Source organism: Salminus brasiliensis, chromosome 21, assembly GCF_030463535.1.
Source record: "Salminus brasiliensis chromosome 21, fSalBra1.hap2, whole genome shotgun sequence".
Lineage (NCBI taxonomy): Eukaryota > Metazoa > Chordata > Actinopteri > Characiformes > Bryconidae > Salminus > Salminus brasiliensis.
The window spans coordinates 24740821-24884999 of record NC_132898.1 but is presented as its reverse complement, the minus strand read 5'-3'; the positions used below and the strand labels follow the sequence as shown (position 1 = coordinate 24884999).

At 40.8% G+C, this 144179-nt stretch overlaps 2 protein-coding genes across 5 annotated transcripts in view; one reads left to right on the top strand and one right to left on the bottom strand.

Annotated features, from left to right (window-relative positions):
* The window catches only part of sema3fb (sema domain, immunoglobulin domain (Ig), short basic domain, secreted, (semaphorin) 3Fb), an 84266-nt gene extending 65137 nt beyond the window's left edge, over positions 1–19129 (top strand). For 2 of the 4 annotated variants that reach the window (XM_072665385.1, XM_072665383.1), the window contains 12 exons: positions 2163–2282; positions 2451–2590; positions 6262–6376; positions 7849–7918; positions 9496–9640; positions 9853–10075; positions 12592–12680; positions 13328–13369; positions 14636–14793; positions 14902–14969; positions 15614–15747; positions 15858–19129. In XM_072665385.1, coding sequence (XP_072521486.1) covers positions 2163–2282; positions 2451–2590; positions 6262–6376; positions 7849–7918; positions 9496–9640; positions 9853–10075; positions 12592–12680; positions 13328–13369; positions 14636–14793; positions 14902–14969; positions 15614–15747; positions 15858–16289 — 1736 coding nt within the window. In that variant the 3' untranslated portion in view covers positions 16290–19129. Of the gene's footprint in view, positions 1–2162; positions 2283–2450; positions 2591–6261; positions 6377–7848; positions 7919–9495; positions 9641–9852; positions 10076–12591; positions 12681–13327; positions 13370–14635; positions 14795–14890; positions 14970–15613; positions 15748–15857 lie in introns of all 4 variants that reach the window. The other 2 variants (XM_072665384.1, XM_072665382.1) reach the window with 1 other exon arrangement.
* A 6124-nt stretch (positions 19130–25253) lies between these two features.
* On the bottom strand, positions 25254–112560 carry camkvb (CaM kinase-like vesicle-associated b). Its single transcript, XM_072666313.1, has 11 exons — positions 112339–112560; positions 41430–41531; positions 40124–40255; positions 36003–36077; positions 34386–34524; positions 32509–32629; positions 32289–32364; positions 30929–31065; positions 29782–29860; positions 29569–29656; positions 25254–28167 (listed from the first exon to the last, which is right to left on the bottom strand). Exons 2-11 carry the CDS (start codon positions 41522–41524, stop codon positions 27775–27777), a joined length of 1335 nt encoding a protein of 444 aa, XP_072522414.1. The 5' UTR covers positions 41525–41531; positions 112339–112560; the 3' UTR covers positions 25254–27774.
* Between the last annotated feature and the right edge of the window lie 31619 nt (positions 112561–144179).

Here is a 144179-nt window from a genome sequence, read left to right as displayed (position 1 = left end):
GCCTTAAAGTTGATAAGTGAGACAGTTGTTAAACAAGGTGTAAATGTCATGTTAGGATCCATCCTAGCATGTTTTTTTATTTCAGATTTTTTTTACCCATGCCCCCAATTTAAATCGGCAGTTACACAGCCTGTACATATTATCCCCTTGTCGCATGCATATCACACTAGTGAGGGTGAACACCAGTGTGTGCAGCCAGCCAACACCTCTTTATGCATCGGCCAGTAGACGGCAGTGGTGGCCAGCACCGCACTGGAGTGATGTAGGGGGAGAGAGCGCCGTCTACCCACCCTGGACAGAGCAAGACCGATTGTGCTCCTCCTGGGCTCTGGCTGCCGATGGCTAGGGGCATGACCGGGATTCGATCCAGCGATCCTCTGATCATAGTGACCGCACCATATTCCGCAGGACCACTCAGGGCCCCTATGCTACAACTTTTAATGATTTAGCCAAACTTCACACCACAAAGCAGAGTAGCTTAGCAAGATTTAAAAACTAGCTGTTATCATAGTCTGATATGTAGATTTGTCTTTTGCCCTGTCTAGCACTATGCTAATGTCGCTAATACTGAAAGCTCCCTAGTGTTTTTTTGGTGTGGTCTTCTTTTTGTAAGGATAAAACCTCGGACTGATGACAGTCTCTCTACAGTCCAGACAGCCCCTCTGAATCCAAGTGTAGAGGACGGCTCGAAAACAACTAGACAAACTAGCGGATACGCTCAGTCAAGGCTAAGCAAACAAGTTATCCTGTCTGCCAAGCCAGATTTAATACTGTCTTCTGGAGGTAGAATTTTACCACCACCTAATATGTTGAGAGTTGTTTGATAGGGAGTCTTTCCGAGGCCGACAGTTTGGCAGTTAGTGATTTCCTCTTCGAATCAACAGCCGTAATCCGCAATCGGAAGAAGCGCATCCGTGCCAAGGAGATGGCATCAAAAACACACATGGCGTGCATCTGTCCACTCACTTCCTTAACAAACACTGTGAATTAACCCTGTTTCGCCCTCACTGCACAGACGCAAATGTGTGTGTGTGTGTGTGGGGAGGAGGATAGTTCATGTTTGGGATTCCTGGGAGATAGTGTTAATCATTGGAGTCTGGCAGGCAGCTTCTTGGCCATGTCTTCAACCCACCCCCTTTTTTTACTCCACTACCAACTGCAGTTCACACACACACACACACACACTTAGGCCTGTAAACCACATTATAACTCATTGATCTGAAGGTGATGGTTCAACTATTTCAGTCATAATTCCTAATTGTGATATTTCATAAATCATCAGCTCTTGATGATTTTCAGTATTGTTCCACTACTGTGTAAATAGCCTCTCCAGTCCAGGGCTGCCTAAAGTGAGCAGTTTAAGCTCACTGATTGGTGATGTCGCACTCTGAAAACTGGTGGGGGCTCTGAAAACAGGTGACTGCCATCAGCAGCCGGAGCCGAAGAGAGCACAACTGGCCTTGCTCTCTCTGGGTGGGTAGATAGCTCACTCTCTCTCTCTCTCTCTTTCTCTCTCTGTCTCTTCCCACATCACTTCAGTGCTGGCCAGGAGGGGCATCTGCTAGCTAAAACATCAGAGACGGGTACCTAGTTCTGTCCTCCAAGCGCGTTGGTTGTCTAGTGATGTTGCAGGGGAGGCCGTTTGAAAAGTGGCCCTCACATTCATAGTGTCAGGAGCATTTTATAGGATGGAGTAGAGTTGGGTAATTTTCTAAAATTGGGGAGGAATTCTGGGCTAATTTTTTAAAAACCTGGGTGAACCAGTCTACTAAATGTTCCTGAGAACAGTTGAAAACACTCCCAAGACCATTTCCTTCGACTGTGTGCTCTCCGGTATGAGGCTTTCTCCTCAAACATGTATGATTTGAGCCTTTTAAGCAAATGTTTTGTGCCCCACCCACCAGTGCATTTTTTAAATTGAGATATTTGTCACACATATAACTGTTAAAACATGTGGAACAAGTGGAAGAACCATGTGAAGGTCATGAATATGTGTCCCTGGGCGTAAGGGGAAGGGCTTTAGAGGGGGAGGGGGGCAGCCGAGGGAAGACGACCCACCTGCTTACTGCCAGCGGGTGTGGCTGGCATCATATCACAGAGATAGCTAACATGACTCAACCTATAAATCTCTCTCTCTCTCTCTCTCTCTCTCTCTCTCTCAGATGGAGAACTCTATGCGGGCGTCTACATCGACTTCATGGGAACGGACTCAGCTATTTTCCGAACGCTGGGGAAAAACACGGCCATGCGCACGGACCAGTATAACTCCAGATGGCTGAATGGTACACCAAACATCGTTCCAGTCCAGCGCTAATGACTGTAGGCTGGTGCATTTGGCCTCGTGCAGAATGTACTGTTGCATAGTTTTGCACGCAAATGAATCAACGTGGACATATAGTCATAAATTTACTGTCTGCCTGTCTCTCTCTCTCTCTTACTCTTGTCTCTAGATCCCTCGTTCGTCCATGTCCACCTCATCCCAGACAGTGCAGAGAAGAATGACGACAAGCTCTACTTTTTCTTTCGGGAGAAGTCGTTAGAAATGGGACAGAGCCCCAAATCAGAGTCCCGTATTGGGCGGATCTGTTTGGTGAGTGGGGGTAGGGCAGAAAATGGAGGCGGGGTAGCAAAAAGAAACACAGGCCCAGTCAAACAACAGACCATTTATTTGAGTTAGTTTTTGTTATGTTGCAATTTGTTGTGCTATCACAAAGCGCTGCTCATGACATCTTATAGAAATTAAAAACTGAATCATGGCCACAACTTAGTAAGGAGTGGGAACAAGATCCCAAGTTGTGGCCACAACTTAGAACAGCATGAGAAAGAGATCCTAAGTCGTGCCCATGACTTAATAAGATAAAATCTCTTTCCCTCGCCTTACTAAGTAGTGGCCACAACTTAATTATCTCCTTCCCATGCCACAATTTACTTTTATTTATGTAATCTATGAACACTGTGGTCATTAACACTTCACCAATATGGTGGGAAATTTGCTAATCTGGCAACCATGCATGGGCAGTTACTTTATAGGTTTTTGGTCCATAAAAGGCTTTTTACTACATTTTGGAGCATTGCTATGCCGATTTGATTGCATTCAGCCACAAGAGCATTAGTGAGGTCACCTCATCCCAAAAAATCACCCAGCATTAGGCTTTGTGCCAATAGGTTCATGGATCTGCTTCAGAGGGTCTTATACTAGTGGACATATAGCTTCACTGTCACTGCAGTTTTCAGACTACCTAGACTTCTAGCAGTTTCACTACCATGGCGCTAGCATTGCTGGCCCCCGCTTTAGCTTATTAGCTCATGACCTTATGCCCCCTCCCCCTTAGTTGTTGCCTGTGTGTATATATCTCACTCTGGTAGGCTTGTTTTTCATCAGGCAGCTGTTCGCTACTGCTGATTAGAATTTAGTAGTGAAATGGAAGGTTATGGAAGTGCATAAACACAGATGTGCGGTAGCCAATCACAGTGCGGCCAGCGTAATCTGGCCAGCTTAATGTGCGGTAGATATGAGCCGCTGTGTTTATGTGTGGGTGGATCGACTGAGTCTGAGGCTACCAACTCCCTAAAGCAGGTCACAGATCCAACCCTATATGTTATCACACAGTTGGATGTTCTTGCTGAAGCCTGTATATTCCTGCATGCTCCTTCCCAAGGACACCATCTTGCAATAGATTGGAGGGACATCTAATTCACACATTCTAATGTAGACTAAAAGATTGAGCTGCTGTGCTAATTCATAGCTAACGGAGCAGAGGTTTCAGAAGCTGGAGGAGGAGAACATTCTCTAGTCTGTAGCTTTGCTGTTTGCTTGGCACTGAAGTGACAAAATCCTCAGGTATTTCACCTTCCTTTGCACAATGGTTCTCTCTGTCCATCCAAAAACTGACCTAAGACCTTTTCACCTCTCAGGTTAGGCCCCCCAAACCTGTTTGGGTGCTGAAAAGTGTAGATTGGGTAGTAGAAATGTGTCACACATTTCAGCACACCAGCAGAAACACGAGAGATCAGGGCAGATCCAGTCATATTTTAAGTCCAGATTCTTTGTTTTTACCACTGTGTTCTAGTAGAGTTCCCTCTGGTGTCCTCTAGGTGCCATTATCGGACATTATTGTCATCTTGCACCAGTGAGAAGTGTTCTCTGCAGGTAACAGAACAGCTTAGAGTCTGCAGTGTGGAACTGCTTTGTAGTGGAACAGGAGAACTTAACTATATGTTTGGTTCTAGTGCTTTGACAGCATTTCTGATGCCAATAAACCAATAAATGTGGGGAGATGCGCTCAGCTTTCCTAAAAGCTTACGGATACTGACGGAAATACAACCCCTGCCATGTGGACACCACAAAGTAAAAACTCTGGCAGAAAAGAAACTAATGGTGGAACTTTTTACTCATTAAGTTTTTTTAAGCCATGTTTGTCATTGTCACAAACCTTTGACTCAGAACTGCTCTCTAGTGGATGTATTACTTAACATCAATGCCTCTGTAAAGGACGCGTAGACGTATGTGGGCAGTGACGTTTACTGGCGGTTATCATTTGAAACGGAAGTCTTAATTATCCGTATGTACAGGGAGTACAAATGGGCCGAAAAGTCGGAGGTGAGGCGAAAAACTGGAGCAGGACATCCATTTTCGAGGTTGCCACTACTTGTAAGGGTTAATGAATTGCCGCCGGAGCAGGTGGACCCGACCCAGTAGAGTTAAAACACAGCTTCCTGTCGAAACTGGAGCCGGAGCGTGGGGGTTAATTGAGCAGATCAGTGAAAACAAACAGTGGTAAAGTGGAAAACAGTACGCTGAGGCGTGATGCGATGCTAAGGGCCGAGTTTACTCACCCTGAAAGCCTAGTGTTTATCTACAGGATTACACTTTGTGTGTGTGTGTGTGTGTGTGTGTGTGTGTGTGTGTTAATGCATCTGTGTGGGCCAGCATGTTGGCATGTATGCACAACTTTTGTTTAGAAATGTAGTTTGGTCAGTGACCACCCCAGAAAAACTAACACACACACACAGCTTCACCTACCCTCTGGCCTCCATTCTGCACTGGGTCACAAACCTTTTCACTCCAAACTTTGAAAGATTGGCCATGATTAACTAGCTAAAATTGTACAAAACATGCACTAGCATCCACAGAGGAAGAGGATTCGAGTATGTGTGTGTGTTTGTGTGTGTGTGTGTGTGTGTGTGTGTATGTGTGTATTTATGATGCATGACCCTCAGGCCATCAACAGAAAATGAATGACATCCATACAGAAACCTCTCTTTCTCTCTCTCTCTCTCTCTCTCTCTCTCTCTCTCTCTCTCTCTCGCTCTCTCTCTCTCTTGCTCTCTTTCTCTCTTGGACCAGATGTGTGTGTCTGCCAGAGTGTGTCAGACAGTGTGTTTAGTGCTGCGTCTCATTCACAGCTAACTACTCTTCCCCGGTGTGTGTTTCTCTCAGAGCACGGCGGCTTTATTTGCCGTTTAATGTCGGGGCTCAAAGTGACACACACACGACTTCATCCAACCAGTGTTTAGCTTTAGCGGAGATGGATGCTGTATGCCTTAAGTCATACCACGTCTGTGTATGTATGTGTGTGTGTGAGTGTGTGTGGCCCGGCCTTTGTAAAGTGCTTTTTACATAAACTTTCATGATTCGTTTTTTTAACTTTTAAGAACAAAAACATGTTATTATTAGTACATATAGAAACAAAAACATCATATTCTATATTTTTATAGACATATTCGATGGGTCAAAATGTTTGTGGACACCTCTTCTAATGAATGCATTCAGTTACTTAAAGTTGTGCCCATTGATGGAACTGTGTTCCCTGAAATGATGGTTGGTGCTCCATCCAGTACTTTTGGGATGAGTTGGGGAGTTAAGGATGAGGTGGGATGGTGATCATCCAACATACTGACCTCACTAATGCTATTGATGTGGGAGGCAATCAAGTCCTCACAGCAATGCTCCTCCAAAAGCTCCTCTAGTAGACAGCATTCTTCCCTGCACAGTAGAACCAGTTCCTCCAACAAAAGCAGGATCAACTTTTCTTTTTAATTTCAGAATGATTTCAGAATAAGCAATGACTGAGCAGGTGTCCCAATACTTTTTGTCCACATAGAGTGTGTATTGTGTGGGATATATGTGTTATATTTTATTATTAAATACAGATACTTACGCATGTAATATTGAAGTTATTATATGTATGTGTGGATGATAACCCTTCTGACATTTCTCAAAAACTATGTGTGTGTTTGTGTATGTGTGTGTGTTTTCAGAACGATGATGGTGGTCACTGTTGTTTGGTGAACAAGTGGAGTACGTTCCTCAAAGCCCGTCTCATCTGCTCTGTCCCGGGGGCTGATGGGATTGAAACACACTTTGATGAGCTTCGTAAGTCTAAACCCTTTAAGCTCTCTCTCTCGCGCTCATCTCTTCTCTCTCTCTCTCTCTCTCTCTTTTCTTTCTCTCACAACTTTCTTCTTCATTTGTTCCCTCTCTCTTTTCTTTCTCTCTCACACACATACAGTCAATACAGTCCATGGAGTCCAAAAAGTCCAAACTTCCAGACCTTCTCAGTGTTTCTGTCATGGCTCGTGTTTTATTTGTCACACGTTGACCACAGAAGACTGTCCAGCTGCCTCGGTCACTGCAGACACACCTCATATTAAACCCACTGAAGGTTCTTTATAAATAGTCCAGTTCAGCTGTGTGATTTAATATCAGATCATCCAGCGTTTCTCCACAATTTACACTGACTTAATAACATGACCTCAGAATCAAACACGACCAATGAACACGCTCTGTCACTTTTACACACACTCACTCACTCTCTTACACTCCTTCTCTTTCTCTCTCTCTCTTTATCACTCTCTCTCTTACACATACACACTTCTATCTCATGTTCTCTCTTTTTTTTCTCTTGCTCTCTCATGCACACACTCTCTCACTACTCTCTCTTCTTTCTCTTTCTCTCTCTCTTTCAGCTCTATATCACTGCCTTCTCTTTCTCTCTCTTGCTCTCTCTTTTGCTCTCACTCTTTCTCTCTCTCTTTTCTTTTTCTCTCTCTCTTTCTTCCTCTCTATTCTATCTCTCTCTATCTCACTCTCTTCCCTCTCTCTTCTGTCTGTCTCTTCTTTCTCTCTCTCTCTCTTTCTCTCTCTCTCCCTTCTCTCTATCTCAGTTTCATTCCTCTCACTCTCTTCTCTCTTCTTCTCTCTCTCTTCTCTGTCTCTCTCACTATCTCATTTTCTCTCTCCCTCCTCTCTCTCTCTCTCATTTCTCTTCTCTCTCTTTCTCATTCCCTCTCTTTCTCTCCTCGCTCCCAGCTTTGAGTCATGAAGCAGTGGAACCGTGTTTCATCTAATACTGATAGAATGAGTTGGGGGATGAGGTGGGGTGGTGAGCATCCAACATCTCACTGACGCTCTTGAGCTGAATGCTGTCAAATCCTCACAGCAGTGCTCCTCCAAAATCTAGTAGAAAACTTTCTTCCCTGGATAGTAGAGACAGTTACTCCAACAAAAGCACGATACGCTCTTATTTAATACCCTTGATTTCAGGAGAAACCGTGAATAAGCAGGTGTCCCAGTACTTTTGTCCATGTAGCGTACATTAGCTCTGCAGCTTCAGTGCTGAACTAATAGGAGGCTGAACTGAACACTAAACATGTCGGACTGACTGACTCCTGCTTTCATGTGGGATTCCGGTGTGGACCCGGGGGTCTCTGCGGAGTAAACATAAACAGTTCAGGGTCTGTAAATATTAGCGTGGGTGGGAGTTTGTTGAGGAATGTGTGTGTGTGATTGTGTGTGTGTTATTCTAGCTATTCCACTGACATGCCTATGTCTGTGTGTGTGTTTAGGGGACGTGTACATTCAGCCCACGCAGGACACCAAGAACCCAGTCATCTACGGGGTCTTTTCCGTCTCTGGGTGAGTGCATGTGTGTGCCTGTATGTGTGTGCCTGTATGTGTGTGTCTGTATGTGTGTGTGTGTGTGTGTGTGTATAACTACTCAAAGTCTTCCGCCATCTGTAGATGACTCTTTTTATGTGTAAACGCTCCAGGCTTTGCTGACCATCATCAGAGCGTTTAATATGTCATCATCTGACAGACGTGTCTGCAGTGTGTGTGTGCTGCCCACATGACTACAAAGCCTGAAACAGGCCGTGCTCCCCCTCACTTCCTCCGCAGGGGCGGCTCTGGCTTTCCTCCCGCAGCCGTCTGATGGAAAGCCATCAGTCAGTGGTCGTATTGGCCCTTTAGAGCCCCTCTCTCAGGGAGAAACCTCATATCTCTCACCCCCGCTACAGAGAATATACACAGAAAGCAGATAGCGTTCCGGCTACACTGTAGTTGTCATTTAGAAGGTCAGAAACAGCTACACTGACAACTCATCAGCTGGGGTGAAAGTTGATGAGGTCTGCAGTTTGAACTTATTCTGCGTCTAAATTACAGTCGAGTGGGAATTCCCTCGCTGACAACCTGACTTTTACTGTTTTTATATGTGAGTGTATTCCACATACTGTAGCCGGATTAGTTGTTCCTACTACAATTAAGAGCTTACAGACAAGATTTATGATCCTAAACCAGTATGAATCTGCTGTCTATAAAGTTTTATTCAGTCTGACAGCAATAATCGTGGACTGATTTTAATCCAGTATGAATCTGCAGTATGTGTAGGTTGTGTGTAGTGGTTTCAATCCAGTGTGAATCTTAAATGTGTGTAGTTTTCACACACTGACAGTTATATCATATAAGTGTGGAGTAATTTTAATCCAGTATGAATCTTCAGTTTGTAGCTTGTACATTTTGACATGAATAACCTTGGAGATGTTTCAATCCAGTGTAAATCTGAAATGTGTGTATTTTGTACGCACTGACAATAATACATGTGGAGTAGTTTAATCCAGTATGAATCTTCAGTTTGTTGTTTGGTCATTCTGACAGCATTAACTGTGAAATGGTTTTAATCCAGTATGAATCTGTAGTGTGTGTAGGTGACAGTAATACCTGTGGGGTAGTTTTAATCCAGTATAATTCTGATCTGATGTGATGTGAAAATGTGTTTGCAAATTGTGGGGTGATTTTAGTCCTGTATGAATTCCATTTTATGTAGTTTTTATAATCTGAAAGCAGTAATTGCAGAGTGGTTTTAATCCAGTATGAATCTGTAGTGTGTGTAGTTGACAGTAACACCTGTAGAGTAGTATTAATCTGATATGAATCTGAAGTGTGTAATTTGTAATGTCTATTTGCAAATAGTGGAGGGATTTTAGTCCAGTATGAATTCCAGGTATGTTTTTATAATCTGAGAGCAATAATTGCAGAGTGGTTTTATGAGTATGAATCTGGTGTGTGTTGTTTATACATTTTATCAGGAATAACTGTAGTCTAGCATTAATCCAGTATAAATCTGCAGGTTGTAATAACTGTGGAGTGATTTGCCTGAAATTCAGCTTCTGTGAATCATTGTATAACCAGGTGCCCTCCTCCCTTATTTCCTTCAGCTCAGTGTTTAAAGGGTCAGCAGTTTGTGTGTACTCCATGGCGGACATTCGGATGGTGTTTAATGGACCATTCTCTCACAAAGAGGGACCCAACTACCAGTGGGTGGCGTACACAGGCAAAATCCCCTACCCACGACCAGGAACCGTGAGTATGACCCAATTCTCAAGGCTCACATAATGAGACAGCATTAGATAGTACTTCTTCAGGAACAGCCACTAAACCCCATGGATGTGTACATAGAATTGAGGTTGGCTACATGAGGGCCTTGTAGTTCCATTAGTGACTCCATCTAAGTATAGGCTTAAAGACCACCTAGCTGAGGCCTATCCTAACCTTCTTACTGTTCCCCTGTTCAGTGTCCTGGAGGAACCTTCACCCCAAACATGAAGTCCACTAAGGACTACCCAGACGAGGTGATCAACTTCATGCGCAACCATCCCACCATGTACAACGCTGTTTACCCCGTGCACAAGCGCCCTCTTGTGGTCAGGACAAACGTGGACTATGAGTTCACAACCATCACTGTGGACCAGGTGACGGCTGCTGACGGCAACTACGAGGTTCTCTTCCTGGGCACAGGTGAGTGTTTGCTATGTCATATGGGTTCTCTGAGTGATGCCATAGAAGAACCATTTTTGTAAAAGATTTTTAGCCAAAAAATGCACATGATGTGCGTGTGAGGCTCCTGGGTGGCACCAACGGTGTAAGCCCAAGTGTTGCTTAAGCATTGGCCCCTCAATGTGATGCTAGCCAGTAAACGTCTGGTACAGAATAGAATAGGCAGTTAGTTATAATCCCAAAGAAAGACTTTGCTCGTAATATCAGCGCCCCCTGCTGGACAAAAACACAGCCACCGTGCCTTAAAGGCCATACAGCACTCATTCAAACCTCAGTGGGTGTTTATTTGACTTCGGCTGCTCCCTTTTTAAGCTTGAGGTTCTTCCACAGCTTGAGTGATCTTTGTTAAGTGACTCTGGCCTCACCTCTCTGTGCACTCTGAGCGCTTACAGGCTGCCTGACTGCAGCGCTTCGTCTTCTCTGACCCCGAGGCTGTTTCGTTCGCTCTGCTTCTACTGTACGACTACAGTGTTTATCAGAGGCTGAAATGCCTCTCGCTCGTTTGGAAATGTACGTTAAGCCCACGTTCATCATTCATTCAGAGTAGAAAGCTTTGAAGAGTGTAAACGAAGGCCAGGGGAGTTTGAGTATGAGGATCCGTCAAACAAACCGTACAGCTGGTGGTGTTCACCTCCTTTATGTCTCTCTCCCACTGACTCTCTCTCTCTCTCTCATCAGTCCTTTAAAAGCAGGATGACCTCAGTCTGTACAACCATGTTCCAATGACGTACTGCAGGTTATTTCTCGGTGCCTAATAAGTGTAGAAGTGTAAACTCTAGCTCTTGTTGCCAGATTGGGCAGTTTTACACTAATCTGTGCTTCTTTTGGTTGGATGTGGTTGGATCTCAGATTACTGATTTGGTCCCATATTGTGCTTAAATAATTATATTTGGCGGATTGGATGCTTTTCCACAAAAATGTGCTTATTGTGGTTGGATTGAGAAGGGCCCCAAGCACTGTAGGGGCCCATATCACAGAGGACTAAATTTCTTAAATACTAATAAAAGTATTTCTATTTACAGTATAAACTCCTGCTTTGGTTGCCAGATTGGGTGGATTATCCACTAAACCGGGCTGCTTTTGGTTGATTTATCACAGACAATCACATTGGCCCTACATTTGCATTAAATAATAATTATAATAGTTTGAAAATGGTCATGAAAAACTCTTTTGATGCATAAAACCACAAAAAAAGACATAATTTAGGGTGCACAACTACAGTCCTGTAGTCCTGGTGTGCTGCAAAGTTGGATAGATGACCTACTTGCTACCTCATGAGTTAAATCAGGTGTGTTTGAGCAGGAACATCAGCAAAATCAGCAAACTGTGCAGGAATCTGGCCCTCTATGACCAGAGTTATGCATCCCAGATGTAGGATATGGGCCCTACAGAAATTTGTTTTGGTCATAAATACTGTAGCACTGCTTAGTACAGTTAGGACTGTAATGGCTGAAAACCATTAACGCAATCTGGCAGCCCCAGCCCTGTGCCCCCAAACTGCAAAGCACATTCCTAAAGCACAATCCAATCCCAGTGTGCCGTATTCCAGGGCGCGGCCGCCCCAAATACCTGAGGGAAGTACAGCAGACGCTGAAAGATGAAAAGCTATGAAAACAGGCCGGACAAAAGGGGGGATTTAGCAGGACAGGATTTTAAATGGTGGATGTGTTAAAAAGAGGTAAAAGTGAGAGGAGCCCTTTTTCCCAAAGCCCTACTGAAGAGCATATCAGCATAATCTGACCTCAGAGCAGACGGCCTTTCAGTTGTGGGTTTTACGAGGCGGTCAGGTACAGGACAAAAGAAACATGGATGAAAGGGAAGATAATATCGAGTAAAAGCCGCCTCAGAGTGGGGTTAGCTTCAGGGTCGTGCCTGCCCTGCTAAATTAGTGTTTTATATTACAGTAGAGTGAATGCAGCATGGAACTGAATAGCTTCCAGTTAACAATAAACCCACTGGCTCTCTGTTCCAGAGGAGAAACAGCAACCACAGCCAGGAAGCCAGGGCTAGTTTATTCAAAAGGGGCCTAATCTGTTTAGGGGAGCTATGCAAACGTTTAGCATGATGCTAACTATATACCCTGTTTGTGAGGTTTCTGACACTGACACAGTTCAGGCTTCAGGCTGCTGCTACTGTTTCTAGCTATGCTCATGTACTTCAGGCCATGCTTCAGTAACGGTGAGTCTTACAGCAGACAGAAACCGCATAATCAAGTCTGTTAGAGTTTACTGAACACCTCCACACAGCAGCAGGCCTAATGCAAAGCAGGATAGAAGCTCCTGTTCTTATAGCTACATTAGAGCTGTGGCTCCAGTGCTAAACAGAAGAAGCAAACTTTCGAGTGACAAGAAAATCAGTCAGCATTCCTGAAACAGACGCTTTAAATGGGATTAACACTATATATATATATATACACACACACACACACACACACACACACACACACACAGGGCAGTAACAGCAGTGTTGTTGTGCAGATAAGGGGACGGTGCAGAAGGTGATTGTTCTGCCCAGAGACGACCTGCAGACAGAGGAGCTGGTGCTGGAGGAGGTCGAGGTCTTCAAGGTGAGCTTTCTGGATTTTTTTCTTTTCCACATTTTCTCTTTTCCTTTAATTCTTTCTTTTTCTTTGTTTCCCTTCATTTCATTCCTTTTTTTGTTTTCCATTTTTCTTTCCTTCTTTTTTTCTTTATACATTTATTTCCATCTTTCTTTTGCCTTTCTTTCTTTCTTTCTTTCTTTCTATCTTTTTCGATTCCTTTCTTTTTTATTTCTTTTCTAATTTCTTTATTATTTTTTCTTACATTTGTTTGTCTTTTTTTCTTTTGTTTGTTTGTTACTTTCGTTATGTAATTTATTTTTCTTTTGTTCTTTTGTTTCTTTTTTATTATGTCATTTCTTTTTCTTTTGTTCTTTTGTTTGTTTGTTTCTTTCATTGTCATTTCTTTTTCTTTTGTTCTTTTGTTTGTTTCTTTTTTATTATGTCATTTCTTTTTCTTTTGTTCTTTTGCTTTCTTTCTGTTTTCTTTGTTTCTTTCTTTTTTATTTCTTTTTTACTTTTTTCTTTCTTTCTTTTGTTTTGTTAGTTACTTTCCTTCTTTTGTTCTTTTTCTCTCTTTTTTTTCTCTCTATGACACAAATATTTAAATTGTCAACAAATGTTTCTGTGCAGAATGATTCATCTCTCTTTCTCTCTCGTTCTCTCTCTCTCAGGTCCCAACTCCTATTACGACTATGAAGATCTCATCTAAGAGGGTAAGGATAGAAACCTGATAGCTGCTCTGTCTCACACATTGCCTCTTAAACCTTCATGTCCTTCAATAAAATATAGAGTGGAGCTCAGAGAAACACATGCACTGCAGATTTGTCTGAGCTTTAAGCTGCAGTCTGAGCCTCTTTCTGTCTGTCGGACGTGTGCTCATAATTCAGAAGGGTCAGAGCGCTGATAGGCCGACTGTACGCATCAGTAAAAGCGTGAGCAGCTCAGTTTGTTTTCTGTCAGAAAGGGTTCTGGGAGATGGAATGGGTCTGTTTTTGCCAGAGTTGAAGTTTGAGGTTGATTTGAAGCAGCTGATCTCTCAAAAACAAACAAACAAATAAATAAATAAACACTAACATCTACATTTGTGTGTATCCCACTGTGCAGCGGTCGGAGAAAGAATTTCAGTGTCATAGCATTCGCTTTGAATTTATAGCCTAAAACCTGAATTATTTATAATCATAATCTGGTGTGGATCCTGCAGCGCTAGAAGCTGACTAGGTTCTGGCAGAGGACGGTTTATTACAGCAGACAGTCCTCAGTTGCATCATGTTTCAACAGCAAAAGAGAAAAGTACAGAATCAACTTTGGCTTCGGCCTTCGTTTAGTGAATGAAAAACAACATGGACCAGAGCACGGACAAATACACCCTCCTATTACAGCAGTGCTTACAGTCATGTAAAATAATAATAAATAAAAAAAAATATATATATATATATAGTGAATTTTAAATTAAACTTTACAGAAAAGTTCACATAATATTGAATATATTATTTAATCAAAATAAAACAATTAAATATAGATAATGAAAATATTACATATTTTATAAATATTTAAAAATATAGATTTGTAAACAGATACATAGATAGACAGATAAGTAGAGAGACAGATTTGTAGACAGATACAGACAGATAGACAAATAGATGGACAAATATATGATTTGTAAACAGATAATCGTATATATATATATATATATATATATATATATATATATATATATATAATCATATAGATAATCATATATATATATATAGACAGACAGATAGATAGATAGATTCATGGACAGATAGATGGCAGCTTGAAGAGACTCAGTGTCCGGTACTCCTGTGTTTAAATACAGATCAGAAAGTGGTCAGTAACTGGTGGTTCTGCTGGGCTGTATCAGTAATACTGTATGATTACGGTTAAACTGTTCCACTGTACTGTATATCCTCAGGAACAGACGTCTGATCATTTTGTGTGTTTATTGTTGTTATTTACAGCAACAGCTGTACGTGGCGTCGGTGGTGGGCGTGACCCAGCTGGCCCTGCACAGGTGTGATGTGTACGGCGAGGCATGTGCTGACTGCTGCCTGGCCCGGGACCCCTACTGTGCCTGGGACGGCAAGTCATGCTCACGATACTCCGCCTCGCACAAAAGGTAAATACCAAAACACTCCCCAGGGATACACACTGTGTGGTCTGTGTCCTCCTGGAGGGCAGTTGAAAATAAATTTCTCTTATTTTGCGAATGTTGGCTGCCTTTTAGGCGTAGCCGGAGACAAGACGTTAAATATGGGAACCCCATACGGCAGTGCAGAGGATTCAACTCCAACGGTGAGTCTGATACTCACCCACCTGCATCCGTTCTAATGTGATATGGAGTTTCTACAGTAATAACCCTCTTATTGCTGAGAGAAATGCTTTAAAATAATGTGATTAGGTGCCTAAAATCTCCGCCCACTACTGTATATACATATAAACACTATATGGACAAAAGTATTGGGACACCTGCTCATTCATTGTATCTTCCAAAATCAAGGGTATAAAAAGTGTTGATCCTGGATTTTTGGCGTAACTGTCTACTGCCCAGAAACAGCATTCTACTACATTTTGGAGGAGCATTGCTGTGAGGATTTGATTGCATTTAGCAATAAGTGCATAAGTGAGGTCAGAATGTTGAATTATCACAATGGCCCTCCACATCCCCAAATCCCTAACTCAGAGTATTGGATGGAGCACCATCCATCATTCCTGAGAACACAGTTCCACTGCTCCACAGCTCAATGCTGAGGGGCTTATACCCCTCTAGTAGATGAATGCATTCATTAGAAGGGGTGTCCACAAACATTTGCACATGTATGAATAAATATGAATGTGTTCAAGATCAGGATGAGTTACAAGGCATTTTGTGTTTATATGGCTGTGTCGATTATGATAATGAAGTGTGTGTTTGTGTGTGTGTGTGTGTGTGTGTGTAGCTAATAAGAACACTCTGGAGACTGTGCAGTACGGGGTGGAGAGCAGCAGCACATTTCTGGAGTGCCAGGCCAGATCTCCACACGCAGCTATTAAATGGCACCTGCACAGAGACAACAGTGACCGCAGGAGAGAGGTACACACACACTCACAAACACACACACACATACCACCAAAGCTTTAAAAAAGCAACATTCCAAGATTAAAGACCCTTTAAGCACATCCACCCTCTCTCTCTCCCCCCAGGTTCGTTCGGACGGTCGAGTGCTGAAGACGGATCAGGGTCTGCTGCTCCGCTCTCTGCAGCCCTCCGACTCAGGCACGTACGTGTGCACAGCGACGGAGAAGAACTTCAAACACACGCTGGTCAAGCTGCAGCTGGTGGTTCTGTCCGGCCAGGCGGTCAACAACGTACTGGTGGAGGCGGGGCGGCCTTCCCCGTCCAATCTGCAGGCCAGCGCGTGGACACCCAGTGCCGGCCAGTACAAGGACCTGCTCACCATCCTGAGCCAGCCGGAGATGGGCCTTATCAACCAGTACTGTCAGGACTACTGGCAGCTGGGAGACCCAGTGAGCAGCAGCTTCAAACCCAAAGACCTCAAAGAGCTCAAGGAGCAGAAAAAACCACGCAACCGCCGACATCATGGCCAGGAGGAGGAGGATGAAGAGGAGACATGAGGGGGCGCGGCCCAGCCAACAAGGGATAAGACTCGATTACAAAAAGAAAACGTAAAAGAGATCGATCCGAACTTTCGCGAGAACATAAAAAAGATCAAACCCAGACGTCTCCTTTTAACACCTTAAAAAATATCATACACAGTATTTATTGTAGGTTGTAAATAGTATCATTCTGTGGATTTCTTTGTACTTAAATAGAGAACGCAAAAAAAAGAAAGGATGCTCTTGGTGTACAGAGCAAATATTATTGTTAAATCATTGGTCATTACGAGAAAAAGGAGAAAAAAAGAGAGAGAGATATCTCCAGTTTCCATCTTCCGGGCATTGACCGTTTGTTTCCACGGCTAACGTATTTCGACAACTGCCGTATTGTTGATGCACAAGAGACTGTACGATCAAACGGTTGTGGTGGAAAGAGAGAGCAAAAACGGGCAGAGCAGAGACGTTTTGCCGTCTGTGGACTCATGGACTCGCGCTAGAACGAGACTTTACCACAGCCAAGGTCCAGAAGGTTCTGGTCCATCTGTTACAAAAAAAAATTTGACTCTTCATGGACTCCTGTACAGTCTTCCTACACATCTGACATCATCCTATACGCATATATATATATATATATATATATATATATATATATATATATATATATATATATATATATGCACAAAACACCCAACATTATTGCACATTTCTGTCAGTTTGCAATATTATTCTCTTGTGAACCAATGTGAGCAAAGTCACAGTCACTATTTCACAGCTTTGGGAGGCTTAGCATTGACCCCAGCCTCACTCTGGGTTAGATAGATGGATGGAGATGAAATCTGAATCAGGTGGCCAAGATCCTGATTTGAGCACTGTAGCAGTCAAAAATGTGGACCCACTAATGCTCAAATCTCAAAGCCAGCCCAAAAAGCAATATTTATGTTCTGGAATGAAGCATCATTTTAAGTTGTTTGTTACTGCAGCTCACAATATGTGCAGTAGTCGGTTGTGTTGTATTGGTAGTGTACGGTAGTGAAAGAGCGAATGAACTGAAATCTGCTGCGTATGCTTTTCTTTTAACACTTTAAAGCTGCTACTAAATCTGAATTTCCATCACATTAAAAAAGGGGTTCTTCAAGGGTTCTTCAGAATAGAATGTGATTCTAACTATGATGCTAGACGGGCACCGGATATTTCACTGGATATTTTTTTACGGAACAGTGACGGAGGTTCTGCAGCAGCGATCACAGCTGGTGGATCTTTACAAAAACATTTTTGTAAATGAAATTGTGAAGAACCTTAGTTTATGAAAAGGTTTAAAGAACATTTTAAGGTTCATTCATTCACACATCTTTTGAAAGGTTTTTTACATCTTTAGCAAAATGGATTCTATATATCACATAACAGTAGTGGAACCCTATTTAGCTCTATATAGAACCATAGGATGGACATACCCATTTTACTTCCTTTTACTTCATTTTACTTCCTTCATTACTTACCGAAAATGGTTCTTTTTAGTACAGACAAGGTGCTATTTGGTTCATAACAGTAGTGGAACCCTATTTGGTTCTATACAGAACCAAAAGATGGACATACCCCTTTGTGTGTGTAGGTGTGTCATTTATAGGGAACTTTTGAGAAGTTTAACTGCCTGCATCACATCACAAAAAGGGTTCTCTACAATACAGAAAAGGGGGTTATTTGTCTCATAACAGTAGTGGAACCCTGTTTGGTGTTTTATAGAACCGTAATATGGACATACACCTTTATGTGAGCAGGTTTGTTAGTTATGAGGAACCTTTCAGAAAAATGTTGTTTCCTTTATCACTTACCAAAAATGGTTCTCTGCAGTACAGTAAATGGGTTCATGCTGTAGTGGAACCCTATTTGATGCTGTATTAAATCATAAAACCCTTCCAGATTCCAGAATTTCATAGCTCTGATGTCTTCACCATTCGTCTAAAATGTGGAATTTACTACAGGCATTGGTACAGACCTGAGCAGGTGTGTCCACGCGTTTGACTGCATCTGTACATTACAGGTAATTCTGTAACAATGGGATCGATAGAGGTCAGCACCACAGAAGCACAACAAAGCCCGGTTGGTGGACCCCCGCTGAGCTTAGTCTCTCATGTTCGCCACTTTAAAACAGAGTAAAAGCACAAAACGACTTGCGCCATTGCCGCAACTCAGACCGAGCATGACCCCAACAGTGAGGAAACATCTGACCTTCTTACAAAACCTCCTAATAGAGCACATCTGGAAGCAGGGGCTGTAGAGCACTGTAGCAGCTATGCTTTAAGGGATCTGCTCCTTGCATTGGGAAGCTGGCTTTTCACTGTGTGCATGACTAATGTATTTGTACTGTAATTATTAAGCTGAAAATGCTACGTTGCTGTTATTATGATTTTATGTCTTCTTCATATGTTTTTCGTGAGTCCGGCGTCAGACAGGAAATCAGAGTTCTTCCAGGAATCCGCAGGAAGACACACAGCCGAGGGAGTCTTTTTCTTTTCCTTTCTGTCAGTCCTCCTCCTACAGTACAGTATATAATATTGTTATTTTCCTGAGAAAATGTCAAAAACTGTCCCGATTTTGTGTCCCCTCACCTCTAGACAGCAAATTACAGTGAGAGGAAAAGATTGTACAATTTATTGTTCTTTTTAAAACGTGTCTTTAGAAATTGTTTGTGTTTATTTTTCTTTTTTCTTTTTCTTTTTTTTTTTTGTTATCAGACTAAAGACTTAATGCACAGGTGATGTTAATGTAATGACTCGTGTAAATCACTTCCCTCCCTTCTTCTTCTTCTTGTCGATGTTGCTGACTAATAAATTAAAGCTCTATCTTTTATAGAAACCCAACACCTACTTTATCTTTCATCAGTGACCTGAGTAAATCTGGCTCTGCTGGTAGACTGGATTAGAGAATAATATACCGAATGCTTTTAACAGAGTAGTTTGGCTAAAAATCAAATGATCCTGATTGCTTACTGACCCCAGAAAATAATGTGGAGCTGAAACTGGAACTACATTATCATTTACATAATGTCCAGGAAGATTTCATAACCGAAACATTCATACAAGGTGCTGAATCATTAATACTGTAGTTACAGAATTACAATAGTTACTAAATTATGTACAGTAGTTACTCATTCATTTACAGCAGTTACTGAATTATGTACAGTAGTTATGGAATCATTTATAGAAAGTACTGAATCATTTATAGACTGTACTGAATCATTAACAGTTGATGCTAAATCATTTACATCAGATGCTGAATCATTTACAGTAGTTACTGAAATATTTACAGAAGTTACTGAATCATTTACAGTAGTTACAGAATCATTTATAGAAAGTACTGAATCATTTACAGTTGATGCTGAATCATTTACATCAGATGCTGAATCATTTACAGTAGTTAAGATAGTCCTTTTATAAGATAAGATAAGATAGTCCTTTATTAGTCCCGCAGTGGGGAATTTACAGAATCATTTATAGAAAGTACTGAATCATTTACACTTGATGCTGAATAATTTACATCAGATGCTGAATCATTTACAGTAGTTACAGAATCATTTATATAAAGTACTGAATCATTTACACTTGATGCTGAATCATTTACAGTAGTTACTGAATCATTTATAATAGTGACTGGATCATTTCAGTAATATGTCATATATATAAAATAAAAACCCACAAATGACCCTAGAGGTCAGAGGGCTCAACATTCACTATACAAACACTCACTTGCTGATGACTTTCTGAAGCTTCAAAGTGATCATGGTTTCTTTCTGAAGTTCAAAGTATTGAGATAGAAACCTTGTATGTCCTCAAATGTTAAATGACCTCATCTTCTCAAAAAGTCGCCTTTCAAAACACCCTTGTGTCCTCCACAGACAAGCCTCTATTCTTCTGTTATCTGATTGGCTCGTCTGATCCGAGGCCTCACACTTGTTTATGGGCCATTGTGTCCAGTGCACTGCCCTGACCCTTACAGATGTACCCACATCAATGTCCAGACAGTGCCCAGAAAGCCTCAGTGCCCTCAGGAAGGAATGTCCGACTGAATGCCCACTCGGGATGGGACCAACCGCGGCTCCCAGTGTTCCAGACACTTATCTCCTCTAGCCATCGGAGTGTGTGGAGCGCTGATAGGATCTTCTCAACACGCCGTCATTATCCAATCACGGGAAGCCTTCTGTTCAGTTACAAAGTCTGTCTATTCACTGCTACAGTCTGAGGGGGGCATTGTGGGCTTGTCGTTCTATTGTTGTTGTTCTGTTGCTTTTATTTCTCCCCATTCAGGTGAAACCGCGACACCAGAAAGGCATGAAACACACAGCGTATCGGATCTACAAGTGCTTTCATGTCTTTGTGAAGTGACATCATATTTCTGGAAGAGCTGTTTGTCTGTACCAGTGTGTCAGACTGAAGATCAAAAGTAATTACACACCAGCGGTGGCACCAGAGCACATTAGGCCACTGGGTAAGTGAGGTCAGACAAGATTACAAGATAGGCTTCTGTGGGCACAGGAAAGTCAGCAGGCTGGATGTAGCATCTCAGGGACAATTAGGTCATTGATAGACACTGATGATCCAAAACATCCTGTATGTGCCACCAGAACGCCTCCATATTTAAGGCATGGACTGTACGAGACCTCAGATGGTATCCTGTGGCATCTGATGTTTCAGTGGATCCTGTAATTTGTGAGGTGGAGCTGTAATGACTGTAATGTAAAGACTGGACCCACAGATGCTCAATCAGATCTGAATCTGGAAGGCCAGGGCAACATCTGGAATGTTCCTTCGTCATGTTCCACTACAAAAAGACCACTATCTTTAGGTAATACCTTTGCCATGAAAGAGTAGACCTGCTCCATTATAATGTTTAGGTACAGCAACTGTAAAACCGACGTCCACATGTTCGAAGAAGAGCATCACCCTGAGCTGAGCACCACTCCCTCTGCTGGTTCATCTTCTTCCCACTGTGAATTTGTAGAAGAATTTGAAGGACCCTAAAGACACCTTTGTCATGGTCCTCAAACCGTTGCATAGGCCACTGCCTTCATGGCCCTGCTCCACAACAATGTTTAGATACAGTAGATGGAAAACTGACATCCACATGAACGCCTGGACCCAGGACTTTCCAGAAGAACATCTCCCTGAGCTTCACACTCCCCCTACTGGTTCATCCTCTTCCCACAGTGAATTTGGAGAAGAATGTGGAGGTCAAAGTAAGATCTTGAAGACCCCTTTGTCATGTTCTTAAAACCGCTACACAATAAGGTATCCAGTGTGGCAGCTTCTGAAAGAAGCAGCTGCCTTCAGGGAATAGCGTTATTATAAGTGAGTGGACCGTCTCCAGAAGAGGACAGGTCCCCTTTGGGTCTCAGTTTCTCTCAAGGTTTCTTCCTCTTGCTCAGGGTGCCTAGTTCTGACTCTCTCTTGCCCACTGCTGGCATTTTTGATAGTGCACAGCGGTCAGCAGTGCAGCTACACAGGAATACAGGCAGCAAGGCTGGAGAGGTCTGTATGAGTGTGTACAGCAGTGGTGCATGCCATTTAATCTGAAATACAAACAGCTAAATATAGCATCACTGGCTACTCCAGATCCTGAGCTTTTCTGCTGCCTTTGGATAACACAGGCTCAAATGAGGAGAATGATGAATGTTCTGTGGTGGAGAGATGATTTTAATAATCTACTACTTACTCAGCACCCCACCCTAGGAGAGAAAGGTAAAGTGTATTGAGTTATGTCAGCCACTAGAGGGCAAACTTCACCAATTTTACATTCACTATCAGTGTCCTGCTCTTCAGTGATTGCAGACATTCAGAGAATTCTATAATTACGTGGTTATTAATATATTTATATTATTTTTTATTTATCAAAGTAAGGATTTCAGGATGGAGATTATTTATGTACATTTTCATTCAATTTAAAAAAGAAGAGTGTATACAGTGGTCAGTTAAATAAAAGCTTTTTCTTGTATGAATACATAAATAAATATAATTCATCCAATTAATTTAAAGTATTTGCACAGTATACAGGACATCTGCAGGGTTCATACAAACACAATGGAGATGCATGTTTTTTATTTGGACACCAGCGATATATATGCCAGAATTAGCTGTAAACATAGGATAGTACTGTTTGTTGTAATAAGAGTGTAATACGAGTGTAATAAGACTTGTTTAGAGTGAGGTACAGATTTGTGCAGTGATATTAACAGATATTAGAGTTAAAAGCTGCTGTAACTAAACTTACATTTCTGTGCGTTTGATGATTAGGTTCTGGCAGCTGTGGTTTCCTGAGATTTACTTAATAAAAAGGTTTTTGTTCCAACCAAGCAGGAGCACGTCTTGATTCAGGTGGGGAAAAGGTGGGGAATTGTTTATACATCTGTATATTTTGTCAATTGTTTTCATAAAATCACAGTTTTTGGTTTTCCCTATCCTTTTGCTCAAATCATGCTTAAACATTTTAGCTGAATTATTTAAACCAGAATTATGTTGGTAATCTACACACTCTGAAAATGCATGCTGAATTCAATCTCTCCACAATCATTTGTTTTAGATTATAAAATATACATACACTACAGATTCATACTGAATTAAAATCACTTAACAACTACGAGTTTTAGATTATAGAACACAACACACACTGCGGATTCCCACTGTATTAAAATCACTCCTCTGTTAATACTGTTACTGCAGATTCATACTGTATTAAAATCACTCCTCTGTTAATACTGTTACTGCATATTCATACTGGATTAAAATCACTCCTCTGTTAATACTGTTACTGCAGATTCATACTGGATTAAAATCCCTCCTCTGTTAATACTGTTACTGCAGATTCATACTGGATTAAAATCACAGATTCACACTGTATTAAAATCACTCCTCTGTTAATACTGTTACTGCATATTCATACTGGATTAAAATCACTCCTCTGTTAATACTGTTACTGCAGATTCATACTGGAGTAAAATCACTCCTCTGTTAATACTGTTACTGCAGATTCATACTGGATTAAAATCACTCCTCTGTTAATACTGTTACTGCAGATTCATACTGGATTAAAATCACAGATTCACACTATTAAAATCACTCCTCTGTTAATACTGTTACTGCAGATTCATACGGGATTAAAATCACAGATTCAGACTGTATTAAAATCACTCCTCTGTTAATACTGTTACTGCATATTCATACTGTATTAAAATCACTCCTCTGTTAATACTGTTACTGCAGATTCACACTGGATTAAAATCACTCCACAACTATGAATGTTTTATTATAAAAAACTGCATACACTGCAGATTCAAATTGGATTAAAATGACTCCTCTGTTAATACTGTCAGACTGTTAAAACTACACACACTGCAGATTCATACATAAATGAATTCAAGTAATTTTCCTCAATAATCACTTGAATTATAGAACCTGCACAGGTGACAGTAATCTCCATGGAAAGTATTGAACCACAACACACACTACCACAATCCACACACATACAAAGGCTGGTGGTCATTTTTTTATTTATTTATTTTTATTTATTATTTATTTGTGTTTTTCTTTTGTTTATTACCATCAAACAGATGAAACTCAGAGGAATACAGAGGTTAAAGGTGAGAAAGACCAGAGCTCCATTAGAGCCCACACGTCCACGAACAACCACAGCATCAAATACACGAGAAAGTGGCAGAAGAAAAATCATCAGACGACGAACACAAAAATGCAAATGTTCTGCCCTAGAAAAAGCATTGCTTTGAGTCGGATTAACACAGTATTTTGTCGCGGTCTAAGTGTACATGTGTTCTGTACTCTGTAAAAATCTTAATTATCAGAAAGACGTACATAGAAATCATCTAAATCATTCCATTTTTTTATTCGAACCCTCCTGGTTAGAGCTTTCAAAGGAAAGAAATACAATAAGTAATATGCATGTATTATTTCATTAAAGTCTTTCATTAAAGTCTCAGGTTATAGTCATCTAATGAATATACAGAAAAGTACAGGTAAGTACACATTCATTCATAAGACAAAGGGGCACTGATCTTGGTGAAATAAATAGATTCATAAATATTTAATTAAATTATTAAAATAACAAAATAAACATCAGAAAATGCATTATTTTGTGTAAAAAAAAGCAAAAAAAATTAAACACAAATTTAAAATACATTAAAATCAGATTTCACCGCAAAACGCACACACACCCAAGCCTCTCTCAATAAACCCCATGAATATAGCTCCAAAGCAAGCTCAAAGAAGGCTGCTACAAATCTAAGCTCATTGAACACAGCAATGTTCTAGCAGCTGTTGCTAAAGCCATTACCCAACCCTCCAACATGCTTCCGAATGCTAGCCCAACTAAAACAGGGCCTTATTCCAGCTAGCTGGCTAACTGTAAACTCATTAACCCGGCTGTCACACAGCGTTTAGCGTTTAGCATCACTCTAAAGCTTACCTCAAAGCTATCCGGCTAACTATGCACGTGGCCACCTAGAAGCACCACAGCCCACGTTGTTGTAGTCATTTAACTTATTTATGTGCAGCCATTTTGCTTATTACTTCCCAAACACCTGTTGTAAACAGGGCAACTGCAATCAACCCACTTGTACCCTTCCTATACCCACGTGCAGTGTACACCCCACGACCACATTCATTTCGCCGCTAGCTTGTTAGCAAGATGCCTTACAGACACGTTACTTTAGCTGTGTAACAAATAAGTCTATAGCTAATATGGCCTAGTGGGGCGGCTAGCTACCTAGTTAAGTATCCAAATATTGCCAGGTTTATTCACTCAAAAGCTACACAAGATAACTGCTAGTTAGGGTTGCTGCTTGCTAATTCACGTTTATGAATTGTGTATCAAGCTAACGAGCAACATTAGCTGTTCTCCATCGTCGCATAGCTGCTACTTATGGCTAACATTACTTGTTAGCACATTAGCAAATAGCTAATATATATATTTTAGCTATTTTCTAATGTGCTGACAAGTAATGTTAGCCACAAGCAGCAGCTATGCGACGATGGATGGAGGCTTGCTAATACATTTTCTTTTTTAATAAATATAATTTCGGCAGTTATAATATAATCTCAGGGGGAACTGCTAACTGACAAAGCTGAGAGAAAACACTAACACTACCCACTGCAATATTGACCATTGCTAAATGAATTTGCAACATCATAAATACTGTATTTTAGTCTGTTATCGGTATGATTTCTAAAATGACCTTTGTTAGCTATTTCCCACCTAAATACTGAGGTGGACGCGACCTCCTGACCCACCCTATCCTGCTGGTTTTTACAGTAAAGGCTGTGCTATGACGGCCATGTTTCACTTTGGTTGTAAGTAATAACTCAGCTAGTTAGCTAGACGGAAAATCCCGCCGTCCTAGTGAGGTGATGTTACCTACACAATTGTTTGTTACACAGTTAAACTACACCCAATTCAAAATGCCGCGCCGCTCACAGGACAGACTGGGTTGAAGGCTAGCAACCTAGCGGCTGTGCGAAGAAGGAGCAGCACACGGGTTTTAGGTTAGCGTGTTTGCAGGGCTGAAGGCATGGTGATCCAACGTTAAGCTTTATCCAGAGTTTATCCAACATTAGCAAGATTATCACAGACAGGCCGCTTGAACAGAGAATGCCCCAGGTGGATAGCACGCCAGCTAACAGCAGAAACAGGCGTCACAGTTTTGCAGTAGACTATAGTAAACTATTGCTCAGGTTTGTGCTGAATACACCCTCAATCCTCCAACTTTACCACATCCGTCATGGGGTCGTGCTGGAGCTTTAGCTAGCGAGTTTTCCAGTTTTTTCACTTCATGCTAAAATGCATGGAGATGTGTCGATATATATATATATATATGGAAAAGATTGAATACGGTAGAACCTATAATACTGTACAATGAATCCCTACTGAAATACCTATTTGTATTATCAGTGTAATATGTGAATATGGGCCGCAATCCCCATCCATTTTTGCTCTCATATACTGTATTCATTTTGTTCATCGCGAAAATACTGCAAAAAAAGGAAGGATTTATTGATAAACTTATTTAGACAGTTCATTTGTCTGACACCACATTAGATTCAATGGACATAAAGTGTAATGGTGACTTTGAATGCATAGTAGCTAAAGTGGACCAAAACACGCACTACTACATTAACCGTACAAACACTTACAGCATATAGTGTTCAGCTGAACTGGGCCTAATGCAACCTACGCTGCAAATCAATAAACAAAGAAATAAACAAAGAAAGAAACACGAAAGCTAAACAAACAAACTCCACAGTGTGTCGCTCTCACATGGACTCGACATCTTCAGAACACAGATCATCTAAAAAAAATCTACTGCGCTTCTTTATACAACATGACAATGACGTACTCTTGGCTGACGTTGACGTTTCTAGCTACCATGCAGATCCAAGCTAAGAGTGTAGGCCTACTTTGTTTAAACTAGAGGCTAATCAGACCTTTTTCAATCCCTTTTCTAAAACGATCACAAGTGAAAATGCGAATAGCAGCCTAGAGAGCTAAAGTGTGTAGCATATTTTCAATCCGTGAGCGAAAATGAGTTCGAAATGGCTGGACCAGGAGGGGACAAATTCTCCAGATAAGGCCAATATAGTCGGACATCGTTCTGAACACACAGATTGCTAAGGGATGTATGAAATAAACAGCAGATCTCAAAAAGCATGCTGTTTTTGGCTACGTCTGTGGAGATTAGTATTTACAGAAACTTTACAATTCTTAAAGAGCCAAGCCACGTCTTCCTAGGCTAGTCGAGCGGATGTTTAATAGGATTTAGGTGAATAATTCTTTAGCCATGTTAGAGTACTGACATCTCTACCATTAAAACCCTTCCAAAAATGTAAACAGCTTTGTATTGAGCATATCATCAAAAGTGCTAGCTAATGTTTTGGCCTTATTAGCATCTACATTAGCATCTAAGTGTTTAGCTGAGATACCTGTGAAAAAATGGCTCACGAAAAACACTACATGACAAGGGTTCACATACGGTTTCAATCAATAAGCTTCATTGTGGCTCTGTAAAGAAATGTGCAGCATTATGTGGCTAGCTCACGTTTTACGAACCTGAAGGCGTTACAAGCTAATGGAGACTGTATTTTCAACAAATGACCGAAAGAAAGCCTGTTATGAAGTCACAAACCCATCAACGGGAAATGACCACACAGGTTAGCTCAGAGTGCTAACAAAACATGTTAGCTTAATATGGCTTGTTAGCGTAGCACGCAGGCCAATGACGAGTGGAAAATTGTGGGAAAATAATTAGGCTAACTCAATACTTGTTTCTTCAAGATAAGCAGACAGCTCGGGAAAAGACGGTGGCGAGGCTCTGTGTGTGACCAACGCTGGCGATGCTAATGTTAGCATGAGAGCGAAGCAGGTTCAGGGTGACCATGCTAGCAGCTAATATACAAAGCTGAAGGTTAAACGCGAGGGAGGAGGGGACGGGACGACCAACTAGGAAACTTTAACCGTTCTGTTCATCTCCGGTTTGTGTAGCTAATGGCGGGTTAGCAGAAGCTTCACCGTTGCACCGCGATGAAGAATTAGCTTCGGCTTGATCGGCGGCTAAACCGGGGTGAGCTGGTTCAGCTGGTGGGTGTGCTGTAGCTGCTGCTGCTGATGCTTGGGGTTCTGCACTAGGGGCCTCCATGGCAGCCGGGGGGGCTGAAGCAGCAGTGTTGTTATCTGGTGCTGTAGCATTAGCAGGTGCTGCGGAGGCCTCAGCTGGAGCCTGGGGATTTTCCTGGGCTCCGCCTGCAAGGTTTGGGCCTCCTGCACTGGCTACAGCCGCTGAGTCGGTGTGCTGGTGCTCTGGAGCTCTCAGCCTCTTCATGATGGTCGTGACCCGCACCGCTTTCTGAAAAAGGAGAGACGATATATCTACAGTCAGAAGTTTGTGGACATCTTGACTTCTTTTGAAAATGTAGTGATGTTATTTTTAGTTGAAGGTTTCACTGATTAGCTAATAACCTGTCTAATGGAGGCTTAATTGGCACAGGTTTCTCAAACCGCATTAACTGAGTAATCTCAGACTAATCCCAGCCAACATGCTCATGTGGGGCTCATATGGGTGGAACGTGGGCTAGATGGGTTCCAGGTGAGTTCGAGGTGGGAATGGCCTCTGAGTGGGGTTGTACATGTGTTTTTAGTGGGACCCAGCAGGGCTTCCCAAATGGGCTTCATCATTACAGCCAACCTTAATCTTACATGGGTCCCATCTAGCCCCTTATGCAGTGTACAACCCAGATGTGACACATGTTTAACTCCTCCTGGTCTCATCACTGACCTTGGTGGCAATCCATATGTGGGGCCAACATGAAACCCAAGGACAAAACTTTCTGGTTCCCAGTTAGGGCCCCACATGGACATTAGCTAGGATGTTTCCTTCAGGTCCTCCTCACAAGTTCCCACTCACTACTTCGGATCTGTGGTGTTGTTCAAGTGATCTCACTTAGTAAACTTTAAGGCAGCATTACTTCTGAAATCAAAGGTTATTTAAAAAGTTACAAAAAAGAGTTATCCTGCTTTTATTAGAGCTGTAGCTGTCTTAACTGTCCTAGATGTCTACTAGATTTTGGAGCATTGTTGTGAGGATTTGATTGCATTCAGCGACAAAAGCGTTAGTGAGGTCAGGATGTTGGATGATGATCAACACTTCATCCTCAACTCCCCATCTTATCCCAAAAGTAATGGATGGAGCACTAACCATCATTCCAGAGAACACAGTTCTTCCACTGCCCCACAGCTCAATGCTGGGGGCTTTATACCCCTCTAGTTCACACCTGGCATTAGGCATGGTGCCATTCTGGTGCTATTCTATTGGTAATACTTCTCTAAAGGGACAAGACACGCTGTGTGTGTTTGTGTGTGTGTGCATATGCAGATCTGTCTCAGCAATGGGTGCTTCATCACTTAACATTACTGGCTGGCCCAAAGGTGGTTTAAACACCTGAAAGGTTGGAGTGATGTTGAGTGCTAACATCAAAACAAGAGGATTGAATTCATGGCTCTTGGAAGTATTCCCCAGATAGGACATGTTTCAGTTCCTACAGCAAACAACAAACAGCGGAAAAAACAACAACCTGCTATATAAATAATGTCCTCGCTGTAATCTTTTTCCTCCAAAAGGAAAAGAATGTATTCCCTGAGCATCCCAGACGATGAATTAATAAACTCTGAACACGCAGTGATAAAAGGAGAGGACAAACCAGGCTGGTGTGTGACGGATGAAGAAAGTCATTTCGAATATAATTATTACCTTCCACTTCGCTTTCGCAAAGTTCTTCTCTATCTGCGCACACACATTTTCCTTGATGTTCTTATCTGAGGCGGCGTTTCCGGATATCCTATGAAAAAAGAAAAAAGAAAACTTCAGATAGGGCCCACAAAACTTTAAAGCATATTACTGACCTGCAGGGAAAAAACACACACATCAGCAGAATGTGCTGAAAAACCAATAAAACGTCAGTACCATTCATGGTTGATGGCTTCCTGCGCTGTAAGCCTCTGATCTTGGTCTACTTCCATCAGACGGGACACTAAACTTTTGGCTGTAAAAGCAAAATTAACATAAATTAACATTAACAGAACATTTTAAGGCTCTAATGGCATTAAAGCCAAAGATCTAATGTGATTTACTAGATTAGTTTCACCAGGAGGTCCTAAAATTAAAGTGATTTTAATCCAGTATGAATCAGCAGTGTTTGTAGTTTTTACAGTCTGGCAGTAATAATAAATTAATTAATTCAAAATGAATCTGCAGCGTGTGAAGTTTTTACAATCTGCTGGTAATTATTGTGAATTGATTCAATCCAGTATGAATCTGCAGTGTGTGTAGTTTTTTACAATATTGCTATAATTGCAGGAGGGATTTTACTTGGGTATGAATCAACAGTGAGTGTAATTTTATTTTTTCTTACAACCTGACAATAATTACTGGACTGATTTTAGTCCAGTATGAATCAGCAGTGTGTGTAGTTTTATACAATTTGACTGTTATAACAGTGGACTGATTTTAATCCAGTATGAATCAATAGTGAGTGTAATTTTATTTTTTCTTACAACCTGACAATAATTACTGGACTGATTTTAGTCCAGTATGAATCAGTAGTGTGTGTAGTTTTATACAATTTCACTGTTATAACTGTGGACTGATTTTAATCCAGTATGAATCAGTAGTGTGTATTGGTTTATACAATTTCACTGTTATAACTGTAGAGTGATTTTAATTCAGTATGAATCAGCAGTGTGTGTAGTTTTTTTTTTAACAATCTGACTATAATTACTAGAATGATTTTAATCCAGTATGAATCAGCTGAGCCATTTTTTTTACAATCTGGCAGCAATTATGTGAAATGATTTAATCTGGTATTAATCAGCAGTGTGTGTCGTTTTTTTTTACAGTCTGGTGGTAAATATTGTAGAACGATTTAATCCAGTATGAATCTGCAGTGGTTGTATATTTCACAGCCTGACAAAAAATAAATGAGGAATTACACGGATACTATCCCAAACTAAGTATCGCACAACCTCTAATAAAAACTAATTCAGTTTCAAAACTGAGTTTAGAAAAACTCTTGTTTGTAAGGTATGATCGACACACAGTGTAGGAGTGGTACCTGAGTCCGAGATTTCATCCCAGTATGGCGAATCAAACTCATAGTCTCCTGCCAGAATCTTGCGAAACAGGTTCTTGTCATGATTTTCATAATCATCATCATCTGCTTCATCATAGAATGGTGGGTTCCCAGAAAGCCTGTCAGCAAAACAGTGAGTGTAAAGTGAGAAAAGATAACTTTTAATTCCTGATTTAGACATTTCCATTCCCATCAGCCTGTACTACCAGTATTGACCATGTGAAAACTAGATATATCCGGGGATCAATCCTGCTCCCAAACTCCCAATGACAGGGCCAACGCTTACATGGACTGTTAAATCAAGAACAGCATCCTTAGAATCATGCTGCACTTTGCTATTTCTGTGGTCCAGTTGACTAAAGCCCTGCCACTAAGATCTGAGGACCGCTAATAAAAATCCCAGGTCATGCTGCTTGCCATCAGCAGTCGGAGTCAGAGTGAGCACAACTGACCTTGCTCTTTTGAGCACTACCACACTGCACAGTCTTTCTAAAACTAGACACCTTTAGAATTGCATTCATTACTGTAGTTGCCTCAGTAAAGTAAAGATGTGTGTGTTTGGGATGCAGCCACAGTAACTATAAATTGACATATTTAACGTACATCTTTCCTTGGCAATAAACAAATGAACACATGTACATTTTCAGAAATGCGGTTTACTACTGATATCAAGCCGATGTGATAAGCCAGGGTTATGAGGGTTAAATATTACATTTTTCCCCTGCAGTATTTAGTATGTATTTATATATGTATTTATTTTTCCCTGCCCATTTCCTGACCGAGCACTGCTTCACCCCAAAAAGGGATGTTACCTACCCACTTCAACCCACAACCTGCTGAATGTTGGTGCTGCAAATAAAATCCCACCCACTAGTTAATGTGTGGATCATGCAGGATTTGCAGACACCCCCATCTTGTGCAGAGTGCAGGTATGCAGTCATATCAGAACATTCTGACCACCCTGGTTTGGAATGAACTTTGCACGGTTCAGGGCCCGGCCATGTGACAGGGTCTGCTGTAGGTATGAATAAGCGAGCACACTAGTCAGTTGTAGCAGAGTACAAAACAGTCATCATGGGCATGATCCAATAAGGGGCGTGATAATAAGCTCCAGGTCTTGACTACCCCATTGAGTGCCTCCCAGCAGCATAACAGTGGTGCTCCACAAGTCATTGATGCTAGAGGGGAACGACGCCTCCGCTACCCAATACAGCCCATGCCACGACGTCTTGCTAGCGTCATCCGAGCCAAGGGTGGTTATTCCCACTATTAGGGAGGTCAAAATATTGCGAGATGCTTTTGGGAAACTGGGCCCAGGTAATTGTAAAAATAAGGCACTTACAGGATGTACATGATCACTCCGAGTGCCCAACAGTCCACAGGTCGGCCATATCTCTGTCTACCAACAACTTCTGGAGCTAAAAAGGAGAGAAAGAGGCTCAATGTTACCAAAAAAACATCTATATTCCAAAGAAAATTATCCAGTCAGATTTTGCTATATCACATGCACCCTAAAACCATAAATTTCCATCTAGTTTTATACTGGCTGTAAAGTCTCTTACCCAGGTACTCTGGAGTTCCACAAGGCTCTTTAATGAGTCCATTCTCAAGCTTGGCCAGATGGAAATCACTGATGACTATTTTGGAGTGCTTCAGGCGGTTGTAATACACCAGATTTTCCAGCTGGAACGAGCAACACCAAGAGCACAATGTAGAGTTGATGGCTTGATGGAATGATGGAATGTGCTTCTAAAAGAAGTAATAGCATTTCTAATCTACTTTGTACAAATCAGTCATTCCAATAATACCACTGAGAGGGGTAATCTGATTGGCTGAGAGGTGTTCTGTGAGTGCCAATACCAACATCATTTTAAACATCACTCTGGCTCATTTCCTTCTAACCTAGTAGCCACCAGCACCACAGATTAAAGAATTGGGACTTAGCCTTAGCCGTAGTCAACCCAATGTTAGTGATCTAGACTGGTATGGACCTTTTTCACAACGTAGCATGACGAATGTCTGCTTTCCATAAGGCACGTCTGTTTAGCACTTCTGGCTAGTGCCTGTCGACTGCATTTATGCATCTGATCTCCGCACCTGTTTCAGCTGTTTTGATCTGTTTTGGACACAGTGTTGTTTATATTTATTTGTATTTTTGATATTTTTGATATTGTATGTATTATTTATATTTATATAGTGTGTGTTTATTCACTTTATGACGTTATACAGTCATGCAAGCTGGCTAGGCAAGCTGGCTACAGGAAAACTGTGGAAAGTCACAGTGAACTTCAGAGGAGGGCAGTTAGCTCAACAAAGCTTGGTTCCGTACTTCGTTGCTTACCGACAACCAAATTCTCCACCGTGAGTTTTCACTGCTCCCCAGTCGATAATAAACTCAAGGCAAAGTGGACAATCAACGCTTGTGGGGAAAAATTCACCATCATCAAGCACTCCAAGATGTGCAGCAGGCATGTTTTCCCTGAAGCTCTCTTCGAAACACCAAGCGGACGACATCTATAGCTGTCCTATCAAGTTAGCCGAAGTGTGAGCACACTGTCTCAGTTACCGCACAGTAGTCGTTGTCATTGGATACCTCCATTTCACCCTCTCCATCCACATCCTCATCTGTCTTACTTGTGCAGGTAGGCTGTGTCTGCTAACTTGATAACTGCCATTTCTTTAAAACTGGTAAAGCCCCATTTCCTAGATACCGTCTGCTTGGTGTTTCGAGGGACCCTTCAGGGGGAAAACGCCTGCTACGCACTTTGGAACGCTTGGTGATGGTAAACAGTAACAGTTTTAAATGAGTGTTTTAAACTCTAAAGTGTTTAATATCTTACAGTCCAGTCTGACTGACCTACTTGACCGTTCAGCTCCCAGTTACTTTACAACACTGCAGTCTAATCACTATTGAAATTAACAGTTAAAATTAGAAGCCAAAGTTAGCTTTTATTCTGGTTGCTAAATGCTAATATCACTGTACTTATCAGTTCAAATAAATTTCAAATAAATTTAAAGTTTTGCTAAAATAATGCGACACATGAACTCTATGTCTAGGGTAGTTTTAGACGTTCGTCTGCAGCAGCTGAGGCTCATGTCTATTAACGGCACCTAGAGAACCCCAGAAGGTACACTGCTACAGCAAACCTAAGGTTTGGAAATGGATCGGAACTATAAATGTTAATTTGGAGATACTCTAAAATAATACTAAATATAAAAACACTGTACAAAATGCTACTGCTTAAACAGGTGAGGAGATCGGGTGCCTAAATGCAGTTAACAGGCGCTAGCAGCAAGTAAACAGATGTGTTGTTCGGAAAGTGGACATACATCATGTTACATTGTGCAAGAGGTCAGTTAGCTGGGCTTATCTTTGGATCTCCCCAAAAGATTGTGTAACAGTTCAGGGAGATTTCTGTAGGAGCAGTGTGTTGTGTACCTTCAGGTTGCGGTGGACGATGTTGAGGGAGTGCAGATACGCCACTGCCTCCATCACCTGCCGAATCACATTGCTGGTGTCTTTCTCCGAGTAGTAGCCCTGGTCCAGAATCCAGTCAAACACCTCTCTGCCTGTAGCGCTGCGAATATGGCAGACGGTACAAATGTCAGATGTCCACGATCCCTCAACCCATCGCTGAGGAACCGAGGGCTAGAGTCCAGCACAGTTTGAAGATTTCTTGTCTATGATACAACAACTAAACCTGGTAATTGATGGAATTACGTTTAATCAGCTGCCCTTGACAAAAAATCACAGTGTCCTTTCTTCAAACTGTGAACCTGGAGTTTCCCACCGCTGCCTTGACCCCCTTATGCAATATTTCAAAGCCTGCTGATGTTATGTAACATTATTTATGAGTAACACAAACTAAAAAAGGCAGAAACGGCACAGGAAACGTAGGAGGAGACAGAAAGATTGAATGAGTGCGAGAGAAAGAGATGTGAACTCAAGGTGAAGTAAATGTTAGGTAGTTAATTCAAACAGGGACATGAATAAAAGCTCAACCTCAATGCTAAATGAAGGCTGATCGGTTGAACTCTGCATAGTGGTGGGCTGGAAGAAAGCCAGTTTGGCACTTCTGATATAGACATACTATTTGATGCATCACTTCAAACAACAAAGCTCCCTTTGATTCACAACTGCACAACTGCTCTAATGACATCTACACCACCAGAGGGCCTGCATGAAGAAGCTGCTAGCTCATAATTGTCTATCCATGTACACTGTTGAAAGTATAAGATCCTTGGGGAGGTTCTTCAGTTTGAAACTGTGGAGGAACCTCTTAAGGTGCTTTGAGGAACATTCGAGGAACATTTTTCCTCTAAAAATCTTTCTTGAAGGTTCCTTAAAGCACCTTAAGACATTCCTCCACAGTTTCAAATGAAAGAACTTTCAATGGTTCCTTGAGGATCTTACACTTTTAATAGTGTACCATCTTGTACGTGGATAGCCAAATGCATTTCTTCTCAGATTAGCATGCTAATAGATCTTTCAGGCTAAGCTTACTTCAGTTACTTCAGAGTTATCCAGTCAGCTAAGATAAGTTACCAGCATGCGGGTAGGCACTGATGTGATGCGGTACAAAATAGCCAGAGTGATGAAAATAAGGTGCGTTAGTATTACAGCACCACATTAGCGCTCCTGTAAGTCTAAATTATGCAAACACAACTGCTGGAATAGCACCTTCAAAGACTCTGTTTGATCACCAAGGTATAACATTCAGGAGATATAGTGCACGGCAGAAAAGAAAGAGACCGAGAGAGACAGAGAGACAGAGAGAAAGAGAGAAAGAGAGAGAGAGAAAACAACATTAAAGGAATGTTCTGAGGTAGGAAAATAACGAATGCAAATCCGAACCCGAACAGACAGAAGGGAACATGAGGCAGCCAGCTGAATGAGCGAAGAGTCATATTGAGAGAGAAATTTTCAGTTCAGTGTCTCTATCTGCCGTGCCCTCGGGATACATCTGCTCAAATCCCTGAGGACCTGCTTCAGCACTGCGGGCTCAGCTGGAGAAAAGAGCAGCGCTGCGTCTCGCAGTCAAATGGCACGACTTACAGCTCGAGGAAGAGGAAGTATTCTTTTCTGGTCTCATAGACGTCCACCAGCTGGAGAATGTTGGGGTGCTTCACCCTGAAAACAAACAGAATAGGAAATGAAGCAGAGGAGTTCTCTAGGCATGTAGGCCACAGTGACGGTGTGTTGCATGGTCTGTCAAAAGTGTGAGGACGACCAGCTTTCCAAAAAGTTTCAATACAAACGAGCATGGTTTCACAGTGCTAGTCTGCAGTAACTATTAGAAGTGACCACCAATCCTTCCTCTGGATGTCTACAGAAACTGATCCTGATTTTCTGCAGAAACTTGCAGAAAGCTGGGGTCAGACATGCTACAACGCACCTGGAGTAGAGAGGGTTTAGGGCTTTGCTCAAGAGCAGCGGCAGCTTAGCTTAGACTAGGGTGACGTACAGGCTTGTGGTCCATACACTCGCACTCTGGAGCAGGTGTGGCAGATTAATATTATTATTATTATTATTATTATTATTATTGGTATTATTATATGGTAACACTTTACTTGGATGATCCATTGTAGATGTAGATGCTCACCTGACATTTAACTAAGATTCAACTGAATGTCTATGTAATGTAAATGCAACTGAACTCTAAGATGAATGTAAATGACTGTCTATTGAATGTAACCCTACACCTAACCCTAACCCTTACCCTTACCCTTTATGGTTAGGTTTAGGGTTAGAATTAAGGTTTAGGTTAAGGTTAGGGTTACAGGTAGGTTTGAAGTTGATTCATAGGTAGGGTTAAGTCTAGGGTTGGGATTAGGTGTAGGGTTACTTTCAATAGACAACCATTTACATGCAACTTAGAGTTCAGTCATATTTTATAGACATTCAGTTGAATGACATTAGTTGAATGTCAGGTGAGCACCTTACCCCTTGACAGCCAATGGCCTGCCGGTGGGCCAAAAGTGTTATTTCAAATTTCTATTACTGAGAAGTGCCTGTAGTTACTGAGTAATATACCTTAAGGTGTAATAATAAGCCTTGCTGCGTTAAGGGGTTAACACTCCAAGGCTTATTAAACACTAAGGTGTATTACTCAGTAACTACAGGCACTTCTGTGCAAACTGGTGGAGCTATACTTTGGTAATAGAAGTGTGTAATCTGACTATTTAAGGGTTTAAATCTGGCCAATAACTCCAGGAACTGTATTAACCATACCCCTGAATAGCTGAGACGGGGGGGCAAACCCAGAGAACATTTGAGCTGGAGCTCGGGGCGTATTCAGAGTCAGTACATGAAGCTGAAGACCCTGTCCCTTACTGAAACTGGATCAATGGAAAGAGAAGGGAGGAGGTGGGCAGTGGTGGATGCGAAGTAGTTGGTCACGGATGTAAAGAGGAGATGGGAGGACAATAAGGGCCTGGGCAATGAGGTGGTGTAGTTCAGGGCGTGGAGGTACATAGCTCCACTTTGCAGGCATCGTTCTTGCTTCATTGAATAATAATAATAATAGTAAATGGATGGCAGGAGGTGCGTTTAAGTTTGGGTTTAGAAATGTAGGCATAAAATATTTACTAGCCAGCATTCCAGAAGCTAAAAACTGCTACAGATCTGCATGTTCTTACAAAAACAACCACTGGCCAGATGGTACAGGAACAGTATATCAGCTGAAAAAACACTTACAACAAAATTTGCTGGCATTATCGAGACTGGTCAGAGTCATGAATCAAAAGGCCAATAGTTTGGCCTGCACTGTAAAGTAATCCTACAGAGAATTAGCCTTTAGAAGCTGCAGGAATGGCCAGTGAATACAAACACAGCGCATGCACATAGACTCATAGTTCACTGAAACAAGCAGAGAAATTGGGTGGAAAGTGCAGATTCCAGCCTTGTGTTTGTAAGCAGAAGACGATACACGCTGCAAAAAAAGAGGCAGTATCTTAGCAAGTGAAATCTTGAGGACAAAAGTATTTGGACACCTGCTTATTCATTGTTTCTTCTGAAATTAAGGGTATTAAAAAATGTATCTGACTTTTGTTGGAGTATTTGTCTATACTGTCCAGGGAAGAAGGCTGTCTACTAGATGTTGGAGCATTAGTGAGGTCAGGATGTTGGATGATCAGCAGCCCACCTCATTCCCAACTCCCCAACTCATGCCAAAATTCCATACCAACCATCATTCCAGAGAACACAGTTCCACTGCTCCACAGCTCAATACACCTCAATACACCACGTTAGCCAATAGGTCCATGTTCATCTGCACCAGAGAGCCCTATTCTGTTGGCAATACTTCTCTACAGGGACTACACAAGCAATGGGTGCAACTTACAGTTGCTGAATGCATTCATTAGGAGAAGTGTCCACAAACATTTGGGCATGTAAAGAATCTTAGCAAGTAAAAACAAATCTAAAATAATTACAGTCTAAATCTCAGTTTTTTCTCTTGTTTATACTGTTGTAGGAATATTATAAGATTATATGCCAAAAGAATAATTAGACACCTGTAGTAGATAAAGTCACTTAAGCCAAGTAATAAGTTAGAAATATGTTAATTCATCTTAAAATATTGCTTATAATAATCTCAAAATGAGAAACTGTAGATATTTAGACTGCAATTAGGACAATTCAGATGGTTTGGATATCACTATGAGTCAGTGTAATCGGTGTGATTACAGTCATGTAGTAATGATCTACACTACATGTAAATAAAGGCCTTCATTCTCTCAGGCAGCTGGTTGAAGTTGGTGCCCTGTGTGAGGAGCCTGAGGTAGCGTCTCCAGCTTGAGGGGTTTAAAGCAGCGAGACGTTTCTGCTGCTGCGTGAGAGAATAAGCCGATTTCATGCATCAGGACTGTGGCTGGTGCTGATCCGAGAGCATGCAAAGGCAAACGAGAGGTGAACTCACATAGAAGCTCTGTCCTAACATGAGCGCCTTCACCTCTAAAGCTAATTCTTATGCAGGGCTGAGCGAGCCATGTGAGCCAAGCTGCTCTTTGGCACTGAATTAGGGTTAGTCACTGATCCAAACCCAAGCAAGCAAATTTAATGTGATAAGAGAAAATGCCAGAGGGCGTTCTGGTCTAAAGCAGTGGTTCTTATATTTTGGCTTGTGTAAAAATTATTAAAAAAAGAAGTTATTTAAGCTGAAGATCTTACATGAACAAAAGTATTGGGACACCTACTCATTCATTGTTTCTTCCGAAATCAGTAGTTTTATTAAAAAATGTTTATCCCGCTTTTGTTGGAGTAACTGTCAAACTGACTTCTGACTATATTTGATTGCATCCAGCGTCAAGTGCATCATTGAGTTCCGATTGTTGGATGATAACCACCCCACCTTATCCCAAACGTATTAAATGGAGCACCATCATTCCAGAGAACACAATTCCAATACTAGCCCACACCTGGCATTAGGCATGGTGCCAATAGGTTCTTGTTCATCTTAATTCTATTGGAAATACTTCTCTGCAGGGACTTACTAAGCAGTAAATAAATGAATGGGGAGGAGCTACAGACTAAACATCTAACGCTATATTTAAGGAATTTCACTATATTTAAGGAAGCTGCAGCTCATTTGCTAATGATTTTGAGGCTCAACTCAATATGTCTTGTATACAAAGTTCTCCTATCTTATAATTAAAAAAGAAAAGTTAGAAGTTAGAAGAACTTTTGACTACATTAAGTCGAGTTATCTCCAAAAACACATTTGTAATCAGACACTGTATCATGGATTACCCCAAATAAACACGTTCTGCACTTGTATCCCACTGCCTGTGACTCTCAGCCGCCAACGAATGATTATTAACGTCAGCAGAATAAAGCTTTAAATTGATTCTACAAAAGACTGGATACACAAAAAGGCCCGCAGCGTATTAAAGAGTGGGTGAACAGTGATGAATCTGAGCCTGTCAGTTTGCAGCACAATGAGGTTAGTGCACTTCATCACAGAAGTGAGTTAAGCACTTCTGCTCTTTTCTTTTCTCTGCTCTCACCACCCTGCCTATTCAAACCGCTGCCTCGGCAAGACAGTGAGCCGAGAGTCTGCGCATAACTAGAAAGCTTTCAGAGAAAATGTCATTTGAGGTTTTTTTTGCGGAGCTGCTCCAAAACAAAGCTTTGGAAAGACAAACAAAAGACAATCCTAAAAATACACCGGAACTCACATCTTCAGAATGAAAATCTCGTTTTTTGCCGCCTTCCGCACTTTCCTGCCGTCCTTCTTTAGGAACTTCTTGCAAGTGTACATTTTCGACGTGGTCTTGTCCTTGGCCCGGAAGATCTCACAGAACTCTTCCCTTTAAGATGGAGAAAATGTTCAGGAACAAATAAGAATAAAGGACAGGAATGTGTTTCAGAATCTTCAGAAATCAGGGTTCAATTACTTGTGTATTGAGATTATGTTAAAATAAGCTGCGGAAAGGTCAAAATGCAACAATCAGGTAAACCACACTATCATTCACTACTGTTCGATACTATACTATACTATACTATACTGTATAAAAGTAAAGAATAAAATGCTATATATAATTAGAGAAAATACATTGTATAAAAGTAAAGTGTACAAAGTGTGCTATATAGTATAACAGTAGAGTTTACAAAGTATACTATACTGTATGCAAATAGAGTTTACAATGTATACTATACAGTATAAAAGTAGAGTTGTTACATCCTATTCCATACTGCATAAAAGTACATTTTACAGTACATACTAGATCATATAAAAGTAGAGTGTACAGTATATAATGTACTTTATAATATTTGAGAGTAATATACTGTCTAAAAGCAGAGTTTACATTGTATACTATACTGTATAAAAGTAAAGTTTACAAAGTATACTATATAGTATAACTGTAGAGTTTACAAAGTATACTATACAGTATAAAAGTATAGTTTGTAATGTATACTATCTGTATAAAAGTAGAGTTTACAAAGTATACTATACTGTATAAAAGTAGAGTTTACAATGTATACTATACTGTATAAAAGTAAAGTGTACAAAGTGTACTATATAGTATAACAGTAGAGTTTACAAAGTATACTATACAGTATAAAAGTAGAGTTTTTACATCCTATTCCATACTGCATAAAAGTACATTTTACAGTACATACTACATCATATAAAAGTAGAGTGTACAGTGTATAATGTACTTTATAATATTTGAGAGTAATATACTGTCTAAAAGCCGAGTTTACATTGTATACTATACTGTCTAAAAGTAGAGTTTACAGTGTATATTATAATGAATAAAAGTTCATTTTACAGTGCATAGTACACTGTATAAAAGTATATTTTACAGTGTATACTACCGTATTTACCGTTTATTATTTATTGTTTATTTGTATACAATATTTGTACTCAGTATATGTTTATATTAATCATATGTATGTGTAATCGTGTAATCGTGTAATGTCATGTGATATATATATATATATATATATAGGTATATAAGATATGAAAAGTTTGTTTACGATTTAACGAGTTGTCCCAGGTCATATCTGTCTGTGATCTCTGTCGGACTGTTATAGTCCTTCTTCTCTCCGAGTGTTAAGCAGCCAAACGGCATGGCCCTCCTACAGAAAAAGAGAGAACGGGAGAGAGAGAGAGAGAGAGAGAGAGAGAGAGAGAGAGGGGAAGTAGAAAAGAAACAGAAAGAGTATATGGAAAGATAGGGAGGTAGAAAGTGATATACAAAGAGAAAGAGATCGAAAAGAAGAAAGATTGATAGAGAAAGAGAGTGGGATTCACAGAAAGGTTGAGAGAGACAGAAAATGAAGAGAGAGAGAGAGAAAGACAGAGAAGAGAAGAGAAAAGAAGAGAGACAGAAAGACAGCACCCTCATTACATTCACATATTCAGATGTTAATCCAGAATCAGAGCACAAGTCTAATACTGCATGCAGAACCTCAGTGGGATATTACCTGAATAAATAAAGGGAATAAAAATTGCATTATACAGTAATATCCATCATTCTGAATTATTCCAACATTCAACGCCCCTCAGATCTCCTTCTCTTTTCTGGTTCCACGGGGAAATAAACGGGATGCGCGAGCAGTGTTTACTCGTCCTTTCCTACCCAAACAAACCAAATTCAGGAGCGTTGTGAATACCGTATGCACTACTGGGGCACTCAAACTCACCGGCAGATCTCATTTACACCTAAATGACTGGAGATGGAGGCAGAGACGGTGTTTGACTTGCAGCAACGCAGAGTCAGAGAAAGAGTGAGTCAGAAGGAAAGAGAGAGGGCGAGAGCTAGAGCGAGAGCGAGGGAGACCAAAATGAACTCTGAAATAAATTACGACAGCAGCTACAACAGATGAGGCTTTACCGTTGAGCCTTCAACCTGCCTCATATTATGTGGAACCCCTCCAGGCCACCAAAACAGCTCTGACCTGTTGAAGCTTGGACTTCTTAAGGTGTCCTAAGACATTCCAGCAGATCCTTTATGAAGGCCTGTAAGTTGTGAGGTGGGGCCTCCATCAGTATCAGTGTAGCCTTGGCGCTCCCATGACCCTGTCACTGGTTCACTGGTTGGTTGTTCATCACATTTGGAAGGTCCTGTCCACTGCATACCAAGAACACCCCACAAGACCTGCCTGATGTTTTTTGAGATGTTCTGAGCTGGTCGTTTAGAACATCACAGTTTGGTTCTTGTCGAAGTATCTTAGATACTTTTCCTGCTTTTAACACACATCACCTTTAAGAACTGACTGTTGACTTGCTGTCGAATATGTCGATCCCACCACTGGAACCAGATTCTCAATGTTCTTCACTTCACCCAGCATTGGTTTAATTTGTATGGCTGATGGCTGTATATAAAGAGTGTCTACAGCCTGACGAAGGCCTAAAAAAGGGGAATTTTTGTATTCTGCAAATCACAGCAGCAGATGGCTGAGGACACACAGGGGACACCAAAACACAAAATTAAAACCATTTACGTCCACTAGCTTAAGTATAAATAATCAGTTACTTCACACCACAGCTGCGTGGTTAATTTGATGGGAGGTTTGTGTGTTTTCCACAGGGATAAACACACATTCCCGCACTTTCACACAGCGTTGTGTTTTTAAGGATTTGTTTGAGAACGGCAATCATCTCTGCTGGGAGCCAAAATCAATTCCAAAGGTAAACAAGATATAGACAAAAGGACCTGAGGCAGTCTTCGCTTTGACCGATTCCAATTTCACTTCAGTCACTGTTTCAGCTTTGATGCCCGCTAACACTGGAGATGAAGCCCACTTTCAAGATACACTGGGGTGTGTGTGTGTGCATGGGTTTACATTTTACCATTAAATAAATACAAATAAATATCCACTGGCAGTGACAACCACTTGGCGTTCCTCAAGGGTTCTATAGTAAACCATTTATATAGAACCATAAGAGCTCAAAAGAACACTGGAAAGCTGAAACAGGTCTTTTTTATGAATGAAAGCCTCTCTTGTACATGTTTGTTCTTATAGAACCTTACCAAAAAGTGTTCTACATTTTACCAAAAGGGGCTGCAGTATTGTCAGGAGCCAAGACCCCCTCTTTTAGCATTCAGGGCTATACAGAACCCTTATTGTGGATCTATATATGACCACTGCCTTTACTGAAAAACTCTTGAAGAACCTAGTTTTTTAAGAATTCAGGCCAAAGAATGTCTCAAATGGTTCTTTGAGTTGTTAGGGTTTTACATAGAATCATTGCTTGTAGTACACCCTTTAAAGAGAACTTCTTTAGTAAAGATGGCAGTTTTCCATATAATCATGTACTTTTTCTGGTCAAAAAGGTTCTTTACTACATTGTAAAAAATATTTTATGAGCCAAAGGCACATTGTTTGCTAAGGTTTGTTTGACTTGTAACAACAGTGGAACCATTGCTGGTGCTAAATAGAACTATTATTTAACCAACTTACTCGCTGGAGATCCACACTGGCCTCCCTGGCTATGCATGGTCAGTGCCACCAATTCCTTATGGACTACATCAACGTAACTTCACACTGGCCTCCCTGGTTGCTATGAATGCATGCTCAGTGTTACCAGTTCCATGTGGATTTCATGCACAACTTTAACAATGCTGTGTCAACAGCATGTGCGAAAAGCTGCCTACGTCACCCACCACACCTGCACATTCAATCACACACTGCCCTTCTCCACCCAACCTTAGCCCTCCTTATCCTCAACCACCTTCTAGATCTTCCAGACACTTCTGATCGTCCAGCCAGTTCCTTCATGGCTGCCCTTAGCACACAGGCTCTGAATCCAAATTCAACCAGCAAAGACGTTGCATCGCTACAGGTCTAATATATGCCTGCCACCCACGCTCTCTCACCTCCGCCACCAGATCTGCATACCTCAACCTTTTCCTTTTGAAAGGTCCATCAACCTCATCTTCAAAAGGCACTGTTAGCTCTCTGAGTACAACACCATATCCAGCCTCAGCATTGTTACCGCAATGCAAGGTGGAGCTTGTAGTTAACTGCTAACGACTGCCAACAGCTTCCAATCTCATGCATCAGACCATTCACCAACATTCAGTTTTAGGGCCCTATCTTACACCCTGCACAAGCCACATTTTCACACGTCCGTCTGCATCATCTAAATAGCAATGATGCTTGTGAATATATCTATGCCAATGGACATGGTGGTCTGGAAATGAGGTGGTGGGGTGTTCAGGTTAATTTCTGGTGTGTTGTTATCTTGGCAACGGAAAACACAGGAGCTCCACTGACTGAGAACAACCTAGGCAGACGTCAACAGTCAGATGTACCGCACATGGCTCTTAAAGGGAATGGCGAATGGTTGCACGTTACGCTCAAAACACACCCATGGCCCTTAGTGTCTATTTCTTATGTTCACACTTGTTTAACCACTGTCCATCCGTTTATACTCTCTTTACCCGTTATGTCTCTAAGCAGCTCAATGTGTGTGTGTACGACACTGTTCCAACGCTAGTAATGTGACCCACTGGCCTTTACCTGTGCGTGTAGGTAAAGAATGGACAACCGAGTATTTTAAGAGACTATTTGCCCCTGTAGTATCAGATGAAGCTCCTGCAGTTAAAGCGATGTATACTCTTACACACATACACACAATATCCATTTGCTACTGACGGAATGGTGTGTGTATAAATGGACTGTCTGGCACACACACAGCTGCATATCCGAGCCATTACCATCATGGCCATCTCATTCAGAAGGTTCAGGGTGTGCTGGAGAAGGCCAGAGATGGAGATTGATGGATATCAGAGTGTTTTATGACGTTCCACACACCCTGTGTGTCCTCCTATATCACCTGGCAGACACATTTCCACTCATTTAGGCCCTGTTCACACAGATCTGGATGTTGCTGAGAAGGCTGCTCGTCCATCAACATGAAAAACAGTGGTTAGACTGCTTTTCAACTGGTCAGATCTTTCTTGAACAAACTGGTCTGCACAGTCATGTGGAAAAAGTAGGACACAACATGAAAACCGTTGTCATTTTGGACATACTCCTGTATATCGCTGCTGTCCAATGAAAAACATGTATCTCCATTTTTGTTCATTGACAACATGGTCAGGTCAGGGCGTTGTAGCCCAAGAGTAGACCACAAGATACGTAAAGAGGTCTCTATCATCAGGAGACATGTCCAGGTCAGGCTAACCTAGCAAGATCAGCTCAAGAGTAGACCACAAGATACGTAAAGAAGTCTCTGTCATCAGGGGACCCATCTTTCTGATGGTAGATGCATGAACTTTGTGGCGAGAGCTGTGGGGAGAGCTACCTGTAGGTCCTGTGATGACATTTCAGGATTGTTTACAGGACACCCTAAAGCACAGTTGACCGTACAGTTCAGAGTGTGTGTTCTTCTTTTAAAGACTCTTTCACTGGCTTTTAAAGCTAATGCGTTCAGACTCTCCAGACTGGCTGACAGGCTTATTGAACGTTTCAGGGATGAATCATAAAAGGGCTGGTGAAGCAGCCTTCAGCTCCGCAACTCCACAGATCTGCAGCTCTTTACTCCTTAGGGTTCATCAGACACCCGCCATTACACAAGCAGTCCATACCGTATTCACCTCCGCTACTTTTACTACAGTTTATATGAAATACTGCACTTCTGTTGTCAATGGTTTGAGTTAGATATTGTTCTCTATTCCACATTTTAAAGCTCTGCTTTCCCAGTTTTCTTTTCAACTTCTGTTTTATTATTATTATTATTATTATTATTATTATTATTAATAATGATGATGATGGCTTTAAACATATGATTTCCTTCAGTTTTTTAATGGTGTTTTTGTTTTCTAACACTGTAAAGTTCTTTACACTGTATAAAAACAGCATTACTGTACAGGTGGTGGGAGCAAGAGAGAGCGTGCGAGAGAGAGAGAGAGAGAGAGAGAATGAAGAATAAATACGCCCGAAAGAGAAAGAGAGAGGAGAGTGAAAAGGTGGGAGATGAATGGAAGATAGAAACAGCAGATAGAGTGATTGAGGGAAAAATGAGAGAAAGAGAGAGAGAGAGATGGAGAGAGAGAGAAAAGAGAGAGAGAGAGAGGGAGAGAGAGAGAGATGGAGAGAGAGAGAGAAAAGAGAGAGAAAGAGGAGAGAGAGTGAGAAAGAATAGGAAGAGGGAATTGGAGAAATGAGGAAAAACAATAATACAAGACAAAAACAAAGGACAACAAAGAAAGAGAGAGAGAGAGAGTGAGAAAGAGAGCAATGGTTGAGAGAAAGAAAAAAGAGGGAAAGAAAGAAAAGGGGGAGAGAGAAAGAGGAGAGAGAGAGTGAGAAAGAAGAGGAAAGGGGAATTAAAGACAGTGAGAGGAAGAGAGAAAGGGAGAGAGAGAAAGAAGATGAAAGAAAGAGAGAAAAACAGAAAGAGAGGCTGGAGGAGAAAATGAGAGAGAAATAGGAGAGTGCAGCAGAGAGAAAGCGAGGAAAAGCAAAGAAGAAAGGGGTTAAACAGAAACAAAAGAAAGAGTAAGAGAGAAAGAGAGGGAGGGGGAGAGAGGGAGTAAGGGTGTTGTCTTTGCTTAGCCCCCTCCTCTCGCCTGGTGGGTAACCTGATGTCTGTTCAGATGGATGAGCTGCTGTGAGTGCGGAGCATCACTTTAGGGCGGACGGGGTTAAACAGGCAGTGCTCCTGCATCAGTATGAGCTGTTTAAAAGGAGCCGGATTACTCCTCCAACTGTTTCCAGCACTGATCCAGAATCCATTTACATACGGACAACTTAAAGCTTCCTGTGGGAACCTCCGATATCCATCAAACACTAAGAAATAATAAAAACCTGTAAACTCACATCACTGCTCTTAAACCATAGACATATACCCTAGACTTATAACTGAAGCTTTACTTCATTATTTATGCATAGTTAATTACATAGTTAATCATAGTTAATTACATACATAATCATTTACTTTGATATGAAAAATGACAAAAACAGGCAAAAATATAGAGGTTGGCTTTCCTTTTGCAAAACAAGACACAGGTGGACACGTAATGTAACTCGAACCCTTCAATGTAACTCGAACCCTAAAAGACATCAGCTAAAACTACAGCCTACTTTCAGAACTGGTGAAAACTCAGGCACATTGCAAAAACTGGTTCAGTATCAGCTTTGAGAAAACTCCAGTGCCTCACTGTTCCTAAAGGCTGCCCACTGATATGAGGATTTATACAAGCTTTAAAAATGGAGTTTGGAAATCCAATCCCCAATCCTCCTGGATTCGATAACGACTCCAGAATATCATGTACTGTGAGACTCAAAGGCTGTAAGCTTATATAGACCTCTTCTTCTTTCAGGTAACGATCAAGCTGTGGGGAGAACATTGCTGTAATCTGTGTCTGGAAAACCAATGTCTAACTCTTCTCTGAAACACCCCTGAAGAAGGTGCCCAACAACCAAGCAGCTCTACAACCCAGTACTGATTGTGTCTTGGCTGTAACACTTGATGATTAAGTGGAATCAAATTTGCATTCGGTAATATGGTAAATGTCTTTTAGAGCATCTGAATTGGTTTAATCATGCCTACAAAGCTTTATAAAGCAATATAATGCCGTATAAAGTCTTGTAAATCATATAATCTGATTCAATTATGTTTTGAAACCCTTATAAAGCCCTATTAACTATCTGAGTGGATTCCATTGTTGTTATGAAGCTTTATAAAGCACACAGGCTCATTAAACTGTGCTTCTAAAACATCTGAGCTGACTTGATTATTCTTATAAAGCCTTATAAGCATCTGAACTGGCTCAATAATCTTTTGAAAGATTTTAAAGCATCTGAGCTGACTGAATTGTTTGTAATAAATGTCATTATAAAGATTTGTATAGCATGCAAGTCACTATGAAACCTATAAAGCATATGAGCTGCTTTTTGATTATTCTTATAAAGCCTTATAACGCATCTGAGCACACTCAATAAAGCATACTGGACTGACATAAAGCAGTGCTGACTCAATTTTTCTTATGAAGCCTTAAGGGTTGCTATGGTAATGGTATAGGCACTATTAAGCTGCTTTCGTACATTGGGAGCAGGGGAGATGGAGGTCCTTTTAGATTTGATGTGGTTGTTGTGTGACGCAAAAGAAACTTCGAAATCTGATTTGAGCGTCCAGAGCATCCAGACTGAGCCACATCTGTCCAGATCCGACTGCAATTGAATTTCAAACCACCTCCAAATGTGATTCGGAAATCGGATTTGGGATGGCGGTGTGAACATAGCCAAATCTTCTGGGCTGTCCCCCTCCTTATATAAAGCCTTATCGAGCATCTGAGGTGACTTGATCACTTTTATAAACGACACATATTTAATAAATTGTCCTTAGAAAGCTCCATAATTAAGGCAGATCATCACTTTTAACACTTCTGGCTGACCTGATCATCCTCAGAAAGACTTAAAAGCATGTTTGTTCACTACTGTGTTACAACAGGAAGACAAGAGCAGTAGTCAGATCAAATGTACATTCAAATGTAAGATTTAGTGGCCCTTTAAGGGTATACGATTTTTTGGCTCAGTAATGAATGTTATTACCTGTGAAAATTATCTTCTAAATAATCATATAATTCAACAAAGTCCGAACGACCCCTCCTGTGCAAATAGAGGTCTAGCCACAGATGAATATTCATTAAAACAGTTGCCGTTATTAGTAGGTAAATAGACTTGAGAGCTAGCAGAGAGAGAGAGAGAGAGAGAGAGAGAGAGAGATGAATAGAGGTAGAGTAAGTGAGGGAGGGAGGGAGAGCAAGTGAAAAGAAAGTGTGAGAAAAAAGGGAAATAGAAGAATGATTAAATGACTGGATGAGGCTGGGCTGGAACTACCCATACAACAATAATACATTGTAAACATCACATTTAAGTATTTACTAGTTTTTCTATTGACTTGCAAAGTATCAGAGCTAATGAACTAGTTGTTATAACGCCTTATAAAGCATCAGAGCTGATTAACTAGTTTTTATAACGCCTTATAAAACTTCAGAGCTGAGTAACTAGTTGTTATAAAGCCTTATAAAGCATCAGAGCTGATTAACTAGTTTTTATAACGCCTTATAAAACTTCAGAGCTGAGTAACTAGTTGTTATAAAGCCTTATAAAGCATCAGAGCTGATTACTTAGTTGTCATAAAGCCTTATAAAGCCTTGAAAGCCTTATAAAGCACCTGAAAGCCTTATAAAGCATCAGAGCTGATTCAGTTGTTTTTCTGAAACATAATAAAGCATCAGAGCTGATTAACTAATAGTTATAAAGCCTTATAAAGCATTAAAGCTGATTGAGTTGGTGCTTTGGATTGTGCTTATTAGAGGTTTGAGCTGACCTGATTACACTAAAAAGCCTTATAAAACATCCAAGCTGACATAGTTGCCTAAGAAAGTGAAAGAAAGACTCTGCGAAAAAATGGAAAATAGAAGAATAATAATATTACTGGATGAGGCTGGGCTGGAACTCCTTATACAACAATAATACATTTATATTAATTACCAAGTAACCCACTAATTGTTCTACCTCAAAATTTAATCTGAGATGACTCTTGCTAGACTCCGTTCCTTTGCTCTCCTTTTTTAAATATAGGTCTTAAGTCATAGTTTAAGTCATAAAAAGTCTTAGCCTGCAAGTTTTCTATCATTAGTTCATCATTTTACACAATTTTTTCCCCAATTCTAAATGCCAATTACCCAATTCCTAATCACTAGCAATGCCCCCTAACACTAGAAGTGTAAAGACTAGCACATGTAAAGCCAGCCACCACCTCTTTTTGAATTGTCGCTAATCCGCACATCCTTTAAACCCTGTAAGTTCTGAGGTGGGGCCCCTAAGGACTACATCAATGAGCCTTGGGTGCCCATGTCCCTGTCGCCAGTTCACCAGTTTTACTTCCTTGCAGCACTTTTGGAAGGTACTGACCACTTCATACCAGGAAAACCCCTGACCCAGTTGTCTAGCCATCACAAGCCATGTTTCCATCCAAATGTGTTGCAAAAGATCTGCACAGTTATAAAATTTGAAGTGAAAAAAACTTAGATGGCATAGTCCACCGTGATGAGGAGAGGCATTGAACCAGGAGAATGCTTTTTGCTTTTAGCAGAATCAGCTGGCTGTGTCATTTGCAGTTCAGAGACGCCGGGCAGGATAAGTAGTGGCCCGCCCAATGAGGGCTGAAATCTATGTGCCACCCCGACGTGTCCACCATACATTCGGAGGCACCAGACAGACAAGCGCACCAGACAGTTCTGGGAGAGCAGTGCAAAGCCATTTTTCAGACCAGCTTTGGATTTGAAAACTAGTGTGTGATGAGTGGACCAGCCGTAGGGCGAGTCATTTCTCCAGTCACTGACCATCCGAACCATCTGATAAGAGAATTGCTATTGCTTTATGAGAGCTAGATATGGATATGGCAAAATGTTTGGCATAAGTGTAACAGCAGATGGTCGCTGTGTATACGCTGACAAGCCAGAGGTGCTCATGGCTTGATACGTTTTATTTTCCCATTTTGCTGTTAGTGATATTCAAACCTTTCCACCTCGTCAAGCATAAAAACCTTTTTTGGTTATATTTGGGTGTTATTTTTTTTGTTTTGTATTATCCTTTTAGTTTTCTTATGGACATTTTAAAAATTTGTTGGATGGAAAAATGGAGTGTCTTAGATTCTTCCAGCACTTCCAGCACTGACTGTTCACTTGCCGCCTACCCAGACAACATGCTTATGTGGGACTCACATAAATGGAACATGGGCCAGGTGGGTTTCAGGTAGGCATGGGCTCGGAGTAGGTTTGTACATACTTTATTACTGGGACTTAGGTGGGCTTCCCATTTTGGCCCCATTGTTACAGCCCACCTTACCCATCTCACATCTGGATCCCTCCTGGTCCCATTACTGATTTGTATTCATTTATATTCATATGTAGGGCCAACATGGAACCCATGGACAAAACCTTCTGGTTTCCAGCTGGCCTAACTATACAGGCCCCACATGGCCTTGTTATCTGGGTAATACATTCAACCATTGGAACCAGATAAAGCACTTTATTAACATCACCTGCCACCTGTGGTTTTAATGTTATGGCTGCATTAAAGTATCAGCCCATTATTAGTAGCAGCAGTACGGAGTACTTCAGCTTCTTTTATTAGAATCTGTGGCTATGATTGAGACTTATAGCCCATTTAGGCACCTAAACAGGTGGGGAATTGGTCATTAATATGCATGAGCTCAGTAATATGTCAGTTTTGACTGGCTGTTGAGGTCTAGTATAAAAATAAGCGGAATTTATATAAATAAATGCGGCGGCTGCTGCTGCTGCTGCTGCTGCTGCTCTAAATGCAGTAATTCACCATCTGTGAAGTAAAACTTTTAATGTGTGTGTGTTTATGTGTGTGTGTGTAGTTGCTGGTTACAGTTGGAAACCTAGAACACTCTGTAAAGCTTTGCTGATGTCATTTGAATATCACACACAAAAAAAAGAAGCGACGTTAAAAATAACCGCCTGCCATCAGCGCCTTTCTCAGCCGTAAATAAGAAAAGCACAGTCTCTGCTCCTCAGACGGCATCAGTCCTTCAGCTGGAGGCATTAAAACCTGAATTATGGCGTTTATAGATCTGCTATCACACCACACGAGACAAGAACATGCAGCATAAGCATTAACGATAACGAGCGCGCTGGGCAAACGTGCAACAATGAAAATTTCAATTAACATCAGCGGTCCCAGACTCAAAAAGACATTAGAACAGGGACTGAAACGGGAATGAAAACCATATAACCGTAGAACAAAGACCTACAGAGGAAGCTACGCTATACAGACAGGCGGAATTCAGTTCTTGAGGTTCTAGGAGTCTGAACAGAGTCTAAGCCAGCACTGGATATGATATTAGAACTTGTACTCAGACATGTATAAAGTACTAGAGACCCCAACTTAAAAGTACAAATACTCTATGAAAAAAGTGACTTGAGTTAATGTAGATGTGAGGTCCGCGACTTCTACTGTCATGACTGGCTAAATTTACTTGCATCGAACGATCCCTGCGAGTGTTCACCCCTCTGAGTCTGACCTAGCCAGTCATGACAGAATTCTCGGCCGACAGCCTCCGAACAGCGGGGATGGAAGCCTTGAATCAGGCTGTATGCGTCCAAGGACAACAGCAGCTCACTCTACAGAGTGTGTCTGAGACTGTTGGTCACCTGGCGCAACAACAGGTAGACCAGCAGCAACAAGTCACCCAACTAGTGGGTGGCGTTCAGGGGCTCACAAAGCTCGTTCAGGCTTCGTTAGAGCCTACTAGCTCTTCCAGCCCAGTCCCCATGCCCCTTAGTTCATATCCGGTAGGCAAACCGGATACGTATAATGGCGATCCAGAGCTTTGTGAGGGGTTCTTGTTACAGTGCTCTGCCTTTTTTAAGAACAACCGACCGGCACTGACCAGGCGAAGGTCGCCTTCCTTGTATCCCGTCTCGCAGGGAAAGCTATGGATTGGGCCACAGCCACCTGGGAGGAGCTAAGAGAAGACAAGCCCTTCTCGGATTACCTTAAACACTTTCACTAGCCAGTCATGACAGTAGAAGTGTTCTTTAAGCTCCAGACTTTAGTGGAAGTACTAAAGTATTCAACAGTTTTGTACTTCAGTATTGCAAGTAGTTTATTTTAAAATGTACTACTTAAGTACTGAAAGTAAAAGTACAAGACAGAGTTCATGTACATGAGTCTTCAATTAACTCTCTAAAAAAAACTCACCCAAAAGAAAGGCTAAACAGAACTGACAGCAACCTGCCACAACCCATGAGGCGTGTTTTTTTCCGTCGTTCCGATAGCAAAGACACACTGACACGCCCTAAATCAAGCTGAGCACTGCACGGTTGACGGCTCGCCTAAAGATCGCTACAAACAGGGCCCAAAATGTCGAAATCATCACACACTCCCCTTAAACCGAGTGGAGGTGTTCAGTCATTACTAACTTTCTGAGGCTCTATGGCCATACTGGTGGTCTAGCTTGGTCAGGTTGATCATGCTTGTAGACGAGCAAAGCTATATGCTGGCCAAAAGCTAAGCTAGTCAACTAGCTTAGCTTTTGGCTGGTTCAAACAGGGCTCGAACAGTCACTGTGCTGACGCATGTTTCACCTGTGTTTCTACCACTGCAGTGAGTCCCTCTCTATAGAGTGCAATAATAATCTGATCCATTTGGCCTCAGTCTAGCACTGTTACGAGAGAGAGAGAGAGAGAGAGAGAGAGAGAGAGAGAGAGAGAGAGATAGGGAGAGAGAGAGATAGGGAGGTGTTGGGCGATATTATCATCCTCCTTATTAGCACTTCTCCAAAGCCCCTGAAACCAAAGAGCTGAACAGAACAAAAACACTCTGAAACTGTTCTGAGATCAACCTGAAGACTCACACACACACGCACACACACACACACACAGAGAGAGGGAGATAAAGGAGGCAGAGAAAGAGAGAGATGAAGGAAAGGAAAGTAAGGAGAGAGAGGGAGACAGAAAAGAAAGAAGAGAGAAACAGAAAAAGAGTGAGAGACAAAGAGAAGGAGAGAGAGAAACAGAGAGAGAGAGAGAGAGAGAGAGAGAGAGAGAGAGAGGCAAGATGAGAGAGAGATGAAGAGGCAAGGAGTGAGAGTCAAAGAGAAGGACAAACAGAGAGAAAGAGAGAGAGATGAAGAGAGACACACACAAAGAAAAAGAGCGAGAGACAATGAGAAGAAGAGAGAAAAAAGAGAACCCCCCCCAAAAAAGTGAGAGACAAAGAGAAAAGTAGAAGGAGAGAGACATTGAGAGAGTGAGTGAGAGAGAGAGAGAGAGAGAGAGAGAGAGACATTGAGATAGCGAGTGAGAGAGAGAGATGAAGAGAGAAGGAGATAAAAAAAACTAAGAAATAAGCAGAGAAGAAAGAGCGAGAGACAAAGAGAAGGAGAAAGAAAGTTAAAGAGAGGGAGACAGAAGCGAGAGAGAGAAATGATGAGAGAGAGATGAAAAGAGAGAGATAAAAGAGCAAAATGTGAAAGGAAGAGGGCGAGAGAGTTTCAGGCAAAACCTCAGAGAGGGAATATAACAGAAAGAGAGAGGGAGGGAGAGAGAGAGACCTGTTACACACGTCACACATCAGAGTGCTGGAGTCTGATTCCGATGAGAGCAAAAGATAGAGAGACAAAGGGAAACACTAAGAGAGAGAGAGGGAGTTACACTGGGCTGTATTATGCATGCAGAGAGAGGCTCTCTCTGGGCCGCTGGCTCAGATTTCCACTGATCCTGCGGCACTTTCACTCCCAAATGAACTCATAATTATAACTCCACCCCCTCACACACACACACACACACACACACACACACACACACACACACACACACATTTATATCTTGTCAGGACGTCCCAAATGTGTTCTACACTGTGTGTATCACAGCCAAATCACACTGGTCTGTTTCTAATAGTAGATGCTATACTTTCACATCAGCTGTGGCGAGAGCTACCTGTAGATCCTGTGATGACATTTTAGGACAGTTATTTCTGCTAGTTGCCGAGATCTTTTCACACTCATCTGCATCTACAGCCTCTTTTTCTGAAGGCCTCAGGGAGCTCACTTTAAAAATCAAGCCCTTTAAGAGGTTTAATGGGCCGCAACTTTGAATCCCGAGCAATGCCGTTTCGCCATCAGCAGCCAGAGTGAGCGAGCAACCGGCCGTGCCAGGTCTCCAGGTGGATAGATGTTGCTCTCTCCCCTCATCACTCTTAAGCAATGCTGGGCGGCACAGGCATCTGTTAGCTGGTGTGGCACTTTCCTCAGAGCGTCTCTGCTGCCTGGCAATGCGGCAACAGCGACTGTTCATAAAAAGGGGGTGGCTGGTGTCGCATGTAACGGAGGAGACGTGTGTTGAGTGACGGGAGCATTACTAGTACTAAAAAGGTCATTTATATACTGCGAAATGTGTCCTCCACATTTAACCCATCTGTGGTAGTGAACACACACACTACTGAACTAGGGGCAATGAGCACACACACACACCCAGAGCAGTGGGCAGCCAACTCCAGCGCCCAGGGAGCAGGGAGGGGGAAGGGTCTTTGCTCAAGGGTGCAATAGAGGCAGCTTCCCGAGCCCGGGAATCGAACCCACAACCCCCATCATCGATAGCCACCACGGCCCTAGGGGGAGCTACAAACGGGTGGGTTAACAGGCAGTACAAAATTGGGAGAAAAAGGGAACACTTCTGGGATGTCTGGGTTAGAACATCTCCGGAAAGGTTAGCAGCCTGTTATCATGCCCTTTTGGACAATTTGGCTTATTGATAACTGCAGCAAACACTGTCACATGGCATCTGTGATGTCCTGGGCCGAGTTCATTCCAAACCAGGGGTGGTCATTACATTCCGACATGACTGTGACAGTGGGTGAAAGGTGGTGGCATCTCGAGCTGCCACTGTGAAGGTGTACCAAGAATACCCATTCTTCTCCCAGCAGCACAACAGTGGTGCACCACAGGCCATTGATGCCAGAGGGGAACAATGACTCCAGCAAGTGGTACAGAGCAATCGACACGCCACAGTGGAGCCGATAACCTTTATAACAAACACCTTCCATCACCTGATACAGTCCATGCTAGTGTCATCTCAGCCAAGGGTGGTTATTGGCACTATTAGGTAGATGGTCATAATGTTCTGATATGACTGTGTGTATCTACTGTTTTCTTACTTAGTCAGTATATTATTGTCTTCAAACAGTATAAATACACACACACATGCACACAGGCTCCTCTGCGTTCTCTCTCATCGCTTGCCGGCTTTGAGCCTCCCACCAGCTGCCTGTGCTGCTCTGTGTTTGGGCTGATGGATGTGTTGCATCACTCATTTGTGAGGCAGACAGCTGGAGTCAGGCGCTGTTATCCACTCGCGCCTCAAAGGCAAATACTCATACTCACACGTGCACAGCGGCCTGAGCTGGGCGGGCGGTCTGGAGGCACTGCTGCCTCGGATAGTGTTTGCATTAAGCTGGGATTGGAAGGAGCGGCCTCGGGCCTGCAGAGCTGCTCAGGGTTCATCTCTGGGGGCCGGGCTGGTGCTGAAGAACAGCGCAGCGAGGAAGACTGTGTAGTAGCAGCGCTCGACCAGCATTAACCCTATCAAACCAGATGTCTCACTGGCCAGACTCGTGTGGTTGTTGGGTGACGGCGATCCTTTCTGAGCTCTTTTGGAATGAAACCTGAATTACTGAGCGATATGAAGTGCGGACATAAGTACTGGGACACTTGTTTATTGAACTGGTTCCTCTGAAGTCAAAAAGAGTGTATCCTGCTTTTGTTGGAGTAACTGTCTCTACAGTCCAGGGAAGTCTTTCAACAAGATTCTGACAAGAGCGTTAGTAAGGTCAGGATGTTGGATATTCACCACCCCATCTATTGTGCACTCCAGTGGTGTGTAGTGCAGTATAGTGAACAGTAAAATAAAAGGGCAGTACTGTGAAGTGATGTTGAGTATAGTAAACAGTTAACCCAACTCAGTAAGAAGTACAGTGGTGATGAGTAACAGTGAACAGTAATATTGAGGAGCAGTACTGTGTAGTACAGTTAGTAAGAAGTACAGTGGTGTAGAGTGTAGTGAACAGTTAATCCACATCAGTAAGAAGTACAGTGGTGTAGAGTAGAGTGAACAGTCAACCCACCTGATTCAGAAGTACAGTGTTGTTGAGTATAGTGAACAGTTAACCCACATCAGTAGGAAGTATGTTGGTGTTGAGAATAGTGAACAGTTAACCCACATTAGTAAGAATTACAGTGGTGTAGAGTATAGTGAACAGTTTACTCACCTCATTAAAAGGACCGTGGTGTTGAGTAATAGTGAACAGTAATATTGAAGAGCAGTATTGTGCAGTACAGTGGTGTAGAGTAGAGTGAACAGTTAACCCACCTCAGTAAGAAGTACAGTGGTGTAGAGTAGAGTGAACAGTTAACCCACCTCAGTAAGAAGTACAGTGGTGTAGAGTAGAGTGAACAGTTAACCCACCTCAGTAAGAAGTACAGTGATGTAGAGTAGAGTAAACAGTTAACCCACATCAGTAAAAAGTACAGTGGTGTTGAGTATAGTGAACAGTTAACCCACATCAGTAAGAAGTACAGTGGTGTAGAGTATAGTGACCAGTTAACCCACATCAGTAAGAAGTACAGTGGTGTAGAGTATAGTGACCAGTTAACCCACATCAGTAAGAAGTACAGTAATATTGAAGAGCAGTAATGTGCAGGACAGTGGTGTTGAGTATAGTGAACAGTTATAATGAGCAGTATTGGGCAGTAAGGGTCAGTATAGTGAACAGCAACACTAACAAGCTTTATTGTGCAGTAAAGTGCTTAATACAGTGACCAGTGATAATCGGCACTATTGAGCAGTACAGTGGTAGTGTGGATCTGAGGATAGATACAGAAAGACAGCAGCAGCTCCATCCACAGCCTCGTCCACACTGAGCTGACATGCTGTTCTGCTAGCTTGAACACCCCTCTACTGCCCTCAGCTCATTATTTAGCTTCTGCCTCTGCTTCCCTGCCAGCGTCCTGCTGAGTTACAGAGCAGTCTGAAGCCCCTGACTCATCCTAGACCAGTTCGCAGGGTTCTGGGCTTCAGGCCATTAGAACTAGCATGTTATTGGATTTGTTCTTGGTTAAGGAGCAAGTACAATCTAAGCTATAGAGAACAGATATAACAACCAGAGCCTGACTATAAGTGTAGAAATGGACTTTTATTGAAATTCTGGATTCTGATTGGTGGCAACAAACTCTCATTGATTAACCATTAATGAGGTTAATGCTCTTTGATGTCCATTAATGATGGAAAATGCAATATTAATTAAAAGTTAAAATCTATATTTTTGTCCAAAATGTCAGCATTTCTTACAATAAGTTGAGGTTCACTGGTTACCTAGTGTCATAACCGACTGGAATTGCTAAAACTAAAGAGCGAGATTCAGGACCATCAAACTGCTGGTGGTAACATCTAATGGTGACAGTTGTTTTTGGACTGTTGGTTTCAGGTGACGTCTGTGCAGTCATGGGATTCATTAGTAGCACATCACATTTGACAGTACTCTCTTTACTGTCCCAAAGGGAGGCTACAGCCTTGGCCAGATTAATGGGGTTCTAAGAATCAATACTAATGAAAGTCAACCTACAGCTCTCTATATTACTCCCAATTGCTCACTCTCAATTGCTAAGCTCTTATTTTTAGTCAGGATTGGTAGTAATAGTACTTAATGTTCCTATAAAGGGAGAATTTCATCATTAGAACAACACACTTCACATATTCAATACCAGAAAGAAAACAAAAAAGCTACAATACACATCTTCCAGTATTCTTCTCATTACAGCTCCACACTGCTGTGGGATTCAAGTATCCCCTTCATTAAAAAACATTGTTCTGAATTTACCTTTCCATTATTCAAATTCTCTTCCTGTTTAGAATCCCCAGTAAACTTCATCCTACACTGAGCTCTTCAGCTACGGTACTTGAGGACCAGTATCCAGAATAGTTTGTTGATTTTCCTGCTCACACAGTCCTGAATGGGTGAGCCTCGTATTCAGTGTAGCCGAGCATTTGTAATAAAGAGGCATTGAAAAGAAAAACAACTGTATTCAATCAACAGAGGTAAACAAACTAATTATAAATAAGCAAGCACATCAAAATAATGGAAGATTAAGAGAACCAAAAAATAACAAATTAAGACGTAATTAATAAGAGAAATAAGGAAATAAATAAAAAGAAGAATGACAGAAATAAAAAGATAAAGTTAGGAGATCAAAACATAAAACTATGAGAACATAATTTAAATCATTAGATTGAAAAAGTAAGATATCAAAATTGTAAAAAAAAAAAAGAAACATAACATTTTATTAATAATAACTATATAAATATATATATATATATATATATATATATATATATATATATATAGTTATTATTATTCTAATGAGATTAAAATAAATAAAGTGTAAAAGAATAAAAATCTTTAATAAATAATATTAGAATATCCATTCTTCACAGCAATCTCACAATGTAAAGTATATTAGATACAGTGATACATATCAAAATACATTCAGGATATTTTCACTTGCCACCTTGCCTTCTTGCCCAAGATAAGCGCAGATCGAAAAGATGATGCAGCCTCAGCGCCGTCACTGTTACTCTGTTATGGAAGACCTTCCGCTTCACTGATCTATTGATTTTATTGAATTTTCCTGAGCTGACCTCACACCTTCTCTTCAGAAAACTTCACTGCCTTCCACGGCAGACGTGGCCTTTTCCTGCACGAAATGAAGCTAATCAAATCCGGCCAACAACCTACTGACCCTGTTAGCTTTCAGTCTTTCTCCATCCCAAATGTCCTTTAACCCTGTGTCCCAATAATTAACTTCAATATACACTTGTTTAGTCCCTGTAGAGAAGTACTGCCAATAGAATAAGACTCTCTGGAGCAGATAAGCATAAATCTATTGGCACCATGCCTAATGCCAGGCGTGGACTAGAGGAGTATAAAGCCCCCCAGCATTGAGCTGTGAAGCAGTGGAACTGTGTTCTCTGGAATAATGGTTAGCTGCAATCAAATCCTCACAGCAATGTTTCTACTAGCAAAAATCTAGTAGAAAGCCTTCTTCCCTGGCCAGCAGAGACAGTTACTCCAAAAACTTGCACTTGATTTCGGAAAAAACACTGAATGAGCAGGTGTCCCAATACTTTTGCCCATATAACGTATGCTGAAAAAACAAAGCCACGTCAGTTTCCTTAAAATGTTTTACTAAACTGAGCTTCTCACGTTTTAGGGTGCTTAATGCCACTGCTCTACCTCTCTCTCTCTATCTCTCTCTCTTTCTCTCTCTCCGGTGAGTAATCCCTCAGCCTGCCAGGCTGCGCTAATCGGCCTGTTCACATTTTGTCTGGGACACGCCGCTCTCAGACTGACAGCAGAGTAAGAGTGAGAGTCGTGCTCGAACCCTCCGGCAGCTCTGCCACAATACAACACCACCTCCCTCTTCATCTTCACACAGATTAAAGGAAGCCACTAAACAGTGCTCCAATACATCGGGCATGTTCAGTGGTGGGCCAACACGTCTGAAGAGCCCAGATATCAGTTCTGCTGCCAAACAACCAAGTTCTTAAATGACAGGAGGTATTCAGAGATCTCTAATAGACTTATAGATAATGTGACTTCTGACACTGTAGGAGTCACTGTTTTCTGTAAACATGGGCTGAGGTTCAGGCTCAATTCAGATGTTTCGTTGCTGCTATTGCTTTTAGCTATGCTAACAGACCTTTGCGTATTAACAGTTTACTGTTAACAGTATTACTTGAATTCAATGTGGTGAGTGTGTGGTGATATGTAAGAATGCAGTTAGCACCATCATAACTGGTGAAGTAGAAACTGATCTGTACTGTTACTAGAATGTCCTGTAGACTGGGATTCTTTGCCACTGCTAGTAGACCTGTATAACCATATGCTTTGCTATGCTACACCTGCAAATTCAGCTACTTCCTTCACACCGTGGGCATTTTTTACACATCCAGCAAGACAATCACTGCACTGTACCACCTCTTCTCAATCTATGAACCCCGCCACACACTTCGCAGGTAGTGCAACACCATCTGCAGGAGCCTGAAGTGTTTACCACCATAAACATGCAGGGTGACTAATTTTGGTCTGGGGAGCTTACGCTTGTAGTTGGGTGTTGTTTGGTGAGGGGGGTATCGATGGAGCTTACTTTGTTTTTAGGTGGTGGGGTTGTTGCTTGATGCTACATCCCTGAAATGAGTTTTTGCAGGGTGGGAAGTCTGGCTCATAGCTCATGGACATGGTTTGAGAATTACCATTTAAAGAAAGACTGAATTTTCATATATTTGCCAAACTCTTGCTTTAAATATCCATGTATACATGAAAGTGGTGTGAAAAACTTCTTCTTATTCTGCACGCCTACAGATATCTGGTGTTGTTCGGTCTGAGGAACCGCGTCAGACTTTTCTCAGCGCTGCTGTGAGTCCGCTCTCTGAATCTGTACTGAACCAGCAGAGACAGGGCGGCCTTCCAGTACACTGATATTACACAATACAAACACTTCACACCAGGCAGCTATTTTGGCTGGAGCAGCACGGACATCGTCTGGTAAAAAAAGCCATTCTGAACATCGCAGGCTTACACTTCCTTTGCACTCCGGAGATTCAGTCTGGCACGATGTCTGTGCCAAAATCCCGATCCACCAAGCGGCCAATCAAGCCTTCGCCAAGCCTGGCAACTCCAAAACCGGACTGCTCTGTTTGTACTCATATCCCTGTAGTCTGAAACCCGCTATAACACACCTGCTCTGCCTGCATGATCTGGCAATTGAGCCAGATGTGTGGCCGGGGTGCCCCATCCATTTTATGCACCCAGACCTGATCTGTGAGTCCAAAAGTATTGGGACAACTGCTCGTTCACTGTTTCTTCTGAAGTCAAGGGTATTAAAAAGAGTTTATCTTGCTTTTGTTGGATTTCTTCCTGTAGAGAATGATTTTAGGATACTTTTGGGATGAGGTGAGGTGACCATCTTCCAACATCTTGACCTCACTAATACTCTTGTCGCTGAATGCAATCAAATCCTCACAGCAATGCCTCTCCAAAATCTAGTAGAAAGCCTTGTTCAGCCCTGGACAGTAGAGACAGTTACTCCAACAAAAGCAGGATAAAATCTTTTTAATATCCTTGATTTTAGAACGAGCAGTGAACGAGCAGGTGTCCCAATACTTTTGTCCATATAGTGTTGCTGAAAGTCTTGCTTGGTGGAGGAGTGTGTGTGTGAAAGCGTGTTGCACCCACAGCTCTGTGATTATTAGAAATCACAAAACTGAAACTGCAGGGCTGAGGGTCTCCAGTAGCAAAAGTGCTGGTGGTGTAAAGTATTTAATAATACATGGGAACTGCAGATATGAGTGCGCTCTCCCCCCCTCTCTCTCTCTCTATCTCTCTCTCTCTTTCTCATTTTCACATACACACACACACACACACACATATTCACACACTGCTATGCAGAATGAGACGCACTGCTGTGTTGTCCCGTTCTGTTCGCTCTCCATTGTGTTATTAGCCCCAAAGCTGCTGCGCTGCCGTGACTTCTCCACACCCCCCCAAGGCAGACTGAGCGAATATGTGGGAGAACGTTAGTACACTGCAAATTGTGCTTTGGTATGGAGACACACACTCATACATACTCACAGACACAAACAGACTCAAATGACTTCAGGAGGTGCTCTGAGACGCATTGGAGCCTATACATGTCATAGCAGTGTAAATGCTTTCCTCTTCAAGATGCATTTTACAACCAAACGTTTCCCAGTACAACAAAAACACCAGTAATAATTGTTGCGCACTGAGAAGATCTGCGTACCCCCCCCCCCACACACACACACACACAGCACTCGGATTTCAGTCTAACTAACCGGAGACGTGTTTGACTAATGAGTGTAAATGTCAAATCAAGAACACTCTCAAGAAAGCCAGTGTATTATTATTGTGTCCGTGTGGGGCCTGTATGAGTATTCCCACAGGGAACCAGAACGCTGTGCCTCCGGGTTCAACATTGGCTTCACATATGAATGCCCACCAGGATCAGTGATGGGACCAGGAGGGGTTAAACATAGGCCCCATCTGGGATGTACACTGCATATGCTGCCTAGATGGGAAAAAGATGGGGCCTATTGGGGAGGCCAAGCTGGGTCCTAGCAAAAACACATGTACAAACCCACTTAGAGCCCATGCCCACCTGGAACCCACCTAGCCTACGTTCCACACATGTGAGTTCCAGATGAGCATGTTGGCTAGGTCTACAATCAAGAGACGCTTTCATGAACGTTACATTTTTGGGAGAGATTAAAGCAAGATTACGATTACCTCCAGGAAGGACGTTTTCGAGATCTAAGGCAGACCACAGCATCTGTCAAACATGGCGGAGGCACTGCTATAGCATGGGTAATATAGGAATATTCCACTGGAATTGGGTCACTGGTGTATATTGATGATGTGACAGCTGATGGAGGTAGCAGGGGGAATTCTGAAGGGTACAGAGCTATACTTTGGGTCGGTTTACACCTGGCATTAACATTAAGCTTTGGATAGTATCTCGATTTACCTTGACCGGATTCTGTTTACACTTGTCATTAACAAGTGTAAGTGTGTCTAGTGTGACCCCCAGTGACATCCCATTTTATCTTCCAGAGTAAAAAGCACACCAACACATACATCATTTCCATTTCACACACTGTAAACAAGTTTTTCTCATCCAACAACTGTCCTCCTCAGAGACACTGGGAACAGTCCACAAACATCTGGACATCTAGTGAAGGACCCGAGGCCTTCAAGTTAAAAGCACATCTCTGTTTTACAGTATAAAGCAGTGAGGAGGTGTGGAGAGAGCTCAGACTTTACAGTTTAAAGAATGAAAATCTTACTGCTGACTCATTTCTTTGTTCCAGATCATTTAAAACCGTCCATTCATGCCGGATCAAAAGCACCCATAATTCCTTGCTCCCCAAGCTCCACCTTAACGACAACTCTGCACCGGAGTGGGCGGGTGGGATTGATCTGCGCGAGGCTGAGTGATGAGAGGGCTTTCTCATTGACTCCAACAGACCCATATAAATATATCTGTGCTTTATGAAAGAAGGAGTTTATAGCCATGACCCCGAGCCTCTGCAAACAGAGCCCCCCCCCAAGATCCCCCCCCAACCCCATCAGTCTCTCTTCTCAATTCTGCTGCCTCAGCGGCGCTCCGTTTTAATTGGTCGGCATAAAATCGTCAGCGCAAGAAATATCTGATGTTCTGCAGGACAATAAATAACAGCAGAGGCACAGTTCAACACCCAACCACCTGCTGCTCCTGCACCACCCAGCCCCAGAACTGCCACCACCACTACTGACCACTAACACCACCAGAGAGAGAGAGAGAGAGTAAGACATATAGGAAAGAGAGAGAGAGAGAGACAGAGAGATAGGGGGGTGGAGCTGCATTCTGGTTTGCTGCTGGTTGGTTTACTCACAGGTCCTCTGTGACATCTGTCCAGCACAGTCTCTTGCTTAAGGTTCTGAAGGTGCTAAAGGTGCTGAAGATGCTGAAGGTTCTGAATGAGGTGCTTAAGGTTGTGAAGGTGCTATAGGTTCTGAAGGTTCTGAAGATGCTGAAGGTACTGAAGGTGCTTAAGGTGGTGAAGATGCTTAAGGTTCTGAATGAGGTGCTTAAGGTTCTGAAGGTGCTATAGGTTCTGAAGGTTCTGAAGATGCTTAAGGTGGTGAAGATGCTTAAGGTACTGAAGGTGCTATAGGTTCTGAAGGTGCTTAAGGTGGTGAAGATGCTTAAGGTTCTGAAGGTGCTTAAGGTTCTGAAGGTGCTTAAGGTGGTGAAGATGCTTAAGGTTCTGAAGGTGCTGAAGGTTCTGAAGGTGCTTAAGGTGGTGAAGATGCTTATGGTTCTGAAGGTGCTGAAGGCACTGAATGAAGTTCTGAAGATGCTGAAGGTTCTGAAGGTGCTATAGGCTCTGAAGGTGCTAAAGATGCTGAAGGTTCTAAAGGAGCTTAAGGTTCTAAAGGTACTGAAGGCTCTATAGATGCTGAATGTTCTCAAGATGCTGAGTATTCTGAAGATGCTAAAGGTTCTGAAGCTTATGAAGATGCTAAAGGTTCTTAAGATTATAAAGATGCTGAAGGTTCTAAAGGTACTTAAGATCCTGAAGTTTCTGAAGGCTCTGAATAAGGTGCTTTAGGTTTTAAAGGTGCTGAATGTGCTAAAGATGCTAAAGGTTCTAAAGGTACTGAAGGCTCTAAAGATGCTGAATGTTCTGAAGGTGCTAAACAATCTGAAGAGGCTAAAGGTTCTAAAGGTACAAAAGATGCAAAAGATACTGAAGGTCCTGAAGATGCTCAAGATGCTGAAGTTGCTGATGGTTCTGAAGGTGTGGCTTTAAAGGCTATTTAATGCTGGATTTGAACAAATAGGCTTACAGATCTATCCTGCACTACGATAGGATGTCTCGATGCAAATGCTTTTGGAGATTCTACATAGTTTAGTCTACTAGTCCACTACTGGTCACGCCTAGCTGGATCTCCCCACACAATGGTGGAGAAAGATCCTCAGATGGGTTCTCCACCCCTATAGCAGATGAAGCAGCCTATGATAGTAATAATGATAGTAACAGTACTGATCATGGCTCCTCGCTTAGTTTTTTTATTCCGTGATCCTCAATCTCCAATTATTAAACATGACCGCAGTTTTCCTCAGCTTCTGAACAGAGCCTTTAAACAGCCTCCTGCAATCAGTGCAGCGCTAACGTGAACTTCACACCACTTTAAACTCTGAGAATCAGAGAAATCAAAGCACAAAGATCAGCGCTGCTGCCGTTTCTGCCGAACTGCAGGGCTGTGGAGCTCCGCTTAGGAGATGAAAGCTCTGTCCTCAAACACACACACACACATACAGAAAAACACACACACACACACACACACACACTTCACAGCACTGTCATATCTGCTGTGAAACTCCCAACACACCCAGAGACACCAGGAGCGCTCCGCTGGAGACACTCGAGCACCATTATGTCATTCCAATTGGAATGCGGAAAGCACAAGTGCCGACTGCAATATTCCACAGCCTCAGAAGCTTCTGCTGGAGCACAGCCCTCCCACCTCCTGCACGTCACACACTTACACACTCCTCCAGATCAGTCTTATACTGCATAAAGCCCCTCAGCATTGAGCTGTGGAGCAGTGGAACTATATTCACTGGAATGATGGATGGTGCTCCATCCAATACTTTAGGGATGGTTTGGGGAGTTGAGGATGGGGTGGGGTGCTGATCATCCAGCAAAACTTTTTTAATGCCCTGGATTTCAGAAGAAACGAGGAAAGGAACGAGCAGGTGTCCCAATACTTTTGTCCATATAGTGCATATAGTGCAAAGAAACATGGAGAGCAATTCATTTCACAATGAGTGCTGATAGAGTCCCTGCCTAAAGTGGAGCTTCTGAAATGAGAGTGAGAGAGAGAGAGATAAAGAGAAAAATACGAAAGAAAGAGCGAGAGAGAGAAAGAGGGAGAAAAGAGAGAGAGTGAGGGCTGGAGAAAGAGCAAGAGAGAGAAACAAAGAGAGAAATAAAAAAGGAAAGAGAGGAATAAAGAAGCACAAAGAGAGAAAAAGAAGAGAAGGCGGGAGTGGGAGACAGAGAGAGAGAGAAATATAAATAAAGAGCAAAAGAGAGAGAGGGGGGAGGAGAGAGAAAGCGTGTGAGAATAATACAAAAAATAGAGAGAATGAGAGAGAGAGAGAGAGAGAGAGAGAGAGATAGGAAGTCACCAACAGTCAAAGGCTCTGAGCTCACGCCCTCTCTGTCCTTTCTACCCTCTGTTCGACTCTCCTGAAGCCAGCAAGGGCTGGGCTTTTGTAACTGCTGTCGGTAATCAGGGAAAGAGCCCCCCTCCCGGACAATTTGGTGGGGATTCGGCACAAGACACAGGTACTCAACATACCTTTGCCTGAAATTCTGATCATAATGAACTCATGATAAAAAAGCCTCTCTTCTGCTTCTGCCAGGTTCACACGCTGAGATTTTAGCCCCCGCAAGCCCCTGTCAAATATCTAACAGGTTTAATATCTGGGCCTGTCTGCGACTGCAAGGGCCTGGTTTCACCTGACATTAACATGCTATCATTGCTAGATCGGGTCATGCCATCAGCTCATGATGATTTGGGAGAAGACTGTGAGAGAGGGGAGAGAGAGCTGGAGTTCGGATGGCTTTTGCTTTGTGGTAGGAAGCCATGTCCCCCCTCTGATGTGTGGAGCCAGGAATGATAGATGGCAGGGTTAAAGGGGAGGTGAGAGGGTGGTGGAGGATTGCGCCGATCTGTCATAGACAAGTGGACAAGATAAAGACTGCATTTATTCCATGTTCCTCCTCCCAAGATTCAGCTATTGCTGGATAGTATCTGGATCTATAGCTGGATAGTATCTGGATCTACTCTGATCCACTTTGGATTCTGTTCCCGTTGTGACCAGATGAGATCAGATTTTACTTCCCAGAGTAAAAAGCTTATGTTATGTTTTTCAACAGCGAAGTGGAACAATCGATGGTTCTCACATTCCTGTAATGGACTATTTAAACTGTAATAAAAAAAAAAAACCTTGATCTGGGGGTCTTAACACCTTGCTTCCCATGTGGACAAGTGAAATCCGGACCTGATCCGATCGCCAGAAACGCATGTTAATGCCGGGTGGACCTGGCATTCCAGACACTCATCTGGTCCGGACTGGAAGTTCAGAATCTTGCTCTCCATCTCTCCACAGTTTCTCTACTTGTCTCAGTGGACCTCAGAGTGAGAGACCTGCAGGTCAAACTGCAACCTATGTTTTCCCAACAGTAACTGCAACTTTTAAGGGTTGAACCATCTCAGCATCTTCTCTCAGCCTTTCTGTTCTGCTCTACACTCCTGTTCACTCCCAAGTTAGTATCCGGGCTAAAATATCTCTTGGCTCCGCGAGGATATCTCATCAAAGAAAATCAATAGCACAATCATTCAGTGGCTATTCCCGGAGATTATTCATGGCTAATTGCGTCCCCATTTGCAGAAGGTCTTATGCTCTAATAATATCTCAGCTTATCCAGCATAAAGAGCCAGAAAACGGCCATTAGACAAATATCATTTGCGTTAGTAAATGATCGTCAAAATAATTCGGAGTAATGAGATGAGGGTGCTGATGGATGTTGGAAAGCTCTGAAATGCAGAAGCCAGAGTGTGAGTCAGGAGTCAGCTGGGCTTGGTGTGGAGGCGTTCACCTTCTCTTTTGCTTTCACCGGAGGGGCTCGAGCTGCTTTATTTTCTGCAAGACGAAGGTGTGAGGTAACCTTGCTGTTCAAAACACCTGCATAGACAGCATATTCCCTTTGCTTATACAAGCCCAGGACATTTTCCCATGTCAGAAACTCCACAAAACACTGCCTTCCATCAGGCAGAAACATCAGTCAGAAGATGTGTTCCCACTGAGGTTCTGGAATTGTTTGAGTGACTCAAATTTTGGAATTTTAGGAAGTTTTCCTCCAAGGTTTAGCAACCTTTTGATGAAATAAATAGTTCTGGGATCATAGGTATTTTTTTCCTCTATGGATCTGGAACCTTTCGGGTGCTAAAGATTTATAGGCATTTTCTTTCTCCTCTAGAACATTTTGAGGGGCTAAAGTTTTTATGGTATAAGCATTTTCTTCCTCTAAGATTCAGAACTCCATCAAGCTTCTGAAATTTTGCTTGAGCAAAAGAGTTGTGGAAATGTAGACACTTTTCTCACTTTGGGGAACTAGAGAGTATCTGACTACAAGTTTCTGGAGTCCTTTGAGATACTAAAGAGTTCTGGAACTAAAGATAACATTTCACTGAGATTTGAAACCTTAAGAGAACTTAAGAGTTTTGGAACTATAGGCAGGTCAGCACCCTGTAAAAAAAAACCCCAAAAGAGTTCAGGAACTGTAGGCACTTTTTGTCCATTAAGGTTCTGGAACCTTTTGAGGAACTAAAGAGTGCTGTAATTCTATGATTTTTTTTTCTCCAAGATTTTGAAACCTTTAGAAAAAATGTGAGTTTTGCAACTAGAGACAGTTCCCCTTCAAGGTCCAGGAAGAGTTCTGAAACTTTGATTTCTTCAATGATCTGGAACTGAAGAGTTCTGAACCTATAAGCACTTTCCTTGCTCTAAGGTTCTAAGACCTATAGAACTATACACATTTTCTGGAACCTTTGGGGAACTAAACAGTACTTGACTACAGCCACCTTTCTTTCTTTAAGTTTCTGGAACTAAAGAGTTTGGGAACTATAGGCAGTTATCCTTCAAAGTTCATGACCCTGTAAAAGAACAAAAGAGACTAAAGAGTTCTGAACCTATAAGCACTTTTCTTGTTCTAAGGTCCTTAGACCTATACACAAACTAAAGAGTTCTGGAACTATATGCAAATAGCTTTGGGCACTTTGATTTTCTTGAATTTTATGAATTTTCTTCCTCCAAGATTTTAAAACCTTTAGAAAAATTACAAGTTTGGAACTACAGAAAGTTCCCCTTCAAGGTCCAGGAAGCTTTAGAAGAATTAAAAGGTTCTGAAACATTGGGCACTTAGATTTCTTCAACAATCTGGAACTGTTTGTGGAACTAAAGAGTTCATAACTATAGCAACTTTTCTTTCTCCTCCATGATTCTGGAACCTGCTAAGGAACAAAAGATATAAGCACTTTTCTTACTCCAAGGTTCTGAGGCCTATAGAAGAACTATAGTTCTGAAACTACAGTATGTGCAGTTTCTGGAACCTTTAAGGAACTACAGAAGTACCGGCACAGTTTCACTGAGGTTCTGCAATCGTTTGAAGAACTAACATGTTTTGAAACTTTAGATACTTTTCTTTCTTCAGGTTCTAGAACAGTTTGAGGAAGAACATTGTTTTGGTGTTTAAGACATCTTTCCCTGGAGGTTCTGAAACAGTTTGAGGAACTGAGGTGAACTAGCGGGGAACACCAAGCTTTCTTAAAAAAGGTTCTGCATTGGAAATGTACCTAGAGAGAAAAAACAAGGCTTTAATAATATAATTTCTCTTTGAACCAGAAGGTTGATGTTATTATTTGCTGTTACAGAATGGACTTGAATGGAAATGGAAAGAATCCCCATCGATTGTGTTTAATGTAACCTATTTCAATAACCTGACCGCTTCTTTTTGGAATCTTCAGTCTCTAGGTATACTCCAATCAAGTAGCTTGCAGAGGTGCACGCCTGCATAAAAACACATCAGCAGCTATCTACCTTCAATAACGCCACAACATTAATGGCCCTAACTGTGTAATAAAGGGTCTCTCCATGTTTCCTTTTGCCTTGAGGCGGTGTGTTTCATTTCATTGGCAATTATTGTGCTGCACTGCATTGCCCTAAGGTTAGCGATAAATTTCCTCCGTTGGAACTGCTGCTGTAAGTGGTCTAACAGGGGCTAAATCTGTCTTCCACAGATCCAAACCCGGAGGCTTTACAGAACTAATGAAGAGCTTAATGATTATCTGATGAGAGCAGGTACAGTCTTCTCCACAGTTTGAGAAGAAGGTCATTCACCGAGGCTTAGAAAGACCTGCATATTTTGTAGGACTAATGCAAATTTGAGCTGAATCAGGTTTGATGGAGCAGCCTTCTGGTCCTTACAGCACTAGTTCTCTAAAAATCTGAATACCTCAGGTCTAAAAAGTTATGGAGGGATGAGAGACACAGGAGCTACTTTTCCATGTATTGTTCTGAACTTACAGAATTAATGCTTTTGTCCAGTGAGAAATAGCCAAAGACCAGACTGAATCACCAGTGTGCCACAAACACAAACATCCACTTCAAATGTTCTAATGAATGCACTCAGCTACTTGAAGCTGCATCCAGTGCTGACACAGATGTGCAATTGCACACATACACATCCTGTCTAGTCCCTGTAGAGACGTACTGGCAACAGAATAGATGACTTTTGGAAAGAGTTGGGGAAGAAGTGGGTTGGTGATCATCCAACATCTTGACCTCACTAAGGCTCTTGTCACTGGATGCAATCAATTCCTCACAGCAGCGCTTCTCCAAAATGTTGTAGGCAGCCTTCTTTCCTGGACAGTAGAGGCAGTTACTTCAACAAAAGCAGGATAAACTCTTTTTTAATACCTTTGATTTCAGAAGAAGTAATGAATGCGCAGGCGTCCCAATACTTTCTGTGGTACAGTATCTTAGCTCAAACTTGTTTGTTTAGCTTGTCATCCTATAGCTGTGTTTCGTTATTAGCAGTGTATGTATTTCTGGGAAAAGTATGCCCTTTAACCTGCTTGTGTAGTTTTTACTGCTTCTTAGCTCTTGGCATCTCTGGTGTCCTGGCAGCTTCTGAATCCTGCGCCACAAGCTGAGTCACTATATTTTGACAGGCTTCTTCTGAACCGGTGTCTCTGCGCTCGCTGGGGCATTTTTACTGTGGGAGTGAGGCAGCCAGCGTTGTTTCGGAATTCAGCATGCCAAGGTGTCAAGGCACCAAGGGGAAGACAGATATTTCATCTAAAACACCAGTTTTCCAGTTAGCTCCAGTCTTTCAGTCTCATTCCGAAATGTCTTCAAAGCAGATTTATCGAGGTTGAACGTTTATCCAGTCCCCCTTCCCCCGCCCTCTACCCCATCTATAATACCATCTGCTCTTTCTTATGAAGCAATCAAGATGCTGCGAGGTCATCTCCCGTCTTCTAGGTGACTTTGCTAGACTCTAAGCACACCAAAAGAATTAAATGTTGTATATGTTACTTAGCATTGCAACAAATACCTGGTCGTGACTACCGTTCTTTCACTCTGGAGGAGCTGAGCCGTTGACTATATATGATATATCTGATCTTTACAGTCATTGGGGACAAGCTGAACTACTGACTATATATATATGATCTATATATATAATCTATACAGTCATGGGGGAGGAACTAAACAGTGACTGTATGTATGATATATTTATATATGTGATCTATACAGGCATTGAGGGAGGAGCTAAACCCCTGGGTGTCTAGATGATATAATGATCTACTCAGTCATTGGGGGAATAACCCCCTGACAGTATATATGATATATATGAACTATACAGTAATGGGGGAGGAAATGAACCACTGACTGTATATATGATATATATGACCTATACAGTCATTAGGGAGGAGCTTAACAATGACTGTTTATGTAAATATATATATATATATATATATATATATATATATATATATGTAATCCTGATATATGATCTATACAGTCATTGGGGGATTGGGGGAGGAGCTGAACAGTCACTCTTTATGACATATGATCTGTACAGTCATTGGGGAGGAGCTTGACAGTGACTGTTATATATATATATATATATATATGATCTTGATATGATCTTTACAGTCATTGCTAAATTGCTGACTGTATGTATATATATATATATATCCAACCTCCCCAAAGACCCGTCAAACTTGGTAGCATCTGTCCAGCACTGCTATGAACTTCTCCGTCCATAGAGAGTAGCAGAGAAATCAACGGATGCAATTACGAGCTACGCTCCTCCACCCCTCTGCGCTGGGGCACAGCGTAAACCCAGACTGATCTTTTCCTCGACTGAAAGAGAAATCCAAATGAAAGCTCTACAAGGCAGAGCTTTCAAGATTTTAATGCGGAAACAGTCAGGAAAAGCCTTTGATTTTCTTTTGAAGAGGAAAATCTAACAAATCATTCACTAGAGCTAAGTAATCCGTAATTAAACGAGTCTGATTCCATGCTTGTAATTGGTTTGGACAGGCTGGGTCAGACATGGATGGGACAGCAGCTAGGTTGCTGTGCTGTGGTGCACCTCCATAACCCTTTGTTTCTTTTAAGTCTTGAAATGCTACACCCAAACGAACACTATATTGGCAAGTAAAATCATAAGCCACTACATTACATACTTCTCTTCTTCGTGCTGCCTGCCATCAGCAGCTGGAGCCCTGATCGTACCGGGTGGGTAGATGGCTCTGTGTCATACAACATCACTTCAGTGTGATGCTGGCTGGCTTGCCAATGAAGAGCTGTAGATTTTCAGAACTGTTTTTCCACCACCAGCGCACCACCCAAATAATACCTGCTCTGTGGTGGTCCTGTTTTTTTTTTGTTTTGTTTTTTTAACTCTCCCACCACCATGTTTAACAGGCTGCTTTGGATCTTGGGCAGGAGGTGTGAAAAAATCTCCCTGTAGATTTCAGAAAACTCCACCTCCATGTTTCACATATGAGATGGTATGTTTTGGGGCTTGAGCAGGAAGTAAGGAAAAATCTCCCTTTGATTTCAGAACACTCCCACCACCATGTTTGGTATGCTTTGGATCTTGGGCAGGAGGTGTGAAAAAATCCCTGTAGATTTCAGAACACTCCCACCACCATGTTTAACAGATGAGGTGATGTGCTTTGGATCTTGGGTAGGAAGGGTGGACAAATCTCCCTGCAGATTTCAGAACACTCCCACCACCATGTTTAACAGGTGAGGTCATGTGCTTGGATCTTGGGTAGGAAGCAAGGAAAAATATATGAAACCCTGAAAATTAGCCCCCTGAGAAGAATGGAAGCTGTGGTAAAGGTAAAGATCTGATAGTAGTTGTAGATGTTAAGGCTTCTGCTTCATTTGCATGACTGTAAGCTGTTGAAGTTTAATAAATATGACAGTTGAGAAATGACAGACATTTAAGTCAAAATATTGGACATTGTAGATTGTGACAGTTTGACAGTTCGCTCAATAAGTATTTGGACAGTGAGACAAGGTTTAAAATTTTGTCTCTGTACAGCAACGGATCTCCAATGCATCTGCAATGAAGCAAGGGTAGAATTTCAGCTTTAATTCAAAGGGTTTAACAACAATACTGCATTAACCGTTTAGGATTACAGCCATTAAGGTCGTTATTGTATCATCAAACAGCCTCTAAAGTAGCAGCCTATTGGTGAGCGTTAGCTTTTCATCCCTTCTAATGCTCCTGATGCTAGTGTTTTCTCCACAGTGTAAACCTGACCTCATCTGTAATTTCTCGCTTTCCGGATAGCGTAGCAGAGCGCTGAGATGCTGTAATTAGATTGGACGCAGCTTCTAAACACATTAGGCTGCACTGAAGCAGCCAAAGTCATAAATTCGCAAGACTTACTGGGGCCGTTAAATATTTCCGTGGCCCGAGGAGTTCAGGTGCCGCCGCCGTGCCAACAGGAAATAATCGAGCCAAAAAAAAGTTCACAGAAGCTTCTGAAAGCAGTTCTGTTCGGCTGTTATCCTTATAACCTTCAGATGTTTATGCTTCAGGACTGCTAATTAATTAGACTTCCGACAGGCCTTCTATTTCAGAAACAGAGTTATTGATGATCTGAGCTGAACTTTGTATAACTGGATATCCGCCATGACTCAATCTGAGAAAATCATACGCTTCTAGTGGCCAAAATTATGTGGACACCCCTACGGAATAAGAGCTTTTGGAACATCCCATTTCAGAACCATGAGCATTAATGTGGACATGTTTGTTCTTTTTGTGGTTCTAACAGCCTCCAATCTTCTGGTGGGCTTTATACAAGATATTAGAGTGTGTCTCTTTGAATGCATGCCCAATTTGTGCTCTGATATTGGACAGGAAGGCCCAACTAAGTCATCCCAAAGGTGTACAGTTGTGCAGACCACTAAAGTTTCTTCACACCGCCAGTATAACTGTGTAATATATTGACGAATACTGTAGCATTAGTAGCATCCCTTTTTTGGAACTAAGGGACTGAGCACAAACTCTGAAAACCAGTCCTATTATTCCCCCTCCACCAAAATGTACTGTTAGCTCTGAGGAGTTGATGGTAGATGGTGTCCTACTGGATGATGTTCGTCCAGTAGTAATGTGCTTTACCCCATCCTAGCTAACCCTTGGTAATGATTATAGTGATCTGAGGCTTGGGTGCAGTTGCTTGACCATAGAAAACCATTTCATGGAGTGCCAGATGCTTAGTTCTTGTGCTTATGTTGCTTTTTCCAGAGGCAGTTTGGAACGCCATAGTTAGCATTGTATCAGAGGATATGCATGGATTTTTTACTTGCTACACTCTCAAAAATACAGGTGCTTCAAATCGTTCTTTGAGACATGTCACAGAAGAACCACTTAGGGTTCTATAAAGAAACAAAAGAGATGTAAAACAAGCTGTATGAGCATTGACAACCTTTAAATTAGTTATATATATCTATTACAAGCATGTTTCTATGGAACCAAAAGTGGTTCTAATATGGAGTCGCTCAAAGAACCATTTGAAGCACCATTACTTTTAAGAGAGTATGTGCTTCACAAATTTGCTTGGTCTACTGCTTTGAAAATGAACTGATTCATGCAATGCATAATAACAGCACTTACAGTTGAGTGGGGCAGCTCAAGCAGAAATCTCACAAATGGTAAAGATGTCATTCCGAAACAGCCATAGTGATCATGTGCTTGAAAAACAGCCACACTTGTTAGTGGTGGCTGAAACACCGGAACTGAATAATTAAGACTCAAGTCTGATACAGAACATAAATATAATAAAATGTAACTACATTCACATTATTATGTAATACAATCTGAACGTACAGTAAAAGTACAGCAATGCGTGAAAAGGGATGCTCCTCTGAGCCCAACGAAGACCTGGGCCGGAGTTCATCCCCTCAGATTAACCTCAGTGCTTCAGTAAAATATGTAAAGCAGCCCCTCGATATCAGCGGATATTGGAGCCGAGAGAGGGGCTGCTCATGTTCGGCAGTGTTTCGCTGCTCTGAGGGCAGGGGGGAGGCCCTACAGATGGGTTTCTGTCCCGAAGGATCGGCAGCGCCTGCTGCTCTCCGGCTCCCTCCACCTGCTCCATAACTGCTCCAGTTCAGCCCCGAGCCAAGCTGTGGAAGGTTTCTGATTCATCTAGCCATTACACACACATTCACACAAACACACACACACTCCAGTCCAGGCACTGAGGCGTGTCTCACACATGCTGTCAGAAAATATTTGTCCCGGATGCTCATTAGAGTGACCGCAGGCTTTCAGGCTTTCAGGCCTTCCAAATCCTCTCCTCTATCTCTATAGCTTGCTCTCTCAAAGGGGCGGTTCAGCAATTCTTGCTATTCAGGTCTCAATTTTGATCCCACAGAGAAAGCACACCTGATGGTTGATTTGGACTGGGTTGATTTAGTTGATTGGCTCCATGTTTTATGCGGACAACAGTCCCTGCCGGAGGTTCACACACATTCAATCACACAATCAATCCTCGCAGCGTTGGCCAGGACTCGCATTTGCGAATTTGTCCAATCACCGCAGTAAACATGTAAACCTGTGAAGAACTGGCTGTCTGACAGGTAGTGATTAGAGATATTAGACTTTCTGAAACTTTACTGAATCAATCGTTTAGGTGGAGTTGACATGATGACATACCTGAATTTTGGGAACTCCTCTTCCAGGGCTCTCTAGCCCCTTATGTAACCCCACTTCCTAGTCCAACTCCGTGCCGAACAAACATCACACCCACCTCCACCCCATCTCTTCCCTTTCTTTCATCGCTCACCACACCAACAGGGACCAACAAGCAGACCACAGGAAAGCCAACCCAGACTCCAAGCCAAAAATATATGCATTCTACCCTCCCGTTCTATCTTGGAGTGTGGTCTGCATTACAAAATAAATTATTTGTACGTCCGATGTGTTCAACGCTGCATTTTCTGGTGCCTCCTGCTGGTCAATTTGGTGTAACTAGATCATGTAATGCAAATTCATCAGCAAATATGTATATTTACATAATCCTTATTTTTTTATTGTTGTCGTAGCCAATTGTCTTCACATCATTTCAATGTAAAACAGTAAAATGTTTTACGAATCTAAACAGTCATTCATCCAGTCAGGGTTGCAGTGGGTCTGGAGCCTAAGCATAATCAACTGGCTCCATGTAGAAATACCCCCTGGGCAGGGCCATTAGAAACCAGCTTGCCAGTGTAATAAAAACTATTTGACTCTATATTGAGCTGCTAGTGGGCAATGATAGTTCGAGTGATGGTTCTTTAAAACTTTGAAAGGTTCTTCACACTCGCACACCTCTTTTACAAACATAGTTCTTTAAAGACGTTTTGAAACGACTTTATTTTTAAGAGTGTAGAATGGTCCTCCCTCTCCTCCCATGATTTAAAGCAAAGCTAACCAGTGTGGGCATCTGTTACACTGTATAAGTGTAAAAGTATAAGGTCCTTGCTACATCATGGATGTAATGCTCCTCAACTATCAAATATACACCGATCAGCCATAACACCTGAACACCACCTGTCTAATATTGAGTAGGGCCCCCTTTGTGCCACCACAACAGATCTGACCATTCGTGGCATGGACTTATGGGCACAAGATCTCTGAAAGTGTCCTGTGGTATCTGGCACCAAGACTAACGGTAGCAGGAGATCATTTTAGTCTTGTGAGTTGTGAGGTTGAGCCTCCATGGATCGCATCAATGACCATTAGCTACCCATGACTCTCTTGCCAGTTCATAGATTGACTGAGAACGCCTCACAAGACCTGCCTGATGTTTTGGAGATGTTCTGACTCAGTCAACTAGCCATCACAATCTGTCTCTCGTCAAATTGACTCAGATCCTGCTTTTAACAGATCGCCTTCAAGAACTGACTGCCCACTTACTGCCTAATATATCCGCCCCTTAGCAGATGCCACTGTAGATGAAGATAATCAATGTTCTTCCCTTCACCTGTCAGTGGTGCTAATGTTACGGCTGATGGGCGTATCTCTAAAAATATCACTAAAGCAATACTACCACAGTATGTCCATACTGAATTCCGAGTGAGCAGTAGAGAGGCTAGCTGCCTGTACCTTCACTCTGTGCCTCTAGACCTTCTACTCTTTTATGTTCCTGCAGTGAGCTCCAGCTGCTCCTCGGAGGCTGCAGATGAAGGAGGACCAGGACGCTGGGTAGATTCTTTTCAAGCCTTTTCTTCCCTTGCTCAGACCTTCGGCTCACGGAGGCAAGGGAGCGCAGTCTATATTCATTTGGAAGCACACGGGATGAAACGACCCCAGCTGATCAGCAAAACTGCTGTTTGATGAAGATCAGATGACTCATTAAAACCAGGGACTCACAATTCTTCTAAGCGGAGCTCCAATAACGTCACTCTGGTTTAAGGGCAAAGTAGACGTGACAGAAGCCGCAGTCATCGCCAGTGAAAAGGAAAAGCCTGCTGTAGGTTCATGTGATTTATTCCTGAGTCTGAGATTCCCTGGAACAAGAGGAGAGAACCTTCGAACCGGATCGCATTAGTGTTCTGTATGAAGGGGAGGTTTATTATGAGCTGGAATGGATGGACTGTCATTATTGTGTCCACATGTGTTTTGTTTAGCAGCAACAAAATGTTTTTAGTCCTGGTTTGCTTTGCGTTCATATTGACATATTTGCAATCAAACCAAAAGGGGAAAAAGCCATATGATGCAAGCAGAGTCTGAATAAGGCAGGTGCGTCTGAGAGACTTGCGGGAGCCATGCTGGAACAGGGAAAAATATACAGTATGTATATGTAAAAAAAACAAAAAACAAACAAACAAAAACACTCACTTCCCCCTCCGCCTCCCCTCACCCTGCAGCGGCCAGGGATTTTTGGCTCCATAAAAAAAGATATTACACTTGGCCCCATAATTCTAACAACTCATTTTTAGGGCCCCAGTCAATCACACGCCATTAGAACTGTCCTAACCTGCCCCACCATATGGTGCCCTGACCTCCAGCCTGTGTTCGTGCTGCATTCGGTCGACGACCCTTCCCTGCTGCCAGAACAATCGTCAAAAATATGCACATTTTTTGAACAGCTAGTTTGGGTTTGTATACAACGTTATCATCAAATTATCATCATGGCTCTATTAGGGCTGTATTTCCTTGCCACTGTTGCCTTTAGAAATACATTTGAATTGAATTGATTTGCTTAATAAACATTACTGCATTTGGTTCTCATCCCCTGCATCTGTAATGAGATGCTAAACCTACCCCTTCATTACTTTACTGTGCTAGCTTGCTAGTTAGCAAGTTAAGGCTACACGGCTAACCAAATCTTATGACCAGACAAAGCGATTATTCTTGTGCCTCATGTACGCTCTGTTCAAATTCTCACAAAGCGTTTGCATGGCTAGCTGATTAGCACCCTTAGGCTAGCCAACTGAGAATCTACCATTTGTGTATAGTAGAATTGACACGGGGTGGGGGGGATGTGTCATCAGGCGTGCTGGCAGGGATTTGGGGCCCCATTAAAAAAATATATCACACTGGGCCTCAGAGCTCTAACATTTCTTCCAAAAAAACTCAATTAATGCAGTTTTTAGGGCCCCTGTCAGTCACAGGCCCTAGAATCGTCCTGTTCCCCCCCATATGGTGCCCCTGGAAGGTATTAAGAGCAGTAGTGAAACAATGCTTATGTTTGGCACTTATACTTTAGCCATATTTGTGACAGATAATTAGCATTATAAACTCATTCATAAATAACTCAATAAATAAATACGTACTAGTAGAACAAAGGTGCCCATGTGACTAAGCTGTCTGGCTGTAGTTTGCAGTTTGCTTTGTTAGAATGTGCTCAACGCTACACTCTCACCCAGCAGCACAGCAGAAACCCAGCCTGGGTCTGGATCACCTGAAACACTCTATACACTCCGCTATAGCCCACACCACCCAACACCCACACTCCCACAAGAGTGAACCAGCTACAGACTCTCTCACTGGCAGTGATGTGTGTGTGTGTGTGAGAGAGAGAGAGAGAGAGAGAGAGAGAGCAGGATAAATATGAAGCACTATAGTTTTCTGTTCTGGTGGAGTTATGTTTAGTCAGAGTTATTATGTCAGTTTGAGAGCGCGAGAGAGGGAGAGCGAGAAAAAGAGGGGGAGAGAGAGAAAGACGGAGAGAGAGGGAATGATGGAATGAGTGAGAGTGGGGAAAAGTGAGAGTAAGAGAGAGAAAGAGAGAGAGAGAGAGTTGGAATAAGGGAGAGTGGGGAAAGTGAGAGTAAGAGAGAGAGAGAGATGGAATGATGGAATGAGGGAGAGTGGGTAAAAGTGAGAGAGAGAAGGAGAGAGAGAGAGGCAGAGAGAGAGAGAGAGAGAGAGAGAGAGAGAGCATGATAAATATGAAGCACTATTGTTTTCTGGTGGAAAAAGCTGAGTTATGATTAGTCAGAGTTATTATGTCATTTTGAGAGTGCGAAAAAGGGAGAGAGAGAGAGAGAGAGAGAGATGGTACGATGGAATGAGAAAGAGTGGGTAAAAGTGAGAGACAGACAGAGAGGGAGAGAAAGAGAGAGAGAGAGAGAAATGGAATGATGGAATGAGGCTGAGAGGGTAAAAGTGAGAGTAAGTGAGAGAGAGAGAGATAAAGAGGAGTGCTGCAGGGACAGAAATAGAGTGAGTGTGTGAGTCAGTGTGTGTCGGGGTCGGGGGGCAGAGCGGTGGGCGGTGTGGAGAGCAGTGAGGGAATAAAGGTGTGAAGCTGTTTGGGTAATGGAGGGAACGCCCCCGCTGCACAGCCTCTACACTAATTGACTGTACCAAACACCTTTTGGGTGTGTGTGTGTGTGTGTGTATCTGATGCATGATAGGAGCAGAACATCTATTTATGTCTCAGGTGCAGGTAAAACAACCTTCAGCTCAAAACAGAGAGCTGGAGCTGAGCTGGGAGAACCTGCAGAACAAAAACGCAGCAGATCAGAACCACGCAAACGATCAGCCATGACATTAGTAACACTGAGTAGGTCCACTTTGAGCTGCTACAACAGATCTGAACATTCGAGGCATGAACTCCACAAGACCTCTGAAGGTGTCCTGTGTTTTTTGGCACCAAACTATTAGCAGTTTACTGGTTGTCCTTCCACTTTTGTCCCAGTCGTCTAGCCATCATAATTTGGCCCTTGTCAAAGTGTGTCAGATTGTTACGCCTATCCATTTTCCTTGCTTTTAACACATCACCCTCCAGAACTGACTGTTCACTTGCTGCCTAATATATCCATTTACTGACAGATGCTCCTGTTGGGCGGATGACAGAAGATTTTGTGCCTGGTAAACAAAACTATGTTTACAAACAGTTGACGAAGACAAGAACACTCTCTAGGAGGTGTCAACACTGTCAAGAGGAGGAGCCGTATCTTTGTCAAAGTCAGCAATCTAGAAAAGATTTCAGAAAAAAAAATACAGGGGGTTTCGCACAAGATGTAAAGAAGACCACTGGTAAAGAAGACCACTGATTTACCATAAGATGTAAAGAAGACCACTGGTAAAGAAGACCACTAATTTACCATAAGATGTAAAGAAGACCACTAATTTACCATAAGATGTAAAGAAGACCACTGGTAAAGAAGACTACTGAGATGACCACATGAGATGTAAAGAAGACCACTGATTTACCATGAGATGTAAAAAAGACCACTTATTTACCATGAGATGTAAAGAAGACCACTGATTTACCATAAGATGTAAAGAAGACCACTGGTAAAGAAGACCACTGATTTACCATAACATGTAAAGAAGACCACTGGTAAAGAAGATTATTGATTTACTATAATATGTAAAAACACCTCGATAGTTCTGGACTGGATGAGATAAAGGTCATCATGAACAGGAAAGATAGGAAGAGAAGAGCTTTGAGAAAGAAAGAGGCCAATGCATTAACCTTATCTTTTAAGCATGGTGTAGGTAGTGTTATAGCATAAGTCAAGCATGGTGTAGGTAGTGTTATGGCATAAGGCGAGCATGGTGTAGGTAGTGTTTTGGCATAAGTCAAGCATTGTGAGGTTATTCCCACTATTCGGTAGGTGGTCATAATATTCTGATATGACTGTGTATATATAGATAAACTGGTCTTTATGTTAGAAGCGATGTGGCTCAGTGGTAAAGTGGAAAAAGCATTTTGTACACCTTTAGTGGCTAAACAGCGGCTGTGGAAACGTCACGGGGTGAACTGGCCTCTAAACTCTGTGTAAATGTGTTTTTCAGACCCAGGAGAGACAAGCTCTGTAGAGAAAGCTCTTTCCCAGGTCTCGCAGGTCTGGGACCAAATGACTCTCTAACAGGTTTTAGGTCTGGCATAGAGGCAGCAGTGAGCTAGGTGGCAGTAAGTGGCAGTAAGTGGCACAGCATGACTCCCTCCTGGCCAATTTAGCGGCGGTGTAAAGCTCCAGCCTCTCTGCTCTTCACACACTAATCGGACCATTCTGCTCGGGCCTGTGTGTGTTGTTCGTTGCCGTGGTTACAGAATCCTTCAATGGCATCTTCGCTGTACAGTTGCGGCAATACGGAGCGAGAGAGAAAGAGAAATTGAGAGAGCGAACGAGAGAGAGATAGAGAGACAGAATAAGTCACATGGTTTTGGGGGAGGAGGATGTACGCTATGTTATGTGCGGCTAATTTTAGGAGCCTCCTGCTCCAGCCATCGTCTCGAAGAATTGGGAAAGATGAGGAAAAGGGCTTTTATCTAAAATATCGGGCATTTAGAGCCGAGTACGGAGTACAAACACAAAAAAGCACATGGAGATTTCTCTCAGAGTGGGCGAACGACAGAAAACGGAGTGAATGAAGTACAGCAAGCAGCACTGCATGCTCACACACATACACTTGTGCACACACACACACACACACACACACACACAGACAGACATTTAACCTATATAAGTCAGGAGTTGTTACTGTTGTTTTCCTGCGGTATAAACCCCTGGGGGGCTCAGGCATTGATTGTGTTCCTTGTTCCATTTTCAAGGCCTTCAAACAAAGCTATTCGTGGCTAAAGCTAATGGAGAAGCAAGAGCAATACTATTCTTCTTCTCTTGTTTTTCTGCCCAAAAACACTCTTAATAAGCTGGATGAGGTGTGACTGGGTGCAGGGCAGTGCAGTTGGACCCACTGGTTCTAATGGAGCAAATGGAGTCATTGTGTGAACAATGCCAAAAGAGTGGTGTAAATGAATGCTTTCAATATACTATAATTTACACAGATTTTCATCACACATTATGCTACTATACAGTTCAGAGTAAACTGAAACTGTAAACTGCTGGGATATACAGTCAGGTTTCCCAAGTATTTGGACAAGAGCATGTCAGCGGAGGTGTAGGAATTACACAGTCCCTCCATTTTTACAGTCTCAAAAGTAAATATCTTTATAACACTCATTTATCAACTTCTGGCTCTGGATAGTAGCATTATCGAACTTCCACCTGTACCATTAAACAGAGTGCTCGCCAGTTTTTAGCCTCCCTCAAAAATCTTCACTGGTACAGCCAACAGGGGTCAGTTAATATGTATGGACGTTTCTCCAACACGGACAAAAGCCTGGTTTGTCTTGGCTGAAGTTTACAGAAGAATCTTCAAAACCAAGATTAGCCACATCATCTGCCAAACACGGTGAAGGAGATTCAGAGAAACTCAGGGGTATAAGCCCGCAAGCCATGCTGCTTTGCCATCAGCAGCCAGAGTCTGAGAGAGCACAATCACACCATCCAGCGCAGGCGATATCGATCCTGACAATATAGAAATCATATTACAGCTCCAGTAATCAACGAGGGACATATACAGGGAAATCAGGCCTGCAGAGCCTTTTCTGTAACAGGCCAGCCTAGAAGAGCACTGTAGAGCATGGCAGTCACACACACATAGCTATGGCATATGGCCTCGCAAAACAGAGGAAAGAGACGACTGCATGCTTCATTATCTCTTTCACAAATTCCTCTTTTTTGTGTTGGTGGCGATGGATACATAGATGGACGGACAGATGGATCGACAGACGGATGGATGAATGGTGGGATGGATGCATATTAAATTTGTTTATTTATTTATTTATTTTTTAGCTCTTTGACGTTTTGATGTTTTTATGGGTTTCATCTACTGAAAATTGTCAGGATTCATTCCTTTAGAAATAAACAGGCTGTTTTTGCTACTGTCTCTTTAAGGTTGATATATGTAAATTAGCTCCGCTCTGATTGGCAGAGTTGGCTCAGTTTTCTATTCTATTCTATCCCCTTTAAGAGTGAGATAGAAAGATTGAGTGAGAGTATATTGATTTTTATGATAGGAGAGTCTTGTGATAAGCCTCCATTTGTGCGTCATATCACGCACGGCCTGTCAGTCATCTTCTGCAAGACCATTCATGACAGAAAGAGCTTTAAGGCTCTGGCATTCGTCACCCGGCCTAAAAGAGTCTGGTCTTTTAGTCACAGTGGCACTGATGCCTCTGTTTAAGTTTAGAAAGAGGCCAAAACCAACCAACCAAAAAAAAAAAAGACGAGACAAAAATAGAGAGAGACAATGATAGCGGGAAGGAGAATGTGAAAGAAAGGATGACAGATAGAGAGAGAAAGAGAGAGAGAGAGAGAGAGAGAGAGAGAGAGAAATGGGGGGGGGGGGGGGTGAAAGTGAGAGAGAGAGATAGTGAGAGAATGAGAGAGAGAGAGGGAGTGAGAGAAGGGAGGGAGGCTCAAAGGGTTAGTGGTGGCGTCGGGAGACTTCAAAGCTTCGCTCCAGCTGATAGCCTCCGCAAATAGCGAATTTGAAGGGGAATTTTAAATCAAAAATTGATTAATATTTCACCTCCGTATTGAATCATGCTGCCACTGCAGACGTTTTCGAGTCTTTGCTGAATCGTTGATGCTGTGATTCGGGTAATTTTTATTCCTCAAGATTCGTGGTCCTCTCTTTGCTTCCAATGACGGGGTCCTTCTGCTTTTTACGATTACTTCATTTTCTTTTCCTTTTTGCTTTATTGATCTTTCTGGTGTAATTATGAGAAACCATGGAACAGTTGAAAGAATACTCTCCAGCCACTCCCTAACAAATGTTAGTCCAGCCACTCCTTAACAAAGAATACTCCAGTAACTCCTTAACAAAGAATACTCCAGTAACTCGCTAACAGAGAAAATTCTAGGAACTCGCTAACAAAGAATATTTCAGTAACTTACTAATAAAGAATATTTCAGTAACTAGCTAACAAAGAATTTTTCAGTACCTCGCTAACAAAGAATATTTCAGTAACTCGCTAACAAAGAATATTTAAATAACTAGCTAACAGACAAAATTCTAGGAACTCCCTAAAAAACAATATTTCAGTAACTCACTAACAAAGAATATTTCAGTAACTCACTAACAAAGAATATTTCAGTAACTCGCTAACAAAGAATATTTAAGTAGCTAGCTAACAGAGAAAATTCTAGGAACTCACTAACAACGAATATTTCAGTAACTCACTCAGAAAGAATATTTCAGCAACTCACTAACAAAGAATAGTTCAGTAACTAGCTAACAATGAATATTTCAGTAACTAGCTAACAACGAATATTTCAGTAACTCACTAACAAAGAATATTTCAGTAACTAGCTAACAGAGAAAATTCTAGGAACTCGCTAACAACGAATATTTCAGTAACTCACTAACAAAGAATATTTCAGTAACTAGCTAACAATGAATTTTTCAGCAACTCACTAACAAAGAATATTTCAGTAACTCGCTAACAAAGAATATTTCAGTAACTAGCTAACAACTAATATTTCAGTAACTAGCTAACAGAGAAAATTCTAGGAACTCACAATGAATATTTCAGTAACTCACTAACAAAGAATATTTTAGTAACTCGCTAACAAAGAATATTTCAGTAACTCGCTAACAAAGAATATTTCAGTAACTTGCTAACAACTAATATTTCAGTAACTCACTAACAAAGAATATTTCAGTAACTCCCTAACAACAAATATTTCAGTAAATAGCTAAAAGAGAAAATTCTAGGAACTCACTAACAACGAATATTTCAGTAACTCACTAACAACAAATATTTCAGTAACTAGCTAAAAGAGAAAATTCTAGGAACTCACTAACAACGAATATTTCAGTAACTCACTAACAAAGAATATTTCAGTAACTCGCTAACAAAGAATATTTCAGTAACTAGCTAACAAAGAATATTTCAGTAACTCGCTAACAACGAATATTTCAGTAACTCACTAACAAAGAATATTTCAGTAACTCGCTGACAAAGAATATTTCAGTAACTTGCTGACAAAGAATATTTCAGTAACTCGCTAACAAAGAATATTTCAGTAACTCGCTGACAAAGAATATTTCAGTAACTCGCTAACAAAGAATATTTCAGTAACTAGCTAACAAAGAATATTTCAGTACCTCGCTAACAAAAGAATATTTCAGTAACTCACTAACAAAGAATATTTCAGTAACTCACTAACAAAGAATAGTTCAGTAACTAGCTAACAATGAATATTTCAGTAACTAGCTAACAGAGAAAAGTCTAGGAACTCCCTAAAAAACAATATTTCAGTAACTCACTAACAAAGAATATTTCAGTAACTCGCTAACAAAGAATATTTCAGTAACTAGCTAACAACGAATATTTCAGTAACTCACTAACAAAGAATATTTCAGTAACTAGCTAACAGAGAAAATTCTAGGAACTCGCTAACAACAAATATTTCAGTAACTCACTAACAAAGAATATTTCAGTAACTAGCTAACAATGAATTTTTCAGCAACTCACTAACAAAGAATATTTCAGTAACTCGCTAACAAAGAATATTTCAGTAACTAGCTAACAACTAATATTTCAGTAACTAGCTAACAGAGAAAATTCTAGGAACTCACAATGAATATTTCAGTAACTCACTAACAAAGAATATTTTAGTAACTCGCTAACAAAGAATATTTCAGTAACTCGCTAACAACTAATATTTCAGTAACTCACTAACAAAGAATATTTCAGTAACTCCCTAACAACGAATATTTCAGTAACTAGCTAAAAGAGAAAATTCTAGGAACTCACTAACAACTAATATTTCAGTAACTCACTAACAACGAATATTTTAGTAACTAGCTAACAGACAAAATTCTAGGAACTCGCTAACAAAGAATATTTCAGTAACTCGCTGACAAAGAATATTTCAGTAACTCGCTAACAAAGAATATTTCAGTAACTCGCTAACAACGAATATTTCAGTAACTCACTAACAAAGAATATTACAGTAACTCGCTAACAAAGAATATTTTAGTAACTAGCTAACAGAAAATTCTAGGAACTCACTAACAAAGAATATTTCAGTAACTCACTGACAAAGAATATTTCAGTAACTCGCTAACAAAGAATATTTCAGTAACTCGCTGACAACTAATATTTCAGTAATTTGCTAACAACGAATATTTCAGTAACTCGCTAACAAAAAAGATGTCAGTAACTCGCTAACAGAGAAAATTCTACGAACTCCCTAAAAAACTATATTTCAGTAACTTGCTAACAAAGAATATTTCAGTAACTCGCTAACAAAGAATATTTCAGTAACTAGCTAACAATGAATTTTTCAGCAACTCACTAACAAAGAATATTTCAGTAACTCGCTAACAAAGAATATTTCAGTAACTAGCTAACAACGAATATTTCAGTAACTAGCTAACAGAGAAAATTCTAGGAACTCACAATGAATATTTCAGTAACTCACTAACAAAGAATATTTTAGTAACTGGCTAACAAAGAATATTTCAGTAACTCGCTAACAAAGAATATTTCAGTAACTCGCTAACAACTAATATTTCAGTAACTCACTAACAAAGAATATTTCAGTAACTCCCTAACAACAAATATTTCAGTAAATAGCTAAAAGAGAAAATTCTAGGAACTCACTAACAACGAATATTTCAGTAACTCACTAACAACAAATATTTCAGTAACTAGCTAAAAGAGAAAATTCTAGGAACTCACTAACAACGAATATTTCAGTAACTCACTAACAAAGAATATTTCAGTAACTCGCTAACAAAGAATATTTCAGTAACTAGCTAACAAAGAATATTTCAGTAACTCGCTAACAACGAATATTTCAGTAACTCACTAACAAAGAATATTTCAGTAACTCGCTGACAAAGAATATTTCAGTAACTCGCTGACAAAGAATATTTCAGTAACTCGCTAACAAAGAATATTTCAGTAACTCGCTGACAAAGAATATTTCAGTAACTCGCTAACAAAGAATATTTCAGTAACTAGCTAACAAAAAATATTTCAGTACCTCGCTAACAAAGAATATTTCAGTAACTCACTAACAAAGAATATTTCAGTAACTCACTAACAAAGAATAGTTCAGTAACTAGCTAACAATGAATATTTCAGTAACTAGCTAACAGAGAAAAGTCTAGGAACTCCCTAAAAAACAATATTTCAGTAACTCACTAACAAAGAATATTTCAGTAACTCGCTAACAAAGAATATTTCAGTAACTCGCTAACAAAGAATATTTCAGTAACTAGCTAACAATGAATATTTCAGTAACTCACTAACAAAGAATATTTCAGTAACTAGCTAACAGAGAAAATTCTAGGAACTCGCTAACAACAAATATTTCAGTAACTCACTAACAAAGAATATTTCAGTAACTAGCTAACAATGAATTTTTCAGCAACTCACTAACAAAGAATATTTCAGTAACTCACTAACAAAGAATATTTCAGTAACTAGCTAACAACTAATATTTCAGTAACTAGCTAACAGAGAAAATTCTAGGAACTCACAATGAATATTTCAGTAACTCACTAACAAAGAATATTTCAGTAACTAGCTAACAACTAATATTTCAGTAACTAGCTAACAGAGAAAATTCTAGGAACTCACAATGAATATTTCAGTAACTCACTAACAAAGAATATTTTAGTAACTCGCTAACAAAGAATATTTCAGTAACTCGCTAACAAAGAATATTTCAGTAACTCGCTAACAACTAATATTTCAGTAACTCACTAACAAAGAATATTTCAGTAACTCCCTAACAACGAATATTTCAGTAACTAGCTAAAAGAGAAAATTCTAGGAACTCACTAACAACGAATATTTCAGTAACTCACTAACAACGAATATTTTAGTAACTAGCTAACAGACAAAATTCTAGGAACTCGCTAACAAAGAATATTTCAGTAACTCGCTAACAAAGAATATTTCAGTAACTCGCTAACAACGAATATTTCAGTAACTCACTAACAAAGAATATTACAGTAACTCGCTAACAAAGAATATTTTAGTAACTAGCTAACAGAGAAAATTCTAGGAACTCACTAACAAAGAATATTTCAGTAACTCACTGACAAAGAATATTTCAGTAATTTGCTAACAAAGAATATTTCAGTAACTCGCTAACAAAAAAGATTTCAGTAACTCGCTAACAGAGAAAATTCTACGAACTCCCTAAAAAACTATATTTCTGTAACTTGCTAACAAAGAACATTTCAGTAACTCACTAACAACGAATATTTTAGTAACTAGCTAACAGAGAAAATTCTAGGAACTCGCTAACAAAGAATATTTCAGTAACTCGCTAACAAAGAATATTTCAGTAACTCGCTGACAACGAATATTTCAGTAATTTGCTAATAACGAATATTTCAGTAACTCGCTAACAAAAAAGATTTCAGTAACTCACTAACAGAGAAAATTCTACGAACTCCCTAAAAAACTATATTTCAGTAACTTGCTAACAAAGAATATTTCAGTAACTCGCTAACAAAGAATATTTCAGTAACTCACTAACAACGAATATTTTAGCAACTCGCTAACAGAGAAAATTCTACGAACTCCCTAAAAAACTATATTTCAGTAACTTGCTAACAAAGAATATTTCAGTAACTCGCCGACAAAGAATATTTCAGTAACTGGCTAACAAAGAATATTTCAGTAACTCGCTAACAACGAATATTTCAGTAACTCACTAACAAAGAATATTTCAGTAACTCGCTAACAAAAAAGATTTCAGTAACTCGCTAATAGAGAAAATTCTACGAACTCCCTAAAAAACTATATTTCAGTAACTCGCTAACAACGAATATTTCAGTAACTCACTAACAAAGAATATTTCAGTAACTCGCTAACAAAAAAGATTTCAGTAACTCGCTAACAGAGAAAATTCTACGAACTCCCTAAAAAACTATATTTCAGTAACTCGCTAACAAAGAATATTTCAGTAACTCGCTAACAAAGAATATTTTAGTGACTAGCTAACAGAGAAAATTCTAGTAACTCGCTAACAACGAATATTTCAGTAACTCGCTAACAACGAATATTTCAGTAACTCACTAACAAAGAATATTTCAGTACCTCGCTAACAAAGAATATTTCAGTAACTCGCTAACAAAGAATATTTCAGTAACTCGCTAACAGAGAATATTTTAGTAACTAGCTAACAGAGAAAATTCTAGGAACTCACTAACAAAGAATATTTCAGTAACTCACTGACAAAGAATATTTCAGTAACTCGCTAACAAAGAATATTTCAGTAACTCGCTAACAAAGAATATTTCAGTAACTAGCTAACAAAGAATATTTTAGTAACTAGCTAACAGAATATTTCAGTAACTCACTAACAAAGAATATTTCAGTAACTCACTAACAAAGAATATTTCAGTAACTAGCAAACAACGAATATTTCAGTAACTCGCTAACAAAGAATATTTCAGTAACTAGCTAACAAAGAATATTTCAGTAACTCACTAACAAAGAATATTTCAGTAACTCGCTAACAAAGAATATTTCAGTAACTCGCTGACAAAGAATATTTCAGTAACTCGCTAACAGAGAATATTTCAGTAACTCGCTAACAAAGAATATTTCAGTAACTAGCTAACAAAGAATATTTTAGTAACTAGCTAACAGAGAATATTTCAGTAACTCACTAACAAAGAATATTTCAGTAACTCACGAACAAAGAATATTTCAGTAACTAGCTAACAAAGAATATTTCAGTAACTCGCTAACAAAGAATATTTCAGTAACTCGCTAACAACTAATATTTCAGTAACTCACTAACAAAGAATATTTCAGTAACTCACTAACAGAATATTTCAGTAACTCACTAACAGAATATTTCAGTAACTAGCTAACAAAGAATATTTCAGTAACTCGCTAACAAAGAATATTTCAGTAACTCGCTAACAAAGAATATTTCAGTAACTCGCTAACAGAGAATATTTCAGTAACTCGCTGACAAAGAATATTTCAGTAACTCGCTAACAGAGAATATTTCAGTAACTCGCTAACAAAGAATATTTCAGTAACTAGCTAACAAAGAATATTTTAGTAACTAGCTAACAGAGAATATTTCAGTAACTCGCTAACAAAGAATATTTCAGTAACTCACTAACAAAGAATATTTCAGTAACTAGCAAACAACGAATATTTCAGTAACTCGCTAACAAAGAATATTTCAGTAACTAGCTAACAAAGAATATTTCAGTAACTCACTAACAAAGAATATTTCAGTAACTCGCTAACAAAGAATATTTCAGTAACTCGCTAACAAAGAATATTTCAGTAACTAGCTAACAAAGAATATTTCAGTAACTCGCTAACAAAGAATATATCAGTAACTCACTAACAAAGAATATTTCAGTAACTCGCTAACAAAGAATATTTCAGTAACTCGCTAACAACTAATATTTCAGTAACTCACTAACAAAGAATATTTCAGTAACTCGCTAACAAAGAATATTTCAGTAACTAGCTAACAAAGAATATTTCAGTAACTCGCTAACAAAGAATATTTCAGTAACTAGCTAACAAAGAATATTTCAGTAACTCGCTAACAAAGAATATTTCAGTAACTCGCTAACAACTAATATTTCAGTAACTCGCTAACAAAGAATATTTCAGTAACTCGCTGACAAAGAATATTTCAGTAACTTGCTAACAAAGAATATTTCAGTAACTCGCTAACAAAGAATATATCAGTAACTCACTAACAAAGAATATTTCAGTAACTCACTAACAAAGAATATTTCAGTAACTCGCTAACAACTAATATTTCAGTAACTCACTAACAAAGAATATTTCAGTAACTCGCTAACAAAGAATATTTCAGTAACTAGCTAACAAAGAATATTTCAGTAACTCGCTAACAAAGAATATTTCAGTAACTCGCTAACAACTCATATTTCAGTAACTCGCTAACAAAGAATATTTCAGTAACTCGCTGACAAAGAATATTTCAGTAACTTGCTAACAAAGAATATTTCAGTAACTAGCTAACAAAGAATATTTCAGTAACTCGCTAACAACTAATATTTCAGTAACTCGCTAACAAAGAATATTTCAGTAACTTGCTAACAAAGAATATTTCAGTAACTCGCTAACAAAGAATATTTCAGTAACTCGCTAACAAAGAATATTTCAGTAACTAGCTAACAAAGAATATTTCAGTAACTCGCTAACAACTAATATTTCAGTAACTCGCTAACAAAGAATATTTCAGTAACTTGCTAACAAAGAATATTTCAGTAACTCGCTAACAAAGAATATTTCAGTAACTAGCTAACAAAGAATATTTCAGTAACTAGCTAACAAAGAATATTTCAGTAACTTGCTAACAAAGAATATTTCAGTAACTCGCTAACAAAGAATATTTCAGTAACTCGCTAACAAAGAATATTTCAGTAACTCGCTAACAAAGAATATTTCAGTAACTCGCTAACAGAGAATATTTCAGTAACTCGCTAACAAAGAATATTTCAGTAACTCGCTAACAAAGAATATTTCAGTAACTCGCTAACAAAGAATATTTCAGTAACTCGCTAACAAAGAATATTTCAGTAACTCGCTAACAAAGAATATTTCAGTAACTAGCTAACAAAGAATATTTCAGTAACTCGCTAACAGAGAATATTTCAGTAACTCGCTAACAACGAATATTTCAGTAACTCACTAACAACGAATATTTCAGTAACTCACTAACAACGAATATTTCAGTAACTCACTAACAGAGAATATTTCAGTAACTCACTAACAAAGAATATTTCAGTAACTCACTAACAAAGAATATTTCAGTAACTCGCTAACAGAGAAATTATAGGAGAGATTTTGAAATTTGGCAGCATTCTGCTAACAAATACTCCAACAACCTGCAGAACTTAGTTTCACAGATAAACATCTCCACTGGTTCCCACGAGCTTTCATTCAATACTTGTATTGATTTTTTTTGTAGGAGTTTAATGTACGTTTTAAAATACCATGGTTTCAGAAGGTCAAAATCGTGGCCTGGTAAACGTGTAATCCAGCAGCCAGGAGACGGCAGAACCGATCAGTAACCACTCGGCCTGTGTGAGAGATTGGGGACAGTGCTAAAGGAGTGCGATTCTGAAGCTGGATGGAAAATTCAATACCCACCCTCCACGCCAGCCACTTGATCGAGAATTTTGCAGGGTAAGCAGGCCCGGAGCCTCCTCAGCCTTGATGGAGTGTTTTCTGAAGAGCAGAATAACTTTCTTATTACAGCAAAATGAACGTCTGGGCTTCTGTTGCCTTACCACAGCTTGTTGCTAACTGCTCACAGTGGCTCACAGCCTGACCGTGAGAAAGACTGGAACTCAGAAAAGACAGAGACGGGTCAGTCAGGACGTTCTCCAAATTTCTCTGTTTGCGTGGGCAAGCTGGCAGAACGTGGGGAAGCTGAGAGGTTACTTAAGACAGAACAGTGGCTAACCTAGCTACAGGCAAACCTTGCGCACTCCCCAGCAGATTTCATGTTCAAAGGCCTCTGCGGTTGTAAAGCAGAAAAAAATGGTTTCTAGTAGTTTCAGAGCCTCATGAGTTACGCTTAAAATGCAATCTGTTGCAACGCTGTTGCTGTGCTTTTTTCCTGTACGCTGGTTCCCTCATTACATCTCTAGCATATGATGCCACGCCATTTCACAGTCTGTTAGCGGCGCACATTTATTTTGCACAAGGTGTTTGGTGAATGTGTGTCTCTGGGTTCGCTCCACCGCCCCCCATCTGCAACTTACTGTGACAGATTCTGTAGGTTCTGATTTATGGAGCGACATATTAAAATGTCTATATGAGTTATTGTCACTCCTTATCTTGATTTTGCTAAAACGGCTGCCAACAGATGGTGCGGTTTAATTTCACTAGCGCTGTCAGAGGCTTCGGTACAAGAGTATAGAGCGATCTAGAACCTGGGGGATCTCTCTTCCTCTCTCCCAGGTGAAGAAGAGGGGAAATCCATTTTCATTAAACTTGCATGATCAGCCTTGAGAGCCTGTTAACATGACAGCATGAAAGCAAATAAGATGTAGGGTGCAGCACTTCTGTTTCTAATGGTAGTCACCCCACTTCACTACACACTGCTAATGGGGCTACGGCTGACCCTTTAAAGACTACAGACTTGCCCATTTTCCCCCTCTAAATCAGCCAAGTAGTCAATTAGCCAGGGCATGTTTGGTGTCTAAAGTTTGTTGCTGTAGTTATGCACTGGAGATACAAGGCTAAAGTAGCCAACAGACAGCTTCTATAAACCGCCTCAGGTGAAGCTCCGACTTTCAGCTTTCATTAGAGTATTGAATTAAATATCTTCACAGGAATTGCACCCATATTTCACAGGTTCAAAAGTAACCGGACAAACTAATAGAATTATAAATATAATTATGGTTCCATTGGCAGCCATATAGGCCCATGCTGTAATACTAACACCACCATGTTTGGCAGATCGAGCTGCATTTCATTTCATTTGAGTTCCAAGTAAGACGTTTCACCTGGAGCTCCTCCACAAGTCAGATTTCCTACTCAGAAGGTCGGGGGAGCATCAACAACCCCGAGTACAAAAACCAAGATGGCCGCACCGCACATCAACAGTAGTAAAAGCAGAAGTATTTGTGTCCCGTTAAATCCAACCTTGGACAGTGCTAACAATGCTAACCTGCCCATTCCCAGCTCCAACATCTGAATACGCAGAATACGGTATGCTTCAGATCTCCGACTCTTCCTTTCCTTTTCCATACTCAACCACACACAAACAGTCTGAACGTTGGTCTTCCTCAGAAAAGCTGCACGCAAATCTTCAAGCCTAACATTGCATTATGTGATGGAGTATGGGTATCCATGTGGGATTGTTACAGTGCACTACGTTTTCGGACACCCCTACAAAATGGTGGAACCCCTAAGTAGTGCGCTATATAGGGAATAGGGCCCAGTTTCAGGACACAGCTTATATAACTAGCCCTGCAGGATTGGTTCTGTAGTGAGTGGAGGAAAATGGGTCAATTTCAATTTAATTCTAGAACCAAGCTAATTCCATTCCATTGTAATAACAGCCTAGAACCACACTGATGGCACAAAAAGTTCATTGCATTGTGGGATTGTTACAGTGCACTGAAAAGTAGGCACTCCATTTTCGGACACCACTACAAAATGGTGGAACCCCAAACTAGTGCACTATATAGTGAATGGGGCCCAGTTTCGGACACAGCTAATTTAATTAGCCCTGCAGGATCAGTTCTGCAGTGAGTGGAAGTAAATGATCTGTTTTATTTCCATTCTAGAGCCAAGCTAATTCCATTAAATTTGTAATAACACACTAGAACCACACAGATGTGACAAAGAGATCCTACTACATCCTATTACATTCAATCCCTAATACGTAACATTCTAGAACCACACCAATTACATTCAATGTGTAATTCCATTCTAGAATCACGCTGATTGCATTCTATTTGTAATTGCATTCTAGAACCTCACTGATGTCACAAACGAGATCATATTACTTTACATCTGTAATTGCATTCTAGAACCTCACTGATGTCACAAATGAGATCATATTACTTCACATCTGTAATTGCATTCTAGAACCACACTGATGTCACAAACGAGATCATATTACATCACAATTGTAATTGCATTCTAGAACCACACTGATGTCACAAACGAGATCATATTACATCACAATTGTAATTGCATTCTAGAATCACACTGATGTCACAAACGAGATCATATTACATCACAATTGTAATTGCATTCTAGAACCTCACTGATGTCACAAACAAGATCATATTACATCACATTTGTAATTGCATTCTAGAACCACACTGATGTCACAAAAAGAGCATTTTATATTTTCTACAAGTTCATTGCATTGTGGGATTGTTACTCCTTTTTCAGACACCATTATAAAATGGTAGAACCCCAAACTAGTGCACTATATAGTGAATAGGGCCTAGTTTTAGATCACAGCTCATATAACTAGCCCTGCAGGATCGGTTCTGTAGTGAGTGGAGGAAAATGGGTCCCTTTAAACAGTGCTTCTAATCTCAGTCTGTTGTTCCAAGAATGAAAGATTCTGAAAAAAAAACCCAGAATGTAAACAATACAAACACAAAATCAATGGATCTCATCTTCAGATTCACACCTTCTCCTCCACAGATCAGATTTAATCCACAGCTGTAAACAGGCTGGAGAACAGCACCGTCTTTAGCCTTGGCTTTTAATCTTTAGTAAAGCTAAAGGCTGTTTCAGTCTGAGCTTATCAAAGCTAATCTTCCCTCGCTTATTCAAGGCCTTTCTGCTGCATCACTCTGAGTGAGCCGGCAGGAAAAGAGCGAGACCAGGAGCGCCAGAGAGAGGAAGAGAGAGAGAGAAAGAGCGAGAGAGAGCGAGACCAGGAGCGCCAGAGAGAGGGAGAGAGGGAGAGAAAGAGCGAGAGAGAGAGCGGGGAAGTCTATGTGACTGCATGGTCAACAGATCTTCATAATAGCGTCATTTTTCAAGACGCACATAACACATAGTCACAAAGCTGAGCATGTTTGAATCAATGAGGTGTTCAGGGCTTGCAATTGTTTCCTGAGCATGTTTTTAGAAGCATAATTGCATTCTGGAACTATGTTGATGTCACAAACAGATCTACTTACATTAGGTTTGTAATTGCATTCTAGAACCACGCTGATGTCACAAACAGATCTTATTACATTCGGTTTGTAATTACATTCTAGAACCATGCTGATGTCACAAACAGATCTACTTACATTAGGTTTGTAATTGCATTCTAGAACCACGCTGATGTCACAAAAAGATCTAATTACATCCGGTTTGTAATTGCATTCTAGAACCATGTTGATGTCACAAACAGATCTAATTACATTTGGTTTGTAATTGCATTCTAGAACCATGTTGATGTCACAAACAGATCTAATTACATTTGGTTTGTAATTGCATTCTAGAACCATGTTGATGTCACAAACAGATCTAATTACATTTGGTTTGTAATTGCATTCTAGAACCATGTTGATGTCACAAACAGATCTAATTACATTTGGTTTGTAATTGCATTCTAGAACCATGCTGATGTGAAAAACAGATCTAATTACATTTGGTTTGTAATTGCATTCTAGAACCATGTTGATGTCACAAACAGATCTAATTACATTTGGTTTGTAATTGCATTCTAGAACCATGTTGATGTCACAAACAGATCTAATTACATTTGGTTTGTAATTGCATTCTAGAACCATGTTGATGTCACAAAAAGATCTAATTACAATCGGTTTGTAATTGCATTCTAGAACCACGCTGATGTCACAAACAGATCTAATTACATTCGGTTTGTAATTGCATTCTAGAACCACGTTGATGTCACAAACAGATCTAATTACATTCAGTTTGTAATTGCATTCTAGAACCACGTTGATGGCGCAAACAGATCTTATTACATTCGGTTTGTAATTGCATTCTAGAACCATGTTGATGTCACAAACAGATCTAATTACATTCGGTTTGTAACTGCATACTAGAACCATGCAGATGTCACAAACAGATCTAATTACATTCGATTTGTAATTCCATTCTAGAACCACGCTGATGTCACAAACAGATCTAGTTACATTCGGTTTGTAATTGCATTCTAGAACCATGTTGATGTCACAAACATATCTAATTATATTCGGTTTGTAATTGCATTCTAGAACCACGCTCATATCAAAAACAGATCTAATTACATTTGGTTTGTAATTGCATTCTAGAACCACGTTGATGTCACAAACAGATCTAATTACATTCGGATTGTAATTGCATTCTAGAACCGTGCTGATGTCACAAACACATCTAATTACATTCGGTTTGTAATTGCATTCTAGAACCATGTTGATGTCACAAACATATCTAATTATATTCGGTTTGTAATGCATTCTAGAACCATGTTGATGTCACAAACATATCTAATTATATTCGGTTTGTAATGCATTCTAGAACCATGTTGATGTCACAAACAGATCTAATTACATTCGGTTTGTAATTGCATTCTAAAACCACGCTGATGTCACAAACAGATCTAGTTACATTCGGTTTGTAATTGCATTCTATAACCACGCTGATGTCACAAACAGATCTTATTACATTCGGTTTGTAATTGCATTCTAGAAAGATGCTGATGTCACAAACAGATCTAATTACATTCGGTTTGAAACTGCATTCTAGAACCACGCTGATGTCACAAACAGATCTAATTACATTCGGTTTGAAACTGCATTCTATAACCACGCTGATGTCACAAACAGATCTAATTACATTCGGTTTGTAATTGCATTCAAGAACAATACTGATGTCACAAACAGATCTTATTACATTTGGTTTGTAATTGCATTCTAGAACCACGCTGATGTCACAAACAGATCTAATTACATTCGGTTTGTAATTGCATTCTAGAACCACGCTAATGTCAAAAACAGATCTAATTATATTCGGTTTGTAATTGCATTCTAGAACCACGCTGATGTCAAAAACAGATCTAATTACATTCGGTTTGTAATTGCATTCTAGAACAGTACTGATGTCACAAACAGATCTTATTACATTCGGTTTGTAATTGCATTCTAGAATCACGCTGATGTCACAAACAGATCTTATTACATTCGGTTTGTAATTGCATTCTAGAACCACGCTGATGTCACAAACAGATCTAGTTACATTCGGTTTGTAATTGCATTCTAGAACTATGTTGATGTCACAAACAGATCTAATTACATTCGGTTTGTAATTGCATTCTAGAACCACGCTGATGTCACAAATAGATCTAATTACATTCGTTTTGTAATTGCATTCTAGAACCATGTTGATGTCACAAACAGATCTAATTAAATTCGGTTTGTAACTGCATTCTAGAACCATGCGGATGTCACAATCAGATCTTATTACATTCGGTTTGTAATTGCATTCTAGAACCACGCTGATCTCACAAACAGATCTAATTACATTCGGTTTGTAATTGCATTCTAGAACCGTGCTGATGTCACAAACAGATCGAATTACATTCGGTTTGTAATTGCATTCTAAAACCACGCTGATGTCACAAACAGATCTTATTACATTCGGTTTATAATTGCATTCTAGAAGCACGCTGATGTCAAAAACTAATCTAATTACATTCGGTTTGTAATTGCATTCTAGAACCATGTTGATGTCACAAACAGATCTAATTACATTCGGTTTGTAATTTCATTCTAGAACCATGTTGATGTCACAAACAGATCTAATTACATTTGGTTTGTAATTGCATTCTAGAACCATGTTGATGTCACAAAAAGATCTAATTACAATCGGTTTGTAATTGCATTCTAGAACCACGCTGATGTCACAAACAGATCTAGTTACATTCGGTTTGTAATTGCATTCTAGAACTATGTTGATGTCACAAACAGATCTAATTACATTCGGTTTGTAATTGCATTCTAGAACCACGCTGATGTCACAAATAGATCTAATTACATTCGTTTTGTAATTGCATTCTAGAACCATGTTGATGTCACAAACAGATCTAATTAAATTCGGTTTGTAACTGCATTCTAGAACCATGCGGATGTCACAATCAGATCTTATTACATTCGGTTTGTAATTGCATTCTAGAACCACGCTGATCTCACAAACAGATCTAATTACATTCGGTTTGTAATTGCATTCTAGAACCGTGCTGATGTCACAAACAGATCGAATTACATTCGGTTTGTAATTGCATTCTAAAACCACGCTGATGTCACAAACAGATCTTATTACATTCGGTTTGTAATTGCATTCTAGAAAGATGCTGATGTCACAAACAGATCTAATTACATTCGGTTTGAAACTGCATTCTAGAACCACGCTGATGTCACAAACAGATCTTATTACATTCGGTTTGTAATTGCATTCTAGAACCATGTTGATGTCACAAGCAGATCTAATTACATTCGGTTTGTAATTGCATTCTAGAACCACGCTGATGTCAAAAACAAATCTAATTACATTCAGTTTGTAATTGCATTCTAGAACCATGTTGATGTCACAAACAGATCTAATTATATTCGGTTTGTAATTGCATTCTAGAACCACACTGATATCAAAAACAGATCTAATTACATTCGGTTTGTAATTGCATTCTAGAACTATGTTGATGTCACAAACAGATCTAATTACATTCGGTTTGTAACTGCATTCTAGAACCACGTTGATGTCACAAACAGATCTAATTATATTCGGTTTGTAATTGCATTCTAGAACCACGTTGATGTCATAAGCAGATCTAATTACATTCAGTTTGTAATTGCATTCTAGAACTATGTTGATGTCACAAACAGATCTAGTTACATTCGGTTTGTAATTGCATTCTAGAACCACGTTAATGTCACAAACAGATCTAATTATATTCGGTTTGTAATTGCATTCTAGAACCACGTTGATGTCATAAGCAGATCTAATTACATTCAGTTTGTAATTGCATTCTAGAACTATGTTGATGTCACAAACAGATCTAATTACATTCGGTTTGTAACTGCATTCTAGAATCACGCGGATGTAACGAACAGATCTAATTATATTCAGTTTGTAATTGCATTCTAGAAAGATGCTGATGTCACAAACAGATCTAATTACATTCGGTTTGTAATTGCATTCTAGAACCATGTTGATGTCACAAACATATCTTATTATATTCGGTTTGTAATGCATTCTAGAACCATGTTGATGTCACAAACAGATCTAATTAAATTCGGTTTGTAATTGCATTCTAAAACCATGTTGATGTCACAATGAGATCTAATTATATTCGGTTTCTAATTGCATTCTAGAACCATGTTGATGTCACAAACAGATCTAATTACATTCGGTTTGTAACTGCATTCTAGAACCACGTTGATGTCACAAGCAGATCTAATTACATTCAGTTTGTAAGTGGATTCTAGAACTATGTTGATGTCACAAACAGATCTAATTACATTCGGTTTGTAATTGCATTCTAGAACCACGCTGATGTCACAAACAGATCTAATTACATTCGGTTTGTAATTGCATTCTAGAACAATACTGATGTCACAAACAGATCTTATTACATTCGCTATGTGATTGCATTCTAGAACCACACTGATGTCACAAAAAGATCTTATTACATTCGGTTTGTAATTGCATTCTAGAACCACGCTGATGTCCCAAAAGATCTTATTACATTCGGTTTGTAATTGCATTCTAGAACCACGCTAATGTCAAAAACAGATCTAATTACATTCGGTTTGTAATTGCATTCTAGTACAGTACTGATGTCACAAACAGATCTTATTACATTCGGTTTGTAATTGCATTCTAGAACCACGCTGATGTCCCAAAAGATCTTATTACATTCGGTTTGTAATTGCATTCTAGAACCACGTTGATGTCAAAAACAAATCTAATTACATTCGGTTTGTAATTGCATTCTAGAACCATGTTGATGTCACAAGCAGATCTAATTACATTCGGTTTGTAATTGCATTCTAGAACCACGCTGATGTCAAAAACAAATCTAATTACATTCAGTTTGTAATTGCATTCTAGAACCATGTTGATGTCACAAACAGATCTAATTACATTCGGTTTGTAATTGCATTCTAGAACCACACTGATATCAAAAACAGATCTAATTACATTCGGTTTGTAATTGCATTCTAGAACCACGCTGATGTCACAAACAGATCTAATTACATTCGGTTTGTAACTGCATTCTAGAACCATGTTGATGTCACAAACAGATCTAGTTACATTCGGTTTGTAATTGCATTCTAGAACCACGTTAATGTCACAAACAGATCTAATCATATTCGGTTTGTAATTGCATTCTAGAACCACGTTGATGTCATAAGCAGATCTAATTACATTCAGTTTGTAATTGCATTCTAGAACTATGTTGATCTCACAAACAGATCTAATTACATTCGGTTTGTAACTGCATTCTAGAATCACGCGGATGTAACGAACAGATCTAATTATATTCAGTTTGTAATTGCATTCTAGAAAGATGCTGATGTCACAAACAGATCTAATTACATTCGGTTTGTAATTGCATTCTAGAACCATGTTGATGTCACAAACATATCTTATTATATTCGGTTTGTAATGCATTCTAGAACCATGTTGATGTCACAAACAGATCTAATTAAATTCGGTTTGTAATTGCATTCTAAAACCATGTTGATGTCACAATGAGATCTAATTATATTCGGTTTCTAATTGCATTCTAGAACCATGTTGATGTCACAAACAGATCTAATTACATTCGGTTTGTAACTGCATTCTAGAACCACGTTGATGTCACAAGCAGATCTAATTACATTCAGTTTGTAAGTGGATTCTAGAACTATGTTGATGTCACAAACAGATCTAATTACATTCGGTTTGTAACTGCATTCTAGAATCACGCGGATGTCACAAACAGATCTAATTATATTCAGTTTGTAATTGCATTCTAGAAAGATGCTGATGTCACAAACAGATCTAATTACATTTGGTTTGTAATTGTATTCTAGAACCATGTTGATGTCACAAACATATCTTATTATATTCGGTTTGTAATGCATTCTAGAACCATGTTGATGTCACAAACAGATCTAATTAAATTCGGTTTGTAATTGCATTCTAAAACCATGTTGATGTCACAATGAGATCTAATTATATTCGGTTTCTAATTGCATTCTAGAACCATGTTGATGTCACAAACAGATCTAATTACATTCGGTTTGTAACTGCATTCTAGAACCACGTTGATGTCACAAGCAGATCTAATTACATTCAGTTTGTAAGTGGATTCTAGAACTATGTTGATGTCACAAACAGATCTAATTACATTCGGTTTGTAACTGCATTCTAGAATCACGCGGATGTCACAAACAGATCTAATTATATTCAGTTTGTAATTGCATTCTAGAACCACGCTGATGTCAAAAACATATCTAATTACATTCGGTTTGTAATTGCATTCTAGAACCATGTTGATGTCACAAACAGATCTAATTACATTGGTTTGTAACTGCATTCTAGAACCACGCTGATGTCACAAACAGATCTTATTACATTCGGTTTGTAATTGCATTCTAGAACCACGCTGATGTCACAAACAGATCTAATTACATTGGTTTGTAACTGCATTCTAGAACCACGTTGATGTCACAAATAGATCTAGTTACATTCAGTTTGTAATTGCATTCTAGAACCATGCTGATGTCACAAAGAGATCTAACTATATTCAGTTTCTAATTACATTCTAGAACTATGTTGATGTCACAAACAGATCTAATTACATCCCATTTGTAACTGCATTCCAGAACCACGTCAATTACATTAAATTTGTAATACACTAAAACCACACAGATGTGAGGTGTGATTCTAGAACCATGCTGACTGCCTTTCGTTTGTACCCCCTTTCTATAGAGACAGTGATGTTACAGAGAGACTATATTACATCACATTAGTAATTTCACTCTAGACCCTTACTGATGTCAAAAGGAGACACTTTTACATTACATTTGTAGTTCCATTCTAGAACCTCACAAAGCTCACAAAGAGACCATATTGGATTCCATTAGTAATTCCATTCTAGAACCTCACTGATTTCACAGTGTTCTGATAACATTCCAGTTGTAATTCCATTATAAAATCATGCTGATTGCATTTTATTTGTAGTTCCATACTAGAACCTCACTGAGGTCACAATAGACCATATGACATTCAATTTGTAATTCCATTCTAGAACCTCACTGAGGTCACAATAGAAACTATTCTAGAACCATGCAGATATTACAAGGAAATCTAACTACATTCCATTTCAAACAACATTCCAGAACCGCACAGAGAATTTCAGATCTGCACGATTGAAATAAACAGATTTTGGGTTCAGGGCAGGTTAACCAGGCCTGCACAACAGATCCAGGTGCTGCTTCACAGAAGATGCTTTTAGCAAATGGAACCAAAAAAAATTAAAAGGGGGGAAAAAGCTCCCTCCATCATTTGCAGTGATAACCCCATGATGCTAGCGCAAACAAGATCATTCCGCCAGACAAAAAGCTGCTGCTTCCACCACATTTGCTGATGGTGTGACATTTTCAGCTCGGCGGGTGTTTTCTCCCCCCCAGCCCATTTCCTTTTTTGTCGTACTGCCAAATCGATAGACGCCCTGAGAGAGAAGGCTAAAGAGTGGGAGACGATGATTAACCTCGGTTGTTATCTCTCAAGGAACAACCGAGGACGTAAACAGACGGGCCGGTGGTCGCGCACCTATTGACTGCCGCCCTCGAAAACAAATGACTTGCGCTGAGCTGGATGAGTAATGTTGGAGTTGAGAGCATGCAGGAACGCTGGCTTCTCACGGACGCAGGCAGAGATACAGTCATGAGCATAAACACCTTCTTTGCCAGGAGGATTCGTTTTTCCAGTGGAAAGCACATCAGGAAGACATTGCCTTCCATTAGGGCTCGAGGTGAAGCCTGAGTGCCTTGCTCTAAGGCACAACAGCTGACATACATTGGCAATTCCCATCATTATCCAACCGGGTCAACCCTCCTGACACTTTACCCACTACCACTGACATACCTACCAGGTAACCTGACTTTCCATACTGGCACAACGAACACAGTGTTCGAACGCAGCTGTGTTGAGAATTAGGGCTGTAAGAAAATTCGGACATATTGAAAAATCACAATATTTTGTGTTACAATACTGCATCGATTCTCAGCAGGACAAAACAGCCCGGCACTGGCGTCTGCAGGCTGGTGCTTTGGAGCCGGATATGTGGCGATTCCCTCTAGGCGCGTTGGTTGCCCGATGTTGTAGCTTCAGCAGCAGTTCAAATAATGAGCGGCTTGACTGCATACATGTTGTAGGGGCTGTGTGCTAGTCTGCCCTCATTGGTGAGGGGGGCATTGCGTGCGATTTGGACGTCCAAATTGGGGTAAAAATGGTGAAAAATCTGATAAAATAAAAAAAAAGACTATTATGCTGCGGTAGCGATGCTGGGCGAGGCTGGGAAAGGCTGGTGCTGTTGATTATGCAGTGGTAGCGATGCTCTGCGAGGCCGGTGTGCAAGCAATAGCAAGGATTTCGCTGTGATAGCAATGCTAATGCTGAGTTTGCTAGCGGTAGCACAATAGCATTGTTGGCAGTCACCACAGTAGCAATAGGAAATAATATAATACTAAAGACCTAAAGTACCAGTTAAGACCGTATTCATGCGCCCTCAGGTTTTTAGTGGCACAAAGTAATACTGCAACCACATATCCGGAGGGTGGTGACGGACGCGCAGGTAGGTGTTGCCTGGAGACTGACTGAAGGGTTCTTAAGTGAAAGGGTAAAAAGGGGTTGATTACAGTGAGATTAAAAGTATTAACCGTGCTGATGTTGGATTTCTTAAATCGATCTGTCAAGTAAACGACATTGGGGGGAAGTGGGTTCGTTACATGGGCTCGGCAAGCTGCCACTGTTGTGCCCTTGAGCAAGGCCCTTCACCCTTACTGCTCCCTGGGTGCTGCAGCAATGGCTGCCCACCGCTCTGGGCATGTGTGCTCACACTCACTGTGTGTGTTTGGTCACTAGTGTGTGTGTGTGTGTGTGTTCACTGCACAGATGGGTTAAAAAGCAGAAGCAAAATTCCATCTGTGTCCAACACTAATGGTAAATATGGTTGTCTTGTCTTATCAAATATGCAGCGTCGCAAAAGGACCAATTTGTCGCTGTCGCGACATGCTAACATTAATTCCCGTAAATGTAGCTAGTGAACTACATTTCCCACAATGCTGTGTCGCCAATCACTTCAACATGCAGTTTTCCAACTGGAGTTTCAACTGGAGCGGTCTTTTACTAGCATGGTTACGTTTCAGGAATGATACCAGGTTGGCCAAGTTACCACAGAGAGGGAAAAACAGGTCGGACAGTTTTACATTGGCAGTTTTACATTGTATCTCCATTTTTGCCGTCTTTCACTTTTTGACACAATGTTAATCCGGCAGTTATTTATATTGTATGAAACTGTTATGATGAATGAACCAATAGAAATGCTCCAAAATGACCTGGAATAACCTTTTTTACTACTGACAGGTTTTTCCCTTCTTCTGTAAAGTTTCCATTTGGATTTTAGTCTTTAGGCCTTCTCTGAAGACCTATATGGTCACATTAATTTTATTTGAACGGGCAGGTCAAAACTTATAAGTTGACCACAGCTGGGCCTGATTCAAAGATACTGCCATTCACCAACAGCACAGAGCAAGTGTATGTAGGTCTCATGCTAATTTTGTACTTCACAGGGGGTTCCCAGAATGTTTAGTATCGGAAGTCTGCAGCATTAGTAAAACAGCATGTTCTTAATGAGCCAGGCTCAGTTAAATCCCTCGATCAAAGGCGTTCTATGGCACATTACCCAGAATGCACCCGATTTCACTTCACCTGAGTGACTCCTACCCGGCATGCGCGGCTGCCCTCATCATTCAAACCTCAAGCAGGCGAAATAGGCGTCTGAAGCAGCATGCGGTGCTCTCTGTCTCAGGGTGTTAATTCCGAGCAGCAAAAACACACAATTCATCATCCCGGGAGAGCAAGAGTGGACGCCCTTGCTGCTCAGAGGGCAGCCCACACGATGAAGTCTGCCAGACTGATGGGGGCTGACAGTCTATCATTACCAAAGCCCACTGACTAGGAAAGCAACACTCGTCTGAAACATCTACTGAAGAAGGAACCGATAGGGCGCTGCAACGTTGCTCAGGAGAGCACCACACTGAGATTTATGGCCACAAAGAGCTTCAAGGGATTCAGTGATAAGGTATACTTATATAACTCAATATTTAAAGGAGTAGTTTGGTGAAAACTCAAGTGAGCAGGATTGATCGCTAAACAGGTGATCAGTCGATCAGTCAAGAGATGTTTGATATCTGACATTGGCTTTTAAGTTTAGAACGAGAGATGCTAGGCTAATGTTGCTAATAAACACTGGATGCTGACTGTCACCAATCTTATCTCTGTTAAGAGATATCAAAAATGGTTGTCTTTCAGCCTTCTCAAAACGCAATTCTACATCTGATATGATTTAGGACACGGTGTGGCTTACTTTAGTCTAGAAACACTAAAATATGCATTACCACAGAGCTAAAACACTGCAGCAGTCAATTGCAATTTTACTGTATGTTTAAATAAATGTTTTTACTTGTTTACTTAGCTTTTTAAATATCTTTAAGCAAAAAAGCAAACATTTGGAAATATCAGAGATCATCAAATCATCAGGATCAATTACTTCTAAAGGACATAAAATCGAGCAACTTGTAAACAAGGCCTGGTTACATTTGTGGCTACAAGTACAGGCACGTTTTTCAGTGTTTTATTTACACAAAAAAAACACAAAATTGGTGACAGTCCAAGTCCAGTGTTTGTTAGCAATGCTAACCTAGCATCTCCCGAACTAAAGAAGGACACATCAGTCACCAAACAAACCTTGGCCAAGTCATTGATCAACCATGTTTATCTGATATTTTGTCAAACTACTTCTTTAACAGACTCAGAACTGGTGTGATATCAAAAGTATTAAAGCCATATAGTGAAAAACGGACACTAGGCTCACCAGGTACTCACAGTAGCAGCACAGTGCTGGTTTCTATATGTAAAGCTGTCGTAGAAAGTCAGCGTCCGTCAGTCGTCACGCTACTAAACGCTGCTGGCATTTAGACAGATAAAGCAGATTCGAGGCCACATATTGGGATCAGATGATTTCCGCACACTGACACATGTCCAGCCGTTTTCCAGTCTGGAGCTGGCCCAGATTCCCACACATGCCAACATGCATGAAGCGATTTCCGCACATTATCATGCGCCAAGCTGGGGTCAAAACCCACGAGAGAGAAGAGCAAATTAGCTGATCTGCACATTCTGTTGTAGCTGCTGACTGTTAGAGATATGCTTATCTCCATCAAGATGGAAGGGGAATTCCAACAGGCACTGAACTCCTCAGAAGTCTGGTTCCATTCACCAGAACTGTGAACAATTCTGACTCTAGTTTCTCTAGAATGGAGCGTTTTACCTGGCACCAAGATGAAAGCAGCATGGGGCCTCCATGACTGTCAGTGAGCCTTAGGTGCTGGTTCACCAAAACACTTTTGGTAGGTGCTGACCACTGTATACTGGGACCCACATGATCTGTCTGATGTTTTGGAGACATTCTGATGTTTTGGAGACGTTCTGTCATCTAGAACGTCACAGTTTGGTTCTTGTCAAAGTGTCTTAGATTCTTATGCTTGCCCATTTAGCCTGCTTTTAACGCATCATCACCCTCAAGAACTGACTGTTCACTTACTGCCTAACATATCCACCTCGCTCCAGAGCTGCATAACACTACGTAACACTGAGTCTTATTAGTGTAAAATCCTGTAGTTTTACTCTATTCCCTTAGTCCACATGCTTCTTCATCTTTGCTACATCTTCCGTATCTCTCAGCTTGTCAACAAATGCATGTGAACAGCTATCCATGAGGGGGCACTCAAAGCCTAATTTGTATTTATTGCAGTGGAATAAAAGTGTGAGTAAACTCCCCACCTGTAGGAGGAGCAAAATTCTCCTCACAAAATTCTCACATAAAGCTTCTTTAAGTTACTTGAACACTTACTGCCTAACATATCCACCCATTGACAGATGCCACTGTAGATGAAAATGATCAATGTTTTTCACTTAACATAAGTGGTACTAATGTTATGGCTAATCAGTCTGTGTGTGAGTATGTATGGGAAATATGGGAGTTCTTATAATCTACAGTATACTACAGTATAATATAACACCTCTATATCCTCTACATCCTATATGGAATTTGCAGCTTTTGGATGTTGTACACATATGAAGTATATTACAATGACCTATATGTATATGCACACACTCCGACAATCTTTTCCCACTGGCAGCTCCTAAGGCCACCTGGGTCCCAGTGTAAGGCCCCTTCTGTCATATGGCTCTAGATAACATTACAGAAAGCTCACAGCTGACCTAAAATCTACACCCATTCTAGGAGACTGCATGCCTTCGAGGTGTTAAAGCATGGCAGAGTGAATTGTGCACGGCTGTGAAGGCGGCGGTGTTCACAGACGATGCCCGATCACTTCCCTTTCATCATGTAAAATTTAAGGCCTCTAGTTAACTGAGGTTTTGTGCAAGCCATGTTATAGTAATGTACTGTGGCTGCTCTGCCATCACACTGCTACTGTAAAATCAGCTGCTGCATATTTTATGATCATAAAAATGCAATATAATTATTTGCATTTACTGCTATCGTATCAAGCTTACAAGTAGCTTACAAGCACAAAACGTCCACTACGCTGTGAAAAATGACTACATTTGTTACATGTGAAAGATTTGAACAATTATTGGGTTCATATTTTAGTTAGTTTAACTAGACCAGCCAGTAGGTCAGTGGCTGACAGACACTTAAAGCAACACTATGTAATATTTTTACCTTTAAACAGCAGCCTCAGGATCATGTTGGTGCTCCTCTCCGGGCCAGACCACTGCTATGAAACGCTCACATTAGTCACATTAGTGTAAAATCCTGTAGTTTTACTCTTAATTCTCATATAATGCTGCTTTAAGTTCCTTGAACATATAAATGTCTTCCCTTCTGTTCTATAAACATTATCGGATGTTCCGTAAAAAAATTTTGGTTCGAACACGCAATATCAGTGATGTAAAGCACCAAGCACTATTCGAGTGCTAACAGCGCCCCCTTTTGGAAACGGGTCAGAGCTATTTTGGCACCATGAGGGAGATCTGCACAATATTAGGTATCATGGCGGCCCTAGAAAACATACACATATGTATAAACATACAGGCAAACTAACACAAACAACTAAATATTTACATAAACATGAATGGATTAACTAAAAGATAAACATACAAATAAATCAATAAACAAACAAATGAACAAATGAGTCAATAAATAAAGGAAGAAGTATGAGAAAATCAATCTTGGAGTCAAAGGGCACAAATCAGGCACAAGTTCCCCCATTAACCTCTGTAATCCCTGCATTCATGTGATCAGTAATGGACTGGATGATGATTGATGATGATGATGATGCCCCCCCGGAGCCCCGGCCTCCTGCTGAACAAGTCCAGGTGTGATCTGTTACATAAAGGCTTTGTTATACTAAAGTACTGATTCCCTAGAGAGTGTGTGTACAGTACAGTGTATTCACTTTATTTATACAGTAACGTCCTAATGTACACAGTGCTGTCTAATTACTGCATGCACAGCATAGTGGTATTACTGTATGTACAGTGGAGTGTTAATAATGTACAGTGCAGTGTCATTATTGTACAGTGTAGTGTAAGTACTGTATGTAGTGTGGTGTTATTAATGTACAGCGGATTGTTAATGTACAGTAAAGTGTTATTACTGTATGTATGGTGCAGTGTGATTACTTTATGTACAGTGTAGTTATTAATGTACAGTGCAGTGTCATTGTTGTATGTACAGTGTAGTGTTATTACTGTACAGCGTAGTGTTATTGCTGTTTGTACAGTGTGGTGTTATTAATGTACAGTGGAGTGTCAATGTACAGTGTAGCGTTATTGCTGTTTGTACAGTGAAGTTATTACTATATGTATAGTGTAGTGTTATTACTGTATGTACAGTGTAGTGGTATCAATGTATGTACAGTATAGTGTTATTAATGTACAGTGCTGTGTTATTACTGTTTGTACAGTGAAGTTATTACTATATGTACAGTCCACTGTAATTAATGTACAGTGTAGTGTTATTACTGTGTGTATGGTGTGGTGTTATTACTGTACAGTGTAGTGTTATTACTGTAAGTAAAGTGCTGTGTTATTACTGTATGTACAGTGCAGTGTAATTAATGTACAGTGTAGTGTTATTACTGTTTGTATGGTGTGGTGTTATTACTGTACAGTGTAGTGTTATTACTGTAAGTACAGTGTTGTGTTATTACTGTATGTACAGTGCAGTGTAATTAATGTACAGTGTAGTGTTATTACTGTTTGTATGGTGTGGTATTATTGCTGTACAGCATAGTGTTATTGCTGTTTGTACAGTGTGGTGTTATTAATGTACAGTGGAGTGTCAATGTACAGTGGAGTGTTATTACTGTTTGTACAGTGAAGTTATTACTATATGTATAGTGTAGTGTTATTACTGTTTGTACAGTGAAGTTATTACTATATGTATAGTGTAGTGGTATTAATGTATGTACAGTGTAGTGTTGTTAATGTACAGTGCTGTTATTACTGTTTGTACAGTGAAGTTATTACTATATGTACAGTGGAGTGTAATTAATGTACAGTGGAGTGTTATCACTGTATGTACAGTGTAGTGTTATTACTGTTTGCACAGTGTAGTGTTATTACTGCATGTATACACAGTGTAGTGTAGGAATCATTTTAATTGGTGTGGAATCTTATATAATATTATAACATTAGAATACCCCCCCCCCCCCAAAAAATAAAAAAATCATAAAAGCAGTGGTCAGTGAGAGTGTCTACCTGTAAAACTATATACCATTACATTTATATAACTTACACTCAGATACATGTTTATTTTTCCACTTCTGTCACCAAACACAGTCACTCCTGTCCGAGTTCAGTGATATCTGTAACATCAGCAGTATCTGCACGGCTCTATGGTATGGACTGATTCCCGTGCGCTGGCACGCGCGCACCGCAGCCAATGCAGCACGAGCTTCACCAAAAGCAACCTATTTCTAGTGTCCACGACATCTGTGAAGCGTTTCCTCACCACCAGCGGGGCTAGTGCCAGGCTTTAACGTCTTCGCTTTCAACAAGTCTCTCTTTTCGAGTCCTCGCTCCACCGTAATGCTGCAGCACTTCCAGTCTGGCGCCCTCGAGCCCAGTTTGGAGGCAGTTCCAGTCCAAACCAGCGAATTTGCACCATTCACCTGATCCCCCTGCTCGCGCGGAGCTGGTGCGCTATTGTGGTGGATTATATAAGTTTTGTGAAGCACGACTGCGGTCTGCAGGTCCTGGCTGCATCACTAACAAGTGCTCCAGTGGCTTCACAAGAACGGGTTCCTCTATGGTGAGGGTTCTAAAGGTGAGGGTTCTAGAGCTAAGTGAAAAGTGAGAGTACGACTTGCAGTAACATCCCGCAGTGGCACTAATGGACCCAGACGTGTTGCCGCTGCAAGTTTGCAAAGTGTGCATCGACTGAATGCATGCAGTAAAACACCTGCAGTTAAACTAACGCTCGTGCACTTTTCTTTCCCCAGCAAAGATGCTCTAAAACAGCACTGCATCTCTCTTTGATCTTCCACTCGCGCAAACTTACTTTTGCAGTCGTCTGCTGAGTGTTGAGTCTTCACTTTCCCTCCAAAGCCCCCCAGAGCTCCGGCGCAGAAGGGTGGGATCAGCGCGGTTGTGGTGCGGCTCGCGGAGTTTAGACGGGAAATCTCAGTGCAGATGCGCAGCCTAATCCCTCTGTTGCTCTCCCATCTGTAGTGAGGGAGGGGAGAGAGATGCTCCGGCTACTTTTTTAGTCATGAAACACAGTCCGCGAGGCTGCGCAGAAGCACGCGCTTCTGCTTACACAGCTCCGCCTCCCCCCTACTCAAGGATCACGCTGCGCTCTGATTGGCGCGCGCGAGTTAATTCACACCGGAGAGTGTAAGCCCATCAGTCTTCTAGGTCTCAGTTCAAATCGCAGCACAGAAGTAATGCCATTCTTGGTACTGGTACACTAGTTAATTCATACTGGATAAACCAGATCAAAATACTAGTACACTAGTTAATTCATACTGGATAAACCAGATCAAAATACTAGTACACTAGTTAATTCATACTGGATAGTATGTCCTCAGCTCTGCATACTGGTCCATGTACATACCGGTATATTATGGATAGTGTGTACTCAGTACAGTTAAACCTGTTTGGAATACTAGTGCACTAGTTAATTCATACTGGATAGTATGTCCTCAGCTCTGCATACTGGTCCATGTACATACTGGTACATCAAGGATATTGTGTACTTAATACAGTTAAACCTGATCAAAATACTGGTACACTAGTTAATTCATATTGGATAAACCTGATCAAAATACTGGTACACTAGTTAATTCATACTGGATAAACCTGATCAAAATACTAGTACACTAGTTAATTCATACTGGATAGTATGTCCTCAGCTCTGCATACTGGTCTATGTACATACTGGTATATTATGGATAGTGTGTACTCAGTACAGTTAAACCTGTTTGGAATACTAGTGCACTAGTTAAATCATACTGGTTAGTGTGCACTCAATACAATTAAACCTGATCTGAATACCGGTATCAGTTAGTACATGTAGATTAGTGTAAGGTTACCAGTCGTAAAGTACTCAAAACAGCTCTGTATACTGGCACACTAGTTAATTCATACTGGTTAGCATTAGTATCGCATGTACCAAAGCAGGTCTGCAGAAAAAGACAATTGTTAAAACTGCTCTGAATACTGGTACACTACTTAATTCATCCTGGATACTGTGTACTCAATACAGTTAAACTGGTTCGGAATACTGGTACACTAGTTAAATCATTCTGGATAAACTTGTTTGGAATACTGGAATACTCAATAGTTCATTCATCCTGGATAAACCTGATCAAAATCCTGGTATAATAGTTAATTCATTCTGGATAGTAAGTCCTCAGCTCTGCATACTGGTCCATGCACTGTTACATCATGGTACATCGTGGACAGTGTGTGCATGGATAACTGGGGCACTAGTAAATTTATCCTGGATAAACCTGATCAGAATTCTGGTATACTAGTTAATTCATACTGGATAAACCTGATCAGAATTCTGGTATACTAGTTAATTCAAACTGGATAGTTTGTCCTCAGCTCTTACACTGGTCCATGTACACACTGGTACATTATGGACAGTGTTTACTCAGTACAGTTAAACCTGTTTTGAATACTAGTGCACTAGTTAATTCATCCTGGATAAACCTGATCAAAATTCTGGTATACTAGTTAATTCATACTGGATAGTGTGCACTCAATACAATTAAACCTGATACTGGTATCAGTTAGTACATGTAGATTAGTGTAAGGTTACCAGTCTTATAGTACTCAGTACAGCAAAACAGCTCAGTATACTGGTACACTAGTTAATTCATACTGGTTAGCATTAGTATTCTGCATGTACCAAAGCAGGTCTGCAGAAAAAGACAATTGGTCATTGTGTGTTTGGTTTGTATGCTGTAGTCTGGTGCTCCAGGGTTCCCTAATCCTAATGAACCACATTAACAGAGCAGCCGCTTTAGGGTTCATGCCCTAAGTTCAGTCATGAACCCTTAGGCCCTGCCCCAATCCTAGCCCTAAGCCCTAAGGCTTCCTGAAGTGCACACTTTTGTGAACAGAAGGGATGTAAACGTTTCGTTAATGCTTCCTTTCGGAATTGGTTTATATGGCTACTGTCAAGGAATTGCAGTGGAATATGGGTCATTGCCTTCACGGGTCTTCATGACCATAGCTTTCTGGGGCACCAGTTTCTCTATCCTAATGTGTAGATGCTCTAAGAAACCACGGAGGAGAGAAGTGCCTCCACACAGCATCATGTATGGCATCATTGTGGCTGGTTGTTGCTCTGAGTGACATTTCTGGATGCTCATGGCCACGATTAGCATGCCTGGCTAAGCAGTTCCAGTTCCTGGAGGGTCTGAAGAGGATTTTGGACCTGCAATCCTCGCTCGGTGCTCTCAGCAACTGTGGAACTATCCAGAAGCTGGTAGTCCAGCGGTCTTGCTCTCTACTCTACTTATCACAGCTGCTGTTTGTGGTCATGTGACACCAGAAAGGACATGCATCATAAGCCATGTTCTTGTCTATTCTTATATCTTTAATAACTCAGTCTACTGCAACTCCACTAGTAGGTGGATCTTGATCTCGGTTTCTCTCAGTGGTTCTTTCATAGTCTTAGAGAGTTTCTCTTGCACGTTTTGGTCCCTCTGCATGGTTTCTCTAAATGCTTTTTAGGAGGTGGTTCTCATTTTGAGTCTGGGTTCCTCTTAGTGGTTCATCCCAGTGCTCTTGGAGAGGTTCTACTCTTGGGTTTTGGTTCCTCTTAATTTTTCTTTGTGCTCTTAGGGAGGTTCTACTTTTAAGTCTTGGTTCCTCTCAGTGGTTCTTCTTGCTTTTAGAAAGGTTCTCCTTTGGAATCTCAAATTCTTTGCAGTTGTTCTTCCTCATGCTCTTAGGCAGGTTCTACTCTTGAGTCTTGGTTCCTCTTAGTCATTTTTCTTTGTGCTCTTAGGGAGGTTCTGTTTTTAAGTCTTGGGTCCTCTCAGTGGTTCATCCCAATGATTTTGGAGCAGTTCTAATGCTACGTTTTGGTTCCTCTCAGCGGTTCTTCTTGCTCTTAAACAGGTTCTGCTTTTGAGTCTTGGTTCCTTTCAGTACACAAAACGCACTTTCAGAACCTCCTCTGAAGGAGGTCACATTGGTGAACTCAGATTCCAGATCAGTCAGTTTTTTTATTGTGCTCTTAGGGAGGTTCTGTTTTTAAGTCTTGGTTCCTCTCAGTGGTTCTTCTTGCTCTTAGAAAGGTTCTCTTTTGGAATCTCAAATTCTTTACGGTTGTTCTTTCTCATGCTCCTGGACAGGTTCTACTTTTGAGTCTTGGTTCTTCTCAGTGGTTGTTCCTCATGCTTTAGGGGGAATTACTCCTTTTGAGGCATGGTTTCTTTCTGTGGTTATTGCTCATGCTTTTAGAGAGGTCTTGCCATCTGAGAGGTTCTAATGTTACGTTTTGGTTCCTCCCAGCGGTTCTTCTTGCTCTTAGACAGGTTCTGCTTTTGAGTCTTTGTTCATTTCAACGATTCTTCTTGCTCTCAGAAAGGTTCTCTTTTGGAGTCTCAAATTCTGTGCTGTTGTTTTTCCTCATGCTCTTAGGCAGGTTAGGCTTTTGAGTCTTGGTTCCTCTCAGTACCCAAAACGCACTTTCAGAACCTCCTCTGAAGGAGGTCACATTGGTGAACTCAGATTCCAGATCAGTCATCATTCTGCCTGAGATGATGCATGATTTCACTGACCTCCATGGTCCCACCTGACTGGTTCTGAATCTACAAAGGCCGGTCGGTGGTGTTCTGATGCTGCGACTCTCTGTATCAGACAGGATCTGAAAAAAAAAACAACATTTATGACAATCACGCACCACACTGTCGACATTATGACAGAGATAGACGGTGACATCACAGTTATCACTGATGCACCGAAACATCACTGCGTTACACAAGCCAGCGTTACTATGGTTACAGATTATTACTGGCAAATATGCACAGCTTGGATCTCCACTGGTGAAACATTAGGATGAGAAGCAGAAAATGATTGTTTTCCAGGCCTGAACATCAGCTAACAGTGCCGTAATTGTCGTCCTGCGGAAGCTACTGTTGTAAGGTCAAGAAATAATAATAACAATAATAATAACAATAACAATGCTCTCACGTCTACTTTATGTGTGATCATGCTGCACTGCGGCTGTGCTCTCGGGAGCCCTGATGAAATATGCTCTTCATTTCTAATTTTTAAAAAAAGCACATGGTTCTACTCTATTGTCCGAGCAAGCCTCATTTTGGAAGAAGGACCATGCCCCAAACTCTCCCAACCGCCTCCTGGCCCTCAAGCCTCTTATATAACCCCACTTCTCAGTCCAACTCTGTGTAAAACAAACATCACAACCAGCTCCACCCTTTCTCCTCCCTTTCTTTCATCATTCACCACACCAACGGTGGGGTCTGGCCAAAGACCACAGGAAAGCCGACATGGACACAGGCCAAAAATATTCCACCCTTCTGTTTCATCTCAGAGGGTGGTCTGCACTAGCAAAATGGCCATTACCAATGACTTAGAGATGGCTGAATAGATGGGTATACTGAGACCCCCATCCCAACACATACATGTTTTGACATACTTAGACTTTTGTGCAAAAAACCATAAGCTGTCATGCAAAACCCTTGTATATCTATTTTTTACAGGTGTTAACTCTTTGACCCAGTAGAAATCTGACAGTTGTTCTCTACATTGTGTCAGAATTGCATGATGAATAGACCAATAGAAACGCTCCAAAATGGCTTGAAATAACATTTGGAATAACCCTCTTCTGTAAAGTTCTGTAAAGGTTTTTCTGTGACAGGGAGGGATATACCGTATAACTAACAGCCCCTCAATCTGGCCTAAAAGCTTGTGTAGAAACTTGTTTGAAGTAAGTTACAATGTGTGAACTGTTTGAAGCTAGTTGATGATGATCTGATTTATGAGAAACTGCTTTACGGCGTAGTTTATGGAAAATAACTTTTTAATAAGCAGTTTTCTTAACAACCTAACTGTTATGTTATGTTTATGCCAAACATTGAAAACATTATCTATTTATTAATTATTAACTTAATTTTGTAGAAAAATACTATATTATTTATACAGTACTTCTCTGCTTTTAAATTCACATTCAAAATTCATGTAAAATTACAATAAAGTCTGTAATAGAACATGTGATCAATTGCATAAAGGTTTATGTCCATACTAATAATTGTTTTTCTTTGTAATTGCAGTGTTTAAAAAAACAAAACATAAAAAAATGCTTAAACAAAATTTTTTAAAAAATGTAACCAACATTATAATAATACACATGGTGGTGGTAGTAGTGTTACTGGTGGCGAAGTGGCTATATTAACATTGATGTTTGGTAAATGACATTTTACATTTTGATCTTTTTAAAGCTTAAAGGATGTACAGGTTCTAAATGTTAAAATGGCAACTATATTCCATTCAACTGATTTGGGATTTTAAGTCAGTAAGATAAGGAAATTTGCAGGACCAAGCATAAACATTTCAGGCCAGTAGATTTCACCCTGATATGGCGCCAACAACATTCCCTCACCTGAACAAGCAATTTTGTATGACACAATGTGGCTGGTTAATTAAGCTTTTGCACATGCATACTAAGGCACACAGATGAGCACTATGTGGTTTCTTTAAAGCAGATGTTAATGTTTGGAAAAAAGACCACAGTTTGAAGGAAGTAGCTGAATCTGCAGGTGTGTGGAAGCATACGGTCATACGGGTCTACTAGCAGTGGCAGAAATCCCAGTCTACAGAAAATTCTCGTTACACAAGTAAGCAAAGGTCTTCTGCGTGTCATTCTGCTCCATATATTGATGATATGCAGTTCCCTGCAGAGTGTTCTTTCAGAGGTTGGTGGTGAAGAACCTCCGGTAACCTCTTAAACAGCTTTTTTTGCCTGGAAGCGAAGCGATTTTTATTCACAAGCTGTGAAGCACCCCGGCAATTAATATGCATCAGTTTAGTCTTTTGGCCACTGGGACTGGGACTGGGATTTTTTGCCACTGCTGGTAGACCTGTATGACTGTATGCTTCCACACATACTTCCTGCACACTGTGGACTTTGGCATGTCCAAATGCAATCACTCCTTTTTGCCTTTTACATCTGCTTTGCGACCTATTTTCCACACATCCAACTAGACACTCACTGCACTGAACCACCTCTTCTCAATCTCAGTCCCGTCACACACCCCGCAGGTATTTATAGCCCTTTCAATCACCTGCAGCGGCATCTGCAGAAGCCTGAAGTTACTACCACCTTAAACACACATGGTGACATTTTTTTTGTCCAGGAGCTTGATATGCCTACAGTCTCAGAATGAGGCATATCAGTTATATGGAGTAGATTTTAAGATAAATTAACTCTGCGATCAACTTCACTGTCTGATCCTGCTCTTCTGGGATCCTTTGTGAAGTTTTACTTTCCTTTATTTCAGGCTAAACTCCTCGAGACTCTGGCGTAGGAACTTTTTCCTGGAAACAGAAGTGAACATTGTCTATTACCATGTGGCGAGTGAGTGAGCTAAAGGGGAACATTATGTGCTTGTGAGATGGGGGGGGGGGTACATTTGAAGGTTCTGCAGGCATTACTCACTTCTGTAATCCTTCAGGTTCATAAAATCCCATTTCAGAAAACACACTCTACTCCCTGTATCTCCCTCAGCCTTCCTCTCTCTCTCACTCACTCTCTTTCTGTGTCTCTAATCCACGTTAATCTGATAGCACCCCTACTGCACTCGCTCTCCGCTAAACCATTTCCACCGAGTGGGCCCATTTCTCCTGCCAGAGAGAGACCACCGCAAAAATAATGTAATTTCACAAGCCGAGGCATCATTACCCTCCTTTCCCTCCTCTCCTCTTCATCTTTCAGCGCATGGCGGCGTTTAGATCTCTCCATCTGTGGGCCACTTTTGTGGTCAGCGAGCTCCAGAGAAGGAGCTGTTAACCTGCGATTGGGCTCGTTCAGACCAATGAGATCTGTGTTGCTCTTCCAAAAGATAAGAGCAGAAGTCTGATGAGCTACAGCACGGAGCGGCAGCAGCAAAAAAAAAAAAATGGTTGACCTCTCCAAACTGTGGCCAATTACTGACCTTCAGTGCAGAATCTCATTGAAACTGCTTCCCACGTCTGCTTTTTCGGCTGCTGTAAAGTTCAGTGCTAGGCCAAGAACCACCAATGCAATGAATGGAGTATAAAAGGCATGAAGACACGAGCTCCTGTACTTCAGTTAAAGTAGAAGCACCCGTTTTTTTGAGGAAAAGTCTTCGATCTCAGCTGGTCACCAACATCAATGGACACTGTTATCTGGCTAAATGTAGGTCGTGATGTCAGGTGACTAAAATTCAGTGTCAGAACAACGTCTAATTTGATGGAGAACAGTGACGACAGCTGATGTTGATATTTTGTTGGTTTTAGGTTGACATGTTAGGAAAACCAAAATCCAATGTCTTTCAAATGTCATCATACCTGTATGCAATGGCTCATAGCCAGTAATAGTAGTGCGCTGAGTGTGGAGCAACGTTTAGGGTTTTTTTAATACTAGAAGCGCCGCACTAGTCTGACCTACTTATACCCTGTGGCGTGCCTCTGGGGAAAGGGGCCACCGTGACCCAGTAAGCAGCTAGGCTCAGAGACAACACAATCACAGGGTTCAACACATATGTACGTTTCTACAGTCTACTGGCAGCTCAGCCCTCGCACTCCACGTCTTTGCTCTCTCCCGTGTGAGGCTGAGCAGTCCCTATTTATGCAGCCATTAGGCTTGTTAGGCTGAACGGCTGCAGGTGCGTGGCATCAGGGTGGTGTGGGGTGGCGCCGTGGGCGGGCCCACAAGCACCCCAATTCCCCCAACAGCACCAAACTTACAGGGAAGGAACACTAAGAAGTTTGGACTGGGGTTCAGGTGGCCTCTGCTTTGAGAAAGAAGGACATGCCTCCTCCGACGGAGCTAGGATCGAGTGATATGATTGAGCTTATAAGGAGGTAACAGGGTGGTGGTGGTGGGGTATAGGGCATGTAGGACATGGTATAGATACACATCTATAGGACATTCATGCAGGGCCCTCTAGGGACAGGGTCTGTCCCTGTGTTGCCGTGTGACCATCACAGTTTGCCCTCATTCTTTGGCTCTGTGTTTATGTTCGGGTCCAAGTCTCCGCCCTTGTGCCCGCCTTCGCCTTAGTGTGATAATAAATTAATTTTGCACAAAGTATTTTCTCAACCTTTCTTCATGTCACAGCTTGTAGTTGCAGCAAGAGAAGTCAGGAATGTGACGGGTGGTGGTGGGTGTGAAATTATTTCTCAATTTAAGGGAAGACATCCTCCACTTTTACAGCAATTATAGGGCCTCAAACTGCATTTCCTCCAGTTACTGTACACCCACCAATTATCATAATGTGTGTCCACCAATTACAGTCCATCGTCCGATGTGCTGTGCTTCACCCATTACTGCACTTCATCCAATTGGTGGAAACGTCCCCTATCTAGAGTATTGTGGAAATGGTGAATCAGCCACACAGAGGGGACTTCTGAACACTGTTCCACCACACTGTATCAGTGAAGATCCGTCTGGTTTAATATCATTATTTTCTGGGGGATTTTCTGCTGCCAGGTGTGCAAAATAATCTGTAAGTTTGTGCTCTACATGTTAACATTACAAGTCGTTTTTCTGCCAATATTTGATTTATTTATTTATTTATTTATTTATTTGATTTGTGGTTAATCCCACAGGGCTCCATTTTAGGGCCTATTATGTTAAATATACGAGGTTAAAGAGGCGCTTCGACCAAAATAAAAAAATGCATCAATCACAACATCTATTGTAAACATGACTATTAGTCATTTATGACAGTGCCACCACATTTCTAAAGTTGAATTTTCTGGTTTAAAGACTAAAGCCTCCTTCTGATGATGTACATCAAAGGTGGGAGGAGCTTTTGAAGAACTACTTCTGCTTTAGGGTGCTTATGTTTTTGTTCCCCTTCATTTTCTGATAGCTAGTCAATACAGTGGAAGTTCTTTACTGCTGTTGGGGGGATTGTGGGTTTGGATTCTGAGGATGCTGGGTATTGTAGTGAGAGAATGTTCATGTACAATACAAAAAGGATACACAATTGTGAGTTATGTCAATGCAATGAGTCTGAGGGATGCAATACTGCACTACAGACTATTATTTATGTATACTACGACAAACCATTAAACGCTAGTGGAATAGGACAGAATGTCCCACTAGGTTATTCTATATGACTGACCACAAGGGAATTGGGTCATGTTGCTACATACATATGCTTACTATTCTTCAGGGCTTCAGTGGGTCATTAAACAGTTGTATAGTCTTACAAAGATGAAATGTGGAAAATATAAATTTATAAAATGTTTTTGTTGTTGTACTGCAGAAAGGGGTTTATTTTACCATCATTAAGGATTGAGAAGTGAGGTAGGGGCCAGATTGAAAGGAGGAGTTTGGGACGTGGTCTTTCTCCCATGATTATGTTATGGCAGCCCTGTCATGATGAGAGCCTGATGAGAGCAAATAGGTAAAAAGGCCTGGTGCCTCGATGCTTCTATTACTATTAGTGGGAACATTCCTGAGCATCAGTGCTGCAGTGGCTGAGGCTCTTCTCTCTGCACTAAAACCTGGCATCATGCTATTAGTCCATGGACAATTACCCCTCACATCACTTCAATATGACACAGCTGCCACCGGACATGTCAGCGGTGGGTTTACATGCCATTTGTCGTTTGTCACTGCCACCAGTCTATGCGCATGTGTGATGAGCTGGGGGTAATTTGACGAATGTGCTGAATGCATGCAATTACTGCACACCCTACTATGCATTAGATAAACATGTAGTAAAGTGAGTGTTGGCGAAAGGTAAGATTGAGAAAAAAAGATTGAATGTAGTAGAATGTAGGGTAAAAACATGGTGAGCCTCTGCAGTGTTTTCTGCTTATTCATATACATGAAAGCTGACCCTGAAGGCTACAGGAAGTGGAGATGCCCAACCCATTCCTCCTATCCCTACTATCCCCACCCAACAAGAAAAGGGGGCACTGAGTGCTTCAGCAGCCTAATGCGCTGCCATTATGGCCCGGGGTCCAGAGCCATGCTGCTTTGCCATCAGCAACCGGAGTCTGAGAGAGCACAGTCAGCCGTGCTTTCTCTGGATGGGTAGATGGCGCTCTCTCCTCACTCTTGAAGCAATGTTAGCCGGCACAGGCATCTGTTAGCTAGTGCAAAAGACAAAATACTCAATAGTGGACTGACTGTTCCAATAAGTGTAAAGTAATAGAAACGCCAAGTTAACAGCAGTAGAGACCACCTCTAGACCGTTACTTTTGTCTTCCTGCTATAATACTCCCATTTGACCCTCCTTAAGGGCTGGTTAATACATTGACTGTTTTAAATCATGTGTGTTAGAGATAAAAAAAAAACAATACAGAAGCATCAGGGATTGAGAAATGCTGTGTTATTGTGCAGCGAGGCACTGAAAGCCAGCCACAGCAAATAAAGACTGTCACTGTACAGTATAAAGCAGCAACCACCCAGCGCTCGAACCAGTGCGATATGGCAGCAATTATTTTTCTTTTCCATTTCAAATCTTCCAGTACAAAGCCAGCTAATCCGGATTTAGAGACTGATGGAGTTCACACAATGCATTCCGAAAGCATTCCGGGAAAGACGGCTGCTGGCAAACTGAAGAGATGGACCGCCGGCACTTCCCAGCTCGAGCTCACCAAAGCTGATTAAGCTTCTGCAGATAAGCTTGTTTGTATCGAATATTTTAAAAATGATGGAGTTTGTCGCACTCCAGAACGACAAGCGCTTTCTCAAGTGGCAGATCCACTCCAGTCTCATTCTTGTGATGTTTGAGGATGACAGACATCTCACCGTGGATTAGCAACTCCCTTTTTTTAGCTCTGAATCAGCGGAAGGGCATTCTTACAGCCATGAATACAATGATGGTGTCAGCTAAGGGAACGTGTTCATCACAGAATCAGTTTTCTTATGAGAGAAACCAGGTGTTTTTACATATAACTGGTTTAAATCTAGTGAACTGGAATTTTGTGTCTTTTCCTTTTACAATATCAGAATTTTGCCATTTTCTGGTTAATCCCACAGGGCTCCATGTTAGGGCCTATTATGTTAAATATATAAGATTAAAGAGGTGCTCTGACCAAAATCAAAAATGCATCAATCACAACATCTATTGTAAACATGACTATTAGTCATTTATGACAGTGCCACCACATTTCTAAAGTTGGATTTTCTGGTTTAAAGACTAAAGCCTCCTTCTGATGATGTACATCAAAGGTGGTACATCTGCTTTAGGGTGCTTATGTTTTTTCCCCCTCTTCATTTTCTGTTAGCTAGTCAATGCAGAAGAAAGTCGGTGTCACAGCTGCAATTATTGGTCTCTTATTGGTTCTTTACTGCTGTTGAGGGATTTTGTATTTGGATTCTGAGGATGCTGGGTATTGTAGTGAGAGAATGTTCATGTACAATACAAAAAGGATACACAATTGTGAATTATGTCAATGCAATGCAATACTGCACTACAGACTATTATTTATATATATTATGACAAACCATTAAACATTAAACGCTAGTGGAATAGGACAGAATGTCCCACTAGGTTATTCTATACATGACTGACCACAAGGGAAATGGGTCATGTTGCTACATACATATGCTTACTATTCTTCATGGCTTCAGTGGGTCATTAATCAGTCGTATAGTCTTACAAAGCCCATGAAATGTGGAAAATATGAATTTATAAAATGTTATTTTTGTTGTTGTACTGCAGAAAGGGGTTTATTTTACCATCATTTCAGTACCTGGTTTAAATTAAAGTCTAGTGAGTTGGAATTTTTGTGTTTCCCCCTGTTACAATATCGGAATTCTAAATTCGAAGAATTCAAGTGATTTCTATAGACACTTTCAAAGTTTGTAGACAAACATGATTTCTCAACGTTGTGCTTTATTCCTGACAATGGAAGTGAAGCGCTCTGTCATCAACCCACACTCACAGAGGGACAAATCTGGATATTTTTGGTGTTATCCTTGATTAAAAATGACTGACTAATCTGTGTATGTCTGCTAGAGCCATTAGCCGTCTGGTAAGATTGAGATCCATGTGGATTCTGTCAAATTTCACCCCTTGCACGGCTAACTGCACACAACTATATACACAACACCCAGACATTCGTACTGTGAATGTTAACCACCGTGAATGAAAGACGTTTTACTCAATTATCCGTCATTTACTCACTTTAACTACCTTATATTTTATACATAAGCAATCCAGATATACAATAACATGGCTACCTAGCAAAGCTAACCGAAGTTCATTCACTTCATTCGCATTAGCTGAAACTGTGCACAGCTGTGGGTCTCTGTGGGACTGAGAAACACTGCCTATAGAGAAATCAACATTATCATCATCATAGGAGGAGACATATGAGCTATTTACAGCGGGTGAAATAAATATTGAACATTTCACGAATTTTCTAAGTAAATCTATTCGCTATTGACATGAAATTTTCACCAGATGTCTGTAACAACACATACAATCCACATGGCCCATTCTTTAAATGCTGAAGGTTCTGTGGGCTCCTTCTATGAACTCTGAGCTTGAGTTCCTTCCATTGATTTTTCAGTTGAGTCAGGTCAGGTGATTGGCTGGGCCATTTTAGCAGCTATATTTTCTTTCTCTGAAGCCAGTTGAAAGTTTCATTGGCTGTATGTTTGGGATCATTGTCCTGCTGAAATGTCTACCCTCATCATCTTCATCATCCTAAAGTTTTCATCATAAAACTATCCCTTATTTATACATTTATTGTGCATGTCTGATCTATTTTGGTAAATATAAGCCAGCTAGCCTGATCTGTTTTAGCACATGTTGGATTTAGCAAGTCTGATCTGTTTTGGTTAATGTAAGCCAGCTAGCCTGATCTGTTTTAGCACATTAGCATTAGCTAGTATTATCTGTTTATGTGTATGTAAGGGTGGATCTGTTTTTGTGTATGTTAAAGTTAGCCAGCCTAATGTATATGGATATATATAAGCTGATCTGATCTTTTATTGTACATTAGCTGTTCTAGCTAGTCTGATCTATTTTTATATATGTTAGCCAGCTACTCTCGTTTGGATCAATATAGATGTTTTTGGAATGATTATATTTATAATTATATTATATTTACAATATTGCAGGGGTTGTGGAGAAAGTTTAGGTACTAAAACGCTTGCTGTGCTGAAGTGGGAGTAGTAAAAATGACTACTGGGACTGTATAACTATAAATAATCCAGAACAACTTCTACATGATTGCCATTTTACACCAGTTTAGGAACAGCTAACAGTGTCTTGTCATCCTCAGCAGCCTAATCGTCCTCCTGTGTGTCCAGAGTTTGACTGTGGATGATTTAAACGGTCAGAAAAAGAAGAAGAAAATGTAACTAACCTTTCCAGCCTGTCCTTTAAGAGCATGGTCAGCAGAATGTGCCTCAGGAACATGTCCTTTACGACAATAACACATAATCGATCACTTCAGCAAGCCAAAGTGTTTACAGTAGCTCACAGGGTGTGCAACTTGAAATTAATGTGGGATTTGGTCCAAAGTAAAACTGTTCAATAAAAAATTAAATCCAAAATTTAATGCGAGAATATAAAACATAAATCATAAATATTAAGCAAATATCATTGCTGTCATAATGAGGCACTGTAGCTCTGAAATGGTGCCTTTACAGAAGATCCATAAAATGCAGAAGCTGTGCTATGATTCACACCAATCAGCCATAAAATTAACACCACTGCCAGGTGAAGTGAATAACTGATTATTTGGGTGTAGTGAACAGTCCTTGACCGTTCTTGACAGTGAGGTGTTGGAAGCAGGACTGGAAGAAAGCTTGGACAAGACTAAGAATCGGAGACACCAGACTGTGGCGGCTAGATGACTGGGAAGACTGGGACGTCAGGTCCTACCAGTAGTGCCGCAAGAAAGGTCAACCAGGGTCATGAATGCTCAAAGCTCATTGATGTTAATGGAGGCCCTCCTCACTGCTTACAGGACTTAAAGGATGTGCTCCTAATGTTTTGGTACCAGATGTCGGCCTTGTGGAGTCTAGGCCTCAATAGATTAGAGCTGGTTTGATGGTCCAAGGAGGGTATACACAATATTAAACAGGTGGTTGTAATGTTATGGCTGATTGGTGTATACTTTACAATCCATAACAGTGTACAGCTTGAGTGCTCAAATTAAGACACTAACTAACTGAGCCATCACCATTAGAGGACTCGCGTCATTAGAGGTCACGTTAACCCGGGTGATGTGTGAGGGCCAGCGGGACCGCTAATGACCGGTAATGACCGCTGATGACGTTCAACATACTGTTTACGAGAGTGGCAGCTTTATCAGCTCCTGGATAGCCGCAAGCTGCTAATTCATCGTCATTTCGCAGTTGTAGGCGCTGATTGGGAGTTGATTTATTTGTACCATTCGCCTAGCGAAGCGCGCGAGAGCAGAACGTTGGCAGAAAGCTTTTAATTACATCTGATTCATCTGTGAATGTAAGAGACCCTGGCAGCCAGAGCCACATTCAGCAAGCGCAGAGCCATTATAAAGGACGGATTTATAGCACAGAGCTCAGGCCCATTAAAAAAGTGGGGAAATGTGGGAGAAATCTGTGAGCAAGATTTTTTAATTCCCTACCGGGCAGCTGAAACCTCAGCGGAGCGCTCCAGTATGAAACAATCACTGCGAGATAATGAATCCTGTGGGAAAGACTACTTACAGCGAGTCCAACTTAAACCTAGCGTGATATAAGAATCTTCCACATTCCTGTAGACTGCTGTTCAGGCCATAGTACCACTTTTAAAATTCAAAAGCCCCCCATATAAAGGTTTATTAATGGTTATTAATAAGGTCATAAACACCTTACAGACCATAAAGAAGAAGCTTATAGCACAAATAAAAAGGGCAACAGTGATCTGGCTCGTATTCTTCTCTGCTGTTCAAGCTTAGATGTTGCTGCTTCTTTTTCTTCCTTTGTCTTCTCTGTCAGTGTCATTGGTCAGTGTTAACACTCTCCTCATGGAAATATTTATATAAATATAACTATTTCACCCCTATCAGGATCAGAATTTTAGTCATTTTAGTCTGATAGGCCTCCTGGTCAGGACTGGAGTTAGTGGACTTTTGCTTCCCTAAAGAGTCTTTAAAATAGTAAATTTTTACAACAGATTAATTCATGAATTTTGTTTTTACAGTTTTTTCTGTATTTATATAATGTTTTTTTTTTAATATATTTTTATATTATTTATTGTATATGATTTTCTTAATATAAGCTAAAATACATTTTATATTTTTTATTATTTATTTTTTATTACTGTTATTATATTCCTTTCATTTTATTTTAATAGTAAATAAAAATATAAGTAATATTATTATAATGATGATTATTATAATGATGATTATTGTTATTGTTGTCTCTAATTACCTAAGATTATTACAGTTATTTTTCATGTTAGTAGTATCTATTTCTTACAGTATTTTTTATTTGTAAATATTTTATCCTTGTTATTAAAATGTTATTGTTAACACATAATTAACACATTTTCTTTAATCTAAGTTTTATTTAATCTTTATTCTTTTATTTGTACTTTTTACATTCCTGTTATATGATGCCCTGAATTTGCGTAAATGGCTACACTTAAAAGGAGGGCAACTAATGGGCCTCCACTGTACTTCTGACTGAAAATAAACTTTGATTGATTGCTTGATTTATTGATTAATGTAAAGAAATTCTTAAGTAAAGCAAAAAAAAAAAAAACTCCATATGCAAAAAGGTACAATTCTAACCATTCATTTTCATGAATGCAAGTCAAAAGCCTACTGGCAAGTCAAATAGTACATGCTAATTAAATTCAGGTAGATCAATACACACTAATCTGCATATCTAACACACAGGCAGAGATCCACATTCATTTATATGTTACTTGTTTAAGTATGGTTGGGTATTAAGCAGTGATATTTCAATTCTGGTATCATGACGGGTGCTAACAAACCAGCAGCCTTCAAACTGCTGTTATCACCTGTTCACTGCAGTGGGGAGGGTTGAGGCACAGGGGGTGCCCTGTGTACTCTCCCGGGAAGTGCATGGCCTCAGCAATTATTCTGCGTGTACTCTAATGGAAGGATCACTGATAAGAAGGACAGGGCCTGGACTTGTCTGCGGTCAAATCCACACTGACAGGAAGCCTGAAGGGGGATGAATATTTTACACAGCCCAGTAAGCGGCGGACCACCCGCCAAGCCTCACTACAGCTGTCAGAGACGAGAGAGAGAGAAACGACAGGGCGTTCGGCACAGCCGGAGGAGGGGTTTAGGAAGGGATTCTTGGAAGCTTTCAATAAAGACTTTCAGTAGCTTCGCTTGAACTGAGCTGACAGGAACAGTTTATTACACACTGGATCCATACACACTGGATCTATACTGTATATAACAGTCTACAACAGGGGTGCGACCCAATTTGTCTCTGTTTTGGGGTCAAATTATATGTACATTTACATTTAAGTCATTTAGCAGACGCTCTTATCCAGAGCAACTTACAAAAGTGCTTTGCTATTTACTCAAGAAAAACCTCAGCTAGTTTCAAAAGGCTACAATTATAAGATACCTCTAAGTTTAGACTCTACTAAACACAAGTCAGTAAGGAGACCATAGTACTCTGCTATTTGCCCAAGTACTCTCTGAAGAGGTGGGTCTTAAGTCTGGGTTTGAAGACAGCGAGCAACTCTGCCGTTCGGACACCAAGGTCTGGACGCTTGTCTTCTGTGGATTTTGAGGGATGGCGGGTCGAGCCGAGACGTGCTTGAAGCTCGAAGGGCTCTTGGTGCAGTTCGGCTTTTGACCATTGCCATCAAGTACGGAGGGGCTGGTCTTTTCTTGGCTTTGTAGGCCAGCGTCAGGGGTTTGAATCTGATGCGGGCAGCAGCTACAGGAAGCCAGTGAAGAGAGAACGCAGCAGTGGAGTGACATGGCTGAATTTAGGAACATTGAAGATGACCCGTGCCGCTGCATTCTGGATGAGTTGCAGGGGCCTGATGGTGCGCAGAGGGAGACCAGCCAGAAGAGAGTTGCAGTAGTCAAGTCTTGAAGTGACGAGAGACTGAACAAGCACCTGGGTGGCCTCTCTAGAGAGGAAGGGTTGAATTCTCCGGATGTTGTACATTTGTATCTCTGTTCAGTTTTGAACTACAAATGTGCGTGGCCTAAACCTAACATTTATGTATAACAATGAACAAGTCCTTTAAGCAGTATTTTATTCTGTCTGTGTGAATTAACAACGATAGTGTGTGCAACAAACCTGCAAGCTACGGTCTATTTGAAATGTATGTATTTATTTATTTATTGCAGCCCACAGCAGGGATCTGCTGCTCTAAGGGCAGCAGGTGATCTACATGGACTACATGGAGCAGCGGGCTTTGCTTGGAAGTGACAGGGTGATGTTTAAAACAGAAATGTTAAACTGAAATGTATTTCTATGTATTTATTTATGTATTTTTTTGAGCCCCCAGCAGAGATCTGCTGCCCTAAAGGCAGCACATGGTCTGCATGGGAAACATGGAACCAGGGGCTCTGCTGGGAGGTGACAGGAGGAGGTTTTAAATTGTATATGTAAAAAAAAATTGAAAACAAAAGCAGATGTATGTGAGCTCTTGTGTGTATTGGGGTCAGTTTGTGCAGACATATTATGGAGCTCAGTGAGGCAGTGTTTAGGGCAAGCTACTGGAGCAAGCCGCTGATGGCTGGCTGTGTCTGAATACTTTACTGTTCTTTCCTTGATTCTGCTGATCTGAGCTGGCTAGCTAATGGATCCACATGGCTGCCAGATCAGCCATGTCGATCCATACACTAGCCAGCTTAGCCAGTGTGGATCCACATGCCTGATCTGGTAGCCATGTGGATCCATACACTAGCTAGCTTAGCCAGTGTATTTATTGAGGACATGAGATACAGATCAGCAGAATCAAGGAAAAGGAAGGGTCAGTAAAATATGGCACTTTTTGTCTCCATTTGATGAGATTAAATCTGTCTTTAGCAGTGGGCACCCCGTAAGACCTGTATTCATATCTGTATTTAAATTCGTTTCTAACATATTACACTGTACATACATGGACACATACCATGTAACTCACTGACTTCTGGAAACAGCCATTGTGCCTTTTCTACAAATTTTATTGAATACTATACATTTCAAATGGGCATAATTATTGCCCCCTAGTGGCTTAGGGGGCCCTTAGCGACTGCTTGTACCACTTACAGAAAGAAATGGCCCTGTTTCCCAGAAATCATTAAGCCTTCTCTGATTTCTGGAGGGTTCTCCACTGCTGGGGGCAGATTTTAATAAAGTTAAATGAGCTAAGACTTCAGTGATCACAAGTTTAACTCTCTGATGCTTTGTGGATGGAGTCACAATCTACATCTCTTCATAGTTTTAGAATATAAGGCATATAAAAAGATCTTTAGTAAAGATAATGATTTTATAGAACCATAATACCTATAGAACCCTCCAGATGCCTAAATAGGTCTTTAGCTGGTTAAAACCCTTTCAACCCTAAAGGCCTGTATGTGGGCAGATCCTTCAAACGACAAGTAACTTAAGTTTCATAGCAGATACTGAAAAATACTGAATAATTATTAGTAGATACTGAATAACAGCTACTTTGTCAATAATTTGTACTTATTTAAAAAGTATATACTGACTAATTAGTACTTATGGAATTATTAGTAGGTGCTGAGTAATTAGTACCTACTAAATACTTAGTATTTACTGAATGACTACTACTTGTTGAATAATTAGTAGGTAATGATTAGTTACTGAGCAATTAGTAGATACTAAATAATTCGTAGTTGCACAGTAATTATTACTTATTAAATAATTAGTAGGATCAGTAGGAAGTTATGAGTAGGTACTGTATAACTGCTACTTACTACATTAATTAATATAGTAGGTACTAAATAATAAGTAGTTAATGGGCAATAAGTGCAATTACTACTTATTGAATTAGTAGGTACTGATTAGTTACTGAGCAATTAGTAGATACTGAATAATTTGTAGTTGCAGAGTAACTACTACTTATTAAATAATTAGTAGGATCTAAGTTATTAGTAGGTACTATATAACTGCTACTTGCTGCATAATTAGTAGGTACTGAGTAATAAGTAGTTAATGGGTGATTAGTATGTACTGAACTACTATTTATTGAATAATTAGTAGGTACTGATTAGTTACTGAGCAATTAGTAGATACTAAATAATTCGTAGTTGCAGAGTAACTATTACTTATTAAATTATTAGTAGGATCAGTAGGAAGTTATGAGTAGGTACTGTATAACTGCTACTTACTACATACTTAGTAGGTACTGAATATTTTGGCATCACTGAATAGCTATTACTTATTGAATTAAATAATAATAATAATAAATAATAAATGCATAATTAGTAGGTGCTGAGTAATTAGTAGGTACTAAATAATAAGTAGTTAATGGGCAATAAGAGCAATTACTACTTATTAAATAATTAGTAGGATCTAAGTTATTAGTAGGTACTGTATAACTGCTACTTACTGCATAATTAGTAGGTACTGAGTTATTAGTAGGTACTGAATATTTTGGAGTTACTGAATAACTATTACTTATTGAATTAGTACTTTTTGAATAATTAGTAGATACTGCGTTATTAAGTTATAAGTTATGAATGTTTAGTAGGTTCTGAGTTATTAGTAGCTACTGTTTAATTAGCAAGTGTAGACTGGTAACTGCTACTTATTGAATAATTAGCAGGTACTGAGTAATTAGTAGGTACTAAATATTTAGTAGGTACTGAATAACTAATGCTTATTAAATAATAATGGTACTGAATAATGACTAGATATTCTATTAGATTCTATGAGAACTTTATAGTACACTACCCTTTCTGCTTACACTGTAGGCTTATGGTAGGAAAGCACTGCTGATATTGGTTTATAAATATACCAGCAGCAAATCTGGAAATGTGTTCATCTCTTTATGGCTTCTATTTTCTGTCAATGTTGTGTCCTGTGTTTTCTAACCACAGGTACAAGCACAGAAAGGACCGCCCTGTGTAACTGGTCACACCACCAACTGATGTGGTAGACCTACACTAGATGTAAAATGACCAGACTAGTCCTTTAAACTGCTTTTTTAATGCTTCATGCTCTTCACACTCTTCACACTTGAGGATGCACTTTAAAAGATGACACTTTTTAAAGTGTGAGACTGTCACACACTGGCCTTTCTTCGCTGCTTCAAGAACTGCCGCCGCCATTTCGCTTCTGAGGCATAATCTTGGGTTTGGATGGAAGAAAGGGGTCCAGTTTAGCCCTCTGGAGCTCCTCTTAGGTCCGACTGGGTCAGACGCTCTCTAATGAGACCCCTTCAGCCTGCAAAACAAGTGCAAATGGGAACCTTCACTCACCGCAGGCACTCTGGCAAGGACAAGACACTCCAATCTAACAAGCCTGCAAAACGCACTGGCAGCTTTTATTGGGTGTATCATTACCCTGTGTCCTGCAGCCAAGATTTGGGCCCGGCTGTATTTTTAGAATTCGTTAGAGTAATTGAAAATACTGTATCAATGTCGTTTTGCAAACACTTTCTGACCTTGGAAGGAAATAAACATGATCTGAGAAGCACCTTCGGATCTCTTGTTTACCACAAATACCTTCAATTAAGGCCTTGCCCCCCCTCCAGATGCTTTACATCAGGCTGCCGTAGCTGCATGTTTAGGCTGGGTGTCTCGCACTAGACACATTACCATTCCCCTTCACTTTGGCGGATCAGTTAACCTGTCGGAAAAGGAGGCAAACGGAGGAGCGTGACACACAGCCACACAGGCCTACAGCTCACCTTTTGCTAACCTTTCCGGTACATGGAGTTGTAGTTACTTAGGTGAGCAGTCTGTAGCGGTCCCAGCAGTTCACTGTGCATTGTTTTAGCCCTGGTGCTCACAGGCAAGGTTATCAGGTGCTCATGGGGAACAAATTCAATTGCACATCCTGTTTACATACTTTCAAAGCTGCCGGCTGCGCCCGCCTTCGAACACAAGGTAAAGTAAATTGGTGCGACGAGAGTCAGCAACACCTGACTCTCACAACGAACAAGCACAAAGTTCACAAGCAGCATTTAATCAGCTGAAAAAGCTCTGATGTTGCCTGGGCCATCATGGGTCAACTATGTATATAAAGACACTGATCAGCCAGAACATTAGCACCACTGACAGGTGACGTGGAAAACATGGGGTGGATATATCCAAGTGAACAGTCAGTTCTTGAAGGTGATGTTGATGTTAAAACCAAATGGGCAAGTATTGAAATCTGAGACACTTTGACAAGAACCTAACTGTGATGCTAGAGGACTGGGTCAGAACATCTGCAAAGCATCAAGCAGGTCTTGGGGGTGTTCCTGGTATGCAGTGGTCAGTACCTACCGAAACTGCTCCAAGAAAGGACAACCGGTGAATTGACAACAGGGTCATGTGCACCTATGGCCCACTGATGCTCATGGAGGCCCTATCTCCCAAATTACAGGACTTTAGGATCTGCTGCTAATGTCTGAAGGTGTCCAGATACCACAGGACACCAACAGAGGTCTTCTGGTGTCCATGCCTCAACGGGTCAGAACTGTTTTGGCAGTAGGAGGGGGACCTACTTAATATAACTCAATAATATCTGCTTCACCCAAACTAAGTAATATTACATCAGCTTAAGCTATTAATGCTTTTCTTTTAGGCTGTTGATGAATGCGGTAATGTGCCTCAAATCAAAAATCAGGCCTGGGAGTCAATTCCAAAAACAGGTGAATATCAGATTTCAGGCATTTGGAAATTCACTCATTCAAATTAGTCGCAGTCATAGTTTGCAATAAGCTGGGATTTGATTTTTATTATTCCTCAAGCCTTAAAATCCTCAAAAAGTCATTGAAATATGCAGAGAACTTGAATGGAAAGTGTCGATTCTAGACTTTCAATCCATTCATCCTACATGCTCACTGCTCAGCACCCAAACAACTGAACAATGTGTCCATATACTGTCCATTTAAAACATTACCATCTTATTTTAATAACAATAATAATAATTTTAATAACAGACTCAATTGAGTTAGCATACTAGGTTAAAAGTTGGTTCTAAAAGTACTAATACTTTTACTAGAGCACAAATTTAAGGTACTCTACAGGCTACTGCTATTCCACTATATGGACAAAAATATTGGGACACAAAAGCTAACATCTTTTAATCATTGAATTCACTTTTTTTTTATTCAGTCCACAGATGTGTACTGTATGTAGCCCCTAGACATGCAGCCTTTACACACATTAGGGAAAGAATCGTTCTAAAAAGCTCACTTAATTCCTGCATGGTACTGTTGTGGATACATCAGTGATTATTTCGGTTAGGGTTGAAATTTTGGTATCAGTCCTATGTTGAAGTACAGTATGGATGAAAGTTGCTAGACTGTAACTTTGGATAACAGCAATGACACTGAATATACATTGGGTTCTAGTGGTTGGTGTGGCACAACAGATAACACCACTACCTGCCAGTGAGCTACCACACCATGTGGGAAACCAGGGTTCGAGACCTGGTCTGGGTGACTATGCTGTGCTACACCAATAAGTGTTAGGTCTTGGGCAAGACTCCTAACACTACATTGGCCCTCCTATGTAATATGGGCAACCTTGCAGCGTCAGCTAAATGCTGTAAATGCTGGTAGATCATGTGACGACGTGCAAGCTTAATCTGGCAATTCCAACCAGACATTTACAGCTAACTGCTGCCTCTGAGGTGAGGAGAAAATATTTCATAATGTACAAATGTTGAATGATTATTGGTAACAGGCCTCTGTTCTAGCTGAATATTTTTATTACTTTTATTGCTCACATAATGTCAGGCTAGCGCAACATACAAACAACCTTTCGGTCCTCATCATAGGGAGCTAGTTCACGTGAGTGTGGATACTGTGATGTTGTAATGATATCCAACCTTAATGTTTTAATGGAGTTGTTAAGTACTTGAGTATAATTAATACAATGATTATTTTCCTTCCTTGAATGTGCTGTAAGCTCTGCTATGCATTGTATGCTTAGGTGGAACCAATGACTGTAGGAAAGAGTTTGCCAGGCAAGTGCTGCACCTGCTGATTTGGAACCTGAACTGAGGGCATGAACATTAATATCACGAAGAGTAAGGAATAAGCTCATGCAGGGTAAAATATAACATGGATATTTGATGTAGTTTAGCATGCGATTGTAAATTTGATCATATTGCATCCCCTTAGCTCTGGTAGCTTTATTTCTTAAGATCCACCTTTTGACCAAGGCTTTATAATAGAATAGAATAGAATAGAATAGAATAGAATAGAATAAAAAAAACTATATTGTCCACGTCTGGACATTTATCTTTGGCTTCACCAAGTTGCATAGTAAAACACAAATAAATAAACCAATAGCAAAGATAAATATAAAATATGTATATACAATGACAAATACAACAAACAAGAACACAACTGAGAGCACACACCAGCTTCAAATTCAGCAGCTATCAAACTCATTATGATACAACTAAAATAAGCTGTGTTTTCATAGAACACAACGAGTGACTTCCATATGAAACTGAGGTACCCTATACCCAATTCAACAAACAGAGGATGAGTAGGACAGCCCACAATTTGCTGGGCTTTCTTCCTACTACGAGACTGTTTTGGTGACAGTGGTGGTTAGAGCTCCGAGCTATTGATGAGAGGGTTGTGGGTTCGATGCCGGGGCTCGGCAAGCTGCCACTGTTGGGCCCTTCACCCTCTTTGCTCCCCAGGCGCCACAGCAATGGCTGCCCACTGCTCTGGGCATGTGTGCTCACTGTCCACTGTGTGTTTCACTGGTGTGTATGTGTGTGTTCACTGCACAGATGGGATAAAAGCGCAAGCCAAATTTCATCTGTAACCATCACAAATGGTAAATATGGTCTTTGTCTTTGTTTTTGTGGGTCACGTTTGATTTTCCCAGCCAAATTCTCAATCTTCGTGAACAAAGTGGTTTTGTCTTCAGCCTCAAGGATACCGTGCCAAGTGTGTATATTATCAAATCAAATAAAATTTATGTGTATAGCTCTTTTTACAAGCTTATCCCATCCTCCTCTGGTCTGAACTACTTATAAACTATTGATAAAAGTGATGTTCTTGTGCTCAGGTGTGCTATTATAATATAATATAACTATTATAATCATAGTAGTGATGGTAAGAATAAATGTTATTAAGGTTAATGGCGGTAATAATAATTACTAATAATACTCTCAACCAACCTTCTATAAACCAGCTCTAGAGTATCTCTGCTTACACAGAAACTATTTGATTTCCCCAGCAGTTTCTTAAGATATACTTAAGATATACTCAATATATGGCTGAGTTGGATACATCTACTATCAGGTAGGTTACCCAAATACGTTTCATTTTGAAACTTGAATTTGATACTTTTAGTAAGTTAGTAACAAAAATACTGAGAGAAGTTCAAAGACTCAGAATACAGGGATGTATGCATAAATGTATTTATTATGCATGTATACAAGCAAACACATATATGTCTATTTTACTATTAAAATTACAACATTTGACAAAGTCTCTTAACTTTTCTTTCACTATTCTGATTTTCACAAAATAACCTTTGCTGTACATAAAGGGTTAAAGGGCTGATTTCACATATTTTACTGCAGTAAAAGCCTTTTGAATTTTTTTAATAATTTTAATTTTAAAAGGCTTAAAGATGACTTAAGTAGGATTGGTTTTCTGTAGATTTTCCGTTTAGTGTTTTTTCAATATTAATTCAGGGTGAAAAAGTGATGATGAATCAACATCAGATTGGAACGCTGATGCAATGAAGTTGATTCCAGACAGTTTAACGTTAATAACAGTAATTAACAGTAATGTGTTCAATGACTGATTGCTATCTAGCTATATAGGATGCCACCATCGCAGTTGGTGGCATCCTATATCGCATCAGTCAGTTGAACTGATGAACTAGAACGGTAACTTCGAGCCAGGCCCTCCCATCCAACATCAGTGTCGGACCTCGCAAATGCTTTTTTTAGATGACTGGGTAAAACGTCCCACAGATGCCTTCCAAAACCTTGTAGAAAACCTCCCTAGAACAATGGAAGCTGTTATAGCTGCAAAGGGGGACCAACTCCATATTAACGCCGGCGGATTTAGAATGGGATGTCATAAAAACTCCAGTAGGTTTAAAGTATGTGTCCTAATACTTTTGCCCAAATAATGTAGTTTGCAAACATACTGTATCATTCAGTCAGGTCACTTTGCTCAACTTACCCCCTTCAGACTCTATCAAGAAGCAGATTCTTACTTCACACTGCCCTGCTAAAGCAGTCCCTCTGATAACACTTCAGCTAACTCTCTTTCTTTGAGAACTAGCTGTAGCTTTAAGCTCCTGAGATACCCTTGGGGTTCAGGTGAAGAATTCAGGCACGATCTTACCTGCCATGCTCTGCTTTGCAGCTAGCAGTCTAGTCTGAGGGTATTACAGGTAGTATAGCGAACACACATTCACATACACGCTTCTGAGGTGAGACCACCCCACATAAAAGCTAATGCTACATTGAAATTCTGCAGCAGAGGCTAACGGGATCAGTGCAGCTCCAAATCTTACATAAAATTAAACTTCTGACAGCTAAACTTCTGGGTGGATATAAGACAGACGTGATCAGCATAATGCCCACTTGTACACAGTTTATTTTTCATTGCTTAAAGTTAATCTTATGTTTATATCAGCTGAGCGATATGAGTAACCAGTCAACTCCCATCCCACCAAAGTGCATTCAACTGGTCACTCTATATAGAGAAGCACAAAGCCTTGGTGTAGTCATGGATGACCAGTTATCCTTCTCAACTCATATTGCTAATCTGACTTGGCCATGATTTCAACGTCCGGAGAGTTCGACCCTTCCTCTCTAGAGAGGACATCCAGGTGCTCCTTCAGTCTCTCGTCACTTCAAGACTTGATTACAGTAACTCCCTTCTGTCTGGTCTCCCTTTGTACTCCATCAGGCCCCTGCAATTGATCCAGAAACACAGCGGCACGGGTTGCAATCAGTATTTCAGCCATGCTAATTTCTCTGCTGCATTCTCTTCAAACCCCTGATGCTGGCCTACAAAGCCAAGAATGGACCTGCTCCTCCGTACTTGATGGCAATGGTCAAAAGCCAATCAGTAATAAGAGCCCTTCCAGCTTCGGCTTGACCTGCCGTCCCTTAAGATCCACGCAAGACAAGCATCCAGGCTTTTTTCTGTTCTTGCAACAAAGTGGTGGAACAAACCGATTGGCGCTTGCTGTCTTTATTCAGAATTCAGAATGAAGACTCACCTCTTCCAAGAGTAATTGGGTGAAGTGTAGTGTTGAGTATTGTGGTCTCCATACTGACTTCTGTATTTAGTAGTATCTAAGCTTAGAGGATCTTTTAGATCCTAGTCTATACAAACTAGCTAAGGGTATTTTTGAGTAAACAGTGAAGCACTTTTGTAAGTCACTCTGGAGAAGAGCCTTAAATGTAAATGTAAATGTTTCTGGTTTACTTTAGGCGGCTATGCTAAGCACAGATTCTTTTGACTACAGCTAGCTTATTTTAGCACTGTTAGCACTGTGTTGTTGCAGACCATCAGCTCAACTCTAAACAAATTCTGCTCCCATTAAATGGTTGTGGACCAAATTGATAATTTCTAAACTGTTCACAGTCCAACCACAGTTGGAGATCCATGTACGAGGTTGGAGGCAGCAGTGATCAGTGATCCGATCACTAAAAATGCCTGAATGGTTGGCTCAGTGGTTGGCCAATCAGAACAAAGCTCATTTTCATATAGCAGTTTTAAAGGCACAGTAACAAAAACAGCCTTTTTAATTTTGTATTCCTAAAAATAAAGGTGCTACAAAAGGTTCTTTGAGCAATCCCATATAAGAACCACTTTCAGTTTCACGAACTAATGTTTTCTGAGCTTTTTCCCACCTCCACCAGGATTAACCGACCAAGTTCTAACCACATAAACACTCGTCCTTTCCCGACATTTTCATCACTTTCTGAGGTGTAAGGTTTTTCTTCAAACACTGTTTGCACTGTTTTTCCTAGCCTAGCACATTTATCCTTAAAGACAGCATCTCATCCCTGCCATCAGCCGCTTATATAAGCATGCTTGAAGTGCTTTAATGGTCAAAAACTGCTTGCGTTCGAGCTGCCTGAGTAATGAGGTTCAGTTTGCCGCACTCTCTGTCTTCTTCACGCCGCTCCTGATCCTCACATGTTTCTCCTGCGGCAACCAGGAGGCCACAGCTTTGGATGCAGAGTTGCCAGGTCCAGGTAAAATCTGCAGCCCAAAGTTTGCTCAAAACACATCCTTGAGAAGATTAAACCAGCTCAAAACATGCCCCAAATATAAAATATAAAAGACTGAAGAAACAGGGTTTAAATTATACATAAAGCTTCTCAAAAAAATGCTTCTACACACCTTCTGTCTACTGGTAGAACAGGCATAACATTAGCACCACCTACCTAACATTAAGTTGGTTCCGCTTGTGCCGCCACAACAGATCTGTCTGACAATTTAAGGCATGGACTCCACAAGACCTCTGAAGGTGTCCTGTGGTATCAGGCACCAAGATTAGCAAGTCATGTAAGCATCAATGAGCCTTAGGTGCCCATGACCCTGCCACTGGTTCACCAGTTGTCTTATCTTGGAGCACTTTTGGTAGGTACTGACCACAAGACCTGCCTGATGTTTTGGAGATGTTCTGACCCTCATCATTGTTTAGTTCTTGTCGGTGTGGCTCAGATCTTCATGCTTGCCCATTTTTGCTTCTTCAACACATCATGTTTAACACATGTGCTATAAAGTTGCTATGTAAACACTGGTTAAACATAGCCTGTGGAACCGGACTTGAGCCCCGCTGAGGTTGGACTTTGAAGATGACAAGAAGATGGAAGGAAGGGTTGGATTGCTGAAGTTTGTTTCTGAGCTCTGTTTTTGACCAGGCCTTAGTTCTGTAATATGGACAGACACTGCTCCATATGTGCTAGCATGTGTTAGCACAGAACAGGAAGATCTGCTAAAATTCTGATTTGGAAAATAAAGGATGTTTGAAATCAGAAACCCAGACATGTGTCCCCAGTGTAATCAGACTGGGCCAACAGAAGTAGCCCAAAAATGCATAGAGTAAAAGAGTGTTATATTAAAGCAACACTATGGAAAATGCAGTTCCTGCTCCTGTGCTCCCCCTACAGTTGGGAAGCGTAATTCGTGCTTTGAGCCACCACTAAAAGTTACTCCATACTAGGAGAGCTGAGACATACAGCACGTGCGCTGATGCCTTAGACTAATATTACCGCACTTTACACAAATATGTCTTGGGTTTCGCAGGGTTACTCAATTCTCCTGCCCACTTGTCCAAAGTTACACACTGCAGTTAGCAGCCTGCTGAGCCTAGAGTAGCAACAACAGCGACGGTATCACCCCCCCCCCCCCCCCCCAAGTACAGTCAATGGAGCATTACAATGATTTTGAAGCTGTTATTTTAAGGTAAAAATCTTTCCTAATGTTGCTTTAACATACATTTTACATGTCGTTTCATCATCCTATCAACTGACCGTTCTGGCCATGGGAATTTGGGACGGTTGGTTTGTCTGTAGTCCACGGACAAGGATGATTTAAATTCGGGTCAGCTTTCCTTAAAGCAGCAGAGTAAATTAAACAAATTGGTATTTTACAGAGTCGAGCTCCAACACCTCTCTGGACCTGAACAGTCTGTTTCAGCTGCCAAACTGAAGCTTTTAGCCTGCGTCTGTCCTTTGGGCTGGACTCCAGAAGGCCAAGCTCTGGTGCCAAAATGACGTCAGGCTCTGAGGGGCCAGCCACAGTCCACTCCACCTGAGAGAACACAAGCCTTCTTAAGCCTCTTCCTCCTCTCAGCTTATTGAAACAAGCCATATATACATTAGTTATCAGCCATAACATTAAACCCACTAGCTCATGTCAAGGGTGGGATATAATAAGCAGTTATCGAAGGCCATGTGTTGAAGCAGCAAAAATGGGCATAAGAATCTGAGCCACTTTGACAAGAACCAAACTGATGGCTAGACAACTGGATCAGAACATCAGGCAGGACTTGTGGGGTGTTCTTGTTATGCAATGTTCAGTACCTACCAAATGTGCTCCAAAAACGCTGGGGTCATGGGTGCCCAGGGCTCGCTGATGCTCATACAGGCCTCACCTCACAACTTACAGGACTCTGCAGGCAAATGTCTTACTATTCCAGATACCACAGAACGTCTTCATACCTCAACAAGCTATTTCGAAGGCACGATGGGGACCTACACAATATTAAGATGGTGGTTTTAATGTAATGGCTGATTGGTGTATGTAGTATATAGTAATATACATTTTCTACAAAAAAGTCATCAATTCATTATAAAATTATTATACACAATGTAAAAATTGACATAATTGACAAAATATAATAATGTATTAAATAAATATATCTTACATAATAATACATAATTATAAATATAAGTCCATAATTATGTAAAATCATAACACCAATAGTATAATATAAGCTGTACTGGAGGCCTACAGCAAAAAGGCAACAACCATGCCAGACTTCAAAGGGTTAACAGCCGGACACGCTTTCAGGCTGGGACAACTTGCCAGCTTTCATGCTGTGTGGGCAGTAGGACGGGTCAGAGAGCAAACGGTCTTCTGCTGACTCGTCCAGAAATGGTGTATGAGCTGGACACAGCATTGGGCTCATCGCATGAAGCAGAGATCTGGCTTCTGGAGAACTGTTCTGGAAGGTGCATTTCCAACCATAATCCAAGAGCAGCTGTCAAATTCAAACTGTTTCTCCTTTAGTGCAAATGTTCTGGATCTGCCCAGATCCACTTGCACTGGAGCTACGAGGCTAATGTAGCTAAGTAATGAAGGCTTACAGTATGTACACCAGTTAGCATGGTGCTAACTGCAAGCCTAAATCCACATAATTCCACAGATTTGTCATTTTTCCTGCATAGTTTAAGGGTTATCATGTGAACAAAGTCCTTCATTGTGGGTTTGGCATGGAACGCTCTTCTGTAGGAAAACATGCCCAGTCAGAATTGTTCTAAGTGGCGGTGAATGGAACCAGACATCGGAAAAGAGTTTACTGCCTTGAAAAGCGTGATTAACATGAAGGGGTTACACTGCCTGGTGTCTGAGAGACTTGTTTACCACAAGTGTGTCGTGAGAAGGTCTGAGGTATCTAAGGTATAGCCTTTTTTACTGTAAAATACATATATGGTGGAGGGATACATGCAATGCATTTACAGCAAAGTAGTCCCCAAAGTGAACTTCTACTTTCAGATGTGACACTATTTTACCATCCCCAAAATTCCACATAAAACTAAGACACGTGTAGGTTAACTAGTGGGACTGGAAAGTAAATAATATTTAAAGTAAGTAATACTATACAGTGGGGAAAAAAAGTATTTAGTCAGTCACCAATTGTGCAAGTTGTCCCACTTAAAAAAATGAGAGAGGCCTGTAATTGACATCATAGGTAGACCTCAACTTTGAGAGACAAAATGAGAAAAAACTGATTTTTAAAGAATTTATTTGCAAATAATGGTAGAAAATAAGTATTTGGTCACCTACAAACAAGCAAGATACAGGCTGTCACATACCTGTAACTTCTTCTTTAGGAGGCTTCTCTGTCCTCCACTCATTACGTGTATTGATGGCACCTGTTTGAACTCGTTAACAGTATAAAAGACACCAGCCCACAACCTCAAACAGTCACACTCCAAACTCCACTATGGTGAAGACCAAAGAGCTGTCGAAGGACGCCAGAAACAAAATTGTAGACCTGCACCAAGCTGGGAAGACTGAATCTGCAGTAGGCAAACAGCTTGGTGTAAAGAAATCTACTGTGGGAGCAATAATCAGAAAATGGGAGACCTACAAGACCACTGCTAATCTCCCTCGATCAGGGGCTCCACGCAAGATCTCAGCCTGTGGGGTCAAAATGATCACAAGAACGGTGAGCAAAAATCCCACCAAACCAAGTCTTGACTGACTGACAAGATTTTGCGTCTCATACCTCAGCTATTCCTTAAATGACCCCTATCAGGTGGGTTAGGTTAGGGAGCAAAAGCATATGATTGTCAGGCCCTTGTTATCACGCCCTCCCCCGGGCCAATCCTGAGCCGCCGCCCACAGGCCCAAATAAGGACTTTCTGTTTGTTTCTGTTCATTTGAGTTGTTTCCTGTTCATTCACTGTTCATGTGTTTCACCTGGGACTGGGAGTACTTAAGGAGCGTTACCCCCTTTGTTCACTGCCGTGAATTGACTCCGTTGGGATCTCTGAGACACTCCGAGATTCCTCACACGTTACCGGCGTGTTCAGGTCGGCTCAAGATTGCCAAGTCCATGTTTGGGAGAAGGTCTCCACCCTACTCTAGAGGCAAGCGAGGTACCTTCGCTTCCTTCTTAGGTCCCAAGGCGACCCACATTCAAGGCAGTACGCTGCAAAGTCAGGTTAGGTCGGCCTTGCCCTTTTTGGTCTAGCGGCTGGTCCCCCCCCCCCCCTTTTGTACACAGAGCACGGCTGTGTGCTTAGTTTTGTATCATACCGTTCAACTCCCTGCTCCTCCCAGTCCAAGGTTTGTTGTGTTCACCATTTTGGGTTGTCACGTT

Excerpts from the sequence above, each read along its gene's own strand:
- camkvb (XM_072666313.1), bottom strand. The coding sequence starts at position 41,524 with ATGCCGTTTGGCTGCTTAACACTCGGAGAGAAGAAGGACTATAACAGT. Across the intron at positions 40,256-41,429 it reads CTGGGACAACTCGTTAAATC|GGAAGAGTTCTGTGAGATCT; the intron begins GTAAACAAACTT and ends TCCATCTTAAAG. Across the intron at positions 32,365-32,508 it reads TGGAACTCCAGAGTACCTGG|CTCCAGAAGTTGTTGGTAGA; the intron begins GTAAGAGACTTT and ends TCTCCTTTTTAG.